The sequence below is a fragment of the Vipera ursinii genome, assembly GCF_947247035.1.
Source record: "Vipera ursinii genome assembly, chromosome: 1".
Lineage (NCBI taxonomy): Eukaryota > Metazoa > Chordata > Lepidosauria > Squamata > Viperidae > Vipera > Vipera ursinii.
Genome location: NC_139512.1, coordinates 116921415 through 117044037, shown reverse-complemented (window position 1 = coordinate 117044037; position 122623 = coordinate 116921415). Strand labels below are relative to the sequence as shown.

At 39.9% G+C, this 122623-nt stretch overlaps 7 protein-coding genes and 1 pseudogene across 8 annotated transcripts in view; 5 read left to right on the top strand and 3 right to left on the bottom strand.

Moving 5' to 3' along the window:
• Positions 1–6132: 6132 nt before the first annotated feature.
• LOC310640277 (uncharacterized protein) lies at positions 6133–21645 on the bottom strand (the record flags this gene model as incomplete). Its single annotated transcript, XM_083362478.1, has 5 exons — positions 6133–6785; positions 16432–16486; positions 17307–17441; positions 19916–20036; positions 20711–21645. The coding sequence occupies 5 exons, from the start codon at positions 21643–21645 to the stop codon at positions 6133–6135; spliced, it is 1899 nt and encodes a 632-aa protein (XP_083218604.1).
• Positions 21646–27492: 5847 nt separating this feature from the next.
• On the bottom strand, positions 27493–52099 carry LOC310640191 (uncharacterized protein; the record flags this gene model as incomplete). Its single annotated transcript, XM_083362365.1, is given in 4 exon segments — positions 27493–27892; positions 27894–28426; positions 51156–51178; positions 51181–52099. Coding segments are annotated over 4 exon segments (1875 nt in total).
• Positions 52100–69527: 17428 nt separating this feature from the next.
• On the bottom strand, positions 69528–77887 carry LOC310640124 (uncharacterized protein; the record flags this gene model as incomplete). Its single annotated transcript, XM_083362242.1, has 3 exons — positions 69528–70463; positions 71023–71109; positions 76970–77887. 3 exons carry the CDS (start codon positions 77885–77887, stop codon positions 69528–69530), a joined length of 1941 nt encoding a protein of 646 aa, XP_083218368.1.
• Positions 77888–83494: 5607 nt separating this feature from the next.
• Positions 83495–84439, top strand: LOC310640035 (olfactory receptor 8U3-like; the record flags this gene model as incomplete). The annotated part of the gene is made up of 1 exon (XM_083362125.1): positions 83495–84439. The coding sequence occupies one exon, from the start codon at positions 83495–83497 to the stop codon at positions 84437–84439; it is 945 nt and encodes a 314-aa protein (XP_083218251.1).
• Positions 84440–101381: 16942 nt separating this feature from the next.
• Positions 101382–102470, top strand: LOC310632490 (olfactory receptor 5AR1-like; the record flags this gene model as incomplete). The annotated part of the gene is made up of 1 exon (XM_083349710.1): positions 101382–102470. The coding sequence occupies exon 1, from the start codon at positions 101529–101531 to the stop codon at positions 102468–102470; it is 942 nt and encodes a 313-aa protein (XP_083205836.1). The 5' UTR covers positions 101382–101528.
• A 7030-nt stretch (positions 102471–109500) lies between these two features.
• On the top strand, positions 109501–111049 carry LOC310631924 (olfactory receptor 9G19-like; the record flags this gene model as incomplete). The annotated part of the gene is made up of 1 exon (XM_083348707.1): positions 109501–111049. The coding sequence occupies one exon, from the start codon at positions 109501–109503 to the stop codon at positions 110434–110436; it is 936 nt and encodes a 311-aa protein (XP_083204833.1). The 3' UTR covers positions 110437–111049.
• A 2779-nt stretch (positions 111050–113828) lies between these two features.
• Positions 113829–114480, top strand: LOC310632487 (olfactory receptor 5G9-like; annotated as a pseudogene). The gene has a single exon. The product of its transcript is annotated as an olfactory receptor 5G9-like (transcript).
• Positions 114481–122318: 7838 nt separating this feature from the next.
• The window catches only part of LOC310639971 (olfactory receptor 5AR1), a gene marked incomplete at both ends in the record, with an annotated part of 942 nt that continues 637 nt past the window's right edge, over positions 122319–122623 (top strand). Inside the window, one exon of the mRNA XM_083362003.1 lies at positions 122319–122623. This exon is cut by the window's right edge and continues 637 nt beyond it. Coding sequence (XP_083218129.1) covers positions 122319–122623 — 305 coding nt within the window.

Sequence of the window (122623 nt, the reverse complement as noted above, 5' to 3'; positions counted from 1 at the left end):
CCAGCTCTCCAGCCCACCAATTCTTTATCATCTCTTATTTCAACAACCTTGGTTCTCATGAAAGGTTCAGTGTTATTATGTCTAGCTGGACTCTCATGCACATTTCCCCCCCTCCCCAGCATCATCTAACTCTAAAAGCGAAAAGGAGAAAATGGCCACATCTCTATTTGTTGTCAGTGCAAAAACATCTGATGTTAGCAGCGTTGACAATTGTACATTTCTGCAGGATAGGCCAATTGAGTAATCTGATATATCCATGCAATTTTCATGGCCAAAGGGGTGATGGGAGGTGGTGAAGAGGAAGCATGTCAGAAAATAAGCATGTTTCTCAGCCACAGATGATTGTCCTCTCTTGGTCAATAGGGGTGACATATTGTATTTACATGCTACAGTATCCATAATCTGCATTCTCTTGAGCTGCTAAAGAAATGGGAATAATAAATTCTCTACATAAATAACAACACATTATTTCTTGAATGAATTTACCTTGGAATTTAAAACATCCCACAACAAACAAAATATAAAATAGAATTTGCAATATTTTATTTCTTAAGGTTTATTTATATAGTGTTATCCAGAAGATGGTAGAGGACAGGAAGGCCTGGAGGAATGTTGTCCATAGGGTCGCGATGGGTCAGACACAACTTCGCAGCTAACAACAACAACATGCATAAAATATGAATATTCATGAAAACATACTCATAAATATAGGCAGTGCTTTTTTTCTAAAAAAAAAAAGGTGCCGGAATTCAGAGGTGCTATCACTGGGAGCAATGCTGGTGTCTGTAAGAACCCCCTATTGCTACGGCATCACCGCCTCTCCTTTGCACCCCTGCCCCTGTGGCTTGGAGCCACAGGCCGTGGGGATTCCCCTCCACACAGCCGCCATGGGGATTCCCCTCCCTGCAGTTGCCACACTGCAGCCCATGCTGAGCCCCCACCCGGAGCTGCTCCAAACCCCAACCCAGAGCTGTGTTCCTCGTGGCAGTGGTCTCCGGCGCTGAACAGTTGACAGCCTCCAGCACCATCCCTGACACCAGCTGAAGACACCCCAGCCACGGAGTGCTGCGTCAGGCCACCAAGCGTCTCCAGCGCCAAACAGCTGATGGTCTCTAGCCCTGGCACTCGTTCACTTACTGCCCCATCGCTTCCAAACAAAGTAAGTGAGCAAACAAGTGGCATTTGGAAGCATTTAGAAGCGACGGGGCAGTGAGTGAGTGAATGAGCAAATGGCATTTGGAAGCATTTGGAAACATTTAGAAGCAACGGGGCAGTAAGTGAGTGTGTGAACAAGCAAATGGTGTTTGTAGAGGTATGCTTGTTCAGAAAAAGTGAAAACATTAATTATTTTTTATAAAAAGTTGGAATTGTAATTGAGCTGATATAACACGATATAGCAGGGTTGATAAAGCAGTGTAAATTGATTATATAATTGAAGAGAAGCTGAACATTTCTTGCCAGAGTTGTTATCAGGCTTAATACACAGAAGTGCATACACACCCACAACTACAGGTATGTGCATGTATGTGTGGCCATGAATGGTTCCAGCATTTTCAAAATAGAAGATATTATGGGAAAAGTGAGTGAGTGTGAGAGAGAAAGAGATGAGATTCTTAACTGAAATGTACAAAGAATATGGAAGATCTATGCAAGGACTTAATGTGGTTTTGGGAACACTTTCTGATAATTTCTCCCCTCTTCATCCGCATAAATTTATTTGGGATTCATCTTTTCTTTGATGTAAAACGCTACTCCTCTTTTCTTTTGAGATGCCAATGCAAAGTAAAGTTTGCCAATTTTGGGTTGCTCTAACATTTTAAAATGTTGCCTCTTAATATGTATTTCTTGAAGGCAAATTATGTCCATTTTTAATTTTGGTAGATGTGTAAAAAATTTTCTCCTTTTTCAGGGGTACTTTAAGCTGTTAATATTTATTGATAAAATCCCAGTCTCCTACATCCCTTTCAATTATATCTAGTTCTTAATCTTCTAGACGATCTTATCTGTCTCTGATCTCTTGGTCTTGCGCCTTCTTCTGGGTACGAGTATGTAGTTTTATTTTCTTTAGTTTTGTTAAGGATTTGTTGTGCAGAGGTCTCCTTGTGGTACCAAAGAGTTGCACAGACAAGGAAGGGTACTGAGAGCAGTAAGAGTCACACAGTAAACACAAGAGTACACTGAGTTGTAAAAGCAAAAAGTAGTTTACTTTTGAGGTGGTGTAAAAACAAAAATGCAGAGTCAAAAATAAACAGTCCAAGTAGCAATCCAAAATACAAAGTCTTCTTACTGGTCCAGAGGTCAATACACAGTTCAGGTAACAGAGCAAAAAACATTAATAGTAGAGAGCAGTGAATTCAGAGAGAGAAAGAAGCTACGTGACTAGCTCCCTCTTATGGCCATGAGAACACTTACACACCCATTGGCCAATTAACATCTTAAAGACATAACATTATGGTTAATATATTTTCAACCCAACATTGTAGGCTAACACCATATGCCTAACAAGTTTGTTCCTCCACTCTTTGTTCAACTGCACCTTTAGCTGGCATTTCCTCTCCTCAAGAAGCCTGCCTTGGACACAGCTGTATTGAACAACTTTCGTCCAGTCTCCAACCTTCGCTTTCTTGCGAAGGTTGTTGAGAGTGTGGTGGCGCATCAGCTCCCTCTGGTCCTGGATGAAGCGGATTATCTGGACCCTTACCAATCGGGTTTCAGGCCCGGGCACAGTACGGAGACGGCATTGGTCGCTCTGGTGAATGATCTCTGGAGGGCTCGGGACAGGGGATATTCCTCTGTCCTAGTCCTATTAGACCTCTTGGCGGCTTTCGATACCATCGACCATGGTATCCTGCTGCGGCGTCTCAGGGGACTGGGAGTGGGAGGCACGGTCTTTCAGTGGTTCTCCTCCTATCTCCTGGGACGCTCGCAGTCGGTGTTGGCAGGGGGGCAGAGGTCGACCCCTAGGACTCTCGCTTGTGGAGTTCCTCAGGGGTCGGTCCTATCGCCTCTCCTGTTCAACATCTATATGAAACCGCTGGGTGAGATCATTCGTGGTTTTGGAGTTGGGTATCATCAATATGCTGATGATACCCAACTTTTTATTTCGACCCCAAACCACCCCAGTGATGCCCTCGCTGTGATGTCCCGTTGCCTGGAGGCGGTTCGGGTCTGGATGGGGAGGAACAGACTTCAACTCAACCCTGACAAGACTGAGTGGCTGTACATTCCGGCATCCCGGGACACCTGGGATGTTCCATCTCTTTCTATGGGGGGTGAGTTTTTACCCCCTGTGGATAGGGCTCGCAACTTGGGAGTCCTCCTAGATTCACGACTCACTTTGGAGGATCATATAGTGGCCGTGACTAGGGGGGCTTTTGCCCAGGTTCGCCTGGTGTGCCAGTTGCGGCCCTATCTGGACCGGGAGGCCTTATGTATGGTCACTCATGCGCTCGTGACCTCTCGCCTAGACTACTGTAATGCTCTCTACATGGGGCTTCCCTTGAAGACTACTCGGAGGCTCCAACTGGTACAGAATGCAGCCGCGAGAGTTGTCTTGGGAGTTTCCCGGTACTCCCATGTTACACCTTTGCTCCGTGAGCTGCATTGGTTACCAGTTGTCTTCCGGGTAAGGTTCAAGGTTTTGGTTATTATCTTTAAGTCCCTACATGGCATGGGTCCGCGATACCTCGAGGACCACCTGCTGCCGGCGTCGACTCCCCTCCGCCCTGTGCGTGCCCACAGAGAGGGCCTCCTCAGGGTGCCTCCGGTCAAGGAATGTCGACTGGTGGCCCCCAGGGGGAGGGCCTTCTCTGTGGGTGCTCCGGCATTATGGAACCAACTGCCGGTTGAGCTCCGGACGGCGTCGGACCTCCGATCCTTCCGTCGCGGGTTGAAGACCCATTTATTTGAACTAGCGGGTCTGGCCTGATGGGGGTTTATGGGTTTTTTATAGGCTTGTTATTATTTTATCATTCTTGTTTTAATTGGGCATTGGTTTAATTTTCTTTTAATTTTTGTATAGTTATTTATATCTGCCCTGTGAACCGCCCTGAGTCCCTTAGGGAGAAGGGCGGTATAGAAATCTCAATAAATTAAAAAATTAAAATTAAATTAAATTAATACTACAATTATGCTTTCACACTACCAGAATAAAATAAATAAATATTTTACTCAGATTAGTAAATAAGTCTTTTAAAAAACAATAGCTGAGTTAACAGCCCTCTTGGCAACCAATTTACAAGCCAGAAATGCTGTTGTTGCATGCATTACTTCTGGATTTAAAGAGTACAGAGACTTGTGAACCACTTTTACTCATCCTGGGTATTAGTTGGGAATAAGGTATCATCCAGGGTATTAGACATCTTTAGTCTCCTGGGTATTAGTAGGGAGAGTTATGAACCACTTTTAGCCACCTTTTAAAAGTACATAATCAGTAAAGTTATAACCATAAAGTAATAAAGGAAAGTTGTGTCTGTGAAGGATGATTTTATAAAGCAGTTCTAAATAGAAACTTAAATGATCACTGAAAGATAATAATAATAATAATAATAATAATAATAATAATAATAATAATAATAATAATAATAATAATAATAATAATAATAATAATAATAATTGGAAGGGACCTTGGAGGTCATCTAGTCCAAGTACCAGCTCAGGCAGGAAACCCTATACCATTTCAGACAAATGGCTGTCCCAAAGAAACATGTGAAAGTAGCCTGAATTTTCTAGACAAGCTACTGGCTTCCAGTGGTTAAGCTAGATTTTCCAAAAAACTGATCTACCCTTGCTTCTCCTCTTCTACATTGTGACAATGTTAGATTGTGTGTTGATTTTCTGGCCTGGATGATCTGAATTCATCCAGCATCTTTTGATGTTATGTGTTAAGAGGTAGATGACTTTAATCCCATATTTTTTGATCATGCCATAAGGGAGATTTTCTTAAAGTCAGAGTATAACCAATAGAACAATATTTTGCTCTGAGAAATCAATTTTTGAGGAGCTTTCACAAGACAAGGATGTAAACCTTACATGCTGATGCAACGTGACTCTGAATTAAGCAACTGGACTCTGGACTGGGTCTAGGTAACTTTCATAAACTTGTCCTGTGCCAGACCAAGCACACACAAGTAGAGGTGACTGTAGAGAGGTGGTTGCAAATTTCACTGATAAGTTTTATGAAGTAAATAAAAAGGGAAATATGAATACGAATGCACACACAGAGAATGAGAGAAAGAGAGAGAGAGAGAGAGAGAGAGAGAGAGAGAGAGAGAGAGAGAGAGAGAGAGAGAGAGAGAGAGAGAGAGAGAGAGAAATCAAATTCCCCAATCTTTAGTAAGCTTGTCTTAAAGGACTTCCAATCTGAAAGAGAGAGCACAAGAGCATCCAAATGAAGTCCAAATATTGTTCTAGAAGGTTTGTCAGATGGCCTAGGTCCAGAGTCAAAATCATGGGATTTCAAGTGAGAACTTAAGGCACAGGGAGTCTGAGTTAAGGGACAGTTGTTACCAACATTTGCTTTCACCCAGGCATTAGAATGCTACAGGATATTTACAAATGGTAATCCTTAGTTGTCTAGAGCTTGCATTAGAATTTTATATTTGTTTCTCTAAGTAACTGTCACTGAAATCACTTAAGTACATATGTAGGATTGTAGTATCATTAATACTGGCTGCCAATAAAGAAAATGACAACAATTGTGTTCTGTCTTTGGCTCTGTAACTCCCAAACAGGGAAACATGGGTTTTCTTTCAGAAACAAGACAGCTTCCAGAAGGGGGAAAATGATAAAATATGGAGGATTGAGCAGTCATTTTGACCACAACATTACAACAGAAGCTTGAAGAGATGTAGCAACTTTCCTTATGAAGCCAATTCCAACATGCAATCTAGAAACATGAAAAGGGTAAACAATGTGAAGGGTTATTGGAATGTGGATTTCATGAAGGGAATTTATTCTGCTCATTCATTGCACGAATAAAAGAAACCCAGCACAAAAGATTTGGAAAGTTAGCTAAAAAATTACTCTAAAACAATTGTAGATACCACAAAGGTGTTTTTTTTGTAAGTGTGATATAATGCATTTATGGCAAATGAATGGCATGAATATGTTCTCCTAAATTTTGTGTGCAACTCACTTGGAAGTGGCTATTCTTTGAAATGTTCTTTTCATGGCATTTCTAACTTCTTTGTTCCTTAAACTATATATCATTGGGTTGAGCATAGGAATGATCACAGCATAAAAGACAGATACGATCTTGTCTTGCTCCAAGGAATAGCTGGAGCTGGGCCGCAGGTACATGAAAAGAAGAGTCCCATAGAAAGTGCAGACAACAATCAGGTGGGAAGAGCAGGTAGAGAATGCTTTGTAAATACTTTCAAGTGAACGCATTTGGAGGACTGTGACAATAATACAGCAATAGGAGATTACCACTAGGGATGTAGTTGCAACCTCATTAAATCCTACAAAAGCAAAGAGCAGAATCTGAACGAGCTGGATGTCAGAACAATAAAGATGAGTCACAGGAGGTCCATCACAGAAGAAATGGTTGATAATGTTGGAATTACAGCATGTTAGTCTTAAACGAAATCCCACTTGTATGGATGAATTCAGAAGTCCAGCTATATAGCAGAACACCACTAATGGAATGCAGACAGTTCTGGACATGATGATGGTATACTTCAATAGGTTGCAGATGGCCACATATCGGTCATATGCCATCACAGCCACAAGGTAGCATTCAGTAGTTGCAAAACAGCAATAAAAGTATTGTTGTAAGAAACATCCTGTTGTGACTCAGGGCCAGCCTGTGGGTCCGACAGCCGGCTCCGATGTATCGGATGACTCAGATGAGGGGGAGGAGGGAAACGAACCGGCTGATGATGGTTTGGAGGCTTTGCAGAGTCCTCAGCCGGGGACCTCTTCTCAGCTGCGTGAGCCCGAGAGTGCGGAGGAAGATGACCCACAGCTGGCCCTGTTCAAGGACGCCCGACGCAGGAGGCAGTCGAGCAGGAACAAACAAAGAAAGGCTGCGGGACTCCTCGGGAGGAGGCACAGGGAGACCACGCCCTGAGCTCTCTATAAAAGGAGTGTTTGGGGAGGGGCTGGTTGCTGAAAGCAACTTTTCCGCTTGAGAAGACAAGCTCTAGTGTTTTTGTTAACTGCGTAATAAATCTTGGCAGATGCCTTTTAGCCTTGGACGCTCTCCAGTCTCTTCTTTCTGAATAGGGGTTTGCCTAATTACAAGGCCAGAAGAGGGCTGACTCAGAACAGTTTGCTTTCAGCCACCCACCCCTTATTACTACGATGGAGCAGCTTCTTGCCGAGAATGCCCAGCTCACCCAGCAACTCACTTTGCTGGCAGCTCAGGTGGCTCAACTGCAAGCTCAGGTACATGCTGCACCCCCACCCAGGAGGAAATGTCAGATAGCTATGCCGGATAAATTTGCTGGTAATCCAGAACTGTTTCCTGCCTTCCTGGGACAATGCCAGCTTTTTATCAGCGTGAGAGCAGCTGATTTCCCCACTGACCGAGATAAGGTGGGATTCGTGTTGAGCCTTCTGTCGGGAGATGCAGCTCGTTGGGGCACGCCTCTGTTGGCACAGCCTAGCCCTTTGTTGGATAACTTTGGGGGGTTTTGTGACAATATGCGCCTCATGTACGAGGACCCGATTAAGGCGCAGACTGCCACCCGACGCCTGAAAGCTTTGAGGCAGGGTCAGCGCCCTCTACAGGCCTATATCAGCGATTTCCGGCTGCTTAGCCAGGATTCCGCCTGGAATGAGGCTGCGCTCGTGGATGCCTTTCAGGATGGCTTGTCAGAGGAGATGTTGGATGAGCTGGCCCGCGTGGACATTCCCTCAGATCAGAATGGGCTGATCCATCTTTGTCTGCGGATCGATGCCCGGCTGCAGCAGCGAAAGAGTCGCCGTGCCACCCCTCAGACCCCTGCCGCCCCTGTTGTGCGTGAGCCCCCAGTCCAGAGGGTGGAGCCAATGGAGCTGGGTGCCGCCAGGTCCCGTATATCGGTGACGGAAATGGACAGACGACGATCGGAGGGGTTGTGTTTTTACTGTGGGGACCCTGGACATTTGGCTGCTTCTTGTCCAAAGAAGCGTCAGCGGGCATCAGTGACCAAGCCGGCCCCGAGAAAGTCCCCTGCTTTGCTGTCGGGAAACGGCCCGAGCCCGATCTAGACGGTGTGATAGATCGGACGACCCACCACGACCACGCCGAGCGACGCCATTCCGATGGTGCCTGTGAACCTCCACGGCATTTGATTTTGGAGGCACGACTGATCCTTCCTGGCAAGCCAGAGGGGATTCCGGTCCATGCCTTAATTGACTCTGGGGCTACCACTAACTTTATGGACTCGGCCTTCGTGGCCAAATGGGCTGTTCCTCAGTGTCCGGTGGATCCGCCCATGCTAGTGGAGACTATTGATGGTCGAGTGCTCCTGTCCGGGCCTATTACGGCCGCCACGCAACCAGTGAGTATGGCTATCAGTTCCCATGTGGAGGCCATTCAGTTCTACATCACTTCGGATCTGCACTTCCCCGTGGTCCTGGGACTGGCGTGGCTCCGGGCGCATGATCCACAGATCTATTGGTCTCAGAACTTGGTCACCTTCCCAAGTTTGCAGTGCGTGGACCACACCCGCCATATCTGTGCCGGCCAGGTGGAGGGCTCCTCAGGAGTTTCTTTGCCTCCCGAACTGTCCGACTTTGCTGATGTGTTCAGCGAGTCAGAGGCGGACCAATTACCCCCGCACAGACCCTATGACTGTTCCATTGATCTAGTTCCTGATGCGCCTCTCCCAGTGGGGCGTTTGTATTCCATGTCGGAGCCCGAGTTGGCTGCATTGCGGGACTTCTTGACAAAGAATTTGGCTCGTGGTTTCATCCGGCCCTCGTCCTCGCCAGTGTCTGCGCCCGTGCTCTTCGTCAAAAAGAAGTCGGGCGAGTTACGGCTCTGCTGTGACTACCGGAAACTCAACGCCATCACGGTGCATAACCGCTACCCGCTGCCCCTCATCCCCGAGCTCTTGGACCGACTCCGGGAGGCTAAGATCTTCACGAAACTGGACCTGCGTGGAGCTTACAACCTCGTCAGGGTTCGGCCGGGTGATGAGTGGAAGACGGCGTTTGGTACTCGCTATGGACATTTCGAGTACACGGTGATGCCGTTTGGCCTGACCAACGCCCCCGCTGTGTTTCAGCATTTTATGAACGACATCTTTCGAGATCTGTTGGACCAGTTTGTCGTGATTTACCTGGACGACATCCTGATTTACTCCCCGTCGCGTGAAGCGCATCATCAGCATCTCCGTCAGGTCCTGCAGCGCCTCCGGAAACATCGGCTGTTTGCCAAGTTGGAGAAGTGCCAGTTTTACCAGGTGACCATTGATTTCTTGGGTCACCGCATTTCTCCTGAGGGCATCGCCATGGAACCGAGTAAAGTTGAGTCGTTGCAGAGTTGGCAACCCCCACGTCGCGTGAAGGATGTTCAGCGACTTCTTGGATTTGCCAACTACTATCGAACATTCATTCCTGGCTTTGCTGCCTTGACAGCCCCCCTTACCCGGCTCCTGCAGAAGAAGACTCGGTTCCAGTGGAACGCCCCCGAACAACAGGCGTTCCAAGCTTTGAAGGACGCCTTCATCAAGGAGCCCATCTTGAAGCATCCTGACCCGCAACGGCCGTTTGTCGTGGAGGCGGACGCCTCCGACATTGCCATTGGGGCCGTGTTACTCCAGGCAGCGACGCCCAATGGTACCCTTTTCCCTTGCGCGTATCAATCTCGGAAATTGAACCCCTCGGAGCGCAACTATACCATCTGGGAGAAGGAGCTGCTGGCCACCAAGGCAGCGTTCGAGGCTTGGAGGCATCATCTGGAGGGGGTGCGGCATCAAATCGAGGTCCGGACGGACCACAAGAATCTGGAAAGCCTGCAGACCGCTCGGAATTTGAACCAACGCCAGATCCGGTGGTCCCTCTTCTTTGCGAGGTTTGACTTCCGGGTGCGGTACATACCAAGCGGGCACAACCAGAGAGCGGATGCTCTGTCCAGGAAGCCCGAGTACACCCGAGTGGAAGACAAGCTTCCGCCCAGGACAGTGATCCCCGTCGAGTCTTTTGCTGCGGTGCGGGAGCCGGTGGATATACAGGCTCGGATCCGGGAGGCGCAGCAGCAGGAGGCGTGGGTGGCTCAGCGGAAGGAAGAGGTGGGGCCAGATTCGCCTTGGTCGGTCACGGATGGACTCCTGTATTATCGTGACCGGCTCTATGTTCCAGGAGGGCCACTCAGGGGACTCGTCCTCAGCCAATGTCATGATAACCCGGCTGCGGGGCATTTTGGCCTGTTCAAGACTCTGAACCTGGTCTCCCGTACCTTCTGGTGGCCCCGAGTCTGACACGATGTCCAGTCTTATGTCACCTCCTGCGTCCCATGCAGGCAGGCCAAGTCAGCGACAGGGGCCCCGCCTGGTTTACTGCAGCCTTTGCCAACGCCCAAGAGACCCTGGGGGGCTGTGTCCATGGACTTTCTGACGGATCTACCCCCATCCTCCAGCTTCACGACAGTGTTTGTGGTGGTGGACATGTTGACCAAGATGGCGCACTTCATCCCCTGTCGCGGCTTACCGTCAGCTCGCGCCACTAGTCGCATGTTCATCCAACAGGTGTTCCGGCTGCACGGCCTTCCCGATAGGGTCGTCTCCGATAGGGGGGCCCAGTTTACAGCCCGCTTCTGGCAGGAGTTGATGCGGGCGTTGGACATTAAGGTTTGCCTCTCGTCCGCGCATCATCCTCAGACCGACGGGGGTACCGAGAAGGTCATCGGCATCTTAGAGCAGTATCTGCGCTGCTATGTTAACCTGCAGCAGGACAATTGGGTGGACTATTTGGCCATAGCCGAGTTTGCCTTTAACAACTCGCAGCACACCTCCACGCAGATGACACCGTTCTTGGCCAACGTGGGTTATCACCCCCGGTTTTTCCCCCTTTCTCCCGTGGACTCACCGGAGCCGGCAGCGAACGAATTCATGGCGGAATTACAGGCGATCCATCGGTTGGTGCGACGGCAGCTGGAGAAGGCCAAGGCCGACTACAAGAGGTTCGCCGATCGGTCGAGAAGGGATACGCCTCCATTATCGGTGGGGGATCGGGTCTGGCTGTCCACCAGGAACCTACCATCTACTCGGCCGGCGAGGAAGCTGGACCACCGTTACCTTGGACCGTTCCCAGTCGAGGCCGTCATCAACCCGGTCGCCTATCGTTTAACTCTGCCACGTTCCCTGTGCGTGCACCCCGTCTTCCATCGGTCCTTGTTGATCCCCGAACAACCGGCTTGTCCACTTCGCCAAGCGGAACCTCCCCCATCAGGACCTGGTGATGGCGACAGCACCCCCGAGTACGAGGTCGCCAGCATCAGGGATTCCCGCTGGCTGAAAGGTCGCTTCCAGTACCTGATCGAGTGGAAAGGGTACGGGCCGGAGGACTTCACATGGGAAGACGCGACCGCCGTTCATGCCCCTGCGTTGGTGACTGCTTTTCACGAACAGTTCCCATCCCTACCGCATCCGGATCGGCAGACCCGGGGGAAGGGCCCTGCGGTGCGGGATAGTGTTGTGACTCAGGGCCAGCCAGTGGGTCCGACAGCCGGCTCCGATGTATCGGATGACTCAGATGAGGGGGAGGAGGGAAACGAACCGGCTGATGATGGTTTGGAGGCTTTGCAGAGTCCTCAGCCGGGGACCTCTTCTCAGCTGCGTGAGCCCGAGAGTGCGGAGGAAGATGACCCACAGCTGGCCCTGTTCAAGGACGCCCGACGCAGGAGGCAGTCGAGCAGGAACAAACAAAGAAAGGCTGCGGGACTCCTCGGGAGGAGGCACAGGGAGACCACGCCCTGAGCTCTCTATAAAAGGAGTGTTTGGGGAGGGGCTGGTTGCTGAAAGCAACTTTTCCACTTGAGAAGACAAGCTCTAGTGTTTTTGTTAACTGCGTAATAAATCTTGGCAGATGCCTTTTAGCCTTGGATGCTCTCCAGTCTCTTCTTTCTGAATAGGGGTTTGCCTAATTACAAGGCCAGAAGAGGGCTGACTCAGAACACATCCAGTGTATGAGATAACTTTCTTCTGTACCAGGAAATTCATCAGCATCTTTGGGGTGACAGCAGATGAATAGCAAAGGTCTAAGAAGGATAAGTTGCTCAGAAGGAAATACATAGGGGTTTGAAGGTGAGAATCATTTTTCGCAACCACAATGATCCCAATATTCCCCAAAATAGTGATAACATAAATCAGTAAAAATATCACAAAGAGCACATGCTGTAGGGTTACATGATCCGTGAATCCTAGAAGAATAAACTCTTTCACCTCAGTGCAGTTTCCTTCAGTCATCTCACTGGTTTAGTTGATTCTTCATTGAAAGAGAAAAATCACACAAAAATAAGTTCTAAATCTGAAGGGAATTTTCTCATGGGGGTCAAAAATTAAGTTTAGATGCCAGGAAATTGATGTCAGCTCCAAAAAATTTTGCATTCAATATATTTCATCTTTCTGTTAAAGGAAACTTAATTATATATCAATTAAACATTATCTTTAAACAGTTTGGCAGAAGCCAATTTGATAAAAACATCAGCTGCAATACTGTATTTTAGAGGACACTGACATGTTTTGAACAGTGGCGGGGATAAGGAATTTATTTATTTATTTATTTATTTATTTAATTTATATACCGCCCTTCTCTCAAGAGACTCAGGGCGGTTAACAGGGCAATACGTAAAAGACAGATACAAAAGTTAAAATTATTAAAACATGATTAAACAATGCCCATAGTACAAATTTAAAATTAAAGTCATAATAACAAACCCACCCCATCCCATCAGGCCAGGCCCGCTTCCTTAAAGAGATGGGTTTTAAGGTCGCGCCGGAAGGAGCGGAGGTCGGGCGCCATCCGGAGCTCTACCGGAAGATGGTTCCATAAGTCCGGTGCACCCACAGAGAACGCTCTCCCCCTGGGGGCCACCAGTTGACATTCTTTGACCGGTGGCACCCTGAGGAGGCTCTCTCTGTGGGAGCGTACTGGGCGGAGGGAAGTTGACGCCGGCTGCAGGTGCTCCCCAAGGTATTCTGAATCCTGAAGAAGCATTGCAAACAAACCTTTTCTGAAATGTAATTACTGGTTCTTTTATAAATGATCTAGAGTAAAAAAAAATATTACTACCATCTTGAAAAATATTTCATCAATACGTTCATCAAATGTATTGAATACATTTTATTTCATTAATACTATAACATTTCAGTAGAGGTTTACCTTTGTTATTATATTCCTAATTTTGACTGATTGTTGTATTTGTCTAAGTAGACACTGAATGCCACATTGGACAAAGAAATAAATGTGCACTTACCTACAAACACTTCAGGAGAAACAAAATGTACTTCTTTGATTCTTTTTAGAATGAGTTAAGTTGGCTTAGAATGAGGACTTCCATCTGAAGAAGTGGCTATGTCTACCAGGAAGGATGGCATTAATTACCTATTTGTATTTAAACCACTGGGATCCATATTCCTGATAGGCTGTGATACAAAGTTAACTTTCCTGTTTACTCTTGGCATGAAAAAGGAGTAATTTCCCTGCCCCAATGCTACACTTTCAAGGAGGAATAGATTTCCTTTGGGAAAAAGAATTTTCTAAGGAGTGTCTGGGGATTTTCTTTTCTCAGACCAGCATCAACAAGAACCATTTTTCTACCATCTCCTTTCAGGCAGCTGGCATTTCTCTCTAATTTTCTAGAATTTTTCAGCATTTTAGGTATTGCAGAAAGTGACCAAGCTGCTAACACAGTTGCATCTTCTGGCACATGTAACATTATTGTTGTTGGGGGAAAAAGAAATTTTTTGTGCTAGCTACTATTGTTGTCAATGCAATTCATAGTAAGATGGCCCTTAAGAAAGCTGCAGGAAAACACTGGATGAAACAGTCATCTGGATTTAGTACAGAAAATTCTGGAGAAGACTGGAGAATTAATTACCGTTGAAACTTACATCATTCAAAAAAGAGACTTACAACCAGTTCTCAAAGTTATTTGATCAAAATTCAGGCACTTGGCAACAAGCTTATATTTATGATGGTTGCAGCACTCCAGGGTCATCTGATTGCCACCTGTGACCTTCTCAGCTGTGCTCTGACAAGCAAAGTCAATGGGGAAAGCTGGTGTTGTGATTCAGCGTCAGCCTGTGGTTCTGGCAGCTGAGTCAGATGATTCTGAAGAGGAGGAGGAGGGGTTTGGAGAGCCTTTGGTGTCAGAGGAAGGGTCTGATGCACTGCAGAACTCTCAGACTGGCCCCTCCCATCTTGTTTCTCCTCAGACTCAGCTGTGTGAGCATGAGGGATTGGAAGAAGACGATCCACAGCTGGCTCTGTTCAGGGACGCTAGGAGCAGGAGGCAATCTAGCAGAATAGAACAGAGGAAAGCAATGAGGCAACTCAGGAGAAGGCAATGAGAAGCCACGCCTTGGGACTGCTGATAAAAGGGGAATGTGTGGGAGGTGCTGGTTGCTGAAGGCAACCGTTTGAAGGTCTTCTGCTAGAGTCCTGGTCTGTTATTCTTGTTTAACTCTTGTTTAACCTTTTTGGTTTAAGTCTTGTTTGAACTTTTTGTTTAACTTTTGTTTGAACTCTTTGTAAATAAATTTGGTTGGGTTTTTTCCAGCCCGTTGAATATAAAAAGGGGTTGTCCCTAACATTCAAATAGGGCCAGTCATAGGCTGGAACAGAACAGTTTGCCTTCAGCCTCCCACCCCTTATTATTATTATGGAGCAGCTACGTGCTGAGAATGCCCAGTTCACCCAACAACTCGCTTTGTTGGCAGCTCAGGTGGCTCAATTACAAGCACAGGTCCATGCTGCACCACCACCACCACCACCCAGGAGAAAATGCCAAGTTGCAATGCCGGATAAATTTAATGGCAATCTAGAGATGTTTCCTGCTTTCCTGGGACAGTGCCAGCTATTTATCAGCATGAGAGCAGCTGATTTCCCCACTGACCGGGATAAGGTGGGGTTTGTGTTAAGCCTTCTCTCTGGTGATGCAGCTCATTGGGGCACACCTCTGCTGGCCCAACCTAGTCCGTTGTTGGACAACTTTGTGGGGTTTTGTAATCATATGTGTCTGATGTATGAGGACCCCATAAAGACGCAGACTGCTACCTGACACCTGAAAGCTCTGAGGCAAGGTTGAAGCCCCTACAGGGCTATATCAGTGATTTTTGGCTGCTTAGCCAGGATTTAGCCTGGAATGAGGCTGCGCTCATGGACGCTTTCCAGGATGGATTGTTGGAGGAGATGTTGGATGAGCTGGTCTGTGTTGATATTCCCTCAGACCTCAATGGGCTGATTCATCTCTGTCTGCGGATTGATGCTCGGCTGCAGCAGCGAAGGAGTCGCCGTGCCACCCCAGAGACCCCTGCAGCCCCTGTTGTGTGTGAGACCCCAGTTCAAAGGGAGGAGCCAATGGAGCTAGGTGCTGCCAGGCTTTGTCTATTGGTGGCAGAAATGAACAGGTGACATTCGGGGGGGTTGTGTTTTTACTGTGGAGACCCTGGGCATTTGGCTGCCTTCTGCCCAAAGAAGCGATGACAGCCATCAGTGACCGAGTCTGCCCTGAGAAATCCCCCTACTCCTCTGTCAGGAAATGCCCCGAGCCTGATCTAAAAAGTGTGTTAGGTCGGGCGTGCCACAACACTGAGTGACGTCTTTCTGATGCTGCCTGTAGACCTCCATGGTATCTGATATTGGAGGCACGTCTGATCCTCCCCGGCAAGCCAATGGGGATTCCAGTCCATGCCTTAATTGACTCTGGGGCCACCAGAAATTTTATGGACTCAGCATTTGTGGCCAAATGGGCTGTTCCCCAGTGCCTGGTGGAACCACCCGTGTTAGTGGAGACTATCGAAGGTCGAGTGCTCCTGTCTGGGCCAATTAAGGCTGCCACGCAACCATTATGTATGGCCATCAGTTCCCATGAGCAGGCCATCCAGTTCTATATCACCTCAGATCTGCATTTCCCCGTGGTCTTGGGACTGGCATGGCTCCAGACGCATGACCCACAGATCTATTGGTCACAGAACTTGGTTACCTTCCCAAGCTTGCAGTGCATGGACCACACCCGCCATATCTGTGCTGGCCAGGTGGAGGGTTCCCCAGGGGTTTCCTTGCCTTCCGAACTGACTGAATTTGCTGATGTGTTCAGTGAGATGGAGGCGGATCAATTACCCCCGTACAGGCCCTATGACTGCCCCATTGATTTAGTTCCTGATGCACCTCTCCCAGTGGGGAGTTTCTACTCCATGTCGGACCCCGAGTTGGTTGCATTGTGGGACTTTCTGGATAAGAATTTGGCTCGGGGTTTCATCTGGCCCTCATCCTCACTAGTGTCTGCACCTGTGCTCTTTGTCAAAAAGAAGTCCGGCAAATTGTAGCTTTGCTGCAATTATAGAAAATTAAACACCATCACAGTGCACAATCGTTACCCGCTGCCCCTCATCCCCGAACTCTTGGACCAACTCTGGGAGGCTAAGAGCTTCACGAAACTGGACCTGCGTGGAGCTTTCAACCTTGTCAGAGTTCAGTCGGGTGATGAGTGGAAGACGGCGTTTGGCACTCAATACGGACATTTTGAATACACAGTGATGCCATTTGGCCTGACCAACGCCCCCGCCGTGTTCCAGCATTTCATGAACGATATTTTCCAGGATTTGTTAGATCACTTTGTTGTGATCTACTTGGATGACATCCTGATCTACTCCCCGTCGCAAGGGGTGCACCATCAACATCTCCGTCAGGTTCTGCAGTGACTCCGAGAACATTGGCTGTATGCCAAATTGGAGAAGTGCCAGTTCTACCAGGTGACCATCAATTTTCTGGGTCACTGCATTTCTCTTGAGGGCATCGCCATGGAGCTGAGAAAGGTTGAGTCTTTGCAGAGTTGGCAACCCCCACATCGTGTGAAGGATGTTCAGTGACTTCTTGGGTTCGCCAACTATTATCGAGCTTTCATCCCTGGGTTTTCTACCCTGACAGCCCCCCTCACTCAGCTCCTTCAGAAGAAAACTCGGTTTCAGTGGGACACTCCAGAACAACGGGCTTTCCAGGCTTTGAAGGAAGCCTTCATGAAGGAGCCCATCTTGAAGCATCCTGACCCGCAATGGCCATTTGTTGTGGAGGCGGATGCCTCCGACATTGCCATTGGGGCAGTGTTACTCCAGGCAATGACGCCTGGCAGTACCCTCTTCCCTTGCACGTACCATTCGCGGAAACTGAATCCGTCGGAGTGCAACTATACTATATTCCCAAACAGAAGACAGGCTTCTGCCTAGGACAGTGCTCCCCATTGAGTCTTTTGCTGTGGTGCAGGAGCTGATAGATATATAGGCTTGGATCTGTGAGGCACAGCAGCAGGATGTGTGAGTGGCTCAGCGGAAGGAGGAGGTGGGGCACGATTCTTCATGGACGGTCACGGATGGACTCTTATTTTATCATGACCGACTCTATGTTCCAGGAGGGCCACTCAGGGGACTCATCCTCAGCCAGTGTCACGATAACCCGGTGGCGGGGCATTTTGGCCTGTTCAAGACCCTGAACTTGGTCTCCCATACCTTCTGGTGGCCCCAAGTCCAACATGACATCCAGGCCTCTGTTTAGATGCACTGCATGCAGGACTTTGAATGTGTGGTTGCAGCTGCCATCTTGAATTTTTTACATATTTCTCTATGTATAGTATATATAGTATAGATAGTATTTATTAAATTTTCTGAAAACGTTTATAATGGTTGTTTTGATATTGTTACTAGAATATCGCATATACATATGGCTACCTGATGTACTTATTCAGTATTAATTTCAATAGAGCAACAATGCACCATTATGTGTTCACACTACCAGAAAAGATGGAAGATGTGTTGGAGATTTTAAACTATCCCAATTGAACATTTTTTTATTCTTATGACTGTTAATAATGAAAGAACTCTGTACTCTTTGTATCGGGTTGATTAAGGGGAGATTCTGCAGCCTGAGAATGATCAGACTGATCTTGTGTATGCGTGAGATGTTGCTTTTAACAAGTATGGTTTGAGTACCACAGAGTTTGACAAATCTGCTTAATAGAAAGGATTTCTAAAGTTTTAATATTTTCTTAATAGTTCACGGATGTTATACGTATGTATCTGAGACATGTGCATGTATTGAAATATTTTCATTTATGTAGTTCTATCTTATTCCCCTCTTGATGATCTTGTTAAGGGCAGTTCCCTCAGGCAAAATATACCCAAGAAATCAATCAGTCTCTCCCTGATCTATTTTGGCAGAGACATATCTAAAAATGCTCTCTGGCTTCATATACACTAAAGCAGGGGTGTCAAACTCAATTTCATTGAGGGCTGCATCAGGGTTGTGGTTGACCTTGAGGGGGCAGGGGGGCATAGCAGGGGTGGGTGTGGCCAGCTCAACATCGCTCGTGTTGGGGGGTGACTATGGTGGCCCAGGCAGGGCTGTGGGGATCCATTGTCTCCAGCCAAGGAAGGTAAGACCAGGGCAAGCACCATGCCCTTGCCCACCAGAGGGGCCTTGCTGTCCCTCTCAGGCCATGTGGAGGACCCCCTGTGATACAGGCTGCCTGGAGCCCTGGGCAGTGGAGGGCAAGAGCCCAGTCCAGCCTTTCCCAAGGGAGCACCCAGCTGCGCTTACCTTCTTCTCAAGGCTGCTGCTGATTGACTTGCTCTCCTTGGCCAAGTTGCTCATAGTGTGTGTGGGAGGGCAAAATGTGTGGGTCAGAGGGAGACCCACTCCCTCTCCCCGCGAGGATACCTGGCTTTGTAACCAAAGCATTCTCAGTGATAGGATGGGAGACCACCAAGAAAGGTCAGGAGGAGGGGACCAGGGGATGGCAAAAGGGTTTCAGGGTTGCTCGTGGCCAAGTGCTAAGGCAGGACTTCCCTCAGACCCTCCCTCCTTCTCATTATAATCTCCTTCCTTCCTTCCTTCCTTCCTTCCTTCCTTCCTTCCTTCCTTCCTTCCTTCCTTCCTTCCTTCCCCCCTTTTCTTCTTCTTTTCCCCTCTTCATTCTCTTTTCCTTCTTCTTCCTTCCCCTCTTTCCTTCTTTTGGTTTGCCTTTCCTCTTTCCCTTTCTCCTTTCCTGTCCCTTCTTGGATGCTCAAATGCAAAAGGGGAAACATTCCTCGATGCCTCCTTGCCCTGTGATTAAATGCCACTTTTGCTAGTAGTTTGTGGCCACTTAAAAGACAGAACAAACCAGGCTCAGTTTATCTCATGCTTGCATTTAGTGGGGGCATCCACAGACAACAGTACAGCAAAAGTGTCACAGTGGTGACTGAGATAGTTGATCAGAGCTCCTCTGTTTTTTATGTGCAACAGCTTTAGCATTTAGGAACAGAGGTAAGTTAGTTGCTTTTCTATTAATACATAATTCTTAAAAGGGGTCTTGTGTAGAGACTCTGCCATGGTCTAATTCATACTGGAAATATAGCAAAGGAAAATATTTTTCCCCACTCTGCTTTGTCCTGTTTTCCCCACTGGAAATGCCTGTTTGCACCACACAAGGAGGGGATACTTTCTTAAGAGTTCTCAGTTCAAGAATACCAGTGTTAACTTGGATTGCCAACAAAGTCCTGTCTGTGACAAAACAGAATACAAAATTGCTTTCTCCTTTGAACCCAAGTCTCAATGGATCCAGGATTGAAGCAGAACTGTGTGAACTGGGGCATCTCCAACCATGTTGCCTCTCCTTCCTTCCTTCCTCTTTCCCTCCCTCCCTCATTCACTGCCTCCCTCCTTCTCATTTCCATCTCCTTCCTTCCTTCCTTCACTTCCTAGCATTACATTCCCATCTCCTTCATACCTCTTTCCCTCCTTCACTGCTACCCTCCTCCTCATTTCCATCTCCTTTCTTGCTTCCTTGCTTGCATCCTTCTTCTGTTCCCTGCTTCTCAATAAAACATGAATATTCATAAAATACATTCCTAAAACTGGATTATTGCAACATAGATTCCTTCAGTCAAATTTGATTGTTGGTGTCTCTCTGTGCAGTACATCCAACAAAAATATGGATGTGTTTGCCATTGCTTTCTTGTAGGGCGTTATGTCAACTCTCCAGTCTAGATGACCACCCTGGTTACCATTTTAGGGTATCATAAAACCACTATTCAAATCCATCCTATCTTTCAAAAAAAATGCAAAATCAAGTCGGCATTGTCACCTGTTGCACACTGCATCATACTTTGAAGCCACACTACAGGTCTCTGTATGTGGTGGCCACCAGGAGAACTGGCCAAAGAATAGGTCTATGCAACAGTTGTTAGCTGGCTAAAATGAAAAAGTTACATAAAATTTTTTAACAAATTGTTCTGTGATAAAGCAAAACAATCAATCCTTTATTAAGATGTTTTTTCCCTTTCTGAGTTTTCTAGCCTTCCTTCCTTCCTTCCTTCCTTCCTTCCTTCCTTCCTTCCTTCCTTCCTTCCCTCCAGATTACTCAGAAAATTTATTTCACAAACACAAAAGCTTTGAAAGGTCAGGTAAAGAATAACTCTACAACAATTGTACACTTCTCAAAGGTTTTTTGTAAGTGTAATGTAATGCATTTAGGCAAATGAAGAGCATGAATATGTTCTCCTAAATTTTGTGTGCAACTCACTTGGAAGTGGCTATTCTTTGAAATGTTTTTTTCATGGCATTTCTAACTTCTTTGTTCCTTAAACTATATATGATGGGGTTAAGCATAGGAATTATCACAACATAAAAAACAGATACGATCTTGTCTTGCTCCAAGGAATAGCTGGAGCTGGGCCGCAAGTACATGAAAAGAAGAGTCCCATAGAAAGTGCAGACAACAATCAGGTGGGAAGAGCAAGTGGAGAATGCTTTGTAAATACTTTCAAGTGAACGCATTTGGAGGATTGTGGCAATGATACAGCAATAGGAGATTACCACTATGGATGTGGTGGCAACCTCATTAAATCCTGCAAAAGCAAAGAGAAGAATCTGAACGAGCTGGATGTCAGAACAATAAAGATGAGTCAGAGGAGGTCCATCACAGAAGAAATGGTTGATGAGGTTGGAATGACAGCAGGTTAATCTTAAACGAAATCCCACATGTATGGATGAATTCAGAAATCCAGTTATATAGCACAGTACCACTAATGAAATGCAGACAGTTTTAGACATGATGGTGGTATATTTCAATGGGTTGCAGATGGCCACATATCGGTCATATGCCATCACAGCCAGAAGGTAGCATTCAGTGGTTGCTAAACCTGCATAAAAAAAGAGTTGTAAGCTACAGCCAGTGTACAAGATGACTTTCCTCTCTACCAGGAAATTCACCAGCATTTTGGGGGTGACAACGGAGGAGTAGCAAAGGTCTAAAAAGGATAGGTTGCTCAGAAAGAAATACATGGGGGTTTGAAGGTGAAAATCATTTTTCACAGTCACAATGATCCCAACATTCCCCACAATAGTGATAATATAAATCAGTAAAAATATCACAAAGAGCACATGCTGTAGGGTTACATGATCTGTGAATCCTAGAAGAACAAACTCTTCCACCTCAGTGCAGTTTCCTCCAGTCATCTCATTGGTCTAGTGTATTCCTCACTGAAAGAGAAAATTATGCACAATTAGATCTCAAAATTGAAGGGAACTTTCTTATTGAAATTGAACATTAGGTTTAGATTCCTGGAAATCCATGTCAGATTAGAAATTTTTGCACTGAAAATTTTTTCCCTTTGAAAATCTGTTTTCATTTTTCTAGGTTGGGAAGGACATGACAATGAACTAACAGTAACAGAAACTTGTCTTTTGCTTCTACCCATTTGAAAAACAAATATTGTCGATCAAGTTCTTCAGTAATTTCTGTAATTTCCTATTTTTTTGAGCAGGTCCATTTATTGTGATAGTAATGAAAGAGTTTAACTTGAGGTTTATTTGCAGATTAGTCAAAGAAGCTCTTAAGAATCTGTATGGGAAGACAGTCCTATAGATTATAAGTTCTAATGCTCCCTGTTCCTGAGGAGAATATCTGCACACAAAACAGAAGTTATATGTTGTCAGGTTTGGTGTAGACATTTGTCTGTAGATCTATTAAGTATTCTTAGAAAATAAAACTCTAAAGAGTGAGAGATGGCAGTGGAGATTTGATTGAGATCATGGAAACCATTAATGAATCTGCTACTCCTTGTATGAAGGTGACAACCATGTCCATGTTTTCTCCCTGAAATCCAGTGAAGTTGTTTCAAGTTCTGCTAGAATAGCTGTGATTAATAATGGACTTGGAGAAACAAAAGAAACTGCATCTAATATAGATAAGACAGCACTTCTTAGTCAGACAAAAAGGAATTCAGGAAACAGTGATTCTATCTGTGCTAGGAATTGACATGTTTTGAATAGTGGGAGTGAAATCGTGAAGAAGCATTGCAAACAAACATTTTCTGAAATGTAATCACTGGTTCTTTAATAAAAGATCCAGAGTAAAAAAAATATTACTATCATCTTGAAAATATTTTCTATTGATGAATACAGTTTATTTCACTAACACTATATAAAATTTCAGTAAAGATTTACCTTTATTCCTTATTTTGACTGATTGTTCTATTTGTCTAAGTAGAGATTGAATGCCACATTGGATGAAGAAATAATAATAATAATTATTATTATTAATTTAATTTGTATACCGCCCTTCTCCCGAAGGACTCAGAGCAGTGAACAGGGCAATACATAAAAACAAGATGCAAAAATTAAAAATTATTAAAAAGTAATTAAACAACAGTGCCCGTAATAAATTAATACAGATTAAAAGTTAAGATCCATTTATAAAATCCAACCCCGTCCCATCAGGCCAGGCCAGCTTGTTCAAAGAGATGGGTTTTAAGATCGCGCCGGAAGGTGCACTTACCATGATATCCTACAAACACTTCATGAGAAACAAAATGTACTTCTTTGATTCTTTTCAGAATGAGTTAAGTTGGCTTAGAATGAGGACTTCCACCTGAAGAAGTGGCTATGTCTCCCAGGAAGGATGGCATTAATTACCTACTGTATTTGTATTTACACCACTGGGATCCATATTCCTGATAGGCTGTGATTCAAAGTTAACTTTCCTATTTACTCTTGGCATGAAAGAGGAGTAATTTCTCTGCCCCAGTGCTACATGTTCACGGAGGAACAAATTTCCTTTAGGGAAAAGAATTTTCTAAGAAATGTCTGGGGATTTTCTCTTCTCATACCAGCACCAATCAGATCAGTCAATCAGAATAGAGCTGGAAGGGACCTTGGAGGTCTTCTAGTCCAGTTCCCTGCTCAAGCAGGAGACCCTATACCATTTCAGACAGGTGGCTGTTAAGTCTTTTCTTTAAAATGTCCAGTGATGAAACACCTGCAATTTCTGAAGTCAAGCTATTCCACTAGTTAATTGTCCTCACTGTTAGGATGTTTCTTCTTAGTTCCAGGTTGCTTCTCTCCTTGAAAAGTTTCCATTCATTGTTTCTTGTCCTGCCCTCTGGTGGTTTGGAAAATATGTTGACCCCCTGTTCTTTGTGGCAGCCCCTCAAATACTGGAATACTGCTATCATGTCACCCCTAGTCCTTATTTTCTCTAGCCATACCCAATTCCTGCAATCATTCTTCATATGTTTTAGTCTCCAGGCCTTTGATTATTTTAGTGCTCTTCTCCGAACTTTTTTCAAAGTCTCAACATCTTTTTTGTTGTATCTTTTTTGGTTGCAGAATTCCAAGTGTGGTCTTACTAGGATTTTATAAAGCAGTCCTAATATTTCGTGGGATCTTGATTCTATGCCTCTGTTTATACAACCCAGGATTGTATTAGCTTTTTTGGTTGCTGTCGTACACTGCTGGCTCATATTCAAGTAATCATCCATTAGGACTCCAAGGTCCCTATGCAGTTGCCCTATACCAGGTCTCACCTAATCTGTACTTATACCTTTGGTTTTTCCTGCCTAAACTTTGCTTTTCTCCACATTAAAGTTCATTTTATTGGATAAGGCTTGTTGTTCAAGTTTGTCAAGACCTTTTTTGGATCCTGAGCTTGTCTTCTGGGGTGTTGGCTATTCCTTCTAGTTTAGTGTCATCTGCAAATTTGAAGAGTTCCCCTTCTATTCCCTCATCTAAGTCATTTAAGAAGAGTACTGGGCCTAAGACAGAACTTTGGTGTACCTGAGTACATGCTTCCCTCCGTGTAGATGTAATACCATTAAGGACTACTCATAAAGTATGGCTTGTTAACCAGTACAAATCCATCTGATGGTGATGCTGTCTATCCCACATTTTTCTAGTTTAACAAGAAGTAGGTTGTGGTCTACTTTGTCAAATGCCTTGTTGAAGTCTAAGTATTGCTATGTCCACAAGATTTTGTTGATCTGCTAAGTTAGTCACCTTGTCGAAGAATGAAATAAGATTAGTTTGGCATGATCTGTTTTTAACAAACCCATGCTGGCTTCTAGTTATAAATTTATTTATTTAAATGCAACTAAATAAATAAATAAATTTGTTTATAGATGTTCACAGATCAGGGTTTTTTTATTATTTTTTCCAGTATCTTCCTAGATATTGATGTTAGGCTGATTGGTCTGTAGTTTCCTGGATCTGTTTTTTTTTCTTTTTTTCTTTTTTGAAGATGGAAACCATATCAGCTCTTTTCCAATCCTCTGGTAGTTCCCCAGTGTTCCAAGATTTTTTAAAGATATGATACAATGTTTCTGAGATAACATCTGCCAACTCCTTCAGAACTGTGGGATATAATCCATCAGGTCCCAGTAATTTATATTCATCAAGGTCAGACAGGTATTCTCTTACCATTTTCTTGCTTATTTTAATTTTTATTTCTAGTCTGTCTTTTACAGTTATGTTTTTGGTTTGTTGGGCTATAGTTTCTTTTTGTGTGAAGACTGATGTAAAGAATGAGTTAAGCAAGGGTTTGTTAAAAATTATTTTTCCAGTATCTTCCCAGGTATTGATATTAGGCTGGTTGGTCTGTAGTTTCTTGGGTCTGTTTCCCCCCCTTTTTTGAAGATGGGAACCACTTCTGTGATGACTCCCATAGACAATTCCTCAGATACCTCTGTAGAGGTCAGCTTGGAGGAGGATGAACTGGTTCCTGGCATGTCAGAAGTTGGGTTGATTAATGGCTCTGAACAGTTGTCTGGAAGAAATTTGGCTGAGGCTCCAGCTGGGGAAAGCATGCAGTTGCAGATGGTCAGTGAAGAGGAGGAGGAACTGCCTTCTACACCTGATCCAAGGACATGTAGGGCAGAGAAAAGGCAGGAGTAGAAGAGGTCAGCCAGACTACTCGAGAGGAGAAAGCCTTGTCCTTCTTGCTGGGTTGTGCCAGAAGCTGGCTATTTAGCATGTCAGACAGAGGGAAGCATTGCTAGGAACAATGTGTTTCTTTTCTAGCTGTGTGTGTTCTGGTCATCGTCATCCCTGCCTCACTTTGGATTGACATAGTGTTTGGAATTAAATCATGCCTTGGAAACTTTAGACTTTTCTTGCCTTGTGAGCTCTCTTGTGCATGGATTTAAGTTTGTCTGGTGGATTTGAATTTGTCTGGAGGATTTATTTTGTTTGAGAAACTTTCAAGTGCTTTGTGAACTCTTTGGCCATTGCCCTGTGAACTAACATTGGTCTGCTTGTGGCTGGAATTAATTGGGACAGTTCTGGGTTTTGGTGAAGGGAATTGCTGGGGAATATTAATAAGCTGTGTATGCGAGTGAGCAGGGCAGCCCAACATCAGCTCTTTTCCAATACTCTGGTAGTTCCCCAGTGCTCTAGGATTTTTTTAAAGATATGGTACCAAATATGGTTTCACCAAAGAGAAACTATTTTTCTACCATGTTCTTTCAGGGAGTTGGCATTTCTGTCCAATTGCCTAGAATCTTGGTGCAGTGGTGCAGTGGTTAGTACTGCAAGCGAATTCTGCTGACTGCCGGCTGCCAGCAGTTTGGCAGTTCGATTCTCACCGGCTCAAGGTTGACTCAGCCTTCCATCATTCTGAGGTTGGCAAAGTGAGGACCCAGATTGTTGGGGGCAACAGGCTGACTCTGTAAACTGCTCAAAGAGGGCTGTAAAGTACTATGAAGCGGTATATAAATCTATGTGCTTCTGCTATTGCTATTATTTTAGTCACTGTAGAAAATGACCAGGCTATTCACATAATGGTATAATTTTGCACATGTAAAATTTTTCTTGTTGTTGAAAAAAAGGGAAATACTCTCCTACTGTTACTATTGTTGTCAAGGCAGTTCATAGTAAGATGGCCCTTTAAAAAACTGCTGGGGAAATATTTTTTTTTATCAGGAGAACATTGGATGAAACAATCATCTGGATTCAGTGCAGAGAATTCTAGAGAAGGCTGGAGAATTTCTGAATACTACTGTTGTTAGATTAATTCTGAGGAAGTTAACACTTACTAGTTAAAATGTTGACAATTTCTCCAGAGATTTTTATACTATGACCTGAAACATTCTGACATAAAAAATATATTTCCTGCTACAAGTGTACAAATATGCATATGTGCATTTGTAACTCTTGCATTAAATTCTATACAGCCAAAATTCAGTCCCTAAACTGATCATTAAATCTAGACCATACAGGACACATTCCCCAACTTTCACTTCTAGTATATAAAGGCTTTTCAAAACCTGATAGCAAACATATATCTTGAATCCATTCTTTAACTTTAGGAAAATAAGTTTCTTTCCATCTGTGTAAAATTATTCTCTTGAACCCAAGGCTTAGTAAAGCCAAAACTTTTCATAAAATGTTAAATCCTATATTTTAGATATAGAATTCAACATCACATTTATGCCTTAACTATAGGACTGTGTTAACATAATTTGTAATTTGAAACCAAAAGGGAATTATGATAGAATCAAATCATCTGAGTAAAAACAAAACAACCTACCATTGCCCCTCAAATTTCATACAGTGCCAACAGAAACAAAAAAATCTGATATCCAGACTTTTTTAAACATTATTTGATGGTCCAGTAAACATAAAACAATTGTGATTAATTAACTTCATTCTTAAATTGTAATAAATATTTCTATTTCTGAAAATTTGATTTTTCTAAAACTGGGAATGCTTAATAATTATTTCAAGATGTCAGAAGCTTTTTCAAAATGTTTGGTCTGTGGAAGTTCAGCCTTCGCTAACAAATGCTTCCTAATAAATAGATGTTATAAAAAAAAATGAAGAATCTGTTTTGCTTGTTGATACTAAAGAAATAATAATAGTAATAAATGCTTTCACAGGCACAATCTACTTGGAAAATATATGATTCACAAACTATTCATATTTGTATTTAAGAAGCAATGCATTTTTTTAAAAAAATGGAAATATAGCTCATTAACATGTATGTATTGTACTGCCCTATCTTGTCTGTGTTTTGTTTAATATAAACAAAATTCATTTAGAAAAGGCCATTCTTTTTAACATTTTCTTCATACAATTTATAACCTCCTTGTTTTTCAAGCTGTATATTATTGGATTGAGCATTGGGATTATCACTGTATAGAAGACTGACACTACTTTGTCGGTGTTCATTGAATAGCTAGTTGTAGGACGCAAGTACATGAAGAGGAGAGTTCCATAGAAAAGGGTGACAACTGTCAAGTGAGATGTACAAGTAGAGAAAGCCTTGTACTTGCCTTCCACAGAGTCCATTCTGAGGATAGTAAAGAGGATGCAGCAATAGGATACAAACACCAATGATGTGGTAGTGACCACATTAAAGCCAACAATTATAAATTGCAAAAGTTCATTGAGTGTAATATCAGAACAGTAAAGGTAACTCAGAGGGGGGCCAGAAAAAATGATCAATAACATTGGTTTTGCAACACATTACTCGTAAACTGAATCCTGTCTGGATTGTAGAATTCAGGAATCCAGCCAGATATGACAAGCCAACCAAAGAGATACAGATCCTTCGAGATATGATGTATGTATACATGAATGGGTTACAGATAGCCAAGTATCGGTCATAAGCCATCACAGCCAAAAGGTAACATTCTGTAGTTGCTAAACCAGCATAAAAGTAAAGTTGCAAAATGCACCCAGTATAGGAAATGATTTTTTTGTGTGATAGGAAGTTTACAAGCATTTTGGGGGTGACAACCAAAGAATAACAGAGGTCTAAGAAAGACAAATTGCTGAGAAAGAAATACATGGGGGTTTGAAGGTGAGAATTGATTTTCACAACCCAAATAATAACAGTATTTCCCACAACAGTGATAATATAGATCAGCAAAAAGATCACAAAGAGAAGGTTTTTCAGGACAACATGGTCTGTGAATCCCAAAAGAATGAAGTTTTCCATCAGAGTACAATTTTCTTCAGCCATCTATTTGATGTGTGTTATGAAATAGTGGAGTCTAAAAAAGAAAAATGATGTTATGACATAATTATTCATCTGAAGAAATATGTTCTTATGTGTGAGAGGGAAACAGAGCGAGAAAAGGGGACATGTGTTTGTCTGAGAATCCCTTAGAATGTCACTATAAGAGACTGGACAAAGTGAACCTCTCTGCTTACTTTCCTCATTTCTAAAAGAGGAACCTTATAGTAACTGATGGGATTGTGGTATGGAATAATACTTTAAAGTAGTCTTCTGCAACCTAATGTTTTATCAATTTATCAAATCATCCTAACCAGCATGACATTTCTCATACTGTCTGCACTTTATGACAATTCTATTCCAATAAATCTGGAATTCATCAATATGAGAAAGGCTGTTTTCAATATTGCAAGGCATTTTTCATTAGGTAATAAAATTGTATCCTGTCATGTCTTGGAAATCATTTGCCTCTGCTTTTCAACAACAACATCATAGACTGTTCCTGGGCTTTATTAATGGTTGGGAAGATAGCTTATAAAAATCAGAAGCAGATTTGGATAGATAGGATGACAGAATGTTGAAGCACAAAATTCTATGCACGTTTTGTCTGTGTAATCTAATAAGAAACCAGACCAGATTTACCTTGTTGCCTTTTATCCAGAACTAATATTATTTATTAATGTTTATATGATTGTTCTATTCAGCATCTGATTCAGGGCAGCATACATCAATAACAATAATTATTATAAACAAGACAATTCAAAACAACAGCATATAGACTTCCGGTGGCTCCGCGGCGACGGAGACAGCCTTCCCGGGCTGTCCGCGGCTCAGCTGTTGTTTTTTCGCCCGAAACAGCGCCGATCAGCTGTTCGGGCGAATTTGAAGCCCCCTCCTCGGGAGAAGAGGAGGGGGCGAGCTCCCAGGTAGGGGTAGAGTTCTCCAGGGCCGCCTGAGCTTATGGCTTGGGCGGCTGAAGGATTGAACTCCCCCGTAGCCTGGGCTGCTCCCAGCTGGCCGGCGCCTCTGCTCCTGATTCTTGGAGCAGAGCCAGGCGTCTGCGACCACCCCTGCCTGAAGGAATGACTATGGATTAAAGGAGCAGGCAGAGCGATACAAGAGGAAAAGGTGAAGAGGATTATTATATTTTACTCTCCAGCTTGATGGACTTTTTTGAATTATAAATCTGAAGACTGCGTCACATTTGGTAAAAGATGGCGGCTAAACCACCCCCTAAAACTCTTCGGAGTGCTGGAACTTCTCCTGTGCAACAATCATTACTGCAGGCGCTGCATCCTCCTGATGTATTGACATCAAAGGACTTACAAGATGCTCTTGAAAAACATGCCCAGGTAATTTTGGAATCAATTAATGATAGATTTGTACAGATGGAGGAGAAATTGAAGAAATTGGAGGAGAGAATGGAGGAGAGGATGGAACAGAAGTTCAGAGCGATGAAGGTAGACATCTTGTCTTCAGTGTGTAAAGTGGCTCGCTGTGTGGAAGAATTGGAGGAAAAGCTAGAAGATTTGACTCAAAAGAATGCTATATTAGAAGCAAAAGTATTGGAGAATGAAGATAAAGTGGAAAAAGAACTGAGTCTTGCTCAATATTACCAGATGCAGTTTGCCATTAGAGTTAGAGGCTTAAAGGAGAATACCAAGGAAGATTTAAAGCAGTTGGTTTCTGAGGCTTTTGAAGTAGTGTTGAAACAGCCAGCATCTGAAATAAAAGGAAGCATGGATAAAGTGTTTTGTGTGAATTCATGGATTGCTAGACAGAGAAAGTTGCCTAGAGATGTGGTGGTATATTTTGCAAAAAGGGAAACTAGAGATGAAGTAATACGAGCTGCTTATGATACTAAAGTTGTGATTGCTAACCAAGAAGTTTTGGTCTTAAAAGAAATTCCTCCAAAGATCTTAAGGAGAAGGAAGGATTTTACATTTCTTGTGCAAGAGCTCAAGCAACGAGATATAAGGTTTAGATGGGAGATCCCAGCAGGGTTGATGGTGACGCACGAAGGTAAAAGGTACCGTCTGGTTACTGTGATGCAAGCGTGTGATTTCTATAATAATGTTTTAAATGCAACGCCATTAACACTTCTGGAAGCTGAAAAGGGATCTGGAGAAGGAGTGCATCAAGAGGTCGAAGGTGGTCAGATAGAAGACAACGGTGTTGGGCGAGATCAAGATACAACTTCGTCGGATGATTCTATAGAACAGAGGGTGACGCGTGCTGCTGCAAAACGATCTAAGAAGAGAAAATAGCAGGATTTGCAGAAGTCTATGGAATTTTTACGACGTACTCATAGTCAAGTATGGGAGGTGGGAAAAGATTTGGGTGTAGACGCAATATAATTTTTATATGTGGTGGTTTTGTGGATAGGGTGAGGTTTTTTTTGGATTAAAGTTTGGTGGAATATATAGAAGATTCCCAAATGGAGGTTAAAGTTCTGTTCGCAAATTTTTTTTTTTAATTGTTTGGAATAATTATAGATGTGTTGGAAGAGGAACGGCCGATTACAGAAGAGTGGACTTTAAAGTTTTCTGATTTGGTTGAGGTGGCGAAGATTTTGGTTAATTTGAAAGATTATTTGTAAGAACGCTATATGGAATGGACAAAATGAATGGAGTCTATTTAGGACAAGTATAGGTTGAGAAGTATTATATAGTATTTGAATAATTCTTCTTTCCTTTTTTTCTGTTTTTTTTTTCTCTTTCTATTTTGGGTTTTTTTTTGTTTTTAATGTATATTTAATATTATTAAGGTTTGTTTTATTCTATATAAGTTACAAAGTGTTTTTTTTATTTTAGTCTTTTATATATATTTAATATTGCCAAGGTTTGGTTTATCTTATATAAGCTAGAGAGTGATGGATTTTAGAATTTATAATTGTTAGTACATGGTTGCTTATGTTTGCCTTTCTTTTTTTTTCTTTTTATATATATACCTTGTATTCAGCTCTGGGAAGTCGGGGGGGGAGGGGGGGAGGGGGGGACGCAGGGGGGGGAGGAGGGAGGGAGGGAGGGGGGAGGGAGGGGGGGAGGAGGGAGGGGGAAGGGGGTTTTTTAAAGGAAAATTGTATTTTAAAACTTTTCAATAAAAAAAACAACAGCATATAGATATATGAATACTTGGAAAAACCTTGTAAATATCCTGTCTTTTGCAAGAAAGGGAAGGGAAGGGAAGGGAAGGGAAGGGAAGGGAAGGGAAGGAAAGGAAAGGAAAGGAAAGGAAAGGAAAGGAAAGGAAAGGAAAGGAAAGGAAAGGAAAGGAAAGGAAAGGCAATGCAATGCACCCCAGCTCCGGCAATGCAAAAAAAAGTCACAATACGTCGCAACACGTCACATGACACAGCGAGTTTGACACCCATTGTCCTAGAGCCTCCCCAGGAATACAAATGGTTCAAACTTCCTGACCATGCCAGCTTCACAGGACAGCACAACAGCTGCTTCTGCTATCTCCAATACTTTTTTGTCCCATCTTTCTTTTGCTTATTTTCCCATCAATTGTGAAAAGCAGGAGATGGCAACACTTTGTGCATATATCATTTATACACCAGAATTCTAAAAGCCCAAATTTAAATATCCATGACTAATTTGATATATGCATGTCTCTATTTTTAAATTTTGTTTATTTATTAATAATAACTTTACTAGAGTTCTAAAGAAGAAAGAAAAAAAGTAACAAAAATAATATTTAGAATAGAAAATGAAGAAGGGGAAAGGACAAGGCAAAAATGCAGGAAAAAAGGGAAAAGGATAAAAAAGTAACTTCCAATTTTCTTTTACAGTAGTTATAAGTATAACTGTAACTTAACCTCTTGCTTTATGCTACAACCTTTTTTAATATAGCCTTCTACGTTTTTCTAATTGTAAAAATCATATGCAATATTATAAATTCATTTTTTTGCTTCACGCAAAAAGTCTAAAAGGGGGTTACAGTCAGCATAAACCTAGTTAGCATATTTCCTTCAATCACAACTTTCAATTTAGCCATGTCAACTAGTTCCATAATGTTCACCCTCCTTTCCTCCATGGTGGATAATGTCAAATCTTTCCACCAGTGTGCACCTCTTTTCTTTCTTTCTTTCTTTCTTTCTTTCTTTCTTTCTTTCTTTCTTTCTTTCTTTCTTTCTTTCTTTCTTTCTTCCTTTCTTCCTTTCTTCCTTCCTTCCTTCCTTCCTTCCTTCCTTCCTTCCTTCCTTCCTTCCTTCCTTCCTTCCTTTCTTTCTTTCTTTCTTTCTTTCTTTCTTTCTTTCTTTCTTTCTTTCTTTCTTTCTTTCTTTCTTTCTTTCTTTCTCTGTGCCATACATTTCACTGATGCAGCTGCTCTGGGTAGCTTATGATATAATAAAAGTAAAACAGAACTAGAAAACATTTAATAAATAGTCTTGCTGCAATTATCATATATGAAAACAAAATTCCATTGCTTTTTCTCACAGTCCAAAACAACCACCTCTGTAAAATCTTCTAAATCAATGTATGTAATTGAATCCATTTTAAGCATCCAATAAGTATGATAGAAACTCCCTCTTGTTGTTTACATTTCCACCCTAAATTTGAAATACCTTTATAGATTTTACAGTACATCTTTTTATAAAAAATTATCTTTAAGGTTGTAACAAAACCTGTAAATTTCTTTACATCACATCCACAACAATCTCCCATTAGTCCCTTTGTATGTTGTAACCAATTTCATCCCATTTTATCAAACATACTTACCCTTGTTTTTTGTCTGTTCCTTGTTTATTTGCACTGTTATTTCAGTAAAAATCAAAATAACATGTTCATCATTTGTACACAGTTCTGTTTCATATTCAGTCTTTCAATATTCAAAACCAAAAGTTCTTTTATCTTCATTAAATTTCTCTAGTACATAGGAAAACCACTAACAAGTATATCCTTCTATGCCAATCTTCTTTTCACTTCATTTTGCATTCTTCTTGAGAAAATTCTAATATGTCACCAAAAATTAACCATTTGTGTTTAGTTATCAATTATCTTCTGTAATATGCTTCTTGTGCTGAAGGTTCAGATATATTTTTCTGACATAGCCTGAAGTTACATCTATTTCATATTGGCACATCTAACAAAGTGGTTTTCAAAAACCTATTCTCACATTTGCTTTATCATACCATAAAGAACTGATATTGATATAAGCTATTATTTGCAATGAAACATTTAATAATACCATTTCATTTCATTTTTTATTTTACTAAAACCTAGGTTTGGTTGACATTTTGAGGATTTTCAGCCAAATATCGATTGTCTCTGTGGGAAGTCACCCCCCCCCAGAAGGAAATATTAAAAGGGCAGAGTATTATATTTCCTCAAAGGATCTTAAAGAGGCAGAAAAGCATGCCCAGTTTTTCTTAATAGCCCCAAGTCTTCCTCCCACAAGCAGAAACCAGCTCTGTAGAAATGCAGATGTGATAAACCATTCAGGAAGGTTGGAGCCTTCCAGCTAGAAGCTTAGGAAGACAAAGACACCTAAAATCTACATGCCCCACCCAAACTCTAAGGCAGGACATAATAGGATTAACCCACAGATGCAAAGGGGCACACTCAGACTCAGTTCAAAGTACAGGACATAGAAACAGGAAACCACCTCAAGAGCCCCAGAGGGCATAAAACCCCACTCCCTACATGTGCTCTCTCTCTTTTCTTCCAGAGCCATACTTCTGTCTGACTCTCTTCTTCAATAAACTGCAACCTTCTTTCTAAAGCAGTCGCCATGTTGTTTATTCTTGGCTTGGACTGAACCCTGATGAAGTCTTTTCCTTCGGCTTCTCAAATCTGAGCTGAAGCTGCTGGGATTTCCTTTTTTCTCAATCACTCAGTCTTTGGCTTGGGAGGGGGGGCAAAGGTTGTTGTGATTGGCATGGCCAGCAAACTCTGCTACCTCAGCTCCACTTTTTCCTGCCTTCAATTACCCATTGCATTTTGCACCCTGGCTCCAATCATCTTTAGAGCAGACAGGGTCTTTCAGCCCAACCTACCTAACAAAAAGTTATTGAGAACATTTATTTCTGTATTTGGGGAAAAATTGCTTATAGTTTAATTACAACAGAATGCCCCCCTCCAAAAAAAATAAGGAAAAAGAGCCAGTTTGGTGTAGTGGTTAGGATGCTAGCCTAAAAATCAGGAGACTCTGAGCGCCAGTCCTGCCTTAGGCTGAAAGCCCGCTGGTTGAATTTTGGCTACTTATTGTCCCTCATAAGAGGAGGAATGTATATTCACCACCTTGAGTTACTTGTAAAGTAATAAAAGTGGGATAAAAATCTGATGAATAAATAAAGCTGTTATTTTTTTAAAAAAAGATATGATTTATTGTGTCCATGCTCTTGTCCAAGAGCATCTTAAGGCGTCCTTCACCTCCTTGTTTCTCAGACTGTAAATCAAAGGGTTCAGCAAGGGAATGATAATAGTGTAGAAGACGGCAAGAATTTTGTCACTCGCATCTTGGATGGGAGATCCATTACTTGATTTTGGTCGGAAATGTAAAATAAGGATTGCTCCGTGGAAGATGGTAACTGCAATTAGGTGTGAAGTGCAAGTGGAGAAGGCTTTCAACCTGCCTGAAGCTGAGCTGATCCTCACAATGTTGGCAAGGATATACATATATGAAAGAAAAACACACAGCACGGTAGCTGTTTCTACAAGTCCAGCCACATAAAAAATCAGAATTTCGTTTAGGTGAGTGTCAGTACAGGAGACCAATAGAAGGGCTGTGATGTCACAATATACCTGATTGATCTCAGATTGACAGAAGGACAATCTGAAAGTGAAAACAGTATGGAGAAGGGAATGCAAAAAGCCCAGGAGATAGGAACTTGCCATCAGAAGAATGCAGACTCTGGGTGACATGAGGAGTGGGTACAACAAGGGTTTGCAGATAGCCACGTATCGGTCATAGGCCATTGCAGAAAGGAGAAAGCACTCTGCACTCGCCAAGCCTATGACAAAGTACATCTGCATGGCACACCCAATAAAGGAAATGGATGGCTTATCTTCCAGGAGATTTGCCAAAGACTTACAGGCAACCACAGAGGAAAATAATGAATCTATAAAGGACAGATTGCTGAGGAAGAAGTACATTGGAGTGTGGAGTTGGGGGCTGGCCCTTATTAAAGCAATCATTCCTATATTGCCCACCAATGTAGCCATATAAAAGATCAGGAACACTAAAAATAGAGTGATCTTCAGGACAGGCTTGTTGGTGAAACTTATAAAGACAAAATCCTTAACTTTTGTGGTGCTGTTTTCCTCTGTCATTTTCCTTCCAGATCTGCAAAGTTAAAAAAAATGTGGAAGATGAAGAAAAGCAAAAGTTTTTGAATAAATCATATGAGTGATTCAGGGAATTTGTGGATTCCAAATCTAGGGATGGCCACGGGCTTGAGTTACATAGAAATGCAAAGAAATTTATGAAGAATGTAAAGTCAATTTTACTCAAGATGTAACTTGCGTTCTTCTTGAGAGTCTATTTAGAAAATTAGATGGAAAAACCTGCAACAAATTGAGATATATTTTTGAGTTCACTAAAAATATTCTTCCAATCAGCAAGTGAAACTTAAACTTTTCTGCCTCACTTTCTTGCTGCCCAGTATGGTGGGCTCTATTTTCTACCTTTCCACCAGTTACTTTGTCATGATGGTTGTGGGTAGTGGGAGCAATAGTCAAAACATGCAAAGGGCATCAGTCTTTGCATCAAAACATGAAAAGATTGGAGTAGATGGAGAGTTTATGTAAGCTTAGTTGGAAGAAGTAGTCTGACCAGATGTTTGGAAGCAGATTTTTAAATATATTGGGGACAGTGAAAAAAAATTAGCCACAGTGGGAAATGGTAATCATTCATTGTTTCTTTTCATATATGCCATTAATTATTCAACTGTATGAATATCATCGTGGTTTTCTTAAACAGGAAGGAAGGAAGGAAGGAAGGAAGGAAGGAAGGAAGGAAGGAAGGAAGGAATTTAGCCCCTCCAATTATTTGTCTCTGAATTCAAGTTCAAAACCTTCTCCACATCTTTACAATTCAAACTACATGATCAAGCTATGTATTTTTTTTAATAAACACCTGTCTTAATAGGCATTTAAATGCTACTGTCGGGGCTATTAAATAATGATTCAAAAATATTACCTTTGTAATGTTCTCTTAAGGGACACGGTGGCTCAGTGGATTAGGATGCTGAGCTTGTCAATCAGAAGATCAGCAGTTTGGCGGGTCAAATCCTGAGTGTCGCGTAGAAGAGTGAGCGCCTGTTACTTGTCCCAGCTTCTGCCAACCTAGCAGTTTGAAAGCACATAAAAATGCAAGTAGAAAAATAGGGACCAATACGGTGGGAAGGTAATAGCGTTCCGTGCGCCTTTGGCATCTAGTCATGCCGGCCACATGACCACGGAGACGTCCTCAGACAAGCAATGGCTCTTTGGCTTTGAAACGGAGATGAGCACCGGCCCCTAGAGTTGGAAAACGAGTAGCATCCATGTGCGGGGGAACCTTTACCTTTACCTTAATGTTCTCTTTTTTCTCCACTTCCTAAAATTAATAGAGTTGAGACTTTCTGCAATGCAAGGGATTAAATGAAGTATTGATTTAATCTGAGAAACAATGTAGTGCATATTCCAGAAAATTAAATACCTGATCATTTTAATGAGAATGAAGACTCCTGGGATCCTGGTCTGATTTGGGCCACTGTTTGCTTTTTGTAGAATAAACAGAAAGGAAGCCCCTGCACAGTCCATACCAAATCCAAGTTTGGTTTAGCTCTAGCTCCTGGCAGGCTCTTTTTTATAGACAGAATTCCTACTCTGCCATTTTGAATTCACTATACAGAATCCTGCTTCTTGGATGCCTGAGCCACTGGGAAGCATCATCTCTTCTTCTTTCAAAGATCTTTTTCAGCTTCAGAACAAAGGCTTTTCTTAGAAATACCCTAAGCCTCAATCAATAGGGACGCTGTATCACTATACAAAATGTGCATAAAATCAATGGACACAGGGATGAGCAGACTGCCAAGAACCACAGAGGGTCAAAACAATTCCATAATTCAAGGTCCGTAGAAGAGTTAAGGCCAGTGAGGGAGACAGCCATAACATCATGACATCATTGCCCAAAGCAAAAACATTCTTACCCTGAAGCTTCCTATCAAATATATGAACTGGTGTCATAAAATGTCTGGTTTATATGCATATGCAAGCAGAGGTGTCTTTCCCCACAGCACAAACCTCATCTCTCCAGGCTCTGGGTGCTTGGAGAACATCTTAGCATCTTTCACAGTCTCCAGAGAGGCTGTGATACTCTTCAGACTCAAAAGTGTCTTAGGCTACTTAGACTAAACTAGGGTTTGGTTAAGCTATCAGTTGTATGTGAGGAAAGAAAAACACAGAATATATATATATATATATATATATATATATATATATATATATATATATATATATATATATATATATATATATGATAATTTTATTTATTTTATCCCACTTTTATTATTTTTATAAATAATTCAAGGTAGAGAACATATATAATAATCTTTCCTTCTTTTATTTTCCCACAAGAACCCTGCTATCTTTTAATAATTTATCATTTTTTCTGATTTTTTTTATTTTTGTTGTATAGCAATCAGAATTAATAGAATGAGCGGAGTGGCCTTATAAATTATTAAAACAAAAAAAAACATTTAAAAACGTTTAAAATGTTTCTTTCTTTCTTTCTTTCTTTCTTTCTTTCTTTCTTTCTTTCTTTCTTTCTTTCTTTCTTTCTTTCTTTCTCTATGCCATGCATCCCACTGATGCAGCTGCTCTGGGTAGCTTATAATAAAAGTAAAAAAGAACTAGAAAACATTTAATAAATAGTCTCACTGCAGTTATCATATATGAAAACAAAATTCCATTGCTTTTTCCTCACTTTTTCTCACAGTCCAAAAGAACCACCTCTGGCTTCAATTGTATATTACTCTGTAAAATTTTCTAAATCAATGTGTGTAATTGAATCCAATTTTAAGCATCCAATATGTATGGTAGAAACTCCTTCTTGTTGTTTACATTTCCACCCTAAATTTGAAATATATTTATACAATTTACAATACATCTTTTTATAAAACTTATCTTTAAGGTTGTAACAAAACCTGGAAATTTCTTTACATTACATCCACAACAATCTCCCATTATTCCCTTTGTATGTTGTAACCAATTTCATCCCACTTTATCAAACATACTTACCCTTATTTTTTGTCTGTTCCTTGTTTATTTGCACTGTTATTCCAGTAAAAATCACAATAACATGTTCATCATTTGTACACAGTTCTCTTTCATATTCAGTCTTTCAATATTCAAAACCAAAAGTTCTTTTATCTTCATTAAATTTCTCTGGTACATAAGAAAATCACTAACAAGTATATCCTTCTATGCCAATCTTCTTTTCACTTCATTTTGCATTCTCCTTGAGAAAATTCTAATGTCACCTATTATGTCATGGGCTCTGCTGAGCAGGAATGAAGACACACAGTTGAGTACAGAGAAACTCATTCTTTTATTAAGCTGGAACTCTACTGAGGACTTGGGTGCACCCCGCCACAATATATAGCCAGACCCTCTGGTAGCAACCAATCGGATTGAACCCATGCTTGCTGCCCAAAGTTGACCAATTGCAGGACCAGTGACATCCTGTGTGGGTTGCTGGAGAACCGTTAGTTCTCCAGCAATGCATGTGGTGAGGTACAAAAAGCCCAGTACATAACACCCCTCCTTCCTAAGATCAGACTATAATACCCTTATTAACTTGACAATAGTCAAGATTTATAACTCACTCCCAACAACCAAAATACTAAAATAATAATAATAATAATAATGCTTGTTAAGTCAAATCAGTTAGAATGACATTACGCGACCTTTACAGACGTGCCTTGTAGAATGGACTACAATGAGATTAAACAACGGATAAAATAGCTTGTCAATGCGGTATAACTACAAAGAGATAAAACAACATCTCAGTGAACAAGCTTGACAGCATTTACAATTTACCCCCAATTTCTGTAGGTAGTGGTACAATGTCATAGCATTGCACATCACTTTATTTTACAATATAGTCTGTAAGATATGCTGGGGGTTTGCGTGGTCTGGAGGAATGCCTTGGAGTTCCAGTCACTTTGTGGTCTACCAGCTTACCCTGTGGGCTGGGTAGACCGATGTCCCCTTGTGCTCCATTGTCCAGGGGAATTGGAATGCTCTGGCTGGCCTCTCCAGTTTGGCCCACCCCAGAGTCATACTGTTTTGCAGAGTTGGCACAGCAGTTGCTGAGATACGGCTGGTTCGCCTGGTCAGGGGTCCCATGTTGCACTTCTGAGCTGCCATGTTCCTCCTCGGAATCAAGTTCCACTGAGAAAAGAAAACCCTGGTGGTTCTGGTGTGGGCTGGCTTGGGTGCCAGCTTGAGGACTTCGGGAGGGACTTGTGCCATAGTCCTCACTTAGTGACCATTCTGGAAACCTCTTCCTAAGTTGGTCAATGTGTCTTCTGAGCAGTCACCCTCCCTCCAACCCCACTTTGTAAGATAGAGGTCCAGATGCTTTGGTCATCTGACCAGGAACCCACAGGTTTCCAGGCCCATAGGTGATGACCTATAAAGCCCTAAATGGCTTGGGTCCGGATTATCTGAGGAAACACCTGCTGCTGGCATCAACTTCCCATCGTCCTGTGCACTCCCACAGGGAGGGCCTTCTTAGGGTACCGCTGGTGAAGGATTGCCGGCGGGTGACTCCCAGAGAGAGGGCCTTCTCTATGGGTGCGCCTGCCCTTTGGAACCAACTTCCAATGGAACTTAGGACTGCCTCCGACCTCCGCTCATTCCACCGGGACCTGAAAACTTGGCTCTTTGAGCTGTTGGGCCTAGACTGAGGGGTTTTAATTGGGTTTTAATGTTTTAACTTTTTTAATTTTGGGCTTTAAATTTAATTAACTGTTTTTAAAAAATTTTTAACTTTTGTATGGTATGATTTTAATTGCCCTGTAAACCGCCCTGAGTCCTACGGGAACAGGGCAGTATATAAGTCAAATAATAAATAAATAAAATAAATAGTTTCTGGCCCAAACCCAATCACCTATTTGCAGTCCCCTTGGGGGTTTTGGTCTAGAGGCTTCGGAAGCCACTTTGTCTGGATGCAACCTGTCCAGTTTAGTAATTAAGCGCCTTCCCCAACGAAGGTCAGCAGGACTTTTACCTGTAGCTGTGCAGGGTGTAGAATGTTGACAGAGCAAGAAATCTGCCAGTCTATGATGCCAGTTACCTGTGATAATGCGCTTGAGCGCCTCCTTTGTTGTCCTCACCATGCGTTCGGCTTGTCCATTCGAAGTGGGATGAAATGGTGCAGACGTTGCATGTCTGATGAGGTTAGCTCTAATTAAAGCCTGAAACTCAGCAGCAGTGAATTGAGCCCCATTATCAGAAACCAAAACATCAGGCAACCCATGTGTTGCAAAGAGTTTTCTCAGCACCTGGATGGTCCTAGCAATAGTCATATTAGGGACTAGAACTACTTCCAGCCATTTTGAGTGGCTATCCACTACTACCATAAAAAACTGTCCTTGAAAAGGCCCAGAGTAGTCTATGTGAATCCTGGACCAGGGAGTATGTGTTTCCTCCCACCTATGAACTGGGGCCTGAGGCATTTCAGGCCTAGACCTCTGACAAGTATATCAACCATGAACTTGATCCTCTACAGCCTTATCTAGGCCAGGCCACCAAAGGTAGCTTCTAGCTAAGGCTTTCATCCATACAATGCCTGGATGGCCTTCATGTAAGGATTGTAAGACTCTGTCCCTCAATGATGTGGGGATAATGACTCTGTTGCCCCATAATATGCAGCCCTTGTGTGCAGACAACTCATGTCTCCTGACAAAATAACTTTGGAAATCAGGGCCTGGACTTTTTTGTAACCAGCCCTTGTATACCCATGACAGTACTCTGCTCAGAATTTTATCAGTGGCAGTTTCAGCAGCAATATCCCCAGCATGGAGGGGAAACTCAGGCAAGTCCTGAATATTTTAGCAGCAGGAGCTGGATCAGGATCCATTAGTGGCAGTGGTAGTCTGCTGAGGCCATCTGCATGGCCCATTTCCTTCCCAGGTTTGTGAATTAACTTAAATTTGCATGCAGACAAAAATACAGACCATCTCAGCATTCTTGGAGATAGTATGTGGAGAGTTTGCTTATCTGTTGTGAATATCCCCAAAATGGGTTTGTGGTCAGTGTAGACAGTGAAATCTCTGCCATATAAATAATCATGAAATTTCTTGACTCTAGCCAGTGTGGCTAAGGCTTCTTTATCAATTTGCGCCTAATTACGCTCAGCAGCAGATAAGGTTTTCTAGAATAGAATGCAATAGGAACTTGTTTCTCATTCTTCTCAATGTGGCTTAAGACTGCCCCCACCCCGTAGGGAGATGCATCACATGCAAGACATACAGGTTTAGACTCAAAATAATGAGTTACAGTGGACTTTTCTGAAAGAAGGGCCTTGAGATCCTGGAAACTTTTTTCATGTAAGTCAGTCCATTTCCAATGGGCTTTTTTATCAAGTAGCCTGTGGAGGGGCTCTGCTATTGCAGCCTTATGAGGTAGAAATGTGTGATAAAAATTCAGGAGGCCCAAAAATGCTTGCAGCTCTCCTTTTGATTTTGGCCTAGGGGCCATTTTGATGGCCTTTACTTTTGAATCACCGGGGTGAATTCCACTAACATCGATACGGAACCTCAAGAATTCTGTTGATCATACTACATTTATTTTTCTTTAATTTGAGGCCCGCATTGCGGAGCCTTTGCAAAACAGCCCTGAGCCTATTGGCCAATACTTCTGGGGATTCCCCGGCAATGAGAACATCATCAAAATAAGGACAGACATCCTGTATACCCTTAAGTGTGCATTCCATAATCCCTTGGAAAATACCCGATGCAATGCTGACTCCAAACTGCAAGCATTTGACTTTGAATGCCTCTCTATGAGTTACTATTGTTTGAGCAGCAGCTGTGGCCTCGTCTACCAGCAACTGCTGATACGCCTGTGCTAAATCAAGTTTAGAAAAAATGGATCCCCCTTGCAAAGAGGCTAGAATATGGCTGACTATCGGGACTGGGTACGCATGTTGATTTAAGGCTTTATTTAATGTGCATTTGTAGTCTGCACAAATGCAAACCTCCCCGTTAGGCTTTAGTGGGGTAACAATAGGAGTTTCCCACTCCCCCCCATCAACAGGCTGCAATACACCCTGCTCTACTAACTTATTGATTTTGGAATCAATTTTGTGTTTTAAGACGAAAGGAACCCTGCGAGGCTTGACCCTTATTGGTAGGATCTAATTTAAAAGAAATTGGTGGCCCAGTATACGATCCCAGTTTTGACTCGAAAACATCCGAGTATTCCTCACAAACAGGCTTGAGGTCTGCTGTCTGTGTCCGGTTAATGCGTTATTTTAATGCCCAAAGCCTCAAAACAATCAAGTCCAATAAGACTTGTTCTTTGGCCTTCTACTACTATGACATCCAGGTGCCCCAAAACCCGTTTAAATTTCACCAATAAGGTGGCTTCACCCTTAACTTTAACATAAGCATTGTGAAAATCTGTTAAAATAATATCTGAGGGCCTTAGTTTAGCCCACTGGTTGCTGCGTCTGCACACAAGATTGAATGTGTCCTGTGAAATAATTGAGACTGCCGAGCTGGAGTCCAATTCCATTTTACATGGAACTCCTTGTAGCTCTACCGAGAGCTTGAGTTTAGGCTTAAGGGGGCGATGAGCCCCGGTGCAGCAAACGCTTCTCTGGTTCCTGAAGAACCCCACACTAACTGGACCCTGGGCCTCAGAACCTCTCCTAGTTGGTTCCTCCGACTGGTGCTTGGGTGGCCTGTCTCTCTGGCAGGCTCTGCACACCACCACAATGTGGCCGGTCCTTCCGCAAGCTCTACACGTGGCCAAATGGAATCTGCAATCGGCATGGGAGTGGCTGCCTCCACACCCCTTACATCTAGGTAAGAGAACTACCTTGTAATCATTCTCTCTTTGTTGGTTGCCACAGTTTTGCGTGCTTGGCTGTCTCTGGAGCTTGTTTATTTCGGGTTCTTCATCTTCTGATGATTCTCCGCTGCATTTGGTGACCTCAAGGTGGACAGAATATTCTATTTTTGAAGATTTGGTGGGCTGCACTGTTTGTACTGCACCTCCGGCTGCTTTGTCAGCCATGACCTAATCCTGTGCTTCGGCGAATGTAAAATTTGGTCTGGCAAACAATCTCTGCTGCAGGGTTCTGTCTCTCAGGCCATAGATGAGTCGGTCTCTCAGACGTTCCTCTAAATTTGAAACTTGCAGAGGCATGCGGCCTGCCTTAGGCCTGCGATAAACTCTGATGCTGTATCTCTGGGAAGCTGCACTCGTTGGTTGAATTTAAAACACCATGCCATCTCCGACATTTTGGGCTGAAAACGACCGGTCAGCTTCTTCTTAAGGTCAGCAAAAGATACTGCTTCAATGTGCGTTGGCGTGAAAAGATTTTCCGCTAGATCGAAAGTCACTGGCCCCCACATGCACAGCAACGTTGCAGCTTTTAGGCCTTCCTCTGCAATCTGGTTTGCTCATAGATAGTTCTCCACTTGCGAGAGGTAAGACAGCCAATCTTCTGGATGTTTAATGTTGAACTCTCAGAGTTTGCTGACCTTTGGCATCTTTTCCTCAATTCCTGCATTCTTGGATCCTGCTTCTTAGGCTCAGGGAATGCATCCTCTCAGCACGCGGCCGCTAGTGTAGCTTTACTAGCTGGCCTGGGGGGGGGGAAAGATGCCTCTTCCCTCCAGTGAGTAATGCTGACCCCTCGTGCCTTCAGCCCTTAGGTGGTGAAGCAGGATCCCACCCTCATCGCCACTATTATGTCGTGGGCTCTGCTGAGCAGGAATGAAGACACGCAGTTGAGTACAGAGAAACTCATTCTTTTATTAAGCTGGAACTGTACTGAGGACTTGGGTGCACCCCGCCACTATATATAGTCAGACCCTCTGGTAGCAACCAATCAGATTGAACCCATGCTTCTCGCCCAAAGTTGACCAATTGCAGGACCGGAGACGTCCTGTCTGGGTTGCTGGAGAACCATTAGTTCTCCAGCAATGCACGTGGTGAGGTACCAAAAGCCCAGTACATAACATCACCAAAAATTAACCATTTGTGTTTAGTTATCAATTATCTTCTGTAATATGCTTCTTGTGCTGAAGGTTCAGATATATTTTCTGACATAGCCTGAAGTTACATCTATTTCATAATGGAACATCTAACAAAGTGGTTTTCAAAAACCTATTCTCACATTTGCTTTATCATACGATAAATAACTGATATTGATATAAGCTATTATTTGCAATGAAACATTTAATAATACCATTTCATTTCATTTTTTATTTTACTAAAACCTAGGTTTGGTTGACATTTTGAGGTTTTTCAGCCAAATATCGATTGTCTTTGTGGGAAGTCACCCCCCCCAGAAGGAAATATTAAAAGGGCAGAGTTTCCTCAAAGGATCTTAAAGAGGCAGAAAAGCATGCCCAGTTTTTCTTAATAGCCCCAAGTCTTCCTCCCACAAGCAGAAACCAGCTCTGTAGAAATGCAGATGTGATAAACCATTCAGGAAGGTTGGAGCCTTCCAGCTAGAAGCTTAGGAAGACAAAGACACCTAAAATCTACATGCCCCACCCAAACTCTAAGGCAGGACATAATAGGATTAACCCACAGATGCAAAGGGGCACACTCAGACTCAGTTCAAAGTACAGGACATAGAAACAGGAAACCACCTCAAGAGCCCCAGAGGGCATAAAAATCCACTCCCTACATGTGCTCTCTCTCTTTTCTTCCAGAGCCATACTTCTGACTCTCTTCTTCAATAAACTGCAACCTTCTTTCTAAAGCAGTCACCATGTTGTTTATTCTTGGCTTGGACTGAACTCTGATGAAGTCTTTTCCTTCGGCTTCTCAAATCTGAGCTGAAGCTGCTGGGATTTCCGTTTTTCTCAATCACTCAGTCTTTGGCTTGGGGGGGGGGCAAAGGTTGTTGTGATTGGCATGGCCAGCAAACTCTGCTACCTCAGCTCCACTTTTTCCTGCCTTCAATCACCCATTGCATTTTGCACCCTGGCTCCAATCATCTTTAGAGCAGACAGGGTCTTTCAGCCCAACCTACCTAACAAAAAGTTATTGAGAACATTTATTTCTGTATTTGGGGAAAAATTGCTTATAGTTTAATTACAACAGAATGCCCCCCTCCAAAAAAAATAAGGAAAAAGAGCCAGTTTGGTGTAGTGGTTAGGATGCTAGCCTAAAAATCAGGAGACTCTGAGCGCCAGTCCTGCCTTAGGCTGAAAGCCTGCTGGTTGAATTTTGGCTACTTATTGTCCCTCATAAGATAGTTGTGGGCAAAAGAGGAGGAATGTATATTCACCACCTTGAGTTGCTTGTAAAGTAATAAAAGTGGGATAAAAATCTGATGAATAAATAAAGCTGTTTTTTTTAAAAAGATATGATTTATTGTGTCCATGCTCTTGTCCAAGAGCATCTTAAGGCGTCCTTCACCTCCTTGTTTCTCAGACTGTAAATCAAAGGGTTCAGCAAGGGAATGATAATAGTGTAGAAGACGGCAAGAATTTTGTCACTCGCATCTTGGATGGGAGATCCATTACTTGATTTTGGTCGGAAATGTAAAATAAGGATTGCTCCGTGGAAGATGGTAACTGCAATTAGGTGTGAAGTGCAAGTGGAGAAGGCTTTCAACCTGCCTGAAGCTGAGCTGATCCTCACAATGTTGGCAAGGATATACATATATGAAAGAAAAACACACAGCACGGTAGCTGTTTCTACAAGTCCAGCCACATAAAAAATCAGAAGTTCATTTAGGTGAGTGTCAGTACAGGAGACCAATAGAAGGGCTGTGATGTCACAATATACCTGATTGATCTCAGATTGACAGAAGGACAATCCGAAAGTGAAAACAGTATGGAGAAGGGAATGCAAAAAGCCCAGGAGATAGGAACTTGCCACCAGAAGAATGCAGGCTCTGGGTGACATGAGGAGTGGGTACAACAAGGGTTTGCAGATAGCCACGTATCGGTCATAGGCCATTGCAGAAAGGAGAAAGCACTCTGCACTCCCTAAGCCTATGACAAAGTACATCTGTATGGCACACCCAATAAAGGAAATGGATGGCTTATCTTCCAGGAGATTTGCCAAAGACTTACAGGCAACCACAGAGGAGAATAATGAATCTATAAAGGACAGATTGCTGAGGAAGAAGTACATTGGAGTGTGGAGTTGGGGGCTGGCCCTTATTAAAGCAATCATTCCTATATTGCCCACCAATGTAGCCATATAAAAGATCAGGAACACTAAAAATAGAGTGATCTTCAGGACAGGCTTGTTGGTGAAACTTATAAAGACAAAATCCTTAATTTTTGTGGTGCTGTTTTCCTCTGTCATTTTCCTTCCAGATCTGCAAGGTAAAAGAAAATGTGGAAGATGAAGAAAAGCAAAAGTTTTTGAATAATTCATATGAGTGATTCAGGGAATTTGTGGATTCCAAATCTAGGGATGGCCACGGGCTTGAATTACATAGAAATGCAAGGAAATTTATGAAGAATGTAGAGTGAATTTTACTCAAGATGTAACTTGCGTTCTTCTTGAGAGTCTCTTTAGAAAATTAGATGGAACAACCTGCAACAAATTGAGATATATTTTTGAGTTCACTAAAAATATTCTTCCAATCAGCAAGTGAAACTTAAACTTTTCTGCCTCACTTTCTTGCTGCCCAGTATGGTGGGCTCTATTTTCTACCTTTCCACCAGTTACTTTGTCATGATGGTTGTGGGTAGTGGGAGCAATAGTCAAAACATGCAAAGGGCATCAGGCTTTGCATCAAAACATGAAAAAATTGGAGTAGATAGAGAGTTTATGTAAGCTTAGTTGGAAAAAGTAGTTTGACCAGGTGTTTGGAAGCAGATTTTTAAATATATTGGGGACAGTGAAAAAAAAATTAGCCATAGTGGGAAATGGTAATCATTCATTGTTTCTTTTCATATATACCATTAATTATTCAACTGTATGAATATCATCGTGGTTTTCTTAAACAGGAAGGAAGGAAGGAAGGAAGGAAGGAAGGAAGGAAGGAAGGAAGGAAGGAAGGAATTTAGCCGTTCCAATTAATCGTCTCTGAATTCAAGTTCAAAACCTTCTCCACATTTTTACAATTCAAACTCCATGATCAAGCTATCTAGTTTATTTAATAAACACCTATCTTAATAGGCATTTAAATGCTACTGTGCAGGTTATTAAATAATGATTCAGAAATATTACCTTTGTAATGTTCTCTTTTCTCTCCACTTCCTAAAATTAATAGAGTTGAGACTTTCTGCAATGCAAGGGATTAAATGAAGTATTGATTTAATCTGAGAAACAATGTAGTGCATATTGCAGAAAATTAAATACCTGATCATTTTAATGAGAATGAAGACTCCTGGGATCCTGGTCTGATTTGGGCCACTGTTTGCTTTTTGTAGAATAAACAGAAAGGAAGCCCCTGCACAGTCCATACCAAATCCAAGTTTGGTTTAGCTCTAGCTCCTGGCAGGCTCTTTTTTATAGACAGAATTCCTACTCTGCCATTTTGAATTCACTATACAGAATCCTGCTTCTTGGATGCCTGAGCCACTGGGAAGCATCATCTCTTCTTCTTTCAAATATCTTTTTCAGCTTCAGAACAAAGGCTTTTCTTAGAAATACCCTAAGCCTCAATCAATAGGGACGCTGTATCACTATACAAAATGTGCATAAAATCAACGGACACAGGGATGAGCAGACTGCCAAGAACCTCAGAGGGTCAAAACAATTCCATAATTCAAGGTCCGTAGAAGAGTGAAGGCCAGTGAGGGAGACAGCCATAACATCATTGCCCAAAGCAAAAACATTCTTACCCTGAAGCTTCCTATCAAATATATGAACTGGTGTCATAAAATGTCTGGTTTATATGCATATGCAAGCAGAGGTGTCTTTCCCCACAGCACAAACCTCATCTCTCCAGGCTCTGGGTGCTTGGAGAACATCTTAGCATCTTTCACAGTCTCCAGAGAGGCTGTGATACTCTTCAGACTCAAAAGTGTCTTAGGCTACTTAGACTAAACTAGGGTTTGGCTAAGCTATCAGTTGTATGTGAGGAAAGAAAAAGCACAGAATATATTAATTAATTAATTAATTAATTAATTAATTCTTTGTTAGCAATTTAAAAATTTACACAAATATGAGCTGTCACCGGTGTGACTACTGCCTGCCGATGGCCTTCAGGATAGGCTGACACAGGAAGTAAGGATTTGTCCCATGTTTGGGGCCTAGCAAGGTAATCTAAAAACAGTTAACAAGCATTTGTCATATATATATGATAATTTTATTTATTTTATCCCACTTTTATTATTTTTATAAATAATTCAAATGTCTCCCTTAGCAACAGAAATTTTGGGCTCAGTTGTGGTCATACATCGAGGACTATATATAATGTATATGTAATGGGAAACAGGTCTGCTACAAAAAGATTCTTGAGTCCACTATATATAATGTATATGTAATGGGAAACAGGTCTGCTACAAAAAGATTCTTGAGTCCACTGGGGAAACAACAGAAAGAGACTCTGAGTAACTAAATTTAATTTACCCCAGTTATGAGTTGAGCTGGAGAATTGCTTTGCTTGATTTCTAAGAGTCTGTTACACTACCTTAGAGCAATGATGATCTTCCCAGGAATACAAATGGTTCACACTTTCTGCCTTTTCCAGCTTTACAGCACATCACAGCAGTTGTTCAGCTACTTCACATATACCTACCAGAATGTGTTCTTCCTTTGTAGCTGGATTGCTGGTGTGGTCCAGCTAATCCAGATATGGGAAAGCCCATAGGGGGAAAAAGCAAGAAAAGGGAGAGGAAGAAGAGCCTTGTACTGACACCTAGAAGATTCTCTTTCACATAAGACACAGGTACTAATCTGCCATGAGCCATGGAAACTTATTGTTTGATTTTAGAGCAGTCCATATTTTTCAGCCTAACCTGCCTCTTATAGAAAAGTATTGAGAAAAATAATTTGACAGTGGAAGCTGCCTGAGTACACAGTTCTACACTTCTAAGTCACTGTTAGATTCTCCAACAGCACACAGGGGAGTAAATGGGGTTGTCCTGTGGGCAGCTTCTGGACAATAGCTAAAATGGAAGGTCAGATCAATTCAATGGGTGTGTATTTATATATCTTTTCTTTGTTTGATTTTGAAAGTTAACTCAGCAAGATTGCTTTATGGACCTAGGAGGACCGTGCTTCCAGAGCCTAATAAAGCAAGAAGAGGTTGTGTTCAGTTCCTCAAGTACAGTAATCTAATGGGGCGATACTGCAAATTCAACTTCAGAAACGGCTTGATAGCTGAACTTAGTATTATGGTTATACAAACCCAAAGAGTTACAATTTGGGCAGTAGGGAGAAGGTAATCAGGTAAGAAAGTAGATCAGATTTTCTGCTCATTCATTGGATGGCAAATGAGAAACAAGCCCTCAATTATCTTCTATTTACATGTTTCATAATTTATCCAGCCCCCTCATGACAAAACAACAAAATTCTCACATCACAGAACACCAACAAGGATATCTTTATCCTCCCATTTAGAATTAGGTGGTTTTAAAGTCCAAAAAGAAAAGATATTTTTATTTCTTCCTTTCTAACATTTATTCCTAGGAAATCTAGGAATTTGCCACGTGCCAAAGCTTACTTGCTTTCTTCATTGCCTGCATCAACTTCCAGCTTGCAGTTTGCCAAATAAAAATGGGCCGGGGGGGGTGGGTGGTTGGTTGGTAAATTCCTAGTGGGAGGAGGCTAAGAAATGCATGAGAGCCTTTAAGCTGTGCCTAAATGGATTTTTCCATAAAGCTTTACTCTTGGTAGTTTCTACGTGCCAGGAGTTTCTTCTCTTGGATGTGCCAAATGGGACGGTTGACAACATGTCTCAGGTGGAATGGAGAATGTTAGAGGATCCACCAATTGATTTCACAACTCAGAGTGAAGATGTACATAGATTGATTTATTCATTTGATTTTTAAGGCTTCCTCCTAATCAAATGACTCTGCACAACTTACGTAGGACTAAAAATATCAAAATAACAAATCCAAAAAAATCATTTTTATTTTATATTAGCAATTAGACAATTAACTCTAAAACACTCATAAACCTGGTGGCACAGTGGTTAGAATGAAATATTGCAGGTCGACTTTGTCCACTCCCAGAAGCTTGATCCTGATTGGCTCAAGGTTGACTCAGCCTTCCATCCTTTGGAGGTCAGTAAAATGAGGGCCCAGATTGTTGGGAGCAATATACTGACTCTATAAAACACTCAGAGAAGGCTGTAAAGCACTGTGAAGCAGTATATAAGTCTACATGCTATTGTTATTGCTAAACACGAATGCATGATCTCTTGGCCCTGGGCCTAGAGAGAAAAGAGATCTTCAGAGGAGATCCTAACACTTTGTCATCAAGTACATGGCAAGAAACATAGTTGAGAATACAGTATAGCAAAGAACATTCCACTTTTATATTTCAGAGAAAATATTTACAGATTAACTACAAAACCATGACCCCTCTAAATTAGGAAAGCTGTTGCTTTTTTTAAACAAAAAAATCTAATTATTTTGACCCGGGCTCTTCTCCAAGAACTTCTTAAGGCATCCTTGACTTCTTTGTTTCTCAGGCTATAAATCAAAGGGTTTAGTAAGGGGATAACAATTGTGTAGAAAACAGCAAGAATTTTGTCACTCATATCTTGATGAGGTGATCTGTTGCTAGATCTTGGTTGGAAGTGTAAAATAAGGATCGCCCCATGGAAGATGGTGACTACAGTGAGGTGTGAAGTGCAAGTGGAGAAAGCTTTGATCCTGCCTGCGGCAGAGTGAATTCCTATTACAATGTTGGTGAGAATGTATACATAGGAAATTGCTACACTCAGGATGGTGATTATTTCTACTAACCCAGCTACATAAAAGATCAGAAGTTCATTGATGTAAGTATCAGAACAGGAAAGTGATAAAAGCGCAGTGATGTCACAGAAAAAATGATTGATAACTGAACCACAGAATGAGAGTTGGAAAGTAAAAATAGTGTGTATAAGAGAATGAAAAAGACCAAGAACATAGGAACTTGCCACCAGAAGAATACAGACCTTGGGAGACATGAGGACAGGATACAGCAAGGGTTTGCAGATAGCTACGTACCGGTCATAAGCCATTGCAGCAAGGAGAAAGCATTCTGCACTCCCTAGACCTATAAAAAAGTACATCTGTATTGCACATCCAGTATAGGAAATTGAGTTTTTATCCGCCAAAAAGTTCACTAACATCTTTGGAGCAAACACAGAAGAGAAGCATGCATCCAGAATGGATAAACTGCTGAGAAAGAAGTACATAGGGGTATGGAGACAGGCACTGGTTCCTATTAAAGCAACCATTCCTAGATTTTCAACCAAAGTAGTTACATAAATGAGAAAGAATATTAAAAAGAGGATGATCTGCATTTTAGGACTGCTTGTTAAACCTACAAATATGAAGTCCTTGATGGCTGTGGTGGTATTTTCTTCAAACATCATGTCTAGATTTTTTTTTCCCCATATCTGCAAAAATCCAAAGCATAGATGAGGAAAAGCAACTCTTGTTTTTGTACAACACAAAATGAATGTACAGAGATTATTGCCATCAGTGAGTAAAGATAATTGAATAAGGTGATAGAAATCTTTTGGCAATAAATCTTCTGGGTTCCCAAATGAATAACTATGTTAGTTTATTGCTTGCAGGCAGCAAAACCAATAAGTGATTTTGAACTAGCTTAAGAATTTAACAATTGTATTTAACCTACAACCTGATCTGCCTCAGAATTAAATACTCCTGAAGCAAATTTATATTATATGAGTGAATAAATATACAGGATAATTGGTTAAGCATTCTTTTAATGCTTAAAAAGAATCTTGCACTATTATTGGCATGAAGCTATCTCTTAGGTTTATGGCGCTGTATTCATCCAGCTATCTAATACAAAACCAACCCTAATACAACACTATCTATAGTTTTGGAAAGAGCAGTAAAATTAAGAGATGTTTAGTTTAACACATGGTCATCAAATTAGTAGAATTTTCATCCATATGTTTTCACTTATTTTCATAATTTTATGAATAAGCAACTGAATGTGTTCAGATTTATTTCTGAGCAAAATTGAAAGGTAATAGTCGGTAATTAGAAAAGCCAAGAATAAGCCTGAAACACATGATCATTTATATACATATGCAAAAACATTTTTAAAGCTACTGGAATTTCTTTAAATTTCTAAAATGTAAGCAAAATATGACCATTAAATAAAGACGTCCAGGTAGATATGATCTTCTATCATTGAACAATTACAATTTCCTTAGTTTAAAATAATGGCAGATTTTTCAGAAAATAAAATCTGTTGCAGGTGAACTACAATCTGATCACACCTTTTGTTTGCAGAATGCATACTTTCTGAGGACCAGAAATCCAGCTACATGCAATACTTATATTTGATTTTGGAATTTCCCTCCCTACCATCTCCAAATACCTTCTTCTTTAAAAAAATTTTTATAATATTGCACTGCTTTTGTTTTTAGAACTGAATAAGAAGAATAAGAAAAACAAGACTTTGTATAAAATTCAGAACTTTTCTTGCACCCATCCATCTCCATGCTTGACAGCTACTCAAAACACGTGCTGGATTGAAATGAAAATGAAAAACAAGGGCAAAATGGAAGACCCTGACTGGAAATGGAAAGGGGAGAAAATGGACATTTTAAATGAAGTAGTTCTGGGAAAAATCAATGGAACTGGACTGTACATAGTCTAAATAATAATTTTAAACCCCCATATCATACTGTTGTAAAACAGGATAGTTATTTAAAGTTGTTCTATCCCTTTAAATAATTTCTTTCAGGTTAACAGCTAAAATAACCAAAACTAACATTGTATAAAGCAAATATTTACTTACCTTGGAAACAGTCTTTGTAGAAATTTAATATAATTCACAGTTGGAGTAAGAAGGAAGAGACACTCTATTCTCTTATGCTTTAAAAACTAAATTGTATTGACAGGTTTTCCAGGCAGCAGCCTTTTTTCCCAGCTGTATAATGGTTTGTTGAATAATAATAATAATAATAATAATAATAATAATAATAGCAGTAAAAATCATAAGTTTCAGTCGATTTTATTTGCAGAATCTAATGCAAGCAATAAATGTATTTTAATAATCAATCCTATGATTAATTATATTATTTTAATACCAAAAGGACTGGTTTATTTTCTTCATTAATCTGCCTGACCACATGTGGTTCCTAACGCTTATGCTCAACTATTCTAAGTTCACAGCTGGTTTCTAATTTTCAATCCCTGCTTTTTTGCAGTTTTTAGCACAAACAGAAAAAGTTTGCTGATCTGAATTAGTACGATATGTCCTTGCATAAGTCTCTGAAGCAACTTAGAGAAGTTAAAAGGAATTTAATTTATTCCCTTCTGAATTCCCTTCTGAGGTCCCTACAAAGTTTGTGTCTCAGCAGAATGAAAATGGGATACTGATTTAGTTACTTGATTTCTTACCTACATTTCCTCCAAGAGCTGAAGGCAGCATACTTTCCATAAAATCATATATTTTGGACTACTATGATTTATGCACCTGCTAAATCAGAAGTGCTTGGTCTGCCTTTTTTTCATAAATGTATGTCATGTATCCTTTTTTATGTTTCTTTTTAATTTGGTTTTAGAAATTGGTTTTTCTTTTTTATTTGACTTCCCTGCATAGTTAGACATTTTGCAATAATGATTATAACAGGGCCACAAGCATAAGGATTATATATATATATATACACCAATGATATTTTATGATGCTTTACATATATATCAGAAATCACTCTTCTTAATCTTATTTCAATATGAATTTGGGATTCCACCTGCTTACTGGAAACATTGGAGTAAATTATATTTTATGATAGAAAAAGACCAGAAAAGTATAAGGACTTTGAGGTTATTATCTGACTCCTTTTTTTTTTTGTTCGAACTTGGCATAAGGATTTCAAGAACTTTCTCAACTAGTAAATTTGAACTTGCCTCCTGTTTTGATGCAGTTATTAGATGATCCAGTTAGGTGGCCCAGAACGTCTTTCAGTATTTGGGATGAGGTAAATGTGAAGTATCTAAAGACATAAATGATGCCAAGTCTGATTATATTTTGAAATGCTTTCCCATGTTCATTTCCTCAGCTTCTTGTCAAGACTAAAAAAAAGTAAGTAAAGCAACAACAATGAAGTTATGTACTGGGCTCTTGTGAAACACCACGTGGGTTGCTGGAGCAGCTAATGGCTCTCCAGCAACCCAGACTTTAAGTCTCCTGTGCTGCAATTGGCTATCTCCAGGCGGCAATGGTTGATTCAAACCTATTGGCTGCCACCTAGAGGCTAGACTATATATTGCAGCTAGTTGCAAACATTTCCCCAGTACAGTTCCAGCAAGAAATAAAAGTATGAGTTATCCTGTACTCAGCTTCGCGTCTTCATTCCTGCACCAAAGAGCCCGCTATTTAACAGTGGTGATGAAGGTGGTATCCTGCTTCACCGATTAAAGAGCTGAAGTCTTCAAGGGAAAGGCAGCACATGCTGGAGGGAAGAGGCATTGCCCCTCCCAAAGTCGGCTAGCAACAACAATAGTGACCTTGTGCTCAGGGAACTCACTCCCTGAGTCTGAAGCAGGATCCAGAAGAATGCAGGAACCAGAAAGAAAGAATGCCGAAGGTTGGCAAATTGCGAGAATTTGACATGAAACACTCGGAGGAATGGCCATCATATCTATTGCAAGTAGAAAACTACCTCAGAGCCAACCAGATCGCGGAAGAAGGACTGAAGGCCACAACGCTACTCTGCGTGTGTGGCCCTGCTATCTTTGATTTAGCCAAGAACCTTTTTGTGCCGACACCAATCAAAGCGGTCTCTTATGCAGATCTCAAAAAGAGGCTAACCGGGCACTTCCAGCCCAAGATGTCTGAGATGGCTTGGCGGTTCCAGTTTGACCAAAGAGTGCAGCTTCCCAGGGAGTCAGCATCAGAGTTCATAGCGGGCCTAAGGCAGGCTGCACGCCTATGCAAGTTTTCAAATTTAGAGGAGCGACTATGAGACCGGCTCATTTGCGGCCTACGGGACAGAACGCTTCAGCAGAGACTATTTGCTAGGCCAAATTTAACCTTTTCCAAAGCGCAAGATGAGGTGATGGCCGATGAAGCTGCTGGGGGCGCTATTCAAGCTGTACAGCCCGCCAAATAGACAAAGTTAGAAGAAACGGTCCACCGTGAGGATGCCAAATGCACCATAGAACTCTCCAAGGAAGAAGAACCTGGAATCAACCGACTCCAAAAGCAACCCAACGCGACACACCGCAACGACCAGCCATGAGAGGACAATTACAAGGCAGCTCTCTTACCGAGATGTAAGGGGTGCAGCGGCAACCATTTCCACACCAACTGCAGATTTCATTCAGCCACGTGTAGAGCTTATGGAAGGACAGGCCTCATCGCAGTGGTTTGCAGAGCCCGACAGAGAGACCGGCCACCCAAACACCTGTCGGAAGAACCGACTAGGAGAGCTACTGAGGCCCAGGGTCCAGTTAGTGTGGGATTCTTCAGAAGCTGTAGAAGCGTATGCCGCACTGGGGCTCGACGCCCCCTCAAGCCCAAACTTAAGCTCATGGTAGAGCTACAAGGGGTTCCATGTAAGATGGAATTGGACTCTGGCTCTGCAGTCTCAATAATTTCTCAAGACACTTTTAACTTCATATGTAGGCGCAGTAACAATTGGGTCAAACTAAGACCCTAACGGATTTTCAGAACGCGCATGTTAAAGTTAAGGGAGAAGCCACCTTGTTGGTAAAGTTTAAAGGGTTTTTGGGGCACCTGGATGTAATAGTAGTAGGGGGCCAGAGAATGAGTCTCATTGGACTCGATTGGTTCGATGCCTTAGGCATTCAGATTCCTGGCATAAACTGGACACAAACTGCAGACCTCGTGTCAGTGTGTGTGCAATATGCAGATGTTTTTGATTCAACCCTTGGAACATACACAGGCCCAGCTATCTCATTTAAGCTTGATCCCAACGTAGTTGCAATCAGGGTTAAGCCTCATAGGGTCCCCTTTGCCTTAAAACATAAAATTGATTCCGAAATTGATAAGCTGGTAGAACAGGGTGTGTTACAGCCTGTTGATGGTGGGGAGTGGAAATTCCTATAGTCACCCCACTTAAAGCTAACAGGAAAATTTGCATTTGCTCTGACTATAAATGCACACTAAATAAAGCCCTCAAGCAACACGCTTACCCGGTTCCAGTGGTCAACCGTATTTTAGCCTCCTTGCAAGGGGGTACTACTTCATTTAGCACAGGCCTATCAGCAATTGCCGGTTGATGAGGCCACAGCCGCGGCACAAATGATTGTGACTCACAGGGGGGCTTTCAAAGTTAAACACTTACAGTTTGGAGTCACTGTTGCACCGGGTATTTTTCAGGGAATAATGGAGTGCACACTCAAGGGTACTCAGGGTGTCTGCCCTTATTTTGATGATGTTCTTATTGCAGGGGAATCACCAGAAGTTTTGGCCAGTAGGCTCAAGGCTGTATTGCAGAGGCTTCATGAAGCAGGACTCAAATTAAAAAAGAACAAGTGTAGTATTGGGGTTTCTTCAACAGAATTCCTGAGTTTCCAAATTGATGCTAATGGCATTCACCCTGCTGATTCTAAAGTGAAGGCCACTAAAATGGCTCCTAGGCCTGAATCAAAAGGAGAGCTACAAGCATTCTTGGGTCTCCTAAACTTCTATCACGCATTTCTACCTCATAAAGCAGCAATAGCAGAGCCCCTCCACAGGCTGCTGGATAAGAAAGCTCCATGGAAATGGACTAACTTACATGAAAAAAGTTTCCAGGACTTAAAAGCACTATTGTCAGAAAAGTCCACTGTAACTCACTACAAAGAGTCTAAACCTGTATGTTTTGCATGTGATGCATCTCTCTATGGGGTGGGGGCAGTTTTAAGTCAGATAGAAAAAAATGGGAAACAGGTTCCAATAGCATTTTATTCAAGGACATTGTCTTCCGCTGAGCGCAACTATGCTCAGATTGACAAAGAGGCCCTAGCCATTGTTGCTGGAATAAAAAAATTCCATGACTATTTATATGACAGGGACTTCACGGTCTACACTGACCACAAACCTCTGTTGGGACTTTTCACAATGGACAAACAAACCCCCCACATACTATCTCAAAGAATGTTGAGATGGTCTATTTTCCTATCTGCATACAATTTTAAATTAATTCACAAACCAGGCAAGGAAATGGCCATGCTGATGGCCTCAGCAGACTACCACTGCCAATAATGGATCCAGATCTGGCTCCTGCTGCTAGAATATTGTCCATACAGGACATACCTGAGTTTCCCCTCCATGCAGGGGACATTGCTGCTGAAACTGCCACAGATAAAACACTTAGTAGAGTGTTGTCATGGGTATATACAGGCTGTTTGGAAAAAAGTCCAGGCTCAGAATTTCAAAGCTATTTTGTCAGGAGGCATGAGCTATCTGCACATAAAGGGTGCATTTTATGGGGGAACAGAGTCATAATTCCCACTTCCCTAAGAGACAGGGTTTTACACTCATTACATGAAGGCCATCCAGGCATTGTCAGAATGAAAGCTTTAGCTAGAAGCTACCTCTGGTGGCCTGGCCTTGATAAGGTCATTGAGGCTCAAGTCCATGGTTGTTATACATGCCAGCAATCTAGGCCTGAAATGCCACAGGCTCCAGTTCACAGGTGGGAGGAAACACACACTCCCTGGTCCAGGGTTCACATAGACTATGCTGGGACTTTTCAGGGGCAGCTCTTCTTGATAGTAGTGGATAGCCACTCCAAATGGCTGGAAGTAATTCCAGTTCCTAACATGACTACTGCTAGGACCATCCAGGTGCTGAGAAAACTCTTTGCCACACATGGGTTGCCAGATGTCTTAGTTTCAGACAATGGGGCCCAATTCACTGCTGCTGAATTTCAGGCCTTTCTTAGAGCTAATCTCAACAGACATGCAACGTCTGCACCTTTTCATCCATCTTCTAATGGTCAAGCTGAATGCATGGTGAGGACAATGAAGGAAGCACTCGAGTGCTGGCATCACAGATTGGCAGATTTTTTACTCTGCCAGCATTGTACGCCCTGCACTGCTACAGGCAAAAGTCCTGCAGAACTATGTTGGGGGAGGCGTTTGATTACTAAACTGGACAGGTTGCATTCAGATAGAGTGGCAGCAGAAGCTTCTCGACCAAAACCCCCAAGGGGGCTGCACATGGGCTTGGGCCAGGAACTATGGTCATGGGAATCTGTGAGTTCCTGGTCAAATCACCAAGGCATTTGGACCCCTATCTTATGAAGTGGGGATGGAGGGAGGGCGAGTTGTCAGATGACACATTGATCAGCTGAGGAAACAGTTTCCAGAATGGCCACTAAGCAAGGACTGCGTCATAAGTCCCTCCCAAGGTCCTCAAATGTGTGGCCAAGCCAGCCCTTACATGGGGTCTCTAGACTTTTCCGTCATAACTGAGGTGGAACCAGAGGGAGAACTGGCGAGCTCTGGAGTGCAACATGGACCCCCTGAAGGAGCAAGCCAACAGAACTTCAGCAACCGCTGCGCCTACTCTGCCGATCAGTCTGACTCTGGGGTGGGCCAACCTGGTGAGGCCAGCCAGAGTGCATTGAATCCCCTTGACTCAGGAGCACAAGGGGACACAAGTCTACCCAGCCAACTGGGTAAGCTGGTAGACCACAAAGTGATGGGAATTCTGAGACGTTCCTCTAGGGCACACAAGCCTGCTTCCTATCTTGCAGATTACACTGTAAAATAAAGAGGCATATATTGTTGTAAAACCTGTTGCCACTAGACTACAGAAACTAGTGCTATGTTGTAACTGTCTATTACTGCAAATGGAAGCCTGATCATTGAGACATTGTTTAATCTCATTGTAACCTACATTGTTTTATTTATTTTTATTATTATCACTTTACTTTAGTGTGTTTGAATAATGAGTCTTGACAATTGTTTAGACTAATTTGTGTTGTCATAGTCTGATCTAAGAGAGGAGGGGTGTTATGTACTGGGCTCTTGTGAAACACTGCGTGGGTTGCTGGAGCAGCTAACGGCTCTCCAGCAACCCAGACTTTAAGTCTCCTGTGCTGCAATTGGCTATCTCCAGGTGGCAATGGTTGATTCAAACCTATTGGCTGCTACCTAGGGGCTAGACTATATATTGCGGCTAGTTGCAGACATTTCCCCAGTACAGTTCCAGCACGAAATAAACAATGAGTTATCCTGTACTCAGCTTTGCGTCTTCATTCCTACACCAAAGAACCTGCTATTTAACAAATGAAATCTCTGCCTATCTTAACTCCCTGCACTTATTCTATCTGTTAGGAGGTCTCTAGTTATTTTTGTGATTCTTGACTCTGGGTTATCCAGCATCTTGCAGTTTAGAAACTAATACAGGCCCATAACCCTGTTGAAAATTTGAAGTCCACAGTAGTCCTTATTAGAGAATATACTCCTAATCATAAACAGAGGGTTGAAAGAACACTGAATAATCCCATTAACAGAATAGAAGTTGTTTATTGTATGGCAGTCTTAGATATGAATTTTGAATTTAGTCCATGTATCAATAAATACCAAGTCATTAATTATCTTTGCCATAAAAGACTTAAGAAACAGGTGGGAATAGAAAATCAGATTTTACAGCTTAAAGAAATGGCCTGTTTGGGATAATTAACTAGTTAAGGCAGGCTAGATATCAGGAGACTGTTCTAGTCCCACCTTATGCACAAAATGAAGGAGGTGACTTTGGATCAGTCACCTCTTTCAAATCTAAGAAGAAATTGGCAAGCTTTTCTGGAAACTGCTGCCCAAAAAACTGCAAGATTCAGTTGGCTGGCATTTTTGATTTATTTACTTTACATCTGGAAAAAGGGAAGACTTGAGGGGGAGGAAGAGTTGGAAAAGTTCCTTCACCTCTTAAACTCAAGATCTGTGCAACCCTAAATCTCACCCCTCACTGGATTCTGCCATTCCCAAGGAGGAGAAGAGAAGATGTTAATTGGCCATCCCTATCCATTAGATGCAAGGTTGTTTATTCAGCCTGCCTGGAGGCCATCATCAAAGACCAGGGGAAGAACCTTTGAACTGAGAAGAACAAAGAAAGAGGGGGGAGGGGAGATTCTGGTTTGTATCTCCGATTGGAATCTGAAGGGGAGGAAGTAAGTGTCATAAAGGCATGGAAGATCCCTTTTCCCCCGTGGAAGGTTTTGACACCTGAACCTTAATTGATCCGGGACTGACCAAATGGACTGAGGGGAGGGGTTTTTACTTGGGGACACTTTAAAAGTATCAATCTGCAACACAGTTTCCAGATCCTGTCTAGATTATCCACTAACAATCTTAGTTTCTTTTTTTATATTTTTTTTATTTTTTAAAAAATATGGAACGCTTCACGAATTTGCGTGTCATCCTTGCGCAGGGGCCATGCTAATCTTCTCTGTATCGTTCCAATTTTAGTATATGTGCTGCCAAAGCGAGCACAAGATTATCCACTAACAATCTTGTTTTAGTAAAAGTTCCTGCTTGGACAATCCTGTCTCCAAGAGTTCTTCTTCCCTAAGACGTGGATTAGGGTGGTTCCTGAAAGATACCCATTGAGTTAACAATAGGCCAGATGAAAAGTATGTGAAAACTCATCCCCATATTTCTCTCTCACCATTTGCCCTAGTAGTCAAACAGGCTTCTACTGTAAGTGTGGGTTGCCAGATATCTGAACAGGCAAAGGAGAACACAGACAATTGGGTAGGAGGACAAATAAGAGGAAAAGGAAGACATAATATTTGTTTAATTTTCTTGACATTTGTGACAAGAATTATGTATAAAACTGCAAAAAGATATACTTAAGCCTAAATGTATATGAAATTATGTTTTCCACCATCAGAAAGTCTGGGTTTTTTTTCAATTATAGAAATGTGCTAGAGTTTAGTAGGCAAAAGCCTTTACTATTCAACTGATTAAGTTCTTGTCAGTTTCAGACAGCAGTGCAAGTCATCCCCAGGGACTAATCAACTAATTAAGATCATAGAGTTGAGATGGTTAACTTGCAGTTAGCATTTATTAGGGAAGTGCTGCATCACAGAGAAAAGCTGCTCAGAAAGAGACACTCAAAAAGCCATACAGTAGTTGCTTTTAAGGCGATACCTGCCAAAAGGGGGACATGAGGACAAAATGGAGGACATATCCTCCTTTTGCAGTATGTCTGGTAACACTGCCTAAATGCTAGATGCTAAGAAGTCTTGTAATATTTATTCGTGCCAATTTTGAAGTAGTGTTGATTTTTCAGTGCCTTGTGCATGCTTGTACTTTTGCTGATTATTTTAGTACACAAAAGCAACATTTTGAAAGAAGTGAACATTGAGTGTGGTGGCAGGCCCTCTAGTTGCACTTGTTATCTGCCTGAGCAAAAATAGATTGAGCTAATGCCAAGTCCTGAACATCAGTTGGACCTGCAATAGAAAGAGTCTACATCTTATATCGGTGGATTCCTTTAAATGCAAGACTAGGAATGGCACCATACATCTGAGAACAGTTGAAGATACGATAAAAAATTCAATATGGCCATAGTGTGACATGGATGTGATTGTTTTCTGTAATTTTTCATTGAAATTAATTTTTGCCTAAAGGGCCTGATTCTCCTTTTCTTAGCAGACAAATTTCAATCCAGTTGGAAGAGGACCATGGGTGAAAGACAAAGTCTATACAGAATTTCTACTGCAGCATCATTTCTCCAGAATATAAATGGGCAAACTTAGTTCTCAAGCAAATTGTTTTAGAAATGACTTTCCATCCAGTATAATCATTGCAAATCATTTCAAATGTTTATATTTCCAAGACCTTTCAGTCTGCTCTCTGTTCCTAATACCAAAGCAGGTTCATGATAGTGTATTTTAAGATTACCCTTATGTAGTTTTGGAGGGCAGATTTAATAAAATCCCTTGACATAAATGTGTCTACATGAGAATTCATTGGCTTTGATCCTTCTCTACAAATTTAGGGAACTCTATTAATAACTCTGGTTATTGCGTGTTTCCTAGACTCTCCTGTGACTTTATGTAAGCTTCTTTCTTGCAGGCCAAAATATCAAATATTTTACAAAGTAACTAAATAGTGCTTGATAACTATCAAAACATAAAAACAATGATTGCCTTAAATATATAGAAGCGTCAATTTTAGGAACTCAGTTTTGATTAGATAGTAGTATTTTAAATCATTTATTTTAAAATTGCTAGTAGTTAATCTGTGGAAACAGAACCTTAATATTTTACCAGGAATTGATCCTATTCAAGATTGTAGAATATCAAATGTTATCAGACATCAATATGAGTACTTTCATTAACATCTGAAGATCAATAACTGGTCAAAAATTTTACACCTAAGAACCACAATCTGAAATATTGATCAACTGCAAATAGCTTTAATATAACTGTAATCCAAGAGAGAGCAGAGTTAAAATATCTCTATTGTTCGGCTCTTCCATTTTGCAAGAACAGACTTCCTAATCATTCTTTGAAGCACACTTTTCACCTCTTGATTCCTCAAGGCATAGATCATGGGATTCAGCATGGAGATCATCACTATGTAGAACAAAGATGCCACCTTGTCTTGATCCAGAGTGTAAGTAGAGGTTGGTCATAATACATGAAGAAAATTGTCTCATAGAACATGGCCACCACAGTCTACTCTCTGTGGAGCTTATCCTTAAGACAGCAATCAGGATACAAAAGAAAGAAATGAAAATGTTCATTGTGGTGGTTACACAATTGATACTAACCAGAGCAAATATAATTGTCTCATAAAAATGGGTGTCAGAACAAGAAAGCTTAAGCAGTGGAGGAATATGACAGAAATAATTATTGACTTTATTTGAACCACAAAAAGATAAAGTAAATGTGAATATGGTAAATGAATGAACTGCATAAGAACCAGTTACAGCCAAGCACACATTTTCCTGGACATAGTGACTGGTAATGAAAAGGCTTACAAAGAGCCACATAATGGTCATAGGCCATGTCAATCCAAGAAAACTGACTTCATTTATGGGTAGTATGATTCTGCCAGGACATTTCCCTAGCAAGGGTTCCTGTTTGAAATATGAAACAATGCAGTGAAAGAAAATTTTAATCTGGACCAAACAGTCAAGATCATATCACCATCCATTTTTCTCAGTTAAAACCAGATTTTGTTACTTTTAATATTTAAAAATAAAATGTTAAAATTATACTGTATGTAAAAGACCAATATTAAATCCGATAACTCAAAACCTCTCATCTACCCTACAACTTTGCTGGCAACGTTTTTCCAGATGGTTCTTCCTGTTAGTAGTGTCCTTTGTCAAAAAAGAAGAGTCATGCAAGCAATAGTCTCTCTTTCCGGGTATCTTTTACTCATATATTTACTAGTTTCCATATTTTTCTACTCACTTTTTACTAACCTTGCAGTACCTTGACACTTTTTTCCATCCAAATAACCCTTTTGCTCCTTTGAATAGCTCTCTACACTCTCTTCTTTCCTGAACCATTTTTGGTATCAGCTCCAGCATCACTTAAATCTTTTTGCTTTCCATTCCTGTTCCTGACTCTCAGTTCTGGGCATTGCTCAGCACCCTGTCTTCTTTGTGCAGAATAATATGGAAAACCCTTTTCCCAGCAACTCCACTCCTTGTATAAAGCAGGCACATTTTTGGCCTTAAGGCAAACATGTTTTTCATGTTTGTCTTCCTGAGCCTAGCCTCTTACACGTCAGACCTAAATTTCATTAATAACTAACTTACTTGTGACATGAAGCATCGACATCTCTGTGATTATCTGAGGAGCTACCTCAGCAGCATTTTATCCTAACATATAGCCTTTCTTCTGTGTCACCTGGATGCTCAAGATCTTTGCTGACTTCCAATATAATGTGTTAAAGTCATACTTGTCAATTAACAAACACTGCCTTAAATATACAGTAGCTGCTTTAAGTTAGAAAAGAAGATTGTTTCCATGTATTCACTGAGTTCTACTAAAAAGCTGGTAAATACAAATGTACTTTTCAAGTGGACAGTTATTTGAAGTTACAACTCCCAAAACATCTTAGGGAGATATTTACGAGAGCGAGATTCGAACAGCTTGATACAATGGTCAGATATGGGAGATTTCATGCTATACCGTACAATGAGCGTCTCTGCATTTGCGGAGCGGCAGAAGTAGAGGACCTGGCTCACATCCTATTTGACTGTTGTCTGTATAAGAGGGTGAGAGACAGGTATCGTGGTCTATATACCAAACAAATGACCCATTGGGATCCCCATATCAAAATAACTTATCTTATGTCCGGTCAGAACTTGAAAATAACATTTAACGTAGCACAGTATTTAAACAAAATGATCCGGTTAAGATCTGCATATGTGGGACTGATTGGGGTAGATTGCAAGGGCGACTCCGAAATATAATGTTATCATATTTTATCTATATCTTAAATTTCTATTTTATTACTATTTATCTCAAATTGTATTTTATTTTAATTCCATTTTAAATTGTATTTTATCAAATTCCATTTTGGATTGCTTTTATCAAGTTTTGGTGACAGTTTGTTGCTGGAACTTTGCACTTTGATATGGCCCAAGGGCTAATCAATAAAGTTGTTGTTGTTGTTGTTGTTGTTGTTGTTGTACTAAAAAGCTGACTATCGTTATAGCTTTGTAAACGTTCTATTTATACTAATAACTGGAGATCTTTTTGGTACGTAGTGTTGTTATTGGAATTTACTACATTAAAATGTGTTAAGTTTTGACTAATGTCTAAGCTAACCTCAGCTGACCAAAGACACGATGTAAAGTCAATATCTATGGGTGATATGAGAAACTTAGAGTGAATGTAGAATGTTGATAGGGAGAAGAAGCACAGGTCCTGAATGAAAAAGTATTCCAAGGTAGATAGTTTTTCTAATAAAATGAATGGAAAACAAAGCTAAGAGAAGAGAGGGTAAGGAAGCAGTTTGAAACAATGAGTAAAACACTGAGTAAAAACAATGAGATAGCAGTGATAGCTCAGCTGCTGTTAAGAAGGCAAAAAAATACAAAAAAAGAGGAAAACCATACATAGTTTTGGAGAATAACATGGATATAAAATTACAAATGCTGGAAGAATAAAATAGGTTCTCAAGAATAAAGGAGGTATATTAAGAAGAAAGACAGAATTTGAAACATTCCTACAAAACTAACACCATCTGTTAGGGTGCATAAATACACTTTGATTAGATATGATACAGAGACTAGGCGCATATATGAGAAAAATTGTCTAGATTGTGTAAAGGAACTTCAAATTTTTGTGGACATGAGAACAACAGGAGAGGACACTGATCAGAGGATTTTAAAGATTAATATACAATTGAGATTGTATATTAAAAATTAATATACAATTGAGATTGTAAAGGTAAAGGTAAAGGTAAAGGTTCCCCCGCACATGCATGCTAGTCGTTTCTGACTCTAGGGGCTGGTGCTCATCTCCGTTTCAAAGCCGAAGAGCCAGCGCTTGTCCGAGGACGTCTCCGTGGTCACGTGGCCGGCATGACTAGACGCCAAAGGCGCACATAACGCTGTTACCTTCCCACTGTAGTGGTATTGTCCATCAATTGGGATTGATGGACATACAGTGGGGAAAAAAGTAATGGAGCTTTGTTTATATATATGATAACTGCAGCGAGATTATTGTGTGCACAAATATGGAATCATTTAGCAATACCCACAGTGGAGGAATGGTTGATAAAGATAATGGAGCTTGCTGAGATGGCTAAATTATTTGATCAGAGAAAGACAATATCTATGTTTATTGCTGATTAAAAACCACTTATGGACTTTTAGCATAAAAAAAAGAAAAAATGAACTTATGATTTATGACCTTGATGATTAGACAGGATAGATTATAGAAACAAGAGAATTAAGTTGTAAACATAGAATAAGTGGTAAATTTATAGTTGTACTTTAGCTGCTGTAAAGAAGACTGGAAGCTACATTTTTGCCCTTTTTTTTTTGCTTTTTTTTACATTTTTGCACTTTTACCTTTCTCTTTGATTTTTTGCTTTTTTTTTCTTATATTAGCTTGCCTAAGTTTTCAACTTCCTTTTTGAAACTCTTCAATAAAAATAATAGAAAAAAGATATGATGCAGAGACAGAGCAAATTAAAAACTGTATGATCAAATGGATACAGAATTTTAAAGAATCAGTTACAACATGATGGACTAAATCTTTAAAATTTACACCAAGTTATAACTTTAAAAAATGGCTACAAAATATTGTATAAATGGTGTACAACTCCATCCATAATATCTAAGATAGACAAATCATATAGCAATAAATGTTGGAAATGCCATGACACAGACAGTGGACCTGTAAAAAAACAACAACCCTGAAGCAGTGGCAAGATATACATAGTACAATGCAGAATTTTTTTGAATTTAAGTTTGAAATGAAATCACATATTTCTTTATTGAGCATAGTTTCAAAAAATCAACTAAAACATCATAATTTAATGATACATAGAAAAAGAGATGATGGCTTGTTTCAATCTTAGGAAAAAAATAGAAGTGTGCAGCCTCAGGAATGAAATTTGTTCATGACCATAAAAGGGCCATGTACCTACTAATTAGTGACATTGATATCTGTTTTGAAAGCAAATCCAAAATGATAACTTTTTGGCAAGACCCTTGGCAATCAGATTAATGGGCATTCAGTTCAAAAACTTCTGGATGTTCAGAAAGGTGTATTATGTTTGAATATGGTTGGTTGGTTGGTTGGGTCACATTAAATGTGATTTTATTGACTGGTTCACTCCAAAAAGTGACAGGGGATTTTGGATTTCCATGTTTACTCCCTATCATTGAGTAATGTAAAATGTGAATAGGGGAGCATAACATATTTAAAGAGAATTCTAAAATATTTAAAGAGAATTCTAAATTCTAACAGGCAGCAACTTTTTGTGTACTGAGCTAGAAAGGGTGGTTTCAATATTTTAGGAATGTTGCAAACCCCATTGGTAAGAAATGCATTTGTGGCTTCTAGCTCATTCAAATGCTGTGATCTATATATTCATTTTAAGTACATGCTGGATAATGAGATCATTGCATATGCATGCCAGAACTTAGTAACCATTCCCTAGACAGCACAATGTGAAGGAAACTATGGGCAAGCTGGTTTTCACCTGTTCCTTGATGATTCAAACCTGCATCCACCAGAAGGCAAATTGATATTTTTCTTCAACAAATTAAACTGCATAATATTTGTACAGAGGGGAAAAATAGCTTCTTCCCTAATGTTATATCCTGAAATCATATTTCTCAAAAGTGTATGCATTTATTGGATTTTTGAAGGCAATGTAAGATTTTATTCTCCCATTGCTCACTCAGATACTTAAATAAATATTTAGAGAATGATAATCTAAATAGCCATAGAAATATTTAGGTTTAATAATAATAATCATAAAGTTGGAAGGGACCTTGGAGGTCATCTAGTCCAACCCCCTGCTCAGGCAGGAAACCCTATACCATTTCAGACAAGTGGCTGTCCAGTCTCTTCTTAAAAATTTCCAGAGCATTGGAGCATTCACAGCTTCTGGAGGCAGGTTGTTCCACTGATTAATTGTTCTAACTGTCAGAAAATTTCTCCTTAATTCTAGGTTGCTTCTCTCTTTGATTAGTTTCCATCTGTTGCTTATTGTCTTGCCTTCAGATGCTTTGGAGAATAGCTTGACTCCCTCTTCCTTGTGGCAACCGCTGAGATATTGGAACACTGCTATTGTGTCACCCCTCGTCCTTCTCTTCATTAAACTAGACATACCCAATTCCAGCAACCGTTCCTTATATGTTTTAGCCTTCAGTTGCCTAATCATCTTTGTTGCTCTTCCCTGTACTCTTTCTAGAGTCTCAACATCTTTTTTACATCGTGGTGACCAAAAGTGGATGCAGTGTTCCAGGTGTGGCCTTACCAAGGCATTGTAAAGTGGTATTAGTACCTCACGTGATCTTGACTCTATCCCTCTGTTAATGCAGCCTAGCACTGTGTTGGCTTTTTTTTTTGGCAGCTGTAGCACACTGCTGGCTCATATTTAAGTGATTGTCCACTAGGACCAGTGCTTTTTTTGTAAAAGAAAAAGGTGCCGGTACTCACACATGTCATACAACCCGCCTTGCGTACCCTACAAGGTTCCATCCAAAAAAGGTGCTGGAACTCCGTTCTGAGCGTTCTGTGACAAAAAAAGCCCTGACTAGGACTCCAAGATCCCTCTCACAATTACTACTATTGAACAAGGTACCACCTATACTATACCTGTGCATTTGATTTTTCCTGCCTAAATGTAGAGCCTTACTTTTTTCACCATTGAATTTCATTTTGTTAGATAGCACCCAGTGTTCAAGTCTGTCCAGATCCTCCTGTCTTGTGGAGTGTTGGCTATTCCTGCCAGCTTAGTGTCATCTGCAAATTTGATGAGTTCCCCATCTATCCCCTCATCCAAATCGTTGATGAAGATGTTGAAGAGCACTGGGCCCAGAACAGAGCCCTGTGGCATCCCACTATTTCGATATGCGTTATTGGCAGGATCACATTATGTCTTTTTGTGGCATTATGTTATTACAAGTACCAGCAGATCCAAGTTTAATGCTTCCTGTGAGAACAAATTTATATCTATGGAAAGGCAGAATTTGAAAGAAGAGTTATCCTTGCAGGTCTAATTTAGATCTTATGACCTGGGTCAGAATTCATTCAGTCTCCTGGCTGTGTGTTCAGCCCATAGAGAACACTTTCAGACAAGTAAAGTTGCATGGATAATGTATAAGTATCTACACTTTTACTAATCTTATATTGTACTTTCAAGTTACAGCAATTTTTCCAAAATTTTCTGAAATGCCTCCTTCATATCTTTGTTCCTCAGACTGTAGATGAGAGGGTTCAACATGGGAATCACCACTGTATAAAACAAAGATGCCACTTTGTCTTCCTCTAGTGCATATATAGAACTGGGCCGTAAATACATAAAAAAGATTGTCCCATAGAATAAGCTGACAACAATCAGGTGAGAAGAACAGGTAGAAAAAGCTTTCGATTTGCTCGTAGTGGAGCGGATCTTCAGAATGGTAGACAGAATACAGGCATAAGAAATCAGAATAACCACTGTAGTACTTATACAATTTATACTTACTTGTACAAATATAACTATCTGATTAATGCGAGTATCAGAGCATGAAAGTTTTAGCAGCGGAGGAATATCACAGTAAAAATGATTGATCACATTTGGTCCACAAAAGGGTAGACTAAAGACACACACAATATATAAAACTGAATAACAAATGCTTAGAACATAAGAAACAGCTACTAGCCAGAAACACCATTTTCCTGACATGACAGCTGAATAATTCAGTGGGTTACAGATGGCCACATACCGATCAAAGGCCATCACAGCCAGCAGGAGACATTCACTGCTTCCGCAGAAAACACAAAAAAACATTTGAACTGCACAGCCATATATTCCAATAATTTTCTTCTCCATTAAAAAATCCACCAACATTTTAGGAGTAATAGCTGATGAATAACTTGTATCAGCAAAAGCCAGATTACTAAGGAAGAAATACATAGGGGTGTGAAGCCGGGCATCAAATTTGATTATAAACATAATACCCAAATTTGCTACTACAGTAATGATATACACAATAAAAAACAAAATGAATAAGGGGAGTTTGAGTTCAGGCTTACTTGTAATACCCAGAAAAATAAATTGAGTGACTCTTGAGTGATTGGACAAAGACTTCCCCATCTATCTGAATTTCCTGTTAAGGATTAAAAAAAATAAACATATTAATATACCAATCTGAGCTGCAGAAATATATACTCCTATTCTTTAGTAGTACTATATTTACTCAATTCAGACCATTGCATAAGTAAAACAGAAAATTAAGCTATCAATACGATATTGATACACTGCATGTGCACTAAACATACTTTATTTATAATTTTACCTCTTTTGGGACCCTTAATGTTCTTAGATGTTATGTGTTGGGGAAATTAAAACCAGGAAGGAGATCTTGACACATCTCATAGGTGTACATTTAGATCAGATCAAGAAACCTGCAGCCTAAGGTTCAGTGTGGCCATAGAGTCTCCCTGAGTGATGTGCAGCATTTTATCCTAACTGTGGCCCTCAAATAGCAATGAGATTCTTTTGGTATCAGAGGTTTGTTTGCTTACCAAATCTAATTGCAGCATGAAAGCAAGGAGTTCTTTATGAGTATGCAAGTGATGAAGCTGCAGAGGGAAATACTTGCCCTATCTACCAACTGTGATCCCTGTGTGATGCTCCACTGCATGGCAATTACCCTTGAAGAAAGCATCCCAGAAGATCCATCCAAAGTAGAGAGAGGATTCTTTGCAAGTTTAATTGCTGCATTGGGAAATTTCTTACTCTGGGAATAAAAGAGATTTATTGTGGCTCAGGAGGATTCATTTATGGGTGTAGATAGAGAAAGTAGAAGTGTTTGCATGTGGAATTGTCCACTTTTAACTTTTGCCCCCTTCATTTGGGAAAATGTTTGATGTGCATTTCTCAGAAGACTAATCACAAGGAATGGAACCATCAGAGCAAAACATATTTGGTTAACATATATGGTGGGATACAGACATAAAATGCCAGGTGAATGAGATCTCATGTTTCTTCACAAACTATATATATTAACTACTTCTGCTTGGTCAAATTATATTTTTTGGATCAACTTACCAACAATCATATCACGTAAACTATGTTGCTTTGTAAAAAGTGGACACTCCAATTCTCTGGCTAAATTTTGTTAAAAAATTCAGTGGAATATGCCTTTATTCTGATCTTCTAATTAATCTATGCATTTAGCAAAAGGGGACAAAACTCCTTTAATATCAAGAAAGACAGCATGACTCCTAACATCTGCTTACCCAAAGCTTGTTTACAGTACAAGCCTTCTGAGATTGTGGCATAAAAATTTTCCTTCATAATATCTCTACTTCTTGAGTTTGTACTTTCTTTCAGAAGTAAGACTTTCTGAATGCTAAAGATTTAATTCGATGTTATGCTGTTTGTTCAAAACAAACTCAACAGTGAACATGCACCATGTTGTCATAATTAATGAATATTGCTCCAACTGCAATTGTATAAGTATAGTATATTCAAGCAATATTTAATGATTCCCTATGATAAATCAAAACTATTGAACTTTGTTGGTAAACATGCTGTCTAAATTATTGTTGGATTAGCCCAAAAACAGTGGTGGGATTCAGCCAGTTCGCACCACTTCGGCAGAACCGAAAGCTAATTTTTTGTTGCCCAGGCCCTGAATGGATTTCAATAATAATAATAATAATAATAATAATAATAATAATAATAATAATAATAATAAGAAGAAGAAGAAGAAGAAGAAGAAGAAGAAGAAGAAGAAGTTGTTGAAGGGACCTTGGAGGTCGTCTAGTCCCCCCTCCTGCTCAGGCAGGAAACCCTATACCATATCAGACAAATGGCTGTCCACTCTCTTCTTAAAAACTTCCAGTGTTGGAGCATTCACAGCTTCTGGAGGCAGGTTGTTCCACTGGTTAATTGTTCTAACTGTCAGGAAGTTTCTCCTTAGTTCTAGGTTGCTTCTCTCCTTGACTAGTTTCCATCTGTTGCTTCTTGTCCTGCCTTCAGGTGCTCTGGAAGCGGCATCGACACAGAGAACTGGTTGTTCACATATTTGATTCATGGCATCATCAGCTGTCACCAAAAGGACATGAAGAATTTTGGAAACTAACTTCAAGACTCAGCTTATCAGCTTTCTTTCCATGCCATGCTTTAAGAAAATAAAATAAAATTTACATTTATGCAGTCACCTTTGTTCCATAGAGCCTCCATTTATTCTGCTGTCTGCTATTTTCGGTGTTAATCCCATGTTTTGTGCTGTTTTTACGCTTCTAAATGATGTTTTATTTGATTCATTTTTTATTTCTTTATTTATTAAATACTACTTGACTCCTAGCAACTCTGGGTGGTTCACAAAGTACAATCACAGCAAAAAATAGCAAGAAAGCAGTACAACAATAAGACAGAGACCAAAGATGGCAAAAGCTGGACAACATACCCACACTACCCCAGAGAGGCTTGAACTGTTCAGCCCAAGGCCTTGTGCAAACAGCCATGTCCTCCAAAACACCAATAAGAGGGTACCCACCTGGAACACTTATTCTAGTGGGCAGGTACTGCACACACACACACACACACACACACAGAGAGAGAGAGAGAGAGAGAGAGAGAGAGAGAGAGAGAGAGAGAGAGGATTCTGATTTGCAGATCTTCTTTTTAATTGAAGGAATCCAGAGGATACCTACCCTATAAGATTGATGGGAAATAGACACTCCCTCAAGTGATCAGGTCTTCTGCCATGTAGGGCTCCATAAGCAGGGCTTTTTTTCTCATAGAACGCTCAGAATGGCGTTCCGGCACCTTTTTTGCGGGGAAGAAAAACTTTTCAACAAGCTGTGTAGCAATTCCTATTGGCTTTCAAAATCCAATAGAGGGAGCTCTATTGGATTTTGAAAGCCAATTGCTGCTGAGCCCGCCAAAAAACCCGGCCAGCAAACTTTGCACAAAGAAGTTGTCTGCAGCGAAGGCTAGTTGTCAGGAACTTTGCACCATCTCAACTGGGTAAATAAGAAAGGGCAAGGAGTGGGAGGTGGGTTTTGCAGAGTGCATGTGCACTTCTTCCTTATGCTCACCTGTCAGCCAGCTGGTGGCCTACCCGGTGCTGGACCTGGGGGGTAGTTAGCGTGTGTCTCCGAACCATATCCACGTTGGTCTTTCCCGGCTGTGCCTTCCTTGTGTGATGAAACCCAGACACGGAGCTGCAGCTGGCATTGTTGCTAGAGGGGGACCAAATGGGCAGCGCAGCTGAACCCCAGGGGCTGGGGAGGGAGCTCAGGGAGGCAGCCCGGGGTGTCTTTGTCAGACACCTCGCAGTCCTGCAGCCCATAAATAGCCACAATGTCTAGGAAGTCCCCCAGAGGGTGTCCAGCTTCCTTGGCATGGTGGGGAAGGCAGGGGGCTTGGCTTGCTGTAGACCAGGCTGCTGCAGGGCACCGCCGCAGCCCCCATCATGCAGCCGCTGCCCAGGGCCGGCCCCGGCTGGCCGGCAGTATTGTGGAGTGTGTTGGCCTAGCCGGCGCAGGCAGGCGTCCATCTGGGAGGTGCCGACGGCTCCGGCAGGCAAGTGGAGGAGTGTCCTCCAGGCTCCCGGCTGCCCCGGCTCTTCTGCCCCGGCCGCTATTTGTAGTCTGGGAAGATGTTTGCGGGCTTCTACACCTGGAGGCGCCCGCCAGCGGCTGAGCGGTGGGCCGTTCTAGCCGCCGCCCTGGACAGCCCAGCCGGAGGTGAAGCGGGCGGCCCATGGAATGCCATCATGTCTGGTTGTGCGTGCAGCGGCGGCAGATCACGCAAGAGCAGCTCCGGCTGCACAACTCAGAGCTCTCTAAGCGGCTGAGCGCTGCTTGGCAGCGCCTCGACGCCGCCCAAAAGCAGCCCTTGGGTGGCGTCGAGGAGATGCCAAGCAGCGCTCAGCCACTTGGACAGCTCTGAGTTGTGCAGCCGGAGCTGCCCTTGCGCGATCCCTTGCTACAAGAGAAAGCAGGCTGAAACGGAGTGAGGGAGATTTCCAGGAATGCAAATTGGCTGATCTGGCGCTGCTGCAATCTCGTTTCAGCCTGCTTTCTCTTGTAGCAAGGGAAGCTGAAACTGAGCGAGGGAGTTTGCAGGAGCGTGAGATCAGCCGATTCGCATTTCTGGCAATCTCCCTCACTCCGTCTCAGCCTGCTTTCTGCAAGAGAAATCCGGGCCGCAGGGCCGCCTCCGCAGGTACTGCTCTAACGTGGAGAGGGAAGGACAAAGAGGGAGGGAAGGAAGAAAGGAAGGAATGAAAAAAGGAAGGGACAATGGGAGAAGGAGGGAGAGAGAGAAATAGAGAGAGAGAAAGAGGGAGAGAGAGAGAAGGAGAAAGGGAGGGAGAAAGAAGGAGAAAGAAAGGGAGAGAAATAGAGGGAGAGGGAGAAAGGGAGAGGGAAAGAGAGGGAGAGAAAGAAAGAAAGGGAGAGAGAGTCAAGGAGAAAGGAAGAGGGAGGGAAATAGAGGGAGAGAGAGAAAGGGAGAAATAGAGGGAAAGAAAAATAGGGAGAGAAAGGGAGAGAGAGAAGGAGAAAGAAAGGGAGGGAAATGGAAATAGAAAGAGGGAGAAATAGAGGGAAAGAGAAAAATAGGGAGAGAGAGAGAGAAAGGGACAGAGAGGAGAGAGAAAGAAAGAGGGAGGGGGAGAGAGGGAGAGAAAGAGAAGGGGAGAGAGAGAAATTAAATTAGTAACATGATTGTTAAGTGAATCTGGTTTCCCCACTAACTGCTTGTCAGAAGGTTCCAAAAGGCAATCACATGACCCTGGAACAATGTGACCATCATAAATATGAATCGATTGCCAAGCATCCGAATGTAAATCACATGACCCTGGGGATGCTGCAACGGTTATAAGTGTGAAAAATGGTCATGTCACTTTTTTTCAGTGCCGTCGTAACTGAACAGTCACTGGGCGACTGGTGGTATTCGGACATTGCCTTGTCCTAAAAGTGGTGCAATGGATGAAAAGGTTGAAAAGCCCTGTTTTAGTATACCGGTACTATTTGGTTCAGAATATTTTTTTTCTTGTTTTCCTGCTCTAAAAACTGGGTGTGTCTTATGGTCAGGTGCGTCTTATGGTCTGAAAAATAGGGTAGTTCTTGCCTTGCTCAGCAGTGCAGGTTGATCCCTTTCCATCGTCCCACTCTTCCTTTCCTCACACAGCCTGTTACTTGACCACAAAGAGCTGCTGCCCAGCACATTAGATTACAATAAATTACTGGTTGACCTCTACCTTCTGGAGTGTTCAGTTTCTAATTTTATGGCCTGTATCAATCAGATTATTGAATGGTGTCTGAAATGCAGCCATCTAACACAGAAATCCAAGCCACATGGAGTGGAGCCTTAAGAGCCAGACTAGAGTTTACAGATGCTCATTTTTCATAAACTATAAATCCTTGGCCAGGAGGCAGAATCATGCATCTCCTTCCTTGTGATCAGAGTTACTGATAAAACACACTATGCAAATACACAGATCTGGGTCAGTAAAGAATCCATATAGATAGTCTGACAGTATTTCTTATTTCTTTGAATCCACAACTAATCTTTGAACTGGACAGCATATCACATACCTGTGTCTGATATTATTACAGAGTTATAAAATAGACTGCTGTCACTAAATAATTATATGAGATTCTAGATCTATCAGCCCAGTTCACCGCAGGTCTGAACTCCCATGCAGTGAAAAGGAGAGGGGTTGCAACTTCTGTTTGAAGTTATCCACGTTTCTGCACACTGAGATAATCGGCCATCATACAAATACAGAGCCTATCATGCTTTTATATTTATATATGGAACAAAATGTATGTTAAGAATTGAATATATAATTGTTTAATTATATAAATAAATATATAAATAAAATTATATAAATAAATAACAAGATGAGAGTTCCGGCACCTTTTTTTTTTAAGAAAAAAAGCCCTGTCCATAAGTAACAACATTATCTTCAATTACAGTACATCCAAAAGCATTTTGTGACTATTTGCTATTATATGGACAGTTTGGTATAACGGTTAAAGACACAAAGCTAGAAACTGAGAGCATGAATCCTAGTCTGTTTTAGGCATGAAGCCATCTGAGTTACTTCGAGGCTGGTCACTTTCTCTCAACCCTAGGAATGAGGCAACGTCAAGCCACTTTCTGAAAATGCTGCCAAGACAGCTGTAGGGCTTTATCCAGGCACTCATCTTTAAAAGGACCTAATAGTAATATTTATGATATTTAATATATTTGGGGTTATTGCTATTTGCTGAACTTAGAACAAAACAGGCTGCCTTTGCTGGAAACATGTGATGTATAGATGTCTTACCTTTGAAAATGAATAAGATTTTGTAGACAACCTTTAATGGAGGAAAAATATGATCCACAAATATTTTGTTATCATACATGCCTTTTAGGTGTGCAGAAGTCTGTATTATGTTTCTGAAATAGAGTGACATAATTCCCCCCCCTTAGAACAATCATAAATATATACTATAATAATCTTGAGTAAAAAATTGTACTTGGAGGTACTATACATGAATACATAGAGGTACTATATATGAATACATATATAAATTACTATATATGAATATATAGGGACCATATTCCACAACTGTTCTCCACCATTAGACTGTCTTCCTAAACATTCTCCAAAATGCCTCCTTCACTTCTTTGTTCCTCAGGCTGTAGATGAGAGGATTCAGCATGGGAATTACTACTGTGTAGAACAAAGATGCCACTTTGCCTTGTTCCAAGGAATATGTGGAGCTGGGCCGTAAATACATAAAAAAGATCGTCCCGTAGAATAAGCTGACAACAATCAGATGAGAAGAACAGGTAGAAAAGGCCTTGCGTCTGCTCTGTGTAGAACGGATCTTTAAAATGGTGATTAAAATAGAGGCATAGGAGAACAAGATAGTTACTGTAGTGCCTACACAGTTTATACTCACTTGTGCAAATATTACGGTCTCATTGGTGTGAGTATCAGAGCAAGAAAGCTTTAAGAGTGGGGGGATATCACAGAAGTAATGATTGATCATGTTTGATCCACAAAAGGATAAAGAAAAACTGAGAGTGGTGTGTGAAATTGCATAGAAAATGCCAAGGAAATATGAAATAGCTGCCAACCAGACACAGGTTTTTCTTGACATGATCACTGAATAACGCAGAGGGTGACAAATAGCCACATACCGATCAAAGGCCATCACAGCCAGAAGAAGACATTCAGTGCTTCCACATATAACAAACACAAACATTTGAGTGGCGCATGCAAAGAATCCAATATTTTTCCTTTCTGTTAAGAGAGACACCAACATATTGGGTGTAATGCTTGAAGAATAGTTGACATCTACAAATGCCAAATTACTGAGAAAAAAATACATGGGAATGTGGAGTCGAGAATCTGCCTTGATTAGCAAGATCATTCCTAGATTTCCCATCAGGGTAATAATGTATATCAGTAGAAACAACACAAAGAGAGGCAATTGTAGCTGCTTTTGATCTGTGATGCCCAGGAGAATAAAGTTGGAGACCCGTGTGTGATTCCACATAGAAATTTCTTCTTTGTACATTAATTGCTGGGAGAAAAAAATGCAATTAGACAAAGATTGGAATTTACTACTTGTTTTGTATGGTAACTAAAACACTGGGGCTGATAAAATTTCTGCTTTTCCCATAGAGTCTGTGCATTATTTAAATGAGACTACATTACTTTGAAATCTGTAGGGTGTATGAATTTTTTCCTTCAAATTTCAATGTAACCCAATGCAAGTTTATATGACTTCTAGCCATGGATTCAGTGCCATCCCTTAAACCTGTGGTGGTGTAAAGATGTGTTAAGACAAAGAAAAATGTATAAGAGACAGTTTAACTCAATCCCTAAGGCTATGCCCTTCTTCCAAATTAAGAAGAAACATTGCTCCTTTTAATAACACTAAATTAGAGCACAATATCCAGCTTGAGATCTCATAAATATCATCAGGATGAGATACTACATGCTATATGTTTTCCTTACTGTTCTACTATGATTTACTTCCATTCTCTACCTTTTCTTGCTCACTATAAATACAGATTGTCATAATCCTTGATGTGTAACACTTAGCTATGCCCCAAGCAGATGGCTAGGAAACCATGGTTTTCTGTCTCCTTCTTGAGTCTCACATCACATTTGTCCCTGAAAGCATTCTATCACATTTAGTTGCCATTTGGAAGGTGACTTGCGGGGGATCAGTTTAAGTACACAATTACCATTGGTTGATAACATTGTCTTGGTGCTCTGGCAATTTAATTCAGACATGCTGTTTATCAGGACGTGGACACCATGGTTAATAATCAGCTGATAGTTGGAAAAACCTTTTATCTTCATTTATTCTGAGGCTAGCCAATGATAGAGCAGGATCTATTTTCTGTAAATAAACAGAAGGAGACAAATATGTACTTACCCCCTATTTTCGAAAGAATACCAGAACTTTGGGTATGATGGTTTTTCCAAATATATTGACTCTTTGACAGGAACCAACACTTCCTAAATCTTACCAGAAAGAATAGGAAGTTACTTTTTCCAATACTTATCCTTACAGTAATAGGATTTTTTCCCCCTGAATTTCTTCTATTCCTTCCAGTGGGAGAAGAAATAACTATAATTTCAATGCATCCATTTCTGTCTTCTGAGGGACCCACACAGGTAATCTTGTGGGACTGCTATTGGCTAGAGCTTCTAGCCAAAATTTCCAAGACATCTTTCTGTTAACGCTGTTCTCAGAATATACAGCTTACCTGGGAATGAAATAGTGGTAGCATTGCAGAGATTGTGAGTGGATGAGGGCTCCATTTATTTAAACTCTGATTTAAAATTTCCCTAAAGGTTCTCATTCTCTTGTGACATTTGTTTTTGTGCTTGTTGATGCAGAGCAGGATAATGAAAATAGAGGGGGTCTGTGAGTAATTTATGTCACCTTTCTGTCTGTTGAACCCAATTAGAGACACTTTTGTCCTAAAGGTTTATATATTACAAAGTAGGACAACTTTGAAACATTGTTGATGCTGTTTGAAAGTCATATTTTTTGTTCCTTTGTCAAAAACAACAAAAAAACAAACAAACCAATATTACAAATCCAATGCTGTTTTCTTTTTCTAGTGTTGTATAATAAATGTTAAGGGACATGGAGGCTCAGTGGGTTAGGACGCTGAGCTTGTCAATCAGAAGGTCAGCAGTTTGGCGGGTCGAATCCCGAGTGCCGCGTAGCAGAGTGAGCACCTGTTACTTGTCCCAGCTTCTGCCAACCTAGCAGTTTGAAAGCATGTAAAAATGCAAGTAGGAAAATAGGAACCACTACGGTGGGAAGGTAACAGCGTTTCATGCACCTTTGGCATCTAATCATGCTGGCCACATGACCACGGAGACATCCTTGGACAAGCGCTGGCTCTTCGGCTTTGAAACGGAGATGAGCACCGGTCCCTAGAGTCGGAAACGACTAGCACGCATGTGTGGGGGAACCTTTACCTTTACCTTTATAATAAATTTTACTTTGTCTACATTCTCAAAAACTCTACAGTTCTTGAGGTTTTCATTGATGTAGACAAGATTTAGACGTGAAGAACCTATGCATTTTTAGTATACAGTCTACAAGTTATATTAACAACTCTGTGAGTTAGTCCAAAATGTGGCTATTAATAGGACAAATCTGGCATGAGTTTATGTTTTGACTCTGAAATTACATCTCTCCCAGCAAGGCAATTGCAACCAATCCTTACTGAACTCTTTTGAAGCATCTAAAGGGCATGAAGCAATGTGATTTTGGGTTATCCACCTCATTTTAAAATAAGAGGTCTTATTTATTTTATCTCAAACTGCTTATCAAGTTATGACATTTACGTTCAATATTGAAGAGGTCACGTAATACTGCCTAGTATTCCAGGACAACTTCTCCCCGACTACTGCTGCCAAATGATGGCATCATTCTATGCTTCTGTGTTGTACAGCCCCAATGTGCACTGGCACTGTGCAACAATCTCCCACCAAGAATGCCACGTCTCTGTCCATTGTAAAATATCTGATGGGGAGTTGGCTAGCTACTACTTCTAAAAGGCTCTGCTTGGTCTTGATTGACACAAGAGTTTTGGCTGAAAAGTCAGAACTATGGCCTTTTTATTAATATAGGATAGCATAGCATAATTTCAATAGTAAAATAGTAATTAGTTTTCAGTATCTTAGACCAGGGCTTTTCAACCTTTTCACCCATTGTACCACTTTTAGGATATGGCAACATCCGAGTACCACCAGTCACCTAGCAAGGTGTCAAAAACTTGATGACCAAAAATAAAAGGAAAAAACTGATGAAGTACAGGTAGTCCTCAACTTACAACAGTTTGCTTAGTGACTGTTCGAAGTTACAATGGCACTGAAAAAGTGCCCCCCAAACCACAGCTGAGCAAGACACCTGCTGCCCCCCCCGGCAGCATTCTTCCTCCTCTCCGAGGTTTTCATTGTTGTGAGCATTTCTGTTGAGGATTGGCAGAGGGGGTGGGGTGGGGGTGTTTGGTTTTTATTCCCCCTGTCTGCTGGGTGGTTGGTCACTTCACATGACCCTGGGACACTGTGACGGTCATAAATATGAATCAGTTACCAAGCATCTGAATGTAAATCACAAGACCCTGGAGATGCTGCAACATTCCAGCTGATCGGCGCTTCCTCTGGGCTTCGAAGTGCCAGGTTCAGTGCTGACTCCAGCTGGAGCCTGGCTCTGATCCTGGCGATTTCACTGAGCCGTGACAGCCCTGCAGCTCCAGCCGTCTCTCGCTCAGGCTTGTGCAGTGCTGCCACCAGTTCAGCTCATTCCCCTCCCCCGCTACCACTTTTCTAGGATGGTCACGTGCCACCTACCAGGTGCCAATGTACCACAGGTGGTACCCATACCACTGGTTGAAAAGCCCTGTCTTAGACCAGTTAGCTTGGGGAATTCTGAGAATTGAAGTCCACACATTGTAAAGCAGACATGTCAAACACAAGGCCCGGGGGGCGGATCCGGCCCGCAAAGTGGTTTCATGCGGCCCGCGAAGCCATCCTGGAAACAGTGAGGGAACGGCCCCCACTGCCTTGGCCCTGGCCCAGAGACCCTCCTTCTGCCAGGGACCCTCAGATCTGTCCCACTCCTGCCCATAGGCACCCTTGATGCGAATGATGTAGAGCTGGCCATGCCCACCCAGTAGGCCATACGCACTCTAGCCACGCCCACCCAGTAGGCCACGGCCACCCTGGCCATACCCACCCGGCCCCCTGAGGGCAACGGCAATGCTGATGTGGCCCTCAATGAAATTGAGTTTGACATCCCTGCTGTAAAGTAACCAAAGTTGAGAAACACTCTCTGAGTAAGTAGCCTTGCACCACTGGAATAATTTGCATGGCAAAAACTCTCTCTTTTATTGTTTCAAGACTTTGCCGGTTCCTATTTCATACCCTGCCACTCTCTCTTCCTTGGCATTTGTTGAAAGATTTATCATATGACAGAACAATTATAGCTCATGAAGCTCAGTTGCCTTGCTTTCTGTTTGTCTTCATCTCAGCTTTGCATGGGACATTAAGGCATCAATACTTGTACCATTAACCTAGAATAATATGGTAGTTAATCACTTGGATAGTTGAGAAATTGCTTACAGAAATTTGCTGACACTTGAGAATGTAGAATGTGCATTTTGAATTTATATTTTCTTCATCTCACCATCATTATAGATCTGTTATTTACAAGCTCAGCTCCTCTCCGAGAGGAGTCAAGTCTCACAAGGAAAATCTCTGAGGAGCAGAAGACCTTGAGAAACCTCTGAAAGCAGATTATTAGAGAGGCAAAGGCATTCATACCTAGGCAGATACCTGATGAGGACAAGCATCTGCAAACAATAGATGGAATAGAATATGCAGACACAGGTAGGTTGGGAAAAATACCAAGCTAAAAAGTGCCTCTTAGTCCTTTGCAGTCACATTTAGTTGGGGAGAATCTCAGTAAATAAGGTGCATTTCTCTGGGAATAACCTAGTAATTCATTGGTTTGGGGTTTTTTAGACATCCGTCTCAAATTGAAATAGCTCACAAATTCTCCAAGAACTGCCTTCTGGGAAATAAATTTTTTTCAGGTTTCTTTTTTTTAAAAAAAAATCAAGAAAATGTTCACTATATATTGAAATGGATTTTTTTTAAAAAAAAGTAGTACTGAAACTGTTTTAATATGCATTTCTGAATATTTATTTTTCCTCAGAAAAAAAAATCCATTTCTCAATGCCCTTTTTCTTGAAATACAATTTTCTAAGTCTCCTTTGCTGCATCAAAATTTCAAAAAAGGTATGATGCAAAATGTGGAGAAATCATCCAAAATCAGTTACGTCCCAATGTGTATCTCATTTTCAAAACACAAGCCAGGACAGTTCATAATATCAAGATGAAATACCCTGAGCAGCCTTCATTACATATAGCTAAGTTCTATATCAAATTCTGCTGACAAAGCAACTTTCAGTGAGATGTTAAGTGGCTGAGGTGCAAATTGAAGGTGAAAATCTCATAGGTATCAATTGTTTGTGTGGCCTTGCTTTCTTAGAAGATCTTCTGAAAAGCTACATGATGAAATAAAAATCAGTACTATGAGAACTCTTGCATGTGGTTTATAACTTTTCTAAATATGTGCCTTTTTTCTGTACAGAAACAAGCAACTTGAGAGAAGCAATCAAGATTCTACAATGTGTATGTGAAACTTTATCAGGCAGCTAGTTGAGTCTTGAGCCCAATTCTGGACTTTTTAGTACATCTGATATAAGTGTGGTTCAGCTTTCCTGGTCCATCTTATCATGTATGTGTTGATGCTTGCTTGCTAAGATAAAGTGCCAATGTTCATCATGGATTGATGACTATTTTTTTCCAGCTATTCAAACAGGGCTGAGATGTTTTATTACACATAAGCTGTCTTCCCAGTGTTTCTGCGGCATCCAAGTGCTTTGTGAAGTATAATGGGTTTTTTTATAACGGGAACAAATATTCATGGTATCACTCTAAAATCATTTCAGATGGTGCAGATAAAATGATATTAGGATATCTGCATCAGTAGAATGAATGAGGCAGAACCAAAAGAATTTATCATCACTGAGTACGAGTCATCTGAACTGACTGAACATAAATGGCAGATAGCAATTCAACTGTGAGTACAGTGGAGGAATTTGTTTTATTTGGAATCACCGATCGTCCTGAGCTGCAGATGCCCCTCTTCGCCATTTTCCTCTTGAATTACAGCATCACTCTAATGGGAAATCTGGGCATAATCATTTTGATTCAGACTGACAGACAGCTACATACCCCTATGTATTTCTTTCTCACCCACTTGGCATTTGTTGATCTCTGCTATTCCTCTGTTATTGCCCCCAAAATGCTAACAAACCTGTTAGCAGTTAAGAAAACCATTTCATTCCATGCTTGTGCAGCCCAGCTGGGCTGTTTCTTGACTTTCATGATCACGGAGTGCTTCTTGCTGGCAGTGATGGCATATGACCGCTACGTTGCCATCTGTAACCCACTGCTTTATCAATCCATCATGTCCCAGAGAGTCTGCATCCAGTTAGTAGCTGCACCTTACATATATAGCTTTTCTGTTGCCCTGCTCCACACCATAGTTACATTCCGACTGTCATTCTGTTCTTCAAATGTGATTAACCATTTCTATTGTGATGATCTCCCACTCTTGGCCCTCTCCTGTTCTGATACCAGCACCAAACAAATACTGATCTATGCTTTTGCTGGCTTTAATATGATATTCTCCCTTCTTATTGTTCTTATCTCTTATGTGTTTATTCTGTCAGCCATCCTAAGAATCAGCTCTGCTCAAGGACGACACAAAGCTTTCTCTACCTGTGTTTCTCACTTGACAACTGTCACCATCTTCTATGGAACTTTGATCTTTATGTATTTGCAGCCAAGCACAAATCTCTCCCTAGGTACCGATAAAATAGCTTCAGTTTTCTACACACTTGTGATTCCCATGTTGAATCCTATGATCTACAGCCTGAGAAACAAGGAGGTTAAAGAGGCCCTGAAGAGAAGAAGAGGGAGAATTCTGGTTCTTCATTAAAGAATGGTTACCTCTCCATTAGTATTGGGATCTGGCCAGTTCACACCACTTCGGCAGAACCGGTAGCTAATTTTTTGTTGCCCAGGCCCAGAATGGATTTCCAGAAGCGGCATCCACACAGAGAACATCCACATATTTGAATCCCACCACTGCCCTCATCCATTCCATTCTAAGTATGAAATAAACATTAGCTGTTGATTTGCAGCAGCCCATTGCCCAGGCTCTGATTCTAGGAAGACAGACAATTTCAAAGAGAGCATACCAGGGAAACACATGCTAGCTGAGATGTTCATGTTGATTCATCTTATTAATTCCCTCATCCTTTTCCTTTGAATGCTATTCTGTCTCTACCCATTCCTCAGCTAGGAATATATACTGTAAACACCCACGCCTAACCATATGGTACATGATAAATGTCTTCCAACTGGGTTTTAGCTTTCAAAAAAAATTACCTATATGATTATATTACAAAGGCAAAAGCTGCTGTCTTCTATTTGATATGTTTCTCGTGCTACCTACTGTTTTAAGACCTCTTCACTCCATATTTCTGCCTCAGTTTCTCTCATTAGAGTCACCTGTCTGTAATCACACCACTTTGGATTAAGCTTCCAGGGTGACTTGAATAGCCTGTACAATTAGCTCTGTATGTAGGTTCTTAGATAGGATATTAAACTGGTCAGTTCTTGCCTCTCTATTCCAAGCTTCAACATGAGCACATAAATTTATTTGTATTCTGCATTACCATAAAAATAAATTGCCAAAGTGATCATACCTCACAGTTGCCTGGGCACTAACAACAGCGCACAATTTGACCATTAAATTAGCATGATTTTATATAATAGAGTGGTGGTGTGGTTTTCCTGTAGAAGGTTGATGAACACTCGTGGAGAAAAAAGAATTTTGCAAAGTAAAGAGTTCAATTATAAATATTTATAATTTATAGAGGTAAATTATTCATATCTAGATACCCTAAACGGTTATGATGGAGGTATTCAAGGTGTGCTAAAAGAGATTAAGAAAATAGTAGAGGAACCGAATGCACTCTTTGCTTCTATCTTCATGGTTGAGGGATAAGACAGACATCATGGACAAACTGTCAAGTGAGAGATGAATTTATAATAATCATATAGGAGGAATTTATGAAAACCATATAGGAGGAATACATGGATCATTTTCATACTAGTAAGATGGATGCTTCAGAGTTTGGTATTGGAATAAATGCTTTGAAGATGTTTATAAGTGATTAACAGCTAGGTATAAGCACTGAGGTGGCCATGTTTCTTAACAATGTCAACCTATTTTTAGTGATAAAATTGAAATTGGAATCAGCTTTGTTTTGGTCTGATCATCTGTCACTGTATTAGCAGGTAAATCATTCATCCAGACATAAAGCAATCGGGAGCTTCTCTATTTGTAACAATTTTATATTGAAAAATGCTCTCTTCAATATGTTGGTAGTCAGTTTTGTCTTTCTATTTCAACTAATGCCAAGAAGGTTGTGGAAGCTCTGAATTGTTGGGTAAGTGCACAGATGTCCTGCATGGGGATTAGCAAACGAAGCGTTCCTCAGGCAAGACAGAAGTTTTACAAATCAGCAGACAAGGTAGTTCAAATCCTGATCTAAAAGGTGTGGTCTGGGAAAACAGATTTCCAGTCTGGTATTGATGATGCTTTTAGCAATGTTTCTGTAGCTCCAAGTAGTTGCAAAAATTGACTTCTATTAAGATTAAAGTGGTGCCTTGATCTCTCTCTGCCTGTATCTAGATAGATAGATAGATAGATAGATAGATAGATAGATAGATAGATAGATAGATAGATAGATAGATACCTATCAAACAAATAATCTGGCTTCTGAGCCCAGAAGAAGCACCGATCAGCTGGAATGTTGCAGCATCTCCAGGGTCTTGTGATTTACATTCAGATGCTTGGCAACTGATTCATATTTATGACCATCACAGTGTCCCAGGGTCATGTGAAGTGACCAAAACCTGCTGCATCCACCCAGCAGATGGGGGGGGGAATAAAAACCAAACACCCCCCACCCCACTCCCATTGCCAATCCTCAACAAAAATGCTCAGAACAATTAAAACCTTGGACAGGAGGAAGAGTGCCACCAGCCAGGCAGGCAGGTGTCTTGCTCGGCTGTGGCTTGGGAGGCACTTTTTTATTGCCATTGTAATTTTGAACAGTTACTAAGTGAACTGTTGTAAATCAAGGACTACCTGTACTTCATCACTTTTTTCCTTTTTTTTTTTTTTGGTCATCAAGTTTTTGACACCTTGCTAGGCATCTGTTGGTACTCGGATGTTACCATATCCTAAAAGTGGTACAATGGGTGTAAAGGTTGAAAATCCCTGATCTAGGAGATCCGGGAATATGTGAATTGAGAGATGCAACATCTAGATTCCTGCATTCTTCTCCTCTGAGCTAAACTTTTGTTATCACCAAAAGTTATGGGTTAAAATTACAACACAGAATGTTAATAATGGAAGACATTCAAAACCAGAAAGAAAAAAACAGAGATCCCTGAAGATGGTGAATTGGGAAGAAATTAAAAAAACAAGGCTGATTATTTTCACTCTTATGGTTTCACATTGATGGCAAAGCACTTTCCATGTGCTTATCCCTCTTACATTTCAACAATATAAAAAGATTGTTTTTACAAAGTGTAAACACAGTGTTTTGTTCCATGTTTTTCCATGGTCTATTCTCCCAACCCATATTTTCACAAAACTAATAACTGTGCCTATTCACGGACCAACTAATTATGAAATTAATACATGTTAGGTGTAGTTCTTTTATAGTAGTATCCTTTCGACTTTCTTCCATCTTTAATTTCTTAGTCCAAAGTAAGTATTGCTGCATATCCTAGTTTTAATAAATTCATTCATTAATATAAAGTTGCAGTCATGACTATTATTAGCATAAGCTTCATATCAAACAACTAGCAGGTGGGGCTTCAGATTCTAGGACCAGAAAACTCAAATCCTCCACAATCCTTTTATCTCCACCTTCTATAATTCCTCCATCAGTTATGCTGGGGAAAGCTAACAGAACTTGTCAACTTGTAAAAGAAGAGATTTGGTTCCATAACCTAAAAGGGCATCCACAGTAGAGAGTTGAACAGCTATCTGACTCATTTTACTTTCATTGCAACATATGGAATCAAGGGACTGAATTTAGATCAGACAATCATGGCTGCCATCTTGACTTTTCTTCCACACACTGATGCCCCTAATTTGGTGTCTTACTTTCCCAATCTGTACATGTAATGTATCACAGCTCCTCAAGATCATCATTCCTTGGCTTCAAACTTTATGATTATCTTCAACCACCACATATTCAGCTACAGTATACATATAAATACCCTTAGCTAGAAGTAAGAGAGTCTTTCAGTTGGGCTTCCTTCCATGTGTGCAGGAATGCAATTATAACCTCTCATTTCTATGTCTAGTTTTACTTTTTAAAAGGTTAGCAAACAAACTGTAGGCTGGGTACTATCCAGATTAATTTTATTAGAAAAGAAGTTACTAAGATCAGCATGTTAAAAATGGGCCAAGTTCATTCAGTTATATATTGGGAGAAATGCACTTTAATACTGTAGTAGTTCTAGAAAAGCAGATATTACACCTTGTTATAAGTGGGGTCTTTAAGAGAAAACTACTTTTGATAGTTGAAGAATTCTAAAAAATGTGACCCCACCCCACCCCCAAGTTTGTATCTACTGTACTTTTTGCCATTCCTCAACTGTATTGCATATTTTTAGCTAGCATGTTTCCTGTGGTTTAAAGTAGTGAATGCTCGAATCAGCTTGCTATTCATGAATACAAAAAATACGGAGGAAAAATTTAAACTCTACTATAGGCCATCCATTTTATAATTCTATCAGAGCATTTTTTAAAAGCAAGTTATGAAAAACATGCATTGGAACTGTGGGAAACCTGATTTTCTTTCTGATTTTCAAGAACAAAAATATTTAATTGGAGATAGATATTCATTCTTCTGCACAGATTTGCTCTAAATAACTTTGGGGACAACTGATCTATCCGGGTCATTATAAGACCTAGATGGGACAAATGTGACAATTCTGTGGAAATGGTAAATTTGCAGTTAAATGTTTGTAAATTAGTGAATTGAAAAAGAAGCTGAACCAATGATTATTCCATCTATCCCTGGGCAGAGTATTAATCATCTGTGGAGACTTCATCTCTGAATAAGATTAGAGAGCTGGCAAATTAGATGCACTGGATAAGGATGTTAGGAATGAACTTGCAGTATTTTCTGTAGGCAGGATAGTTATAGTTATGGCCTTTCTTTGCTAATAAGGAATGATGACGTTTAGGCAACAGCTCTGTTTCTAACTAGCAACTTGTTCAGTTGCTTGTGGCAACCCTATGAGACTTCATTAAGATAAGCTTATGACAGCATGAAACTATGCGTTTACTCCAGGGAAGGCAAACAGATGAAGGTATAATTTTGTATAGATAATATCACTGGTAGAAAATAAGGATTGGGGTTTTTTGTTTATACAGTCATTATTTTTAATTGCAACATAGAAAACTCTGTGGCATACTTCTTAATTATTCCCTGTGAGCTTTACTTTTTCCCCCTGTAGCAAAATAGTCCTTAGTGTATACTCCACACTTAGAAAAGAAATTATGTAAAATGTGTTTAAAGAGCTTGGATGAATGCTGTAAACTAGGCACTAATGGCTTCTGCATTCATTAGTATAAAGAAATATATGCAGATAAATATCTTCATACAAAAGTATATCATTATCACCCAGATACATTGACTTGCCCAATAGACATCCAAAGTTCCTTTTAAGCTTTTATAACTAAATGTCATTAGTTTCATTTTGACTCTTGTAAAATTGCTCAGTAATGTATAATGATAAAAAGCAACAATAAAACTTAGTAATAATGTTAAGGTAAAAGGCAAAACAAAATAAACTTGAAGAAGCATTAAAGGGAATTAATTTCAAATAATCATTAAATATTATAGAATTCTTTAATAATAACAATTTGATAATATCTATAATACCAAGTTAAGTCTTGGAATCATATTGATCAGACAGCTCATAATATTGTTATAAAGTCAAAATATGTAAAATTTGTAGACATGTTTTCCATCCAAGATTTTAGCTCAGGTACAGTGTGGACTTTCTACTAGAGTAAAATAACCTTCCTAGCTGCTGCCTATGCCTATATATCCAAAGTTCTTCATGCTTTCATCAACTCCAAATTTTCAAAATATAATTTAACAAGTCATTCACATACTTGATTTTATGTCATTTTCCTATCCAATTGGCTACCTTATTAAGTGAACACAATACAGGTCCATAACATATGAATCACAGTCCCTTCCCATTTAGTGATCTCCAGTATACAAAAATTGAAACATAATCATTGCTGTACATCTTTTGAGGACAAGCTCAGGAAACGAATCTTCTGTTGAAAAATCAATCTTAACTTCTGATAAGGATTCATGGAAAACTAGATCTCCCTGAAGGAGCAGAGAAAGGGTGGGACTAGAGGAAATAGATGAATATCTAAAGAAACAAAATTTACAACTTATTACAGTATAGGTAGTCCTCGATTTATGCCCGCAATTGAGCTCAAAATTTATGTTTCTAAGTGAGACATTTGCTAAGTGAGTTTTGCCCCATTTTATGATTTTTCTTGTCACATTTTTAAGTGAATGGCTGCAGTTGTTAAATTAGTAACACGGTTGTTAAGTGAATCTGGCTTCCCCAATGACTTTGCTACTTATCAGAAGGTCGCAAAAGATGACCACATGCCCCCAGGACATTGCAACCGTCATAAATGTGAACCAATTGTCAAGCATCGGAATGCAAATCATGTGATCATTGGGATACTGTAGCAGTCATAAGTGTGAAAAATGGTCATAAGTCACTTTTCTCAGTGCTGTTGTAACTTCGGTCATTAAATGAACTGTTATAAGTTGAGGACTACCTGTAATGCATTGCTTCCCGTGAACTCCACAAAAATGATTTGCTAACAATCTTCAGGGTTAAATTGTCCCATAATGTTAGCTTCTCATGAGAGCTTGGATCAAATATGAATCTCCTCTCTGACATATTCCAAGTAGTGTTTCAACTTTTAATGCAAGAGAAGCAATAAGACGGTGGCTAAAATAGAAATAAAATACTATCAAGATATTATTAAGAAGGCAAATATCCTTTATACAAATTTTCATCACTGCATTATTAAAATAATAAGCTTTCAACATATCAACTAAGTTCAATTATTACACTAGGTCACAGGTCTGCAACCCGCGGCTCCGGAGCTGCATGCGGCTCTTTCAGCCGTCTCCTGCGGCTCCCAATCCTCTGCCATGTGCAGTCCAAAAAAAAAAAAGTGGGACTAAAAAAGTTCAACCAATCAATTCAAATATGCAGGGTAGATGCTTATCTCTCCTTGGCTCCACTCTTCAATCAAACCCTGTTTTGCGCATGCGCGCATGTATGCACATGTGCACACATTTTTTTGCGGCTCCCAGTTTTACCTTTTGTGAGGGAACCGGTTCCGAGTGGCTCTTTCACTGTTTCAGGTTGCTGACCCCTGCACTAGGTCATAAAGCTTTTTCACAAGGCCTTGAAGCCATGGTTTTATCACTGGACTTGGGGATCCCATTCAAAGCCAATGAAATAGCTTGTTTTTGTTGGCATCACCATGTGGTGCGAGGGCAAGGGTGAGGATAAATTGTGGGTTTTTAACCTTGGATTTTTAATGTTGTATACTGCCCCAAGTTGTGGGACTATATAAATTTGCTAAATAAATAAATGTTGATTTTTTTTTAATTTATTAAGTACAAACCAACTAAACTGCATTATGGCTACATGTGCCCAATTGCTGAGAAGAACTGGATGTTAGAGAAACTGGATGTTCCCATGAACATCTACATCAACCTCTTCATATAATGTATTTCCTTGTCCCTGACAGTTGGAGCTAATGGTGCAGAAATGAAGTACAGGAATAAAGGGGTGGGTGAATGCTTACAGAAGGAAGTTGGTATAAAAAATATCCTATCCTTTCCTCCTCAAGGGATTTTTTTGAATAGTAGAGAACATTGCATCAGACCTACCATACTTAGGGAAAGGAAATTACCAAGAATGCCATTCCGCTCCGATAGCCTCTTTTTAGTCATGAATGAATACTCACCATGTTGTTGTTGTTGCTGTTAGTTGCGAAGTCATGTCCGACCCATCGCGACCCTATGGACAATGTTCCTCCAGGCTTTCCTGTCCTCTACCATCTTCTGGAGTCCATTTAAGCTCACGCCTACTGCTTTAAGCTCACGCCTACTGCTCACGCCTACTCACCATGACCATAGGGCAAATCCTTCAAACAACAGCTTCACAGTATCTGAAAGTATATATTAAGTACCTCTTTTTGAATTGTTAATGCAGCTATTGCTTTTTCTGGGGACATGTGGCTGCTTCATAAAGGGCTTTCAGCTATCTCTAAATATATACACCACTATGAGAATTAAGCAAACCAACACATTCGCAACAGGCAGTCCATGACACTGGGGGTGAGTCAACATACTGATATTGATTATGCCCTGAATTACTTTCAGAACAGTAAAAAAGCCCTACTTTTATCAATCCAAAAACAAGGATGGCAACCAGCAGTCAGTGGGAAGGCCCCCAGCATGAAAGGCCTTTTCTCCTTCCCAATTGCTACCAATAAATCTCTTTCATTGGTGTTGATATTAGTTAACTAAATATTTCAATTAATTCTAACCACCTTCCCTTGATAAAAATCCATAGAGTACTATTTATAATCCCCCCCCCCAAATGTGGCTGCTTATGATTTTTTGTGGGTAAATGCTGATGGATTATGATAGAGTGCAAAATGATTTATGAAAGGAAATTATAATTGATTTGATGAGTGTCAAATTCAGGTCTAGAATGAAACACCAAATAAAGGAAGTAGGAAATAATCTCAGAGGTCATATGCCGTTTGGCAAAAACTCAGAACCAGACCTTAGACCACACATTAGCTAAAAGCAGTCAGTCCCTTGGGCCAGGTCTAACCTGCTTGTTTACAAAAGCTCTTTCATTAGTTCATAATCTCTAAAAAGGAACACAAAATCACCACCAGTCAGTTGGCAAAAATTATAGTTATTCATTCAAGAAATATAACAGCATGTCTGTTGTGTAGTGGGTTCATTGTGCAGGAATGAAAATGCAGAGAGTGAGTTCAGCAATGGTCATGTTTATTTGCTTGCAGGATCTGAATTGAGGAACTGAGCTGCAGCCTGCAGCAATTTATAGCCTGGCCCCTACGCGGCAGCCAATAGGTTTGAAGTAACCTATTGCCCCCTAGTGGCAGCCAATAGCAGCCCTGGAGACAGGGTGTCTGAGTTGCTGGGAGCCGTTAGCTAGCTCCAGCTTACCACGTGGTGTTACACTTAAGCCCAATACATAACAATGTCTATCCTACTACACTACCTCTTAAGTAAAGAATACCCATATATACCTAAAAGAAGTACAAATATATGTATGAAGGCTTTTCTGGAATTATATTTTCAGACACAGTTAGGATTATCAGTCATGTAAACCCTTTGTGTAAACCAAAATATGTTTGTACTTTGGCTTCAAATCTTCCCTAGAGTAAAGATGAGAAAAACATGATGAACTTCTCTCTCTTTCAACATCTTTGAAACAGAGCATTTTAAAAAGGGAAGATTCCCACAACCTTCTGAATGTAGATATTTCATGCTATAATGCTATAAGATATTTCATGCTATAATGCTATAAGTGAACCATCACAAAATAATCCAAATTCGTGATCTTCTCCAGACAAAGATAATTCTTTTCTCTGAAGTGAGACTTTCTGTCCAATATTCTAGCCTTGGCTTTAAATAACAGGTAGCAATCAAAAGCTTCACAACTTAAACAGAGGTTTGAGGACTGGTGAATTCTGAGGAAATCAACAGAAAACCCACCCATTTTTCATCCATGTCCGAACTGATCAGTTTTTCAGTGGATAGTAGAGCACAAAGGATTGCTCCTTTGCAGCAAAACACATTTCACTCATCAGCAGGTTCAGGGTGAGAAGAGAAAAGCTTCCATCTTTCCCAGTGACCTTGCTTGAGATTCCCAGTTTCCTTGAAGAGTTCTGTCTTACAGTAGTGTCTTTGCTCTTACAATTGGTCAGTTCTCTGTTTGTTTTTTAAAAAAATCAGTACCATTTTCTTGATTGATAATCAAGCATCATTAACAATTATATCTACAAAAACCATTTCTTTCTAAAATTAATGTCCATGTCTCAAAGCTATGATATTGTTATTGGAACATGATCAGCAATTATGGTTAATTCAATATAATATTTCTAAATAAATCAGTCCTGGATCAAGACATCAAGAAAATAATCTAAACATGAATGCCCTTAATAAAATACCTTTCATATGGTATTGATAAAAACATTTGTTCTTGTTTAGTTAAATTTAATTGTCTCCATAAGAAATTGATTTAAGTTGTTATATAGATGTATTATATATGTAGACATATAAATATTGTTATAGATTAAACTTGATTTGGGTGACAATATTATATAATGGAGTAAAAGCACCTTTAAGGAGTTAAACGGCCTAAGGGTGTGGCTGTAATTATTCCACATAAAAGAGAGTTAGATGTTACACGTAGTTGCTCTTGTATATGTGTTTGATGTTAGTGTTTGGATACCTCTTGTTCTCTTGTTTGCTAACTTGATATTTATTCTCTCAAGAATCAACTGCTTGCTACAGTGTATATTGTTTTTGATATTGGTAAGCAGCTTTTGTATTTTGATACTATGTTTTTTATGGACTGACTTTTATGTGCATGATATTGGATTGATACTTGGACTATTTCTTACTGTGTTTCTTTTTGTTGTCTGAGTAAAAATAAGTTATAAAACTCGTGTTAGTGCATTACTGTTTGCCTAAAAGTCCCAGTACAACTTCCACTGTGTATTAATAATACTCTGTTAAACAAACCATTTTTTCAACAACATATTCTAACAATGGTTATGGGCCCAGATCCAGTGTGGTGCTGAGGACAGGCACAGTATTGTATTTATATTTCCTAACTGAGTTTTCAAATTCAGACAATGGCACAAGGACTATTCAATCCATTCTGCATTACCCGGCTTAATGGGTCAAACTACGTATCCTGGTCTACACAATGTAGTTTGCTATTACAAAATCAAGGTCTTTGGAAAATAGTCCATAATCCTCCTGATGTAACTGCCTGGGATCCAACTAATGAAGAAGATAACAAGAAGATTGTAGACTTCCATAAAGACAATGATAAGGCTTTATCTATCATTGGGCTAACATTAGGAGACCAACAGCTAGTCCATGTGCGTGGAGAAGAATCTGCTGCTAAATGTTGGGCTAAGTTGAAAAAGATTTTTGTTCGGGACAGTGTTGGTGCTCATATAAATCTTACCAGAAAGCTATTTAGAGCTAGACTGGAAAAGAATGGCGATATGTTAGCTCACCTTAACTTTATAAAAGCAACTTTGTTGGAACTGCAAGAAAAAGAACTTATTTTCTCAGAGCTTCACCAGGTTTACATCATTTTATCATCATTGGATGAGAGCTACGATGCCTTTGTATCGTCCTTGGAGGTTTTGTCCAAAGAAGACCTAACTGTTTCTTCAATAACTGGAAGGTTGTTGGAAGAATCAAGATGTCGTATGGAGAGAAAACAGTTGAGAGAGCCATTGCAACAAGAAATAAAGAAGACTGAATCTGCTTATATTTTAAGGAAATGCTTTAATTGTGGGTTAAAGGGACATATTGCTAAGTTTTGTCAGAATAGTAATTGTCAGAGAAAGGAAAGCCATAGAAAGAATAAAAAGCTGATTAATGTAGCTGTAGCTAATAGAACTACTAATAACCACAATTGGTGGGTAGTAGATAGTGGAGCTACACACTGTATTTCAAAAATAAAAAGGGATTTTGAGAATATAAGGTCTAGTAAAAAATATATTTCTATGGCTAATGGCTGGAGAGTCAAGGTCTCTGGAGAGGGTAAGGTTTACTGTTCATTTTTAAAACAAAATTTGGAAATGCTATATGTTCCCAGATGTGATTATAATCTATTATCAGTTAAGGCATTATTGGAAGCAGGTTTTAAAGTTACTTTCCAAGGGGAGGAATGTCTTATTCAAAAGAATGAAGTGAACTTAATAGCTAATATGAAAGACGGTTTGTTTGTAATTAGCAATGATCCTATAATAATGGCTACTACTTGTACAAATCAAAAACCACATGATGAATGTATTCATTTATTACATAGAAGATTGGGTCATGTGAATTTTAATACACTAAAAAGAACTGTAGCTTTGTCTAATGGGTTTAAGTTAAAGGCTTGTAAGAAATATCTGCAGTGTAACGTATGTGGTAGAGAAAAGAGCAGGGCAGCACCAGCTAATAGGTTAGATGGATTTAAAACCACAACTCCATTAGAACTGGTATTTATGGATTTGATAGGTCCTATGAAACCCAGTTTAGGGGGTGCTTGCTACATATTAAATATTCTAGACCATTATAGCAGATATGGGTTCTGTTATCTCCTTACGTCAAAAACTGAAACTATACAAACAATATCTAATTGGCTCAAGTTTGTACAAAGGAAAACTCAGTTAAATGTAAAAACCATAATAACAGACAATGGAACTGAGTTTGTTAATAAACAGTTCAATGAGCTGTTAGTTTCAGAGGGAATAGAGCATAGACGTACAGCTCCTTATAGACCTCAACATAATGCATTTGTTGAACGGAGGGGCCAAACATTGCAAGCTATGATTAGATCTATGATTGAAGATTCTGGTTTACCTGATAGCTTATGGGGAGAAGCAGCAAAATGTGCTAATCATATTTTAAACAATGTGGTTAGTTCAGCTACAGGTAAAATTCCTTATACCTTATGGTATAAGAGAAAACCAAATCTTAGTTATATTCACACATTTGGGACACCTGCTTGGGTACATATTCCAAGTTCAATAAGAAATAAAGGAGAACATAGAGCTAAACAATTATTTTTTGTTGGCTATGAGTTAAACCATAAGTCTTATCGGTTCTGGGAGAAAGGTACTAAAAACATTTATTGTAGTTCTAGCGCTGTTTTTCAAGAACAGTTAGGCTGGGAAAGGGTAGAAGATATTGTATATATTCCTCAACAAGATTTAACTAACTCCTCAAATGAAAGTGATAAAGAAGAGGAGGAACCTGCTAGAGAGATCAAACAAGAACCACTGATAGTGGAGACAGGAGAGGAAGAAGATAATAATGTAAATGTACCTATAAGTCCAATAATTCTCAGAAGGTCTAACAGGGAAAGACGACAGCCTGATCGTTTCGAGGCAGGTTTAATTTGTCAAATAGACATTGAACCTTCTAATGTTGAAGAAATAAAAATGTATCCTGAGAATGAAAGAAAGAATTGGAAAGTAGCTATGGATAAAGAAATAAAGTCTTTGTAAGATCTTAATGTTTATCAAGAGGTTAAAATACCTAAAACAGAAAAGTTAATTGGATGTAAATGGGTTTTTAAACTGAAAGAAAGTGTTACAGGAGAGGTAATACATAAAGCAAGATTAGTTGCTCAAGGATTTGCACAGAATAATAGTGATTATGATGAAGTATTTTCCCCAACGTTAAGAGCTTCCACTCTTAGGGCTGCTTTAGTTTGGGCAGCAAATAAGAATTATAGTATAAAACATGTAGATATTGAAACTGCTTATTTGCATGCAACATTAAACCATGATATATATATGAAAGTTCCATCAGGAATAGAAAGTAAGGTAGGGTACTGTTGGAAACTGAATAAGAGTTTGTATGGTTTAAAACAGTCAGGTTATGAGTGGAATAGATGTTTAGTAAAAGAGTTAAATAGTTTGGGATTTAAAGCTAGTATTGCAGATCCTTGTTTATTTATAAAACAGCAAAATAGTGAATTATCATTGTTATTATTATTCACTGATGATATTGCTATTATAGCAAAAGATGAAACAGAAACTGAAAGAATAATTTCAGGGTTAAAAAGAAAATTTAGAGTAAAAGATCTAGGAGCTATTAGTCATTATCTAGGGCTGGATATTGTCAGGACTAGTAAAGGATTTAAACTGTCTCAAGCTAAGAAAATTAATGGTTTGCTGAAACGTTATAATATGGAAAACTGTAAACCAGTAAAAACACCTATGGTTCAAGGTTTTGAGAGTTCAGCAGATAACAGCAATGTCTTTGATAAAAAGATATATCAATCATTAATAGGCAGCTTGATGTATTTATGTAACTGGTCAAGACCTGACATAGCATTTACAGTTAATCATTTAGCTAGATATTGTGAGAATCCTACAACCAGATGTTGGCAAGGTGCGAAAAGAGTTTTAAGATATTTGAAACACACCATACATTATTCTCTATATCTAGAGCCAACAAAGGAATTGGAACTAAAAGCATTTGCAGATGCTAGTTTTGCATCTGATACTGTAACCAGGAAATCCACTTCAGGATTGGTTGTATTATTGGGAAACGCTTTAGTAGGATGGAGGTCTAACAGACAGAAGCATATAAGCTTATCAACAACTGAATCCGAATTTTCTTGTTTATCTTTATTATGTACTGAGCTATTGGTATGGAAACAATTATTGTTTGATATGGGTTTAAATTGTAATGAACCAATAAAAGTGTATGAAGACAATCAAGCAGCTATAAAATTAGCAACTAATGCTGCAGTGAAAACTAGATCAAAACATACGGATCTACGGTATCTAAATGTCAGACAATGTGTTAAAGATAATTTGATTAAACTGGAATATTGTGCAACTGAAGATAATATTGCTGAGCAGTTTACTAAAGCTCAAGGTGCTATAAAGCATAAATCTGTTTGTGATATGTGTAATTTGAGATTGTAAAAATATATGTATAATATGCCACCCAAAAGGGGAGATTGTTAGAGATTAAACTTGATTTGGGTGACAATATTATATAATGGAGTAAAAGCACCTTTAAGGAGTTAAACGGCCTAAGGGTGTGGCTGTAATTATTCCACATAAAAGAGAGTTAGATGTTACACGTAGTTGCTCTTGTATATGTGTTTGATGTTAGTGTTTGGATACCTCTTGTTCTCTTGTTTGCTAACTTGATATTTATTCTCTCAAGAATCAACTGCTTGCTACAGTGTATATTGTTTTTGATATTGGTAAGCAGCTTTTGTATTTTGATACTATGTTTTTTATGGACTGACTTTTATGTGCATGATATTGGATTGATACTTGGACTATTTCTTACTGTGTTTCTTTTTGTTGTCTGAGTAAAAATAAGTTATAAAACTCGTGTTAGTGCATTACTGTTTGCCTAAAAGTCCCAGTACAACTTCCACTGTGTATTAATAATACTCTGTTAAACAAACCATTTTTTCAACAACATATTCTAACAAATAGTCCTGACCGCATCTTCTATGAAAGATTGTGCATTGTATTGGGTATTGATTTGGATAATTTGGTAACATAGTGTCAGGTGCAAATGACTTTTTTATGCCTACCTAGTAATATTTTTACTGGGGCAAAATTTCAAGAGAAAGTGGATCTCTTTAATTAACTTGGCAAAAGTAGAAGTCCTTTGAGTAATGAGTTTTTTAATGGCTTCCTGTGAGCAATACTTACATCAGATGTCTGGGGCTCTGAGACAGACAAATAAATACCTGTGTCTGAATAATTGAAGCACATAAAAACAACAAAGGATGGGCTAATCATCTTCTCACCATCTTCTAACCATCTTCTCTGAGCATCCTCTGACTAATCCACAGTAAAGCATGAAGATTCCTATCATAATTTCCAGGTAGGGCATAATTTTTAGAGAAAGTGAGGCTGGGCATTGCAAAACTAGAATTTGGGAAATCTAAATTTTGAGACAATATAGGAAATGATGCAGTGAGAAGACTCTTCTTGATGAAAGCCAAGAAATGAGATGGATAGATATGCTGAGATGTCAAACTAGTCTTGAATGATAATCAAACATCCCCGGAATAATAACTGTTTCTAAGAAGGATAAGCAGCAGCTATATGAACAATTTCTAAAATGCCACAAAGTAGCAAAAGTAGTGTAATTGAAATGTCTCAGAGTTTCGTGTGCTTGTCATTAGGGCATTCACACAGTCCTTGCATTCTTTTTTTCCATGCAAAGCTAATATTTCAGTGTTTTGTTTTAACGCAGAATATTTGCTTCAGCAGAAATGCCAGCCTGGAAGTAGTACTAGAATATCTGAATGATTACAATGGTCCAGGTTATAACAGGGGGAAAAAATCCAATGGTCTGTTCCATTCTTGTAGATCTCACAAGGAAGACAAAAATAAGATTAGCTCAGAAGAGGAAGAAATGAATGCCATTTGGACAATATGGAGCAGATGTTCCTGTCTGATATCTTCCAGAAATATTGGAGTCAGACCTACATCTCTCAGATTTGGATGATAACTGTGACCCCCAGCACATCGGGAAGGCAACCAGTAGAAAAGGGTTGATAGAGAGTTCTCTCTTGCTCTCTCCCTTCCCCAACACTGGTTATATTTGTAGACCTTTAAGTGACACATTCAGAACACAGAATACTTCTAGCCTAGGAAAAGAAAGGAGAAGGAAATGTCATTCACAGTTATTTAGTTAGAAGCACACTGCCATGATTCATCTCATATGTTATGTGGAAAAGGAACATCTCATATGTTATGCTGGCTCAGGAATTCTGGGAGTTGAAGTCCACGAGTCATAAAAGAGCCAAGGTTGCCTACCCCTGTCCTAGCCTGTATATTCCCACAATACTCTAAGTCATGGGTGTCAAACTCGCCGCATCACATGATGTGTCAGAGCGGGGGCGGGTGCGGCCTCTACATGATGCAACCAACCCGTGGGCCAGTAGTTTATCCCTGCTCTAGGTCAAAACTTCTTTTTGGTATTACATTCTATCACTGAGGACTAGATGAGATTGCTACTGAATTTCCTTCAATCCTTTACTTTGGCTAGTTCAGAACTAGTGAATAGAAATCCAATAATTTTACTGCCTTCTTTGAAAGACAGATGTTATCTTTGATAGTCTGAAGAGTTACCTTTGGATTTATTAAAATATATATATACAAGTGACCAAGGATTGTTTGGCTTTAGCTTTCTTTAAACAGGAAACATAACTTGCACACTGCCAAAAATACTACTTGGTCACCCCTAGAAAGTGCTGCAAAGGAGAGAGATTCATGATGTTGTGAGCCCTAAGGCAATTTTGCTGCTAAAAGAAGAGAAAGCCAAGAAAGTTACTGCCCTTCACTCAGTTTTAAAAAGTAAGTCTAACCTTACACCAGCTGCCAGCCTTCAAAAAGTTTACAACTCTGCTGATAAATTCTGCTTAGGTTTTTCAAAAGCAAAAGAAAACCATGGAATTTGGGACATTGCAGAAAAGACTTGTAAGCTAAGTCAAGTTAAGAGCAAATTAGTAATTTAGCAGCTTTATACATTAGAGAAATTTCTGTCCATACAGAATCTCCATGCAGTATAGGCACTGTGAAGTGGTATGTAAGTTTACGTTCTGTTGCTATTGCTATGTAGGATATAGCCTTTCTGTCTGATCACAGGGCCTGAGAATGCTAATAATTGTACTCCCATATGCACAGAGTCTCTAGATTCGAAAAGTCTAGTCTAAACTGTACAAAATAATTATTTATTTTTGCCTTCACTGAACATTTCATTTCCATAACAAGAAAGCTAAATTTTGCAAATGCTTAATTGTTAAATTCTATTTTAATTTTAAATAATTCTGCCATTTTTATGGAATAAAGAACTGCTTTCTTTTCTTGATACAGTAGCATGGAATGAGTCAAGTTGTGCTGCTTCTGAAGATGCCATCAACAGAAGGAAGTGAAGGGGGACTGAAATGAAGGGTATTGGCATCTCTGCCCAGCATCGGAAAAGCTTCTTGCTCTATTTTCATTTTCTTGAGTCTAGAACAGTTTTTTTCTTTTCCTGAGCTGGGTTTTTTATTTCACCTCAGAATCTCATCTCATCACCTCTTCCTGTCCCTCTGTGAAGATGGCTGGAGACAACCACACGAAGGTGACAGAGTTCATTTTCTTGGGGTTCACAGATAATCCTTACCTAGAAATTGTCCTCTTTGTGGTGTTCCTGACCATTTATTTGGCAAATGTGATAGGAAATGTGGGCATGATTCTCCTGATTCTGCTTGATGAACAGCTTCACAGCCCCATGTATTTTTTCCTTTGCCACCTTTCTTTGGTGGACCTTGGTTATTCAACAGCCATTGCCCCACGTATGCTGGCAGACTTCTTGAGACAACATAAAGTCATCTCCTTCTATAGCTGTGCCACACAGCTTGCCTTTTTTGTAGGCTTTGTGGATACTGAGTGTTATGTCTTGGTAGCCATGGCTTACGACCGCTATGTGGCCATTTGTCGTCCTCTCCATTATAGCACAATCATGTCAAAACAAGTCTGTTTGGTGTTGGTGGTTGGTTCCTACATAATAGGTCTCATAAGCATGGCAATCCACACTAGTCTGACTTTCAGCTTAGATTACTGTGGTTCCAATGTCATCAATCATTTTTTCTGTGAGATTCCTCCACTCCTGGAATTGTCTTGCTCTGACACTTATGTCAGTGAGATCCTCCTCTTCAGCCTTTGTGGATTCATCGATTTTAGCACCATCCTCATCATCCTCGTTACTTACGTCTTCATCTTTGCTGTCATCTTGAGAATCCGCTCAGCTGAAGGCAGGCTCAAAGCCTTCTCTACCTGTGCTTCTCACCTCACTGGGGTCACCCTCTTTTATGGGACAGTGATGTTTATGTATCTGCGGCCACTATCCAGCTACTCATTAGATCAGGATAAGTGGGCCTCTGTGTTCTACACTGTTGTCATCCCTATGCTGAATCCCTTGATTTATAGCCTAAGAAACAGAGATGTGAAGGAAGCATTTAGAAAAGTTATCAGCAAGAAAGTTTTATCCCATAAATAACCATCGTTCAGTTATAACATGCTAAATTAAAAATGTCATAGTGCTTGTTGTATGTAAGATTCCATATTAGGAATCTACAGTTTTATTGTTTGAAAAGCAAATGATAGGGGGTTTTTCACCATGATAATCAAGATTTTGATGTAAGAAAATTTGGCTTCCTGATGTGGTTTCTAAATGGAATATTAGACTTCAAACAATAAACCTATCTCCTGTCATTTTTGCTGGTAAATATATGTTTATTTCACTCCAGTCACACCAACAACCTCCAAATAACAATTAATAGCAACTGATTTCCAAATGCTTTAGCTTTGAAAGACAACAAATTTATTCTACTTTTATTTTAATGTCAAATGCGGAGGGGGACATATAAAAACAATTGTTTCAAGGCTAGTAAATAGTAACGATTTACATTATCACTTGGCACCCAAGTACAATATTAAGGAAAAGTTAGTCATGCTTATCTCCCACTGAAATTAATATGTAGTTAATTACAATTATATACAGAATAACTGTATGATGACACTTCTTCACTGCAGCATATTTATTCCTCAAAGAGTTTATTCATAACAATCTACAGTTCCATGAATTCAGAAACCCCATTTTAAAAAGTCTGAAAAAAGATCCAGGTCTTGGTGGCAGAGTGTGCCTACAAGAAAAGGAAAACTTACTAAATTTATTGATGGATTGATGGATTGATTGATTGATTGATTGATTGATTGATTGATTGATTGAAATGCAAAGTCCTCCAGCCAGCATTTCCCTTATATAAGGTGATATTCAGAAGCTGGAGGGAAATAGAGCTATAATATCCAAAAAAAGAAAGAATAAAAATTAACTTTGCCATGGCTTCAACTAAACCACAGCTGAGTGTGAAAAAGATCAGATCAGCTTTCCAACCCTGCTTATACTGTGGGGACACAAGCCGACATCAGCTTTCAAACTAGGGCAGTACTCTTAGTGATAACAGAACATCATCAGCCCTTGACAACAAGATGCTGATAGTAAGGAAATAGAAGTTACTAATCAATGGTTGACCTAGGTTCAACTCCAGGCATATCCTATCTCATAAGTTGTGTTATCCTAGTGTTCAGTTGACTCTCAGAATGAAAGATGATCATGTATTGGGGTTGATCCTCATGTTCTATTTGCTGTGGCATGAGGACACCCCACTAGCCATTTTTACAGGACACATTATTACCAGCTGTTCTGCATCTCATTGTACAGTAACACATGTTTTAGATTCTAAAAGCTTTTGCACTTACATGCTTTTTCTGAACAGAAAGTCCAGATTGGATCCATTCAATTTTTAAAATCCATTTAGAAATTTGACTTAGATTAAGGCTGATTCACACATCTCTAATTACTAATTAATTCATGGGAACCTCACCAAAGCAGTTAATGATCACAGGTTTTGAGTTATTTGTAAATAATAATAAAGGTGGAATAAAAATCAAATAAATAATAAATAAATAAAATCGATGTCTGAGGAATAGCATGACATTTTGAACGTATATTTTATAAATATGAAATCTTATGCAATAATCAATGACTGCATTATATATAGGTTTATGCACATGAAAAGGATGCCATAGCTATAAGATTTACCCTAGTTATTCTGGTTTTCTTTTTAGATTATTTTACCAAGATAAATTTATAAAGCATACATAAATTGTGGGAGTATGTGTGTTGATGAATCAAAGTCTACCAAAAGTAAAGCTCTGTTAGCCAATAGACATTCCAAACGAGACCATCACATTAGAATTTAGAAACATCAGAGAAAATGTTACTATACTTAGGAATGTTCAAATATCTTACATCAAATGAGTAAGTGTTTAGGAGGGGAAAATGGCAAGAAATTAGAACATTTAATGCAATTTATAAAGAGAAGAGATAAAATTACAAATGGAAAAAATATATAAAACTACATATACATATATAACTACATATATGTAGTTAAAAGGTAAAGGTAAAGGTTCCCTCGCACATGTGTGCTAGTTGTTTCCAACTCTAGAGGCCGGTGCTTATCTCTGTTTCAAAGCCAAAGAGTCAGCGCTTGTCTGAGTACGTCTCCGTGTTCATGTGGCCGGCATGACTAGGCGCCAAAGGCACATGGAGCGCTGTTACCTTCCCACCGTAGTGGTCCCTATTTTTCTACTTGCATTTTTACGTGCTTTCGAACTGCTAGGTTGGCAGAAGCTGGAACGGGTAACAGGCGCTCACTCTGCTACACGGCACTCGGGATTCGACCCAAACTGCCGACCTTCTGATCGACAAGCTCAGCGTCCCAACCCACTGAGCCACCGCGTCCCTGCTATATGTAGTTATACATACTGTACATAAAACTACATATATACATGTATAAAAAGAAATATCTAGTAGAGAATGAGTTTAGGGAATGGATTCTCAAGTCTCGTTTCCCATCAATAAAAACAGTTATTTTTTATTGATTTGTCTGTTCATATAATAGTTAACTTTAATCACAGTGTAACTTTGAAGTTATCTCCAATTAAAGAGGTCCCTTGGAGGGTATCCTTGTGAGACAATATGAACTTCTAAATACCGTAAATATCCCTCAACATTTTCCAAACAGCATTTTTAATATAATTGGGTCCATGTAGATTTTTTTTCCCTGCCCTTCATTTGATAAATTAGTTCAGGAAGCATGAGAATTTGTTGTTCTCAATGTATATAATTCCAGAACGCACAAGCAAATTGTTGCAATATATCAGAAGTACCATCGAAAGTCAAAACTGGTTTTGATGAAGAGACTAGTCTCCAAATAGATCCAGCTTGAGTCTAAACAGCGAAGAAAGAAGGAGAAACAACCTATCTTTACACTTCCTTATATGACTACAGGTTTGTAAGAGGAGTGAACATTAAATGCTATGAGTTAACAAATAAAATTAAAAAAAGAAAATGGATATTTTATAAGTCTATGAAATTAAGAGAAAGAGAAAGAGAAAGGATGCAATGCATCTAAGGGAGAGTAGAACTTATATGGTGGAATAGAATTGAAATTCACATGGATAGAAGTGAAATTGTGCATTTAAGTATAAATGAAAGAACTCAAATTTACGTCAGAATATATGAATTTGTGTCATCTAGCGTGTAAGAGTATGGAAATCCACAGGTTGACACCAGTTACATATTTTGCTCCAATAAATGTTAGTAATTGGAAAACCAATGATAGATTTGTGGAAGCTGTACAATCTTCTTAATAAATGTAGTCCAGGGAAAAATTATTCTGTGGGGTGACATGAATGGATGTACAGTAAATGAAGAGAATGAAGAAAAAGTGGACCATCCGAGACCTAGGAACAAATCAGAATGCTTGCCTCAAGAAATGGGCATAAAAGAAAAGTATTCTTTTTTTTACAAAAAGATAATTGCAAAGAATGTATTTAAAGTGAGCAAGTAATACCTAAGACCAAAAAGACAGAGAAAATGCAGAATTAATTTCACAACATTTATGTGGAGGAGAGGTTAAAGAAGAGTAAACGATGACTCTACCTACAATCAAAAGAATATAAAATACAATAATTTTCATACAGTCATACAATTTTCATACAAAGTTATGATTTTGGTGAAATAGAAGTGAGTGGAGACTGGAAGGAGTACTTTAGACATTTGTTTGGGAAAGATAATAATAATTAAAGAATGGGACTGAAACACTTTATATAAACATTACTGTCTAAGAACTATAGTTTAAAAAAGTCATAAATGCTGTAAGGATGGTATAACTGGAGAATATCCAGTTATTTATGGAGTGGCTGGATGACTTATTTATTGTGTATGTGAAGACTGCATCTGTTCCAGATAACAGGAAGAACACTATCATTTCTCCCCTATACAAAGAGCAAAGTTGCACAAGTGAAAGCAAACACTATTTGGAAATTAATGTGTTCATTTTTCAGGGTTCTGACTGTATGGGTGCAAAAGGTGGCCATGAGCAAATTTGGACCATGAGCAATTTTGGGAAGAATAGGGCAGTTTTAGGATAGAGGAAGAGTGTTTAAACTAAGTCAATGAGAAGTGTATGAATATTAAAAAAGGTAGTATAATGTAGGTTTCTTGATTTAAGGAAACCATAGGATAAAGTGAATAGACCTTGATTAAGAAATATTTTAAGTTAATATGGAGTTAAAAAGTAATTGCTCATTAAGAGCTGCATATGACAGAAGGGAAGGGAAGCATGCATGAGAATTAATGGACTGTTTAGCAAATTGTTCAAACTAAGCAGAGAGTACAGAGTACAGAGCCAGTTTGATATAGTGGTTGAGCTAGAAATTGGGAGACCATGGCTTCTAGTCCTGTCTTAGATGAAGCCAACTGGGTGATTTTGGACCAGTCCCTTTCTCTCAGTCCTAGGAATGAGACAGGGGCAAAAACTACTTCTGAAAATTGCAGGAACTTGTTCAGGCAGTCACCAGAAATCAAAACTGACCTGAAGGCACTCCCCACCCCCACACATACATACCACATATTCTGAAAGCCAATAGTAAGACAAATATTATTTATATTCCCAGGTTGATTAGCTAATCAATAGACAGATATATGTGTGGTATTAGAGATATTAGTTGGGGATAAGAATGTGTATTTAGTTTTCTGTACATGTTATTGCCTGAGGACTCCCATGATTTTCAGCAAATTTTTATGATTATGGTATGATATAACAAAGAATATGGATATTAAAATTAATGTAGTGATCTGCCCAATGCATACAACGTAAGGCAATCAAAGCTTAAAGATTTTTTCTTGATGTCTGATAGATAGGTTAGGGGGCTGCTTATAATATTGATGAGGGGATCAGGAGATGACTTGATAGCACTTTAATAAATGGTTAAACACTTTGGTTTTGTATGTAAGTAATACATTTAATCCATTACAAAATAAGATTTAAAAAGAGATGGTTGCTTGACTTTTTAAAATTCCTCCAAAACCAATCAGACTTCACAAAAATACATATTTTTTAAAAAAAATTAGTCATTTTCTGTATATTTTTCAGATCATTGTTTCCTTTCTAGACAAGAACATGTATCAGGAAAGTTTGACACACATAAGATCAGAATGAGGCTAACTGAAACCTAGAGAGGAGATTGTCATGTACACCAGTTTTGTCTCAGCCAGCCCTGTGTCAGGTCAGTTTGGAAACTAAAGGTTGAGCTGGTCTCTAGGAGCCAAATGTCTGGTGATCTTCTTCTACCTGTTTGGTTGAATCAACTTCTATTGCTTATTTGGGAGTAAAGAAGAAATTTTTTTTCTAAATTAATTGATTCAAGCTATGAAGGTATCATAGCTACTAATACTGTGTTTTCCCCAAATAAGACCTACCCCGAAAATAAACCCTAGCTTGATTTTTGGGGACGGGCCAAATATAAGATTCCTTCTGAATCTTGAGACTATCTTCCAAAATATTAGCATTTCCCCCCCAGCTTTATGTCATTCCCAAATGGGATGAGCACCCCTTTAATTCCCTCATCTAGGTCATTTATGAAGATGTTGAAGAACACTGAACCCAAGACAGAAACTTGAGGTACTCCCGTGTATGCTTCCCTCTGTGTAGATGTAGTTCCAATGAGGGCTGCATATTGAGTGCAGTTGATCAGCCATCTGCAAATCCATCTGGTGGTAATACTGTCTATCACACATTCTTCAATTTTACTCAAATTTAGGCTGTGGTCTGCTTTGACTAATGCCTTACTGAAGTCTAAGTATACTATATCCATAGCATTTCCTTGGTTCTTTAACCAATCCCTTGCCTATTTTGACCTGCATTCCTATTTTGTCTTCCACACTGCTGCTTTTGATAGGTTGGACTATTTTTGTAAGACAGGTGCAAAGAAAGAATTAAGCAATTCTGCTTTCTCCCTACTGCCCATTACCCTCTTGCTATCTTCTTTCCTTAATGGACTGTACATTTTTTTTTACTTTCTTCTTTTTCTTTACTTACTGAAAAAAATATTTTTGTTATTTTTGGCATTTGTTGCCTTACTTCTATGCCTTAGCTTTCCTGACTCCATTCTTGCAGATCCGGGGTAATGCCCTTCTTCTCATTTTTATACTCATCCTTTTTTGTCCCTCAGTTTGTCAGAGAGCATTTTGTGTAACCATGCTGATCTCCTCTGGGCTCTTCTCTGATGTATTGTTTTTGTTTGTGGAAGTCAGTTCTCTTAAAGTCTAAAACAGTAATTTGACTTTGTTCAGTTGCCTGTGCCTGCATTATAGTGAATTCTCTGCATTATGGTGAATTCTAGTACGACATGTTCACTCACCCCCAAAGTTCTTACTACTGAAATGTCCAAACACCAGAAATCCTGAAAAGAAAAAATATGTACTAGTTGTTGAGAAGACAGTAAGTTCCACTAAGAAGAAACAGAAGAAACTGAAGTTTTCTGTTTCCTTATCCAAATATTCATTGTATTGTTAGGACATAATCAAACATAGGTGTATTTGTTTCCAAAATTGTTTTTTTTTTTTATTGAAAAGTTTTAGCATACAATTTTTCCCTTAAAAATCCCCCCTCCCCCTCCCTTCTCCCTCCCCCCCTTCCTCTCCCCCCTCCCCCCTCCCCCCCCGACTTCCCAGAGCTAAATACAAGGTATATATAAAAAAACAATCATAAGCAACCATATACTAACAACCATAAACTCTAAAATCTATCACTCTCTAGCTTATATAGGATAAAGCAAACCTTAGTAATATTAAATATATATTAAAAAAACCTAAGATAAAAGAAGAAAAAAAGAAAGAAGACTTATTCAAATACTACATAAAACTTCTTAACCCTATACTTATTCTAAATAAGCTCAATCCATTTTCTCCCTTCCATAATATATCATTCTTGCAAATAATCTTTCAAATAGGCCAAAATCTTCGCCATTTCAACCAAAATGTTTCCAAAATTGTTGTGTGAGTTTTTAAGGGAAATGTTTATTTATTTTTTTGCCATTTGCATGTTAAATTATCGAGAATTTAAGCAAACCTGATGAAATAACAGCAACATTTTTTTAACAGTTAATCCTAATATTTCATGGAGAAAGAAAATCACACTACAGTGAAGAATTTTATCCTTTTGGGATTCACAGCCAATCCAAACCAGCAGCTGATTCTATTTATAGTATTTCTATTAATATATATAGCCAGCCTCACAGGGAACATCACACTAATGGCACTTATCTGTGGCAGCCCCAACCTCCATACGCCTATGTATTTTTTCATTGGAAACTTATCCTTCCTGGATCTCTGGTATTCCTCTGTCTATTCCCCTAAGATCCTGGGAAATAGCATCTCTGAAGACAAGAGCATTTCCTTTGGAGGTTGTGCTGCTCAATTCTTCTTCTCTGCTGGCCTTGCCTACAGTGAATGCTATCTTCTTGCAGCCATGGCCTATGACCGATACACGGCCATTACAAACCCACTGCTGTACGCCACTCATATGTCCAGAAAGTTATGCACAGGATTAGTGACACTCTCATATCTCAGTGGTTTCATCAATGCTACAATAATAACTATCAAAACCTTCACTTTGAGCTTCTGTAATGAAAACATAATTGATGACTTCTTCTGTGACCTACCTCCATTAGTCAAACTTTCTTGTAATGTGCCTGGGAGCTACCAATCAGTGCTGTTCTTCATTCTTGTTTCTAATGTAATTACACCCCTGGCATTTATTCTTGCCTCATATGTCCTCATCCTGGCAGCCATCTTGAAGATACGTTCCACTGAAGGGAGACTGAAGGCCTTCTCAACTTGTGCCTCTCACCTAACAGCTGTCACTTTGTATTATGGCTCCATCCTCTTCATCTACTCACGCCCAAGTTCCAGCTATGCTTTGAAGAGAGACAAAGTTGTATCTGTCTTCTATACAGTTGTGATCCCTATGATAAATCCTCTCATCTATAGTCTCAGGAATGAGGAGGTAAAGAAAGCTCTGAAAAAGAAAGCAATGAAGTGGAAGATATCCTAAGTAAATATGAATGAAAACATGCGCTTTTACTTTATTGCCCTGAAAATATTAATATAGTTTATGTTGCATTAACAAAGATTTATACTCAGAAAAAAAATTACAAAATTTTCCTGTAGGATTTATTCCTTCTACATTAATTGCCTTTTCTTTTCTTTTCTTTTTTCTTTTCTTTTTTCTTTTCTTTTCTTTTACTTTTTCTGTGTTTATTTTATTTTATTTTCAAATAAGCTGTTCTTGCATAGAACAATCCTATACATTTCTTATCCTTTAGCTAGTCTGGATAATCTTAACATTAGTCCAAGAGCTCTGAATTATCTAAAGTCTTACTGCATAGTCCAAGTCTGGCAAAAGAATTGTTTCCATCATCTTCTAACTACAACCCCAACTATTTTTCAGCACCAATGTTAACACAACGTGGTACTTCAACAGTAGATTAAGGGAGCTGGGACACATTGGATTTATATCTTCTCCTGCATCAATTCTCTTCCCCATTCCCAGCTTGCCTCTTTTTATTATTTTCTGAAAAGGGAATCAACAGACTCAGAAGCTCTTAAGAGAGAGTATCTAATTTCCTGTCCATCATTCTATTTTCAAACTCAGGACACACACACATTATTATAATCCTTTCCCCTTCTGCAGTTGTATAGTTCACTGATCTTTTAATTCAGTTTTGGGGACCAGAAAAACACAAGACGTTTGTATGCTTGAAATTAAAACAATTTAAAAATGAAGGCTACATTAAATGATTTTGAACAGATTTAGTTAAAAAGCAGGTGAATTGATGTCAGCTGTGTGAAAAGTGGAGCTGATATTTCCGACCATAAATAGGCAGGCTCTGTCAGTCCTCTCTTTGGGTCTGTGTGCTCTGTGTCTCTTCATTGAAATTCCACTCTGGTCGCTCAGATTTGCACAAAAGGGTCACTATATGGTTAGTAGCAAAGTCATGGGCCAATCACAGATTATTTCTTACCCATTTCATATTTTTGCTTATAACATTAATATGTTCACTTTGGTTACCAGAGTAGAATTTAATTATTATTATAGAAATTCATCCATACTTGTCTTTTATTTCAGCTAATATACTTTTGCAACAGGATAGGAATATAAATTCAGTGATGCCTATGTACTTTTTAATACCCAGTAAATATGAATCATTGTAAAGGGGCTAAAACAATAATAAAATGATAAAAATGAAAACAAAGGCTTTGCTCTTTTCTTTCTTGAACAAAACAATGTTTTGTGGCTTTCTTTTTCTCCCCTTTCCTCCCTCCCTCCCTCCTGCCTCCCCTCCCTACACCCAGCAGGAGGATTCAGAACAAAATTCTACCCAGGGAGATTCTTGCCAGTGGAATTAAATTTATGAACCCACAATAAGACCATATATCACCATGGTTAATTGGAGAAAGGGCAACAGGGATTGGCCTCTGTTATCAAGACCTAATCAGATAAAAAATGGGGGTGAGATTCCTATGTCAGAAATCTAGTGGTCTGTGTTTTGGATTGTTGAATGCTCTGTGCATTCTTGTTTGGAGCTGCTTCATTATGAGACCAGGCAGCATCTTGGGTGCATCTTGAGTGTTGCAGAATCTGGGGCTCCAAGAGCAGGGAGATGAAGTTTTCCAAGAGGGTTCAAAAGACTTCTGAATTGGATTATACTACTGAAAGAGGAGCAGGTTCTACTCTTGGGTTTTCAAGGATCCTGCTCCAAAATGGAGGCCATGGCCAGGAGCATCTTTGGCTTGATTTGGCTGCTGCATCACAGGAAATCATTCCAAGAGCAGGCTGTATTGGCATCAGTTACTCAACTCCTTGGAGAGCCAAGAAGACTGGCAACATGCTTCAGAAGATGGGCAGAACAGTCTCAGCTCTGAACACTGGAAGTGCAGAAATCTGGCCCCAGTCAAGGCTGTTCAAAGTTCAGTAGGTGTCTAAGGTAACTGAGAAATGGTAGACCAGTCTCTCCAAGTCAGGCATCAGAGGTCCGGTAGACTGGTCCCTGCTCAGTCTATCAGACACCAGGTTAATTTGTTCTTTCTGGCTGTCTGAGGTCTGGTAGGCCAGCCTGCCCAGCGACTCTGTGAGCCTAGTAGACCAGACTCTACTTGGGCATCGAGAGTGCAGTGAACTTCCCAGATTAGTGAAATTTCCATATTTTGTTGGTTTGGTTAGAGGCAACTAATTCCATGGTGGCGTACCTATGGCATGGGTGCCATAGGTGGCACACAGAACCGCCTCTGTGGGCACATGCACCATCGCTGCAGTCCTAGGCCTTCAACTAGATTTTATAAAACCTTTTCGCTTTAGGCCTCCACTGCTGTGTGCAAAAAAAAGGTTCAATCAATCCATTTTAACTTTTTGCGGGGGGAAAAAAGATTTTGTAAAGTTGGAATTGATTGATTGAACACTGTTACCACTGCAGCCATGCCCACCCAGTAGACCACACCCACCCAATGGGCCACATCCACCCAATGGGCCACCCCACCCAGCACCCGACGATACATAAGTGGGTTTTTGGTTGCAGTTTGGGCACTCGGTCTCTAAAAGGTTCACCATCACTGCCATAGGCTATAGGAAATGATATCTGTCAGAACTGCAGCTCTCCCCAAAATCTTCTTCATTAATGGACTGCCTTGAGTCAGTCTCAGTTCACTCCATCATTAATATATGACCATTCATACTTTCATATAACAGTTCACAATTAATACATAGTAAATTCAAGACACAAATACAAATAAATACTGAATATATAATTACTAATAACATCTTGGATGAAATAGTCGTGTCACATAAGGAAAATCGTAGTTCATCATTTGCACACCCTTGAGAGTCATACTTATTATTTCAAATGTATTTCAACTTCTCAAAAATTAAGTCAAAATTTTAAAGGAGACTTAGTAATTAAAGACTGTAAAGTTGTAATGCAGTTCCCATTTCTTTTAATGGAAATTTGTTTAAAATTTGTTTAAAATCAAAACTACTTAGCGAATAGCAAATTTTTCCCAATAGAAATAAGATCTCTTGCGCAGAACAAAAAGCAGCTGAAGAAATGCTGTGACCAAATTAAGCAGACTTGGAGCCTAGAGCTGGAAAATGTCTGCATTTCTTTCCAGATGAAAAGAATTTCCTAACTTATTTCATGTAGAAGGAACCTACTTATAACCAGAAAAGAAGGAATGCTTTAAACTATTGTAGATGTCACTGAGATCAAAGTAAATGGGTAAGTTTAGCCTATTCAGAGCTTTGGGGTTTTATCATATAAATCCACCTTTGTGGTGATGAGTTTTCAGTTACATTTTAATCTGGTTCAATTTTATTTTCATTGAAATCATAACTCAATTCTTATCATGAATATTACTGCATTCTTCCAGTTTCCACAGTGTTTCTATGATTCAATGGAAAACACCACACGGGTGACAGAATTCATACTCACAGGGATGACTGGTGATCCACAATTGCAACTCATTCTCTTTGTGACATTTTTTACTGCTTTTATGCCATCACCCTGTTGGGGAATGTCAGCATGATTTTCTTGATCAGGATCAGTCCTCAACTCCACACACAAATGTATTTTTTTCCTCACTCACTTATCATTCTTGGATATCTGCTGTTCATCTTCTATCACCCCAAAGTTCCTATGCCATCTTTTACAAGAGGAGAAAGTTATTTTTCTTACAGGTTGTTTTACTCAACTTTATTTTTATGCCCTATTTTCCACTGCAGAGTGTTTCCTCCTAGCTATCATGGCCTATGACCGCTATGCAGCCATTTGTCACCCTCTACTTTATCTGGGGACCATGTCCCAAATAAAATGTGTTCAACTAGTGGTCGTTTTTTACACTACTGGGCTCCTACATTCTTTAGTGCATATCATTCCTGCATCTTGGTTGTCTTTCTGTGGATCAAACATCATTTTAAAAAAAATTCTGTGAGGGTCCTGCCCTATTAACACATGCCTGTTCAGATATCAGTTTAAATAATCTGTTGAAATTTATATTTATTGGCTTCACATTAATAACAACCAATGTGGCTATTCTCACATCCTGATTACCATTTTAAAGATGTGCTCTGCCAAGGCTTGGTGTAAAGCCTTCTCCATGTGTACATCTCACCTCATGGTCATCACCATTTTCTACAGATATGGTGCTTTTGCATACGAACAACCACAAACTAGCAAGCTTGTGTATGATATCTACTAGTGACTCTGATGATCAATCCCTTGATCTACAGCCTCAGGAACCCGGAAGTAAAGGTTGCGTTCAGAAAAATTCTGGGGAAAAAATTTGCATTCCTTTTTATACCAAAATCTGAATATCCTTAAAACTCCACTAAAATCTAGAAATAGAGGAACAAATAGGTTTATATTAACAGGCTGCTTTATCTGACACATTTCTACTTGGAAGGCTACTTGACTGAATTATGTTTTGCTTTCATTTATAAGGGAGCATTGGGATTCAGAAATATTGTGAGAGCAAACTCCACTTTCACATTTAAAAAAAATCACCAAGTTATTGTATTTTGGTGTGTTATTTAAAAACCTGAGCTATGGTATGAATTGTAAAACACAAATAAACCACAAAACCAAACTGGGATTCTTTTGAATCATAAAGAGAATGGTTGTGATTTTAAAGAAATCGTTTCAACCAAAATCGTATCTGCTCTGTCTCTTGTGATATTCTGACTCAATAATTTATGTAGCATAAATTTATTATTGCTTTTTCTAATAAAATATATACACAGGTGGTCTAAATTTTTAAGTCTTCTTATCCAGAGACTTAGTGCCTACAGACATTGGTGCAACAAGAGTGCATTCAATTATCACACTAAATAAAATATGACAACATGGAAACTGCTATAGTGTCATGGTGTACTGTGTTTCTCGACTGAAATTCCCCATGCTGGTCACTTAGATGGGCACACAAGTGTCACCCTATGGGGAAATGTCAATGTCATAGGCCAATCTCAAAGAACTGAAAAGTACTTCTTACCCATTTCATGTTTATGCAGATGCCATCATTAATATGCTGAAATATTATTTTGTTCATTTTGGTTACAATAGCGGAATTTAATTATTCTTCCAGAATTTTACCTATACTACCACATGCCTTTTACCTCAGCTAATGGACTGTTGCAACAGGGTAGGAGTATAAATTCAGTGACACATATATACTTTTTAATACCCAATAAATATGTATCATTGTAAAAAAAGCTAAAATGATAACAAAAAGGTCACAATGCAAATAAGGATTTGCAAAGCTTTCTTTTTCTCTTCCTTCCTCTCATCCCACCCTCTTTCCTGTCTCCCCTTCCCACAAACAATTCAAAACCAAATTCTACCCAGGAAGGTTCTTGCCAGTGAAATTAAACTTCTGAATCTAAAATAAGAACATACAGCACCATGACTGGTGGAGAAAAGAGCTGGTCTCTATTATTATCAAGGCTTAATCAGATAAAAATGGGGTGGGCTTCCAATGTCAGAAAACTTCAATAGGACTGAGTTTTGGACTGTGGAATCCTTGGTGCTCTCTCAGCTTGGTTCTTGCTTACAGTTGTTTCCTTACAAGACTAGATAACTCAAGGATCTTGCTCCAATATTAAGGACGTGGCTGGGAACATCTTTGGGTTGATTTGGTTGCTGCACCTGGTGCAACCATTCCTAAAACATCAAACTCTCATTATTTTGTAACTAGATTACCACAATATGCTTTACTTAAGATTACCCCTGAAGATTATTTATAAATTCAATATGATTAACAGTGCAAGGGCTTATTTGCTAATCATCCGGAATTGGCTTAGCTTTAGAAAAACGATATCATAGAAACAACATTGGCCACCAATAGATTTCAAATCTTTGTTAGCTCCAGAAATGCAGAGTTCCCCTGCAGTAGATATTCGAACCAGGAAGGAAAGTTGTGGATTCCTCCACTCCAGCTGTTCTGGAGTATGACCCAGATAAGAAAGCCTATTCTGTGGCCATCCCAGCCTAAAGGAGATTATCTCCCCCTTCATGTTAGGTTGAGAGCCACCCAGCATCAATGGTCAGGCATGTGTGAAACTGTGGTGAAGGGGTACATGAATAAAAGGATGATGGATGGAAGAATGGAAGGATAGAAATCGTAGAATAATTTCTTTTTTTATCTGTTGTAAAAAGGAGGGATCCATCGCTATTATTCCAGGAAAAGGCATCTTAAAAATACCGCTTTCCAGGAAAGTGTTCTTTGGACCATCTTAGAACATGAGGACATTAGGGAATTTCATGATGTCAGCAGGCAAAGTCTCATTCAACTATTACAAGAATCAACTTTAATAAATTATTACCTTTACTATTACTATTATCTTGTGGTAAGAAGTGGAGATGACAACTTAATGAGAATAACTTTAAGAGTCAGGTATCAGCACAGGAGCAAGCATTGTCACCATCTCACTACCCCTGCATGCAAACATTGTACCAACACTCAGTCTTCTCCAACAGACCTTACATTGCTGCCTAGTGAAAACAAACTTTTTAATGTTGTATACTGCCCCAAGTTGTCGGACTATATAAATTTGCTAAATAAATAAATGTTGATTTTTTTTTAATTTATTAAGTACAAACCAACTAAGCTGCATTACGGCTACATGTGCCCAATTGCTGAGAAGAACTGGATGTTAGAGAAACTGGATGTTCCCATGAACATCTACATCAACCTCTTCATATAATGTATTTCCTTGTCCCTGACAGTTGGAGCTAATGGTGCAGAAATGAAGTACAGGAATAAAGGGGTGGGTGAATGCTTACAGAAGGAAGTTGGTATAAAAAATATCCTCTCCTTTCCTCCTCAAGGGATTTTTTTGAATAGTAGAGAACATTGCATCAGACCTACCATGCTTAGGGAAAGGAAATAACCAGGAATGCCATTCTGCTCCGATAGCCTCTTTTTAGTCATGAATGAATACTCACCATGACCATAGGGCAAATCCTTCAAACAACGGCTTCACAGTATCTGAAAGTATATATTAAGTACCTCTTTTTGAATTGTTAATGCAGCTATTGCTTTTTCTGGGGACATGTGGCTGCTTCATAAAGGGCTTTCAGCTATCTCTAAATATATACGCCACCAGGGCTTTTTTTTCTCATAGAAAGCTCAGAACGGAGTTCTGGCACCTTTTTTGGATGGAACCTTGTAGGGTAGGCAAGGCGGGTTGTATGACATGTGTGAGTTCTGGCATCTTTTTCTTTTACAAAAAAAAGCACTGTACACCACTATGAGAATTAAGCAAACCAACACATTCGCAACAGGCAGTCCATGACACTGGGGGTGAGTCAACATACTGATATTGATTATGCCCTGAATTACTTTCAGAACAGTAAAAAAGCCCTACTTTTATCAATCCAAAAACAAGGATGGCAACCAGCAGTCAGTGGGAAGGCCCCCAGCATGAAAGGCCTTTTCTCCTTCCCAATTGCTACCAATAAATCTCTTTCATTGGTGTTGATATTAGTTAACTAAATATTTCAATTAATTCTAACCACCTTCCCTTGATAAAAATCCATAGAGTACTATTTATAATCCCCCCCCCAAATGTGGCTGCTTATGATTTTTTGTGGGTAAATGCTGATGGATTATGATAGAGTGCAAAATGATTTATGAAAGGAAATTATAATTGATTTGATGAGTGTCAAATTCAGGTCTAGAATGAAACACCAAATAAAGGAAGTAGGAAATAATCTCAGAGGTCATATGCCGTTTGGCAAAAACACAGAACCAGACCTTAGACCACACATTAGCTAAAAGCAGTCAGTCCCTTGGGCCAAGTCTAACCTGCTTGTTTACAAAAGCTCTTTCATCAGTTCATAATCTCTGAAAAGGAACACAAAATCACCACCAGTCAGTTAGCAAAAAATATAGTTATTCATTCAAGAAATATAACAGCATGTCTGTTGTGTAGTGGGTTCGTTGTGCAGGAATGAAAATGCAGAGAGTGAGTTCAGCAATGGTCATGTTTATTTGCTTGCAGGATCTGAACTGAGAAACTGAGTTGCAGCCCGTAGCAATTTATAGCCTGGCCCCTAGGTGGCAGCCAATAGGTTTGAAGTAACCTATTGCCACCTAGGGGCAGCCAATAGCAGCCCTGGAGGCAGGGTGTCTGAGTTGCTGGGAGCGTTAGCTAGCTCCAGCTTACCACGTGGTGTTACACTTAAGCCCAATACATAACAATGTCTATCCTACTACACTGCCTCTTAAGTAAAGAATACCCATATATACCTAAAAGAAGTACAAATATATGTATGAAGGCTTTTCCGGAATTATATTTTCAGACACAGTTAGGATTATCAGTCATGTAAACCCTTTGTGTAAACCAAAATATGTTTGTACTTTGGCTTCAAATCTTCCCTAGAGGAAAGATGAGAAAAACATGGATGAACTTCTCTCTCTTTCAACATCTTTGAAAGAGAGCATTTTAAAAAGGGAAGATTCCCACAACCTTCTGAATGTAGATATTTCATGCTATAACAAGTGAACCATCACAAAATAATCCAAATTCGTGATCTTCTCCAGACAAAGATAATTCTTTTCTCTGAAGTGAGACTTTCTGTCCAATATTCTAGCCTTGGCTTTAAATAACAGATAGCAATCAAAAGCTTCACAACTTAAACAGAGGTTTGAGGACTGGTGAATTCTGAGGAAATCAACAGAAAACCCACCCATTTTTCCTCCATGTCCTAACTGATCAGTTTTTCAGTGGATAGTAGATCACAAAGGATTGCTCCTTTGCAGCAAAACACATTTCACTCATCAGCAGGTTCAGGGTGAGAAGAGAAAAGCTTCCATCTTTCCCAGTGACCTTGCTTGAGATTCCCAGTTTCCTTGAAGAGTTCTGTCTTACCATAGTGTCTTTGCTCTTACAATTGGTCAGTTTTCTGTTTTTTAAAAAAATCAGTACCATTTTCTTGATTGATAATCAAGCATCATTAACAATTATATCTACAAAAACCATTTCTTTCTAAAATTAATGTCCATGTCTCAAAGCAATGATATTATTATTGGAACATGATCAGCAATTATGGTTAATTCAATATAGTATTTTTCAAATAAATCAGTCCTGGATCAAGACATCAAGAAAATAATCTAAACACGAATGGCCTTAATAAAATATCATTCATATGGTATTGATAAAAACATTTATTCTTGGTTAAATTTAATTGTCTCCATAAGAAATTGATTTAAGTTGTTATATAGATGTATTATATATGTAGGCATATAAATAGTCCTGACCGCATCTTCTATGAAAGATTGTGCATTGTATTGGGTATTGATTTGGATAATTTGGTGGGATAGTGTCAGTTGCAAATGACTTTTTTATGCCTACCTAGTAATATTTTTACTGGGGCAAAATTTCAAGAGAAAGTGGATCTCTTTAATTAACTTGGCAAAAGTAGAAGTCCTTTGAGTAATGAGTTTTTTAATGGCTTCCTGTGAGCAATACTTGTATCAGATGTCTGGGGCTCTGAGACAGACAAATAAATACCTGTGTCTGAATAATTGAAGCACATGAAAACAACAAAGGATGGGCTAATCATCTTCTAACCATCTTCTCTGAGCATCCTCTGACTAATCCACAGTAAAGCATGAAGATTCCTATCATAATTTCCAGGTAGGGCATAATTTTTAGAGAAAGTGAGGCTGGGCATTGCAAAACTAGAATTTGGGAAATCTAAATTTTGAGACAATATAGGAAATGATGCAGTGAGAAGGCTCTTCTTGATGAAAGCCAAGAAATGAGATGGATAGATATGCTGAGATGTCAAACTAGTCTTGAATGATAATCAAACATCCCCGGAATAATAACTGTTTCTAAGAAGGATAAGCAGCAGCTATATGAACAATTTCTAAAATGCCACAAAGTAGCAAAAGTAGTGTAATTGAAATGTCTCAGTGTTTCGTGTGCTTGTCATTAGGGCATTCACACAGTACTTGCATCCTTTTTTTCCATGCAAAGCTAATATTTCAGTGTTTTGTTTTAACGCAGAATATTTGCTTCAGCAGAAATGCCAGCCTGGAAGTAATACTAGAATATCTGAATGATTACAATGGTCCAGGTTATAACAGGGGGAAAAAATCCAATGGTCTGTTCCATTCTTGTAGATCTCACAAGGAAGACAAAAAGATTCTCCAAAATAAGATTAGCTCAGAAGAGGAAGAAATGAATGCCATTTGGACAATATGGAGCAGATGTTCCTGTCTGATATCTTCCAGAAATATTGGAGTCAGACCTACATCTCTCAGATTTGGATGATAACTGTGACCCCCAGCACATCGGGAAGGCAACCAGTAGAAAAGGGTTGATAGAGAGTTCTCTCTTGCTCTCTCCCTTCCCCAACACTGGTTATATTTGTAGACCTTTAAGTGACACATTCACAACACAGAATACTTCTAGCCTAGGAAAAGAAAGGAGAAGGAAATGTCATTCACAGTTATTTAGTTAGAAGCACACTGCCATGATTCATCTCATATGTTATGAGGAAAAGGAACATCTCATATGTTATGCTGGCTCAGGAATTCTGGGAGTTGAAGTCCATGAGTCATAAAAGAGCCAAGGTTGCCTATCCCTGTCCTAGCCTGTATATTCCCACAATACTCTAAGTCATGGGTGTCAAACTCGCCGCATCACATGATGTGTCAGAGCGGCGGCGGGGGTGGCCTCTACATGATGCAACCAACCCGTGGGCCAGTAGTTTGACATCCCTGCTCTAGGTCAAAACTTCTTTTTGGTATTACATTCTATCACTGAGGACTAGATGAGATTGCTACTGAATTTCCTTCAGTCCTTTACTTTGGCTAGTTCAGAACTAATGAATAGAAATCCAATAATTTTACTGCCTTCTTTGAAAGACAGATGTTATCTTTGATAGTCTGAAGAGTTACCTTTGGATTTATTAAAATATATATATACAAGTGACCAAGGATTGTTTGGCTTTAGCTTTCTTTAAACAGGAAACATAACTTGCACACTGCCAAAAATACTACTTGGTCACCCCTAGAAAGTGCTGCAAAGGAGAGAGATTCGTGATGTTGTGAGCCCTAAGGCAATTTTGCTGCTAAAAGAAGAGAAAGCCAAGAAACCTACTGCCCTTCACTCAGTTTTAAAAAGTAAGTCTAACCTTACACCAGCTGCCAGCCTTCAAAAAGTTTACAACTCTGCTGATAAATTCTGCTTAGGTTTTTCAAAAGCAAAAGAAAACCATGGAATTTGGGACATTGCAGAAAAGACTTGTAAGATAAGTCAAGTTAAGCTAAGCTAAGAGCAAATTAGTAATTTAGCAGCTTTATACATTAGAGAAATTTCTGTCCATACAGAATCTCCATGCAGTATAGGCACTGTGAAGTGGTATGTAAGTCTTCGTTCTGTTGCTATTGCTACGTAGGATATAGCCTTTCTGTCTGATCACAGGGCCTGAGAATGCTAATAATTGTACTCCCATATGCACAGTCTCTAGATTCGAAAGGTCTAGTCTAAACTGTACCAAATAATTATTTATTTTTGCCTTCACTGAACATTTCATTTCCATAACAAAAAAGCTAAATTTTGCAAATGCTTAATTGTTAAATTCTTTTTTAATTTTAAATAATTCTGCCATTTTTATGGAATAAAGAACTGCTTTATTTTCTTGATACAGTAGCATAGAATGAGTCAAGTTGTGCTGCTTCTGAAGATGCCATCAACAGAAGGAAGTGAAGGGGGACTGAAATGAAGGGTATTGGCATCTCTGCCCAGCATCGGAAAAGCTTTTTGCTCTATTTTCATTTTCTTGAGTCGAGAACAGTTTTTTTCTTTTCCTGAGCTGGGTTTTTTATTTCACCTCAGAATCTCATCTCATCACCTCTTCCTGTCCCTCTGTGAAGATGGCTGGAGAAAACCACACGAAGGTGACAGAGTTCATTTTCTTGGGGTTCACAGATAATCCTTACCTAGAAATTGTCCTTTTTGTGGTGTTCCTGACCATTTATTTGGCAAATGTGATAGGAAATGTGGGCATGATTCTCCTGATTCTGCTTGATGAACAGCTTCACAGCCCCATGTATTTTTTCCTTTGCCACCTTTCTTTGGTGGACCTTGGTTATTCAACAGCCATTGCCCCACGTATGCTGGCAGACTTCTTGAGACAACATAAAGTCATCTCCTTCTCCAGCTGTGCCACACAGTTTGC